Raw genomic sequence first — 144,179 nt, 5'->3', positions numbered from 1 at the left:
GTTTCCAGCAACCATCCTGTCTAGCACCTTAGCCGACAGCCAGAACCATCTGAACTCTTCTGCAACGTCAGTCTCCATTGCTCAGTCCATCTGCCTGACCTCCTCTGTTCTGGCCCACCAGCAGAGGTCTCTTGTTTCTAACCCTTTTAGTCCCCAGGGTGTCCACCTGAGCTTTCCTGCTCTGCCACTGTCCGCTGCTTCCTCTAAGCTTTGATACCAGCTAAACTGACTCCCAAATCCCTCTTCTAACCAGTTCCCCATTGTCTCTCTTTAACACATGGCTTCTATTTATTTAATGTAACGGTCTTTCATCTTTGAGGTAATTTTGCTTATTGAAAAGCCCAAGCTCTTGCACAGTGTTTTGAATAGAACCAGTCTGCTGTATCCACCTGACTGTATCTATTTTTGGCTATGCGAGGGCAGCGATACAGATTATTCCCAGTTTATGTGCTGACTATGCAACAGGCTATTATTTGCCCATAGTATTATAGCAGACATATCCTTTGTCCCTTCATGTATGCAAAGACAAATCAGGCTTGAGAAGACTGGAATAAAATTTTCAAAAGATAAAAACTCAAAAGTGTAATATTGGTGTAATCTGTATTAAGTACATTAGTCATAACAATGAGTGAAGTTTTTAGAAAAAGCAATGATTGTTTTCCTGATTAACCTATTACTGTTAAGCAGAGCATGTTATTTTATTAGCCTATAAAACCTCCAGGAAATCAAGTGATTGGTATGTTGATACATTTAACAAAAGGGTAATAATCATGATGTGTATCACATCAAGGAGACTTTCTCCTCATGAATACCTGAACAGAGAATCTGCTTAGACACTAGCAACAAATGTACAACTAATGCACAATTAAATGAAACAGAGAGTGGATTAATGAGATACAGGATTATCATTATAATTTATGTATCATTAATGGCTCTACAATAAGTTTAAATTTCATTGCAACACAAGGCATTTGATTAGATGTAGCATTTGAAATCGACTTGTTGGATACGTTTGCTATTACACAGTTGGACTGAATGCATTATTTTATTTTGGCAGCAGCTAAGTAAAAGTAGCTTATATTAGAAATGTTAAAGCTGTACACTAATCCGAATTGTAGCTGACAGATATCATGTTACGTTTAGTAGAAGCAAACTATTTCCTGAACTCATCACATTTAATCCTCTCATTTTATTTCTTTTTAATTGCACGCTATAGCAACAGAACACTGTGCCTGTCAAGATCCACTTTGTTCTTTTGTTTTTAATGAGTGAGATTAATAATCATGAACTTTAGAATTTTTGCATATAAACTTCTGCTCCCACTTACAGGGCTGGGCACAGATTTAGAGCTGATTTCAGTCTGTCTTGAGTCTGACTGATACTACAAAGAAGAGCTGCTTTTAAAAAATATGAGAGGACTCGTGATGAGCTGAATCACACCTGACACATCTAATGTAAAGATCACACTTGAAATTAAGAGTCTGAGGCTGACTTTTTGTCATGGTAAGCGTATTAGATAAAAGTTAATGAGACTACACATCAATTGCATGACTGTTTTAGTCCAAACAGCCAAAAGTGTACTTATGTGGCAATAAAGGTTTTTGCACTTTTCACTATATGCTGTTGGTAAGGTAACCCACCCTCCAAATCCCACAGTCCTGCAATTAGGACTAGCTCTGTGTGTGGGAGCTGTCATAAGACCTTGCACAGGAACACAGACCAACTGTCCTTTCTGCACTGTGAAATTCTGTGAATACCAGAGTATGTGTGATTTGAGAGAATAATGTGGAGAAATTGAGGGACTTGCCATCTGAGGACGCTGAGCCCACAGTCGGTTTGGCAGGCCGCCCAAATGCTGCCTGGTGGAGAAGAAGCTATAGACATCTGGAGGGATTTAAAGACTACATTGGAACAAAGAGGGTGGACCAATTTTAGTGCACAGGACCTTCAAAGGTGCAAAAGTGTAGGAGGCAAGCAAGTGCTGAAAAGGCAATATATGTAATGTCTACTTCTGGGATGTTATTTTCCCTAAGAATACCTCTCTGTAAGTAAAAACTATTGGAAATGAAATATGTTACACATGTACAGTAGGTTGTTCCAACTGGTTGTCCCCAATGTTGTAAAGGATGAAGCATTCGATTGCATTTGCATTTCTGCAAATATGTTTTTGTTTTTTTGTTTTTTTTTACTTGCTTATTGACAGATGAAAAGACTAAATCCACTCGCATACATATCTGTTAAATATAAAGCTGCACTAATAAACTCTGAAACCTGACTCTGTTCCAAGGTAACTTAATCCTCCTACCCGTATCTCTAAAGCTGATTAATTGCCACAGTCTGTTAAATAATGATGCTAGTTTTAAAGTGTAAAAATTAGAAGCTGTGATATGTGCTTTGAACAGTGGAAGACATTTTTCTGTTCCTGCTAAAGCTAAGCTAATTGGCATTTGGCTTCAGCAGGACAGGCATTGATTGATTGACTACAGTCATTGGGATTGATATTAAACTTCTCAACATACTCTCTGTAAGAGTGTCAAGAAAGGTATCTTTCCAAGTGGGTGACTAATCCATTAAAATACATGTTACACATCTTTATTTTTCTTTCATGTTCCAGTTCTTATTTCATTGATCCTTGATATTTTATGATCTTTTGAGAAAATAGTTGTAAATATGTTTACGTAATTGATTTAAGTCAAATCTGAAGTCAAAATGATGTTTTATGTTTAGCATATTTGTAAAATATATATATATATATATATATATATATATATATATATATATATATGAACGGTACACCCCCAGCTTCAACTAGCTGAAAGAGTATCTGTCTTCTGCCTTGTACTTATTTCCTTTGTTATTCTCTTATGGCTTTCTTCCATCACGCTGAGTGATATATGCCAGCTGGAACAGAAATTAAACCCGTAAGCCCTCTTGATAGCTAGCCCCACGGGCGACCCACATAATTTCACTTTTGAAAGTGTCAGTGTAAAAGACAAGAGAAGATCGGCCTATATGATGAATGAGGGAGCAAGAGGAGAGCTGGGACTTTGGGGGATAGTTGAAGTAAAGTGGAAAGGAACAGAAGGGAGAGCTTGGGGGTCGGAGGAGACTGACAATTCACAAAGTCCTGTCACGTGATGAATAATCATTGATGCAAACTATGGAAGCAGAAGGAATGCAGTGGATATGTGCGGGAATTACGCTTTCGCGCGCCTCCAAATAACGCTTTCTCGCTCGTTCCTTCTCTCCTCCGCACACATGCACGCAGACACTAATTTATGCATGCCATTTAGGCGAATGTGTTTACCCTAAGTGTTGATAATTATGAAGCGAGAGTGGCCAATTCTAAATCTAATTATAAAAAGCAAATGCTTCACGTCGCGCTGAGGTTTTAGGTAAGAATTTTTTTTAAAAAAAGAAAAGAGGCAAAGTTTCAAAGTAGTATGACTCAATGTTTGTGACACGTCAGTAAATACACGATGCAGGGCAACTCATCCAGTGAAACATATCTGATGAGTGTTCAGAGACTAGCCTACACGATGTCACGCCAACCTCGTGTGATAGAAATGGAAAAAAATGGAAGAGAAAATGGACTTCCTCGAAAAATGCATAATTTAACCGGATCAGTGAGCTAACTAATGTGAAAAAAATAATGTACAAGTCTAATGTTTTTTTAATATTATGGACTAATCTTCGTCGTGAAGTAGTCGAGCCAAGCTTGGACCACCTATAGTGTGTTTTATGCGTGCGATGTTCAGTGAAAGAAGTCATATGCGAGTTCACTTCCACTGAATTTAGTGCAACCATTGAATCAAGCTTGCAAATGATGCCTCACCTGAATCCGTGTAGCGTGGTCTGGCGAGATCTCGGAAATAGTAGATAAAATCCCGACAGTTTTCATTCTGCACTTCCCCCTTAGAACAAAGATCTGACAAGAGTTCGAGCGCCTTTTGACAAATCTCGTCATCTCTGTCTCCAGGCATTTCCCACCAGCATCCTTATAAATGAAAGGTTTCTTAGGCACCACCACACCACTCCTCCCGCCTGACAGTCACCTATTCCACGCTACTCAGCACACAGCTTCAAGAGTCAGCCACTCTCGGCACGCCTTCCCACACGATGGAATCGACAAAGACACGGTGTATTAGGAAGAACGAGAAAAACACTAGTCCAAGTGCAGAAAGCAGAAAAATCCTATCAGACATGTGACGTAAAAAGAGTTTTTGTACAGCATTTAGTCAAACGGTCCACTCTGGTCCTCACTCTGCTCGTTGAAAGCCACCGGTTGAATCCGCGCACCGCCTATGCGGCGCCGTGCGCTGTCCAACGTGCTGAAAATGTGTGCACGGAGTGTCTTTGCACAAGGCGGCCCGGTTGGCCGTAATCCGTTATCTTTAAGGTTTCGAACAATATCGATCGCCGGGAAAGTTGAGCAGCACTTCACTACAGTGAGAAATAGCTGGATTCGCCAGCACTAATACCGATAGCATGCCTCTATTCTTTGCTCCGATGAGGCTGGTGTGGTTTTACGTGCCCGCACATGGCCAATCAGAGGATGACATGTTTTTTTTTCTTTTTCCCCCTCCACTTTGTGAAATCACTTTACCCTTTTACATTTTAAATGTTTTATAAAGCCTACAAGTTTGATTAATTAACTCAAGAAACGCACCATTCACTTGGAGTTCCTGTGCAGGTAATTTAAAATACCTCCCCCCCCCCCCCCCCCCCCCCCCGGTCCAATCGTATCTTTGTCAAGATAACTGCTACAATGACATCTACGATTTGTTTTGTCAAAGACTGGACGTAGAATTAGGAAATACAGGGGACCAAGCAGTTTAGTTGCCATGCCAACTTGAATGACCACTTTAAAAGCTGGGTTATTGGCCCTCATTTTTACGACTAGTTATTGCAACCTCTGAATGACGTGAAACAGCTGTTAATGTAAGTTCGAATTACCCGATTTATGGATTTCATGGCGATTTCAGTTGGCTGTGACAGATTCTGTAAAATAAATAAAGGTTTTTCCACCTTATATCTATTGCCCATTTCTGCACTCGTTGAACTCCCCGATCCGGTCTGAGGCATTTTCTGAAGTTTCTCACACGTTGCTCAGTAGATTCTCCAGGTCAGGTGTAAGTACTGGAAACACATAGTGCGGTTTTGTTCAGTGGTCGAGCAGCATGCAGGAGGCAGGATGCATTATGCTCACTCATTCCTGTGAATTCTCTGGACACTTGCCTGAGCTATTAACACATGGGATGGATCGTATAGTACGATGACTAGGGAGCTGGGGTGAAAACCGTTTAATGTCCGTTCCAGCTGTTTGATCCTCACATACAACTCTTTGGGGTACTGCTCAGCCTAGAAGCAAGATTTTTTTTTCTTTTTGCACGTAACAGTGAGTTGAACGGAAGCTGTGTTGTTGTGACCGTTAGGGATTTATCAGGAGCCCAAGCACTACATAAAGTTTTAGAAAAAAAATGTTTGAAACTCCAAAGTGAAAACTAGTACTTCTCGTATTCAGAAAACAAAAAACAAAGAGTGGAAAAGAAACTCTAAAACCCATTACCACAGAGAGGCTATCACAGACTATAAGACAGAAACAGTATGGGTGCCCACACATTCAAGTAGGATGTGTTTATGTATCGCCCTGTCTTTGTTTTGTATTATTTTTAATCCTTTCCGTGTTGCTTAATTTTAAATTACAATCAACAGCAAAACATACTATATTTCTCATGGGACAGCTAATGTCAATATTGATTATCCACAAACCAAAAAAGAACATCTGTTGCACAACAGTGTTTCTCTCCTAGCTGTCAACTTGCATAGGATAAGCAAAATGTAACAAAATAAATAAATAAATAAATTATTAAACAACTGACACTTTTATAACTTTGGAGTGTAGTTCTCTTTGGATAACCTGTGATGTGCTGTCACTCATGTATTTCATTAACTATACTCTTTCGTGATATGGTGTTAGTTTCACCTTTGCTGAGTTTATTTCAACAAAAGACAAGCTGACTTATTATGGTATATAATCCTTGTGGTTATACAATTCACATCATTACTTGAGTAGATAAAGTAATGACCTGACACAAAGCCACAGAAGACATATATGCTAATGACATTTAATGAAAAATAATCTCCTCTATGATATGAAATGATCCACTGATGTATGGGGAGAACTCGTAAATGGGAATGTGGAGATGGTGGTGGTGGTGGTGGTGGTGGTGGGGGGGGGGGGGGGGGTAGTAGTTAGGAAATAGTGTTTTCTTATATACATAGTTTTTTATTTATATATTACAGCTTCGAGATCTCAAACACGCTGATAGCTATAATTTTAAAAGGGACAAAGGAAAAAGAAATTCTGAAGGAAAAGGATGACAGGGTGAGAGAAATGACAGATAAATGGGCTTGCTGTGTTGATGATTTTCTTGCTTGTTCCACCAAGAATAAAGAGCCCAGCAGTCAGCTCTCATCAAAGATAAACACAACTTTTTAACGAGTGCATTTATCCTGTTGCACTGCTGTCTTGCAAATGATGTGCTGCGCTCATCCCTTTTTTCCCTCTCAGTGATTTTTTTGTGGTGTTTGTGTTGTTAGTTTTACCTCATTTGAATTGAGGACCCAACTCAGCAGATGTATGCTGAGTTTACTTGACCTGCCCCAAATGCCTTGTGATAACAGGCATTTATGTGGAAATCCTTTCTTTTTCTTCTTTAACTCAAGAAGGTGGGAGTTTTAGGAGTGGAGAGACATAGGTGATGACAATTATGATGGCATTTTATTGTGCATATGTGTTTTTCATTGTAAAAGGTTTACACAGCAGTAACTCAGCTTTCTTGGTGTCCATGGCAACTGTAAAAGAAAGAAGGCACACTTCACCCATTTCTTCTCTCAGCTTATTTCGTTTGTCTCTCCCCTCCATGCCATCCGTTAATTCTCTGTTTTTCTCAGACCTCCCCCAATGTTGTTTTCTGCTTGTCTACTTGCTCTTTTCTTTTGTTGTAAACTAGTCCACCTTTGCAAGCACACTTCTAATTTCTTATTTTGCCATGGTAAATCCCTGCAGTTGGCTCAACCAGTGCAACTGCAAAATTGCTCTTTATCAGCAAGAAGAGGATGATGGTTCCAAGAAGGTATAAAATAGTCTTTTCTGAATTACCATTATGAATCAATCCAATGATTGAATCATAGTGTTCACATAATAGTGTACACAATTAATCACAACCTGCCTCATGATTTGAATCACACACGCAGTCACTTCGCTCCATCCCTTTCTGAAGAACAAGACCGGGAATTCTTGCAGTGAAATGCAATGACTAGATTGGATTAACCGGTTGAGCAAACGATCCATATGCCAAAGGCAGCTATAGAGGCCTGGGTTCAAGTCTGCCCCAAATCATTTCTTTTGTGTTATGCCCTCCTTACACCGTCCTTGCTTTCCCGTCTACTCTCTATATTATCCTGTCAAATAAATGCTAAAATGCAAGAAAGAAAATCTGTAACAAAACAGAGAGACCAGGGAACATGTTGTGATAAGAAGCATTTTGGTCCCAGTTTCAATGAGGTAAGCATGTGTAAATAGAACTATATTGGATTTCATTAGTTTCAGTTTTAGATTTTAGCATAAATGGAGTTTTCTAAATGTTCTTTTTATGTACAGACTTAAAAGGGAGAACAGGAAGCATCCATGGCACATGGATTAATCAGCCGCATAAGAGGCAGCAGAACATCATATACTATGTGACTAGAAAACTGTGGAAGAGATTCATTACTTGTCATTTTCCACAAAATCTCACATCTGCTGCCCAAGCTTCTCAGCATCCTTTGAAGCAAACAAAGTGTTTTCTTAGAGGAGCTGTGCAGAGAGGAGGAGGAGGATGGGCTGGAATTTTTTCTCATCTCAATTGCTCCATCTCTATTTTTCTGTACAGCTAACAGTGAGGCCTTAAGGGTTTGAGCAACTGGTCTCAAGAAGGAAAAAAAAAAAGAAAAGGCAAAGGCTCAAAGGCAAAGCCAATTCAAGATATTTTGGTATGTGTGTGAGAGAGACAGTGCGGTTAAGAGTTAAATCACGCTGTGTATTTGAATAACAGAATAATGCTGGGTGTGAGTGTGTGAGGGAAGAAATGAGAAGGGAAAGCTGTTAAGGAGAGAAAAAAATACACAAAGGCAATTCAGGAATACATACATAGGTTTGCGAGAATGTGATTTGTGTGCCATGCATGTGTAATAACGTTGCTGTTCAAAGGGTTTAAAACTTAAACTTTCCAGTTGGGTTTTATTTAAATAGTCTGAAATATTACAAACTGATTTACAAATGCAATCGACAGAAAAGATGAAATCTAGTTGGAAAGTTGACGCTTCTGAAAACCCTATAATAATATATCACTTTCTCTGTTATTGGTTGGATTATATGAAAATGTATTCTTTGCATTGCTGCACATTTCCTTTACATTTTGCTATGTAAATGAGAATAGGTTCTGTGATTCATTGAAAAGTGCAAACATAGAAATTCAGTGTACAAGGCTTAAATATAACAAGGTTTAAATTCGATATTTTGTATCATATATAATCTTCAACACAGCCTTCGGCACACTTCAGCATTTTCTCCCTGCTTCCCTTACTTATGAATGGTTTCCTGACAGCTAACCTTCCACTGAGACCATTGCAGGTGAGGCATCAGCAAAGACAAAAATGCTAAAAAATAATGAGATATGTCTTTTTTTTGACAATATGTGTTATTTATCTTCCTTATAATGTCTTGGGTAGTATCAGCTACACATCACTCAACTGTATCTGTAGTTCTATGGACAGCATGCAATCATATAAGCAGATGAAACATGAAAGCTAATTAGAAAGGCCAGAACACTCAAGCACGTCCCTCTGAAGAGAGGTACATGCAGTTACAGGAAACATAATGAGGCTTTGAGGGACTCGATGCAGGTAAGTAAAAGGTCACAGGGGAGAGAATACATGTGGGCAGGTAAGATACAGTCAACAACACAGATTTGCAGATGACACAAGAAAAAGAAAACATATTCAGTCTATGTGGAATAGAATATTTTTTGATTTTTTAATTCTAACAAATTGTAAAAGCAGTCTTAAAATTGGATGGGAATCTCAATTTCCAAAACTTAGAACTTTCTCATAGAAATAAGCAACAAAACTGGCTTTTAAGTGACAGACAAGAAAGCACACACGAAGACGTAAACATGGTTGTCCAGAGGGAATAGAAGAACACACTGAGTCAGTTGTGAACAGAGAACAGAATTTGAAAAGAACTAGCTAAAGTGATATTGTAACTAGCTTTAATTATACTGTAGAGAGTTTATCAGCATCTATTGTGGAGATATATCCTCATCTTTTGTAATTATCCTTTGTACAATTTGATGGACAATAGTTTTTCCATTAAACAAGGTAAAACTGGACCATTATAACCTCACAAGGATTTTTGTTCCATATTACTGTTGGTGTGTCTGCAGTTAAGCCTTGTGCTGTAAAAAGTGGAACATTAATTCAGCTCAGCTCATATTAATGCTTCAAGCCATTCTCTTTGTTAGTGAACCGGCGACTTCATCACTGATGAAATCACTGATTACTGATTTTCAATTACTGCAATGAGAACTTCAAGAATTAAAAAGAAGACTGTTTGATATAGAGTACTTTCCATGTGGGTTAACAGTTGCTGTTGATCAGGAGGTGTATAAACCAAGAAGCTGTTACCTCAGAAAAGGAGGTTTTGTTTTTGGTAGCTTTTGTGTGAATGCGTGTGGGCATGTGTGTATCTCATTATGTGTGTAAACATGATAGCTTGAAAAATGTTGAATAAATTCTGAGAAAACTTTGTAGGGGTATAGAGTGGGGTCGTGTTAACAATTTATTAAAATCTGGCTTACATCCACCAAAGTCAACTTAATAATTTATTGATTAAAAATTGCCAAAAGGTCTTATAACTTAGGAACTATGATTCTTTCAAGTGTGTTGTATATATTCAATATATATAAAGTAGCACAGAAAGATCTAGAATATCATGTGACATCTGACTTCTGACCTATCCTTCAAGGTCAATAGCTAAAGGTCAAAGGGATAATAACACTATGGAAAGTTATTTAAAACTAGTTTTCTTACTGCCATTGTTTTTTACTCACAACATAAAGGCATATATCATTACTTAGGATCTCTCCTGGACTCCTCATACGAACATTGTGCTCAGAAAGTCTCATCAGCGTCATTTCCTAAGGAGGCTTAGGAAGTTTGGCATGCACACCAACATCTCCTTAACCTTCAACAGGAGCACAAATGAGAGCCTGCTGATGGGCTGCATCAGAGTTTGGTATGAGAGTTGCTCTGCCAACAACCAGAAATCACTACAGAGACTGATGGAGGTAGCAGAGAACATTACTGGCAACAGCCTTCCTGCCATTAAGGACTTCTACCTCCAGCAGTTCCTGCAAGGCCCAAAATACTATGACCGATCACAGCCATCCACCACACCAGCTATCTCCTTTTTACGGCAGATGGCACAGGGATGTGGCTGCACAAATCACGAGATTATAGAGCAGTTTTTAGTCAAGCCTTCAGATTACCCAAATGCAACACCTGACACTTGACTGCTGCTTGCAACTGTCATACCATACCCATCCCCATGTTTTTTATTAATTATGTACTTACATTATGTTATATATTACTTATTATTTATCTCTTTTTTTCATTTTTGTTGACTTTGTGTTAATTGAAACGTGACAAAAAAACCTGAAAGTTAAACTAAATTATTATTATTAATAATAATAATAATAATAATAATAATAATAATAATAATAATAATAATAATAATAATAATGGAATGGATTTATATAGCGCTTTTTTTTCAAGGCACCCAAAGCGCTTTACAATGCCACTATTCATTCACTCTCACATTCACACACTGGTGGAAGCAAGCTACAGTTGTAGCCACAGCTGCCCTGGGGCAGACTGACAGAAGCGAGGCTGCCATATCGCGCCATCGGCCCCTCTGGCCAACACCAGTAGGTGGTAGGGTAAAGTGTCTTGCCCACGGACACAACGACCAGGACCGAGAGCCCGGGAATTGAACCGACGACCTTCCGGTTACAGATGCGCTTCATTCATATAAATTGAATGATATATGGGGATTCTAAATGTCACATTAATTTATTAGGACTTTGTTATGTACATTATGGTAACAGGTCATAACCATACTAATACATAACAATTTTAATACCATATCCAGAAATAACTGTCTTTTTTGTGTGTGTGTGTGTGTGTGTGTGTGTGTGTGTGTGTGTGTGCGTGCGTGTGTGTGTGTGTAAAATAAATGTGTGATGAAAATTTTGTTTCACTTGATATTTTTTACTAAACATTGAAACAAAACTATCTCTATCCACTTAAATTAAAAGAAAAGAGTGAGCTTCTTTGATAGGGGTTTGCACTCTTGGAGCACTATATCTTTACTTATACTTCTCTATAGTGACTATAATACATCTGTGTTTGACAGCTTTTGACCTAATTAACAAACACACAAAAACGCTTCCATAATGTAAAGCAAGAATTAAACTGTTAAATTCCTTCTAAGCATAAAAATGTACAGCATGACCAATAAGCTTGGAGATTTGTAAAAGGGTGTGAAAATGTTGGAGATCAGGGCTTTATATGACTGGCTGTTTTACTAGGATATACTGTAACAATAATAGTTTTACTGTATCCTTAACAACATAACCACTCACTGTCTGCTATTATTCAATATGACCACTCTTGCACTTAGCCCCAGGTATCAGCTTACTATCCCTTTGTTGCTGAGCTAAGACTAAAAGTCTCTGTTCCTCTTTTACTGTAGTTTAGGGCTTTGCTCTCCTGCAGAGAAAGAAAAAAGAAACATGAAGCTGAGCTCAGCTTCTTCCAGTGAGTAAGCTACCGTTAGCTGTGAATTATCCCACTTACTTGCATATTCAAAGGCACAAAACCATAAAGTTCTCTCTTGGAATTAAGTGGGAAAACCATGCCAAAGGCAGAACACACTGTGAGGTGCCACATCATGCCAGTGAAAACATCAAAAGTAAGGGATTCCTGGGGGACGAAGCCACCTGGGGTAAATAAATTGAGGGATTTGTACACATATATTTCCAAGTTACAATGTGTTTAATTAACAAATAATAATGGATTTAGTAATATATATATAAAGATCACTTTTAATTTGAAATGTACACCAAAGCCAATGGTCTATTTTATTTAAATTTTTATATCATATTCCCTCATTATGATTTACAGATGTACACTAATAATGCAGCCAGAACAGTGTGACAATAGTAATGTATACAGGTACAGTTATCATAGCAGCACACCACACAGCTGAATCAGTTTGCACTAATCCCATGCCTATTTGCTATTATGGATAAAACTGTCAGATCTATGGGCTCCCGAGCATGAAATAAATTGCCTTTTTACAGGAGGCACAGCTGAAGGTGGCAGAGTTGAAGATGCTAAGATCTGGAGTCATGTGGATGGACAGGATTAAAAATGAGTGTATTAGAAGGACAGTTCAGGTTGAGCGGTGAAGAGAACAAGTTAAGAGTCCAGACTGAGATGCTCTGGACATGTCCAGAAGAGGGATAAATGATATACTGAAAAAGGTTTATTGAATACAAAGGTGACAGGCTGGAGGAGAACAGGAAGACCACACAGAAGATTCATGAATGTAGTGAACAGCAGATGATCTATAGTGGTGACCTTAAATAAGTTTTTTTCCCCTACTCAACTGATCTGTGGATAAGAGGTTGTATAGGTTTAGAAAAAAAGTAGTGGAAAACATTTGTTAATTAGACAGTTATGTTCAGCCATGAAAGCACTAGCTTTGAAAAGTTCAGCTTTAATGCCACAAACCTCTCTGCATGCTTGACTGCAAAACAGTGTGTGAATGAAGCTAAAAATAGCCACAGAGGCACATGCTATTCTCTGTTACCCGAGAGAAATGGATTAGATAGAATATGAAATTAGATATTCTCTCTATCTTCTCTATCTTGATTTTTGAATTCCATTAACTGATAGTAATGTACAAAGTCTATGAACTCTTAGATTTGTACCTTGCAATGTAACTGTGGGCTGGTAGGCATTAGTTAAAAATATATGTTTACATTATAAACCTCAATAATGTGGTCTACTACGTTTTGTTTTAATAAAATTTACATGCTTCTCTATATCAGTCTATGTGTTTTATTGACAGTTGTGTCTTCAGGAGAAAACAGAGCTGCTATTTTAGACATATAAATGCCTGACTGTATCAACACAGAGTAAAGAAAGAAAAAGTCCCAGGAACAGTGTAACATCCCTTGGTTTAAGTCTGACCTTTTCTATAACATCCAGCATGACCGATTCACCACAGCTGCATTGTGGTATGTGTTTTATTGCACTAAAGTAACACAACAGTGGCACGAGATGTGCTTAAAATGTGACATGCATGGCATTTCTAAACACATCAGACAATAGCATGTGACAACGGATCAACTTTTAAACTACTTGCTGAAAATTGAGAAGCGGGTGTCCAACAATCCCAAAACAGTGGTTATATGTATAATTCTGGTCTTACGAAAGCTCACTACCCCAGGCCCAATAATACACGCACATTACACATACAATGTGTAGCATTTAATTATCTTTATTATTTAACCTGGGGTTAGATCTTTTCTCACATAACCAGTGTCATGACACAAGATAAATGTGCTCTAACTTTAGTATCATAAAAGTGTACATTGTACAGTGTACAGTGTTCAATATATATTAAATACAACAATAAATTATTATTATTTAACAGTAACATTTAACAGTTATTTAACAGTAAAACTAAAAGAGAGAGAAGAAGAGAATGAGAGAACATGAGCACAAATCAACCCTCTACCTGAAAAAAGATCGTGCTCAGAGCCTTGGTAGATGTTTGATTTGGTGACCCAGAAAATGATCACAAATCTGGGGTCAATCTTCTATAGAAGTCGCCATATAAGAATCAAAATCAGAAATCTTGGGACTTGAAATGAACAACCTACCACGTGAACTTTAATAAAGTTAACATGTTATTTTCTCCACAGGGAGCAGGGAGCATTATATTATTTTGAAGCTGATGGAGAGTCATATACCTGTCCATCATCTCTGCCCGCATGACTGGCAGACTGCAGGCTACTCTGGGAATGAGATGTGTTGCTCTGCTAGATGGTGTGTTGCCTCAAGAGGGAGTCTCCCAGAGAGGGGTTAACACCTGCTAAACCTGCTGAGGCCCGTGGGAGGATGCTCCTATAAAAAGAATTTAGTTGAGGGAGAGAAAGATAAACAGAGAAGCACTCATGGACACATGCACACAAGCATGCACACACATGTGCTTTCTGGGTAAATGCATATTAAACAGGTATTAGCAGCTAGAAACCAGCACACATGCAGACCTGCTTGGGCAAGTGTTTTTCAATGTCTATGTGATTTTTAGAAATAAAAAACAAACAAACAAACAAACTTGGACTTGATGCCTGTCAGCGTGCACCTTTTTTTTTTTAGATTGCCCTAAGTCTGAAATTCATTACTGCTATTGCAACCACTGTATGCTGCACGCCAATGCATTATAAAATCGGCACCTGAGAACCTGTTAAGTGCATGATTACATCAAATATCCATCTTCTTTTGCACTTACATTAGCACTTTATGTAACAAATAAATTATTTATATGGATTATTCTTCACAGTCCCAGAGCTGTTCAATAAAAAGTCCGTTATTTGCACACAATAAATTTACATTTACATATGAAAGCGATTGCACCGTTTTTGAATGTTTAGATGCTTTGCATTACATTTTGCCATGGGCACTAGGAAACATTACACTCTGAATTACTTAGAAAATGTAAAATTGCTAGTAGTCAGAAAATATTTAGTGAACTCCAGTATACTATATGGACAAAAGTATCGAGCCACACTAAGGCAGCATGCTTCTATTGCCAGTCCCAAGCCCCGATAAATGAGAAGTGTTGAATCAAGAAGGTCATGGGCCAACAGGTTGGAAACTTTGCCACTCTTTCCCAATGGAAAAGCAAGAGGAGAGGGGTAAGGTGTGTTAGGAAGCAGCATGACAGTGAGGATTTTATATGTAGGGAGTATTATGAAAGTGAAGAGAGAGTCAGATAGGGTCACGTGTTTGTCGCTGAAACTGAAGAGGTGGTGTTGAATATTGCCAGGGCTTATTCCCCACAAGTTGGATGTCAATTAGAAAAAGAAAGAGGAATTCTAGGGTACCCTGGATGAAGTGGTATATATGAGGGACAGCTCAGGTTGAACAGTTTGGAGACAAAGTAAGAAAGGCAAGACTGAGATGGTTTGGAAATGTGCAGAGGATGGATAGTGGATATATATAGGTCAAGGGAAGCTGAATATCAAGCTGCCAGCAGCAGATAAAAATGAAGACCACAGACATTTTCATGGAGGTAGTGAAGCAGGACATGCAGAGGGTTGATGTGAAAGAAGAAGACGCTAGGGATAGTGTGAAATCAAAGAAGATAATCTGTTGTGGTGACCCCTAAACGGACCTGCCAAAAGAAAAAGAAGACGACTGAGCCACACCACTTAGTCTTAGAATCCAGGTGTTTTCACAACCACTAGCTGAGGTGTATAGAGTTTTTACAAAGATTTGTGAAAGAATGGGTCACTTTAAAGAGCTCACTAAATTTGAGTGTGGCATTGTAACCACTGCAACAAGTCAATTTGTGCAATTTGTTTCCTCATAAATATTCCACGGTCAACTGTAAGCGGCATTATTGTAAAATGGAAGCATTCAGGAACCACAGCAGTTCTGCTATGAAGTGGCAGACCGCATAAAGTTCCAGAGCAGGGTTGCTGAGTGCTGACGCACACAGTGTGCAAAAGTCACCAACGCTCTGCTGACTCAGTAACTGCAGAGCTCTAAAATCTCCTAGGCATTAAAATCAGCACAAAAACCGTGTGCCAGGAACTTCATGTCACGAGTTTCCATGGCTGAGCAGCTCCTATAGGTAAAATGTGTAGGCTGCCCAGTTGATTTGGCTGTAGTGCATCTTAGCAAGAGAGGGGAAAAAGAGAAAGAAAACGATATAGTTGAGAAGCTGATACAGTTTGTTGAAAAAAAAAAAGATAAAAAGCCTTTTGAGTTGTTGTTTCTTGAGGAACCAGATTTTGTATTGTTTACAGTTGTCTTTTTGTCCAAAATGCACAATAAATCATCTATTATATGTGAAGGAGCCAACATATAAAATTAGTGCAAAGGAATTGAGGCTTTACAAACAGTCAGAGGATGCCTGGACCTTCTCATTAGTGAGCATGAAACTACACGTGTGACTCACATATAATAACGCTGATGAGTTTTATTTGTTGCAGGCTACTATTGATTTTGTTTGAGAGATATCCTTACCCTGAGGGCAGTCTGAGCAATGTAGTAACTATCTCTTCTGTTATTCTGACACTTTCCCAGAGCATCAACAGTCTTACTGCATTGCTGGGAAAGAGCTTTGCAAGTAGACCCAGGGGAGCAAGACAACACGAAGGTTCACAGTGTTGTGTGTGTGTTTCATGTGTTTGCATTAGTGAGTGCATATGGTGTATATTGCATGTTTTAGTGGACTATATGATACTGAACATACAATATTCCATTAGGGAATTCACTTGTTTTGGTGACAGTCTTACCATGTCAGTAATAATTTATCAGCTAGGTTTTGTGATATGTATACTGCATGTCTGTCTGTGAGTTGTAGGAACAACTATCATAGTTTACAGAATAAATGCTGCATACTTGGCAGTTGTCAAAGTGTAATTGTTGCATGATAAAGAAAAATTTACTTCAAGCACAATATATAAAGTTTACATTATTTTTTCTTTTATTTATAAAGTTCTAATGAATGTATTTATGCCTAATTTGTATTTGAGACTGAATGGTGAGAAACGTGTGACCATATGTGATTCACACACACATGCGCGCACTCACACACAGATGCACAGACAAAGGATGCTTTCTTAATGGCAAATTCTGACATGGCTTTTACATAACTGAATCATGAATTATTCTTTTCATGCTTCATGTGATTAAGCTTTAATGTGTCAATTATACAGCCTTTCCCATTTGCCCATTAGGAATTTGCTGATTGTCCACCACATCAAGGTAGAATGAACCACTATCCGTGCCAGTCAGAGGGCAGAACAACCAACTGAGCTGAACCATTGCACCATAGCACCAACAGCCAATCTCAGAGAGCTGATGATGATGCCCACCCCACCCCCACCCCCCTCCAGTGTTACCATGGTAACAGAGCAGCGAGTACCTCTATAGCTCTTATATCTGTGGTTATGGTTGTCCGTTTCCATTTTTAGGTGCAGGGATTGATCACTATTCTGCTCACCAATCATCGAATCAGGGTGGCACTGGTGCAGAACATCTGAGGATGGCCCCAGCTGAGACTGACTACCTGCTTGACTACATGAGAAATCACATAAGAGGGAAAATCTGATGGAACCTAGGAGAGATGAAATTTGTTCCATCCACCATAGGTGGAAACAGCTAACCTAATGTATTTGTGACCATTATCACAACAAACTTGTAAAACCCTCATTAACTTGCAATCTAAATATTTAAACACATTTTACATTAATACGCAGAAAATAGTTGCAACCTATTGACATCACACGTTGATGATGTAGAAAAACTGGTGTCTCTCTGAACCTAACCTGAGTATGATGGAGTAAGTGTTGATTAAAACGGTTTCTTTCTGGCTCCTGTGTCTGCTGGTACAGTTAAAATTGCTTAGCAACACTGAAGAAACTAATTAAGAAATTATGTGTTTGGTGTATGGCTGTGAACCACAATGTTATCACATGATAACAGTGTTAGTCACAAGGGTGGTGGAACCTGTTAAGATGCAAATAACCATGACAATCCACACAATTTTGTCTCTTAACAAAACCTGCAACAACATATCATTTTGACACCTGGCAGCATATCAGAACTGCTCAGCTGTATTAATTCACAATTAACTACATCAGCTACAGTATTATTTTACTCTATTCTTTCCCTTTTATTACCGTAGACTTTAACATGGAATGTTTCTGTCTGCAATTTTTGATTTATGCAGGTATTTTTGTCGTGGAGAAAGCACTTACGATTTGTTTAATCTACAAAACAAACAAACAAACAAACAAAAAACTCACCAAAGATTTTCTTCAGCACCAAAGATTTTCTCATAAGACAACAGAAAGAAAATCCTACACAGTTACTTCTAGCATGCTCAGGAGATACTCTGTATCTAAATAATTTATTTCTCTAAGTCTGATGAAATCTTCTGGATCTGACATCATCATCTGAAGTTCCATTAGGTTCCTCTTATGCTTCATTTACATCTGCTATCTTTTATTTTCATCATGAAATATTTTCAGAGAACATAAAATTAAAAAAAATAAATGTTTGTGTGCTAATAGGCCTGAAACACCTGGTTGGTTTTCTTTGACTATGGTTATCCTATAGACACCAATAACATTATGTATGATTTTGTTGTAATTTCATAAATTTATTATATACCACAGCAAGCATTTTGCACTCAAAGAATATCTGCAACAATAACATGTAGTACCCCTAGGACCCCTTATCCGATTTGGGGGTTCGGTGGTGCTGGTGCCTATCCCTCTGTCACTGAGTGAGAGGCAGATTACGCCCTGAGCAGGTCACCTATCCATCACATAATTGCAGTTACTGTCCTCTACAAAGTATTGTAATTTTCGAGACACTTAAGATAAATGCACTTCTTCAAGGATTGACTTCTGGAACATTTAACACATATTATTAAATTATTACTCCCCTTAAAAAATGTACTGAAACCGATTAATATTCTAACATCATTTTAGGAGTGACAGTAAGCTCTAATCAAGCTTCCTTTTTTCTTTCAGACCTATCTTCTGTGGAACCAGCTCCCAGTTTACATTTGGGAAACAAATACCCTCTGCATTTAAGATTAGGCTTAAAACTATCCTTCTCGACAAAGCACATAGTCAGGGCTGGATCAGGTGACTAAATCCTCGCTTAGTTATGCTGCCTCGCTTAGGCCTAGACTGCTGTGGGATTCCCGCGAGTGTTTCTTTGTCACTCACTCACTTTTTTCACACACTGTGTGTTTATACACAACTCTTAATCATCAGTTATTATTAATCTCTGGCTCTCTTCCATAGTGTGTCTTTCTCCTGTCTTTCTCCTTTCGCTCCCTACCGGTCGTGGCAGATGGCTCCCTGAGCATGGTTCTTCCAGAGGTCTCTTCCTGTTAAAAGGAAGTTTTTCCTTCCCACTGTTGCCAAGTGCTTCAGGGACTTTTGATTTTTATGGGGTTTTCTCTTTATTATTGTAGAGTCTTTACCTTACAATATAATGCTCATTGAGGTAACTGTTGTTGTGATTTCATGCTATGTGAATAAAATATAATTTCATTTAACTTAATTTTAAATTTTTCTTATTTGACTTCTGTGTTAAAACAGAAAAATACTGAATATATACATTTCCTGTAGATTTTCTATGCTAGTATACATATTAATACATATTAGGTCATCATGCTGGCCTGTAATGTCAAAGTAAAGTTGTCTGAAGCCACTGAAGAAGCCAGAGTTATATTGCCTGTGATAAAGATTTCCTTTGGGAGAGGTGGAAGAAGAGAGAGAGAGAAATTAAATGGTATAAGGAAGACATTACTGGGACCTATTACATGGACTGACACTGCTCTGGGAGCCATTAGCTTGCATAAACAGGTCATTCCTTTACTGAGCTGTACTCGTTGATCTACCTTTGCTCCTCCTTTCACTAAAGGAGCACAGCCAGTTCAGCACAAATGTTGTGGCAACCAAAGATTTTTAGGCTGACCTACAAGGTCTTTCAGATGATTTAGTGGCTTCAATTAAGGTAGATATTATGGTGTGTTTAAATTTATGCATGCTGTACCATCTGTACTAGCAGTATGCATATCTGTTTCATGTTTTTTTTTTAATGTTCTTTGATAAACTACTCCATGCCATAAACAACTACTAGGTGTACAATCTCTTTTTGCAATCATCCACATGACAATGTGCCAGAAGCCAAGTTTTTAACTGCCAGTCTCACATGAATCCACAGAGACTTAAAGAACAGTTCATATAAGCTTGTTGGAGCCTTTATGTTTACACTGAGGCATTTGTTCTAAGGCCATGTCCCTTTACACCCTCTAGGCAGAAATGCACTCTGGGAGATGAGTTGATGTTGTAAAGCAGCATAATACAAGACACAGAGTGTATGCTGAAAGACTTCTAGTTGTAAAGTGGTCTCCATCTCTGTGGGGGGGTTGGATAAATTGGAAGCGCAAGAGGCCTTTGCATTTTTAGATATATTTTTTAATATAACAGAAATCCTTCAGCAACATTTATGTATAGTTCTTTTAAAATTAATAACATTTAAGCAAGGTAAAAAAAAAAACCACAATGTCAACAAATGTTAACATTGTGTTTTCACAGTCCATCAATTATTTGATGGACCATCAAGTGTTTTAAATGTTAAACTAGGAAATGTTTTTATTTGTTTTTTTTAACTTCATGCCAGTAACACAAGCCAATTGACTTGAAACAGTTATGCAACTATGTTGGCATATTGGTACATATGCATTGGTGCACATCCCATATGTAGATTGCACACCAGGCACTACTAATGCTTAACAATATAGACCGATTTTTCAGTAGCTTTACTAAACAAAAAACTAGGCATGCTAAACCCAGGCAGATTTAAACAGTCTAATGGGTGCTGACCCACTAAAACTGCTTCAGATCATCAGCACTAACAATTAGAGTGGTAATAATAAATATTACATGGAAGGAAATATTACATGCAGAAAGAAACAGATGGATTTCATACTGTGGTTTTTCCAGTGTGTGGTGGATACAGGTCACAATCGTTCTTCACTCATCACCATCGCTATGCTAAGTAGGACAATTTGCCACATGCTTACAGAGATTATCTAAGTACATTATATGTATCAAAAAGTACACATAACATTTATATACAAGAGTCTGAAGAATGATTTGATAGTAATGAAAAATAATCCATGTCCACTGTGAGAAAAATAGAAAATATTTGATTTTCGTTGTTATTTTTGTTATATGCATATACAACAAATATAAAGCATCATTCATATAGCCCTCTAGGCTTTTCCTCCATAGATAAAGGGGAAACCCTGAATTTTAACATTTTAGCATTTGGTTATTTTGGAGGTGTCCTGAGGGTCACCTATTGTGATCAATAAATAAGTAAAAAATTGTTCCCATTGGAATGTTAAGTGCTTTACTCAATGAAAATGACAGAGTTGTTTGGGGAAGAAAGATTTGTCACCACACAAAATAACCTTTGTGTTACCTTTAAAAAATCTGTCATGTTTATCACACTTTCTATTTATGCAGTCCTTATGGGAATATTGCCAAACTATAGAGTGGAGAAACTAGGCTTTATATAACAACATCAATATCTCAAAGCTTTTGCCAAGTCTTGTTAACAACACTGAGTGAGAACTGCCAGAGATAGTTGACTAAATTTGCCTACAGTCAACCTTACAGCTTCGCAAAATCCTTTTATATCCATAACAAGCACCCACTAAAATAATTAACTCTGCAGAAGGGGGTCATTTATTGTGTCTGATAGTCTGCAATGCTACTAAAAAAAAAAAAAACGTACAGATTTCCATGAAATTCGTTAGACAGACAATCCTCAGGCGGTTGAATAATTGATTCAGTTTTGGTGGCGATCTAGATTTGGGATTTCTTTCCTGAGACAATTACCCCATTTAGCCATGACTATCAAAATTGTTTTCAGCCATCAAACTAACCGAGATACAGACAAATCCTAAGGGTATGTTTCCAATAGGAGCAAACTGTTAAGCCCAGTTAATTAAAAATAGGAATGCTATCTTTTGATTTAACCTCAAGAACTGTCTTGCATTTGCAGCACTTTTTGCTCACTTTTTTTTTTCTTCCGTTTTATCCATTTACCTGCTGTTCTAATAATTTGTCTGACAACAATAAGCAAAGACGTGAGAACAGATGGATATGTGATTCTGGCTTTCTCTCTGTTGTCTTCTGATTCACTGTGACCCAGGCCAATCGGTTTGGAGTGAAGGAATCAACAGCCATGCTGGGAGAAGAAGGTTTAAGCTCTCTCAGGATGTAGCCAAAGAAACACATTGTGTACACACCCACATATAGACACATCGACAAATAACAACGTATTTTCTATTCAAAAGCAGTCGTGAGGGTAAAACACGAGGGGTGTTTAATTATAAACTATTGTGGATTAAATAACTAACTCACAAACAACAAAGGAAAAAGGGTAGCATTTTCTATTTCAGCCAAGTATTAATGTGCTGTTAGTGGGGTAGGGTGGAAACGAGAAGGTAATAGCAAGTTATTAAAGCTTAATTTCCAAAATAATATCCAAAGCTCAGTGATATTATATTAAAATTTATGTAACTGGTTAATAACAGATCAGAACCCGGGGGTAATAATGTAGTAACAAGCATGTTGTTTGTTTGGTTAATGTTTCATTTAAGGTTTAAATGTTTGATACTTTTATTTTGAAAGACAAAAGTGGCAGTAATAAAAACGATGGCAGAACGATGGCAGTCTTGTATTTCCAGCCTAAATTCGGCATTCCTATTTTAATAATGCAAACTCTTTGGTCAAGTAAATAAATTTAAAACCTTAAAAATGAGTTTGGGAGTAAGGTCCAAATGCTTGAAAGTAAAATTCTCAAGCATTATCCAAAAACATGCCATATCAGCAATGAATCCAAATTTAAAATTTCTGGTGTCTGCAGTCATCTGTAAAACATGATGAAAGATCTCTCATGGTTTGGAGGAGCATTTCGGCCAGAGGTTTGGGGGATCTTGTCAAATCTGATGAAATTGTGAATACAGAAAAGGACCTTGACGTTTTTATGCACCATTCATCTGGAAATGTTCAGTCTGTCTGAAATGTGCAAAAGTGCTTTTGCACATTTCAACAAATCACTCCACATATTTACCATTTTCTTGGCAAAATATAAAGAAGTGATGGATGCGTAGTACTGTAAATGTTAAATTATTTACTAAACAGCTACCCATTTCCAGTCAACATGCTGAACTTATATAAATTCTTTAGTGACAGATAGAATTTTGCTTATAGTTTGCACATGTCTTTCTCATTGCTGGTGAAATATCATTTTAATGGCATGAAAAGTGTTAAGAAATGAGTAACTTGTCCCTTTAAAGAACATATGATAATTTAAGTGTTCCTCCTACGAATCCAAGATTCTGAATTCTAGCAGTCCAATACTTTTGGGTTGTTTTACTCACATATCTAATTTAAGGTCATAGGGTTGAATTTCTTAAAAATATTTTTAAAAAGGCCAACTTGCCCACACTTTTTATTCATCAACACAAAAACACGCTTTGTAGTTTCAGCTCATTATATGTATACACATAGCGATTTGTAATGGGCAGTACTTACTAAGTACAAGATTCCTAATAGTCCAAGAAAAAGGGAAGTCATGCAGTTCACCTCAGGCTAACAGAGATTATGTCAAGCAAAATAAAACATTTTATAAAAGGCCTACTATTACTATGTAATATAGGCATTATAATACCTATTTAGTATGTGCAACATTATTTTACTGGTATTCATGTGTTATCACTCTTCAAAGCTAAAAATAAAACAAAAACATTCTGAGACAATTTGAAGCTTTTATAGTCTTGCTTTGGAGTGCCACTATATTTTAGGTTGTGAAGCCCAGAAAAACGTTTCCCCAGCAACAGGAAATTAACATGACAGTGAAATCAAATTTTGATATTAGTGTAAAAGGCCCTTCTAGTTGCTACCAACATTACAAAGGTGTGACTGCAAATTATAGCGGGAGAAAAGCAGAACAATAAGCAGAACTGCCATTTATGCTTTGAAATAAATATGCATTCATACCCTTCAGGAAATAGCTGCAGCTTGAGGCTTCAGACTTCACAAAGCTCTGCCTCACTGCCTCACTCACTCACTATAACTGTTGATTTAATTAAATATGCTAAACATTTTCTAATATAAACTGAGCTTTCGCAGCGCAGGACACTGATTGTTGTCCTAGTCTATAAATTTGAGGAAACCAGCCTTTGCAGGGCTCGCAACCTTATTGATTTTCCCTCTGAGGCTTATTAGTTTATGAAATCCTGTATTTCCTCTGTCTTCCTCTCCAGACTGAGGAATTGCTTAAGAGGACAATATAAAAGGAACTCAAACCTTGTACCTTTTTTAGAAGAATTGAATAGCCAAGAGCATTTTGTCACAATCTTAGCCTCAATTCTATACCAACAAAAATGTTTAGAAACCAGTCAGAAATATTAGAAGATCATATTATACTGGTTTCTAACTAGCTGCTTAGTGTAATGTAGGGTTCTCTAAACTAGGATGGGCCCTTATTTCAGAAGCCTGGATAAATGTCTATAAATATTATATAGATAATTATGACTTTGGCAATTCTCAACAGTTCTTCTCACTACAGTTCCAATACCGTTTTTATGAGGAAATAAATGCTTCCAGAAGCCTCAGCAGTAGATCCTGCTTAGTGTTAACAGATAATGTCCTGCCAACATGTTAATAAAGATTCAACATGCTGTGTGTGCTAAATACAACATGTTACACAGACGTTAGCCTGGGCTTTATGTTAACATGTTACAGTTAGCATTCACCTCAAAGAAATAACCTTGCCTAAGAACCGTTTCACAGCGCATTAACATGGCTGTAGAAGCGTTTCAGTTCTATGACCAGATGTATATTCACATCCAAAACTGAATTATTTCTTTATCAAAGTACCTGTGCTTCTTACAGGTATCTTAAGAATTTATGGAAGATTTGTAGGGAACACCATTTTTAAAAATGGAGAAACTGATGTTTAGTAGTAAAAAGAGTGCTTTTCTGGGTGATTTATGACATCAAAACTTAAATAACTTAACTACAATGGAATTTATACCGTATCATTTTTTGCACGCCATGCAAAAAATTCCATGCCATTCCATGCACGCAGAACTTCTGAAAGTAGGACTGTTTTTGCAGCAGGCTAACATACATGAATATTTGAGGCTAAAAAAGCTTGTATCACTTAAGATGATGTCAGCCTAACCCGCAGATATGTGTGTCTATCCCAACAACAGCTGGACCTAATTTCTTTTCTCAGTTGGAGTCAGAAGCATACAAAATGAGGAAGAGGGCTGAGAGTTAAGATATTATTTTAGTAGTGGGCCCTGTACCGTGACTATAAATATTTATAAATTTGTCCATAGACAGAGGACACTCATTACAATATCAGAGACGTGTAAAGTTCACTTGCATCTTTGAGATAATTTTCAGTCTGTTATAAGAGTTCAAGGTGGGCTAAAAAAAATCAGCAGCTGGCTCTCCACTAGAACTAGAAAGTAGATAATGTCTACAAGGGTTTCTAGGGGTTCAGATTACAAACAAATATAAACACACATTCCTTGCAAATGCATCTTTTTAAAATCCCATGCACTTCTCATTATAGCTTCCACAGCATTTATTGTTTTAACATCTCAGTCACGCCTGTAATAATTCCCCCACCACGTTTCCATCGCCTGTGCAGTGTGTAGGCTTCCCCCATGTGTGGTTGTGTTGGCATGGAAACAGGAATGACATTATGATGTGTGTGTATTGAATTTTTCACCCTTGTCCCCAGAGTTCCACACAGTGAGGAAGGCCTAACACCATCCCCTCCCCCCACCTATTACATGATAGGGGGGCAGATTCTTTTAAGATCTCAGCAAGCACGTCCATAAAAACGCAGCGCTCTCCAACTGCTATGATCCTTTAAAGTGAGAGCAGACCCTCTGTGTAGCTAACAAATGCTCCTGAATGCTCCCCAGTTTCTGTCTACCAGAACACTCCTGTAAAACGATTTTGTTGATAGGAGGCTTTTGAATAGAGGTCGTACCGTTTGCTGCTGTATGAATGATAATAAGCAGCAAATTATCCCAATCAGTTTCAGGAAATTTCAAGTATTATTTGCAAACCAAATCAACATTCAGAAATGAATAAAATATCCTTCTCTTAGTATGAAATTATCTTCATTACATTGCCCCCTTGTGGCTATTCTATAGAGAGAGCACCAGCCTCAGAAATGACCTAAAGGTTTTAGGCTTGTTGTCCCCATCTAGTGGTAGCACAAGGGTATATAACCGTCCATGTTACTGTGCCTGTTAATCCCCAGAATAAAAAAACAGATCAATTTACCAAGCTGTCACATTTACTTTTATTGTAAAGGTGATATTATTCCAAAATATTAATATGTTAGAGGAACAGAGATAAACAAAATGAGGGAAATACATCTAGAAAACATCTACACAAGACTTTGGTAAGAATCTTGGGACACATTCTTATCAAAAAATTCCACTGCAAAAAAATAATACATTTTCTAATAATGCTCCAAACCATATAGATGTCAGCTGTGGTGCATCTACATGTACAACGACATAGCCGGGTATAAAGTCAAATGGGCTTTTTGTTCCCTAGAAACAACTGAACAACTGAAGGCATATAAAACACTGGAATGGCTGGGCACCTGTGCTTTAAAGTCTGGAATATACTGTACTACTTAAGGATACCACAAGATATAACAGTTCTTCTTTTTATGAAAACAATTTATAGTTCATAATTATATTTTTCAAGATATAATATACCACAACAAGTTTACAGTAATGTTGCAAAAGAGTCATGTCAGAGCTAGTTTGGAAACACAAAAGAATCAGCTTTAAAGTTTAAATCCAGACTTACAGAGAAATGTTTGACTTTTTTTCTTCTGTTAACGACAGCTGACCTGATGTCTGGATTTAACCTACACAGATTCAAGAATGTGTCATTTCAGCCCTAAACAGAGTGCATTGGATCATTGTGCAACAGTGTGCCCTGTACTCTTCCCAGTCCACCCATCCTCCCATCCCCTCCACCCCCTACTCCTTCCTAGCAGGGGTGAACATTACAAGCTCTGATCTCCTTCCTGTCCTTGCAGCTGGACAGCTGGGCAGTCTTAAACTTCTGCTTTACTGTCATGAGGCGTTCTTGAATTCCTCCGCCGCAAATCTTTGTACATTCTGTCCAACTTGACCATGGTCTCATTCTACACCCTAAGAGTAAGAAAAAATAGAAAAAAGAGGTACATTGTAAGTGTTGTAGTCCTGAATCAGCAAAAAGGCTGTTGGATACCAACCTGGATGCTCGGAGTTGCCTTCAGCTCTGCCCTGTTTGCTCCTCCTCTTTTCACGCTGTTCCTTGCGACGTTTCTTCTCATCACTGTTGCCTTGTCCTCGGTTGCACTTCCTGATTTTGCACTTTTTCCGCTGGATCGCTTCGGGACAAGGATCTCCGCCAAACTGAGGCTCAAGCATCACCATGCGTGTTCGGATTGTATGACCTTTCCCACAGGACTTATTACACTCTGACCACTCGCTCCACTCTGACATGACACAGTTTATGGCTAAGAAGAAATACGAAAAAAAAAAAAGCCGTAATAATGAGTAACCGTACAATAAATCACACGATGACACAAAAGTAATGAAGGACATTAGTTTTAATTTCTGTATCAAATTTTAGTTAACATTTGGATCACTGTCTTGGAGAAAAGTTTTATCCCTGTGAAGATTCAAGATATGCCTTGACAGAATCCAATACTCTGAGTCATTATTTAAGAGAATCCATGATAATTACCATATAACAAGACAGACATTTCAGTGGTTCATTCATGCAGAAAGTTCAGTCTAGTCTTATTTCATTTGTTGAAATAGATCTCAAGAACTCTCAAAAGCGTGACAAGCAGACTTTTTGCTTTTTTCATGTTCAGACAGGTTCAGGAAGGGTTAGGCATGTTGCTACTCATATCTATATCAATATACATCAACGCAATGAGAATAAACAAGAAACTTAAAATACACAAGATAAAGACCAACTCTGCTTATCTGCCCTTTCTTACTGTGAGAGAAGTCCCCTTATGAATGTAAATGTTCACATGAAGACGCAAGTTTTCATAACAAGTATTAGATGATAAATGACATAAATTAATAAATTAGAGATGAACATGTTCAGTGCTTGGTTAATTTCATTACTTACGACACTCTGGTAGCATGCACTTCTCAACCTGTTCTAATTCTTCTGTACACTCTCCCAGTTCCACAGGCGACTTGAGCATACGCTGCCGTGTCCTCAAACCCTTCCCACAAGTTACACTGCAATCACTCCAGTCAGACCACGGAGTCAGTAAGCAGGGAATTGTATCTAAGCCAAAGAAAAGCATATACTTTTTCTCATTTGCTTAGATGAATGCAATATCAAACATATTCTACAACCTGGTTTCCAAATGAATTTGTGCACTGTGTAAAGTTTAAATCAAAAAATAATAATAATAATAAAGCAATGCAGAATAGTACAAAGTGAAATAATACCAAGTCAACTTATGAAATGTTAAGACTGAGAAATTTGATTTGATTTAAAAAAAAAAAAAAAAAAAAAATATATATATATATATATATATATATATATATATATATATATATGTTTGAATTTTATTCCAGCACTGTGTTGTATTACCACTTCTTTTAATAACACTGTATTGAATTTGGGAAGTGAGGAAACTCATAGCTGTAATCCCGTTCTGTTCTTCCTCACTCTCTCTCTATCTGCCATAGGCTTTTTTTTTTTTTTGTAAGTGGACGGTCTGGACTGTAGACAGCCCAGTTAAGCACCATTTTTTATGGGTTTTGACCTTATCTGTAATGAACTAAACCAGCATCTTGGCAATGGTTTTCTAAAGTATACCTGACTCTATGCTGTGATATAGTGATTTGCACTACAGAATTGTCTTTTAAATGCCGCGCTGCCAAAGTTCTTAATCTCATAGCTGTTTTCATTTTTAGCCGTGTACATTTTATTCTGATATCTCGTTGGATCCTCTGAATTATTTAATTATATTATTCAACACAGGTGACGATATGCTCAAACTGATATCAACAAAGGTTACAAAAAATATAATAATGTTTTACTATTTTTCTGCTTTATTTCTATTAAATACTTTGTAGTTAAACACCTGGTGGACACCTATTACAGAGACATAAAAAGTACGAATACTGTTAATTTAGCACAGCTATGGCATAAACCATTGGATGATGGTCTAATGAACTTGTTACGCACTGTATAATCTATGTATTTTTTTTTACAAAAAAGGTTCAAATTTCTTAGTTGTAACATTTGACATTTAAAAATATTGCAGCAAGTAAATACAGTTTATTAATTATTTTATCATTATTGTATTCAGATGTTATTTACATTTTTATACAGAATCCTGACTTTTTTGGAAAGTTGTAACAAATGTTTTATTTTAAATGCAATCAAAACTTATAATTGAAACTTGGAATGAAGGCACTAGAAAGTTTGTCATGAGGGAACAAGGGGAAAAAATTCATTTCAAATGACAGAAGTTCAGGCAATGACTACAGGAAATCCATTTGGTTATATCAAAAAATAGTTTTAACACTTTACATCGTGTGAAAACACTGACTGCTGAAATATATTGTAATTGGTGTAGATAGTGTTAATGGGGCAATTTTCACCAGATTTTCACCGTAGGAGGTTTTAGGATAGTTGTGGACTGAAAATGATGCTACTCACGACATTCTGGCATCATACACTTCTCCACTTCTAGAACCTCTGCCCCACATATGGAGCCATCTGCAGGCGGCATCTTCACCATTCGCTCTCTCCTCTTCATGCCAAGACCACAAGTGGCACTGCAGAAATCCCATTCACCCCATTCTGTAACTAGGCAACTACTGGGAGCTAAGACCAAGAGGAAAGTGCACGGTACAGAAAATTCAGTGTTACTTACAGTTGAGAAGTAATGTGTTGATATGAAAGTTTGATAAACGGAAAATGAACGCAAAAACTCACAGCATTCCTCATTTACCACACAGTTTTCAGTCTCCTCTGTGGGCAAAGTGCAGATTGAGCCATCATCGGGGAACTGTTTAACATAACGCTCCCTGGAACGTGTCCCTGCACCGCAGGACACACTGCATGGAGACCAGGTTATCCACTCTGACATCATACAAGTGGAAGCATCTTGAGAGTCAAAGGAGAAAGATGAAGCAGCCAATGAGTCCAACAAAGGCAACAGAAAGAATTATGAATTTTGACTGCACATAATCACAAATTGCATTGTATTTAATGAAACTGCATATAAAATGTTAATTGTGTTAAATATTCTTGGACAGTATAAGTGTGGTGCCCTTGCAAATGATTTACACAGAATGATTTGGCTTATAATCGAATCTCCCTGAATGACGCAGTTGTGATTTGCTTTTCTGTATTTCTGTTTTCATATATAATTCCTATGTTAACTATAATATTGTTTGTTGTTCCATACTGTTAATCTTTTATCTCTCTACTGTCTGTTGAGGCAGATGGCCTGTATCCCTGACTCTGATTCTCCTGGAGGTCTGTTATAGTTAAAAGGGATTTTTTTTTTCTCCCCCTTGTTGCCAATTGGTTGCTCATAAGGGAATAGCTGAGTTTCTTTATATAATATCTACAGATCTTGATCTCATTAGCAACTTTGACAAAGCCAATATGACTATGGAAAAAAAGTTGCTTTCAAATTTATGGTAATTATTAAAAATAAATTTCAAAGTGGAATAACACTATTGTATCGTTCATGATGTTAAGTGATATTAGTATTATTATTAATACGAATGCTCTAATCATTCTTACTTTCTTTTTATCATCATAAGTTTGATTGTACCAGAAACACAAATAAAAAAAAGTAAGAATGATGTTAGTGCAGACTCACTGATATTGCCCGTTCCAAATATAAATAAAGAATTGGCCTTTTTACCGTTTTTTTTCATAATCATTTGTTGTTAAAAGTGAAGGATTTGACAGAGAACAGGAAAATAAAAATGGCTTGAATGTAGGCATCATGCCTGTTTTAAATGTGGGCGCAGTCTTAATGGACAGCTGAATTCCTCCCATTATTTATTCATACGTGTCACGAGTCACCTCGAAATACAGAGCACCAACACCTTTTCTCCAAGTGTAATAAATGACAAACTAATGGCTAGGTGAAGTCTGAAAACATAAAACAAGTCTAACCCAGCCCTGAGGCAGTGCAAGTACCTCCGGAACACAGAGTACAATTTACAGCCAAATGTCTCTTATAAATAAATATGCTTAATGGCCTCTTCGAAACAAAGTGTTCTCTTCGCCTGTCTTTCTACTCTCACGTACTTGCTGCTGTTGAGTGCTACCTCGGGTATTTTATGAATAACAAACAAAAGAAGCATTTCAAAACATGCCATAACTTTTTCAAGACATTAATGGGTACGATAATTATCACAGATATTAAAAAGGCTCGTAAAGGTGCTCAGTGGACGGGGAATCTGTGGAGGAATCTTAATTAATTACACTGTTTCTCCATCTTCAAAGCAGTCTTCTACTTTTTTCTGGCCAACCCAGTGCGATTAGTTTTTTTTAGATAAATACCCACCCTCATCACTACATCCAGGCCCCATGCAAGGCTCAAAATCCTGAGTGTGTGGGCAGGGAACACTGAGGTCCAACTGTGCCTTCAGCATCCTCTGCCTCATTCGTTTGCCCTTTTCACAAGTGGCCGAGCTGCAGGCAGACCATGGAGACCAGTTTGAGTAGATACATGTCTCAGGAGTATCATCTGCAGGATAGAAAGGGGAATAGGCGTTCTATAATAGCCTACCATTGTTAAGTGTGCTTTTAATCTTGTGTGTGTGAAAAAGAGAAAATGGAACAGGATGCAGACCTTCCTCTTTCTCCTCCTGGGCAATATCTGCTACAATGTCATCCACATTGTCTGGGACAATGTTGCACTGTTCACCCTGTGAACACAAGAAAGACATTTATATTGCTACAATAGTCCACCGCTGTGTGAAGTGTTGCTCTGGGTTTCTGTTTATTCTTGTTCAGTCCTTCTATTCACCTCCTAGGGCTATCAGAACAAGCAGAAGCACACAGGTAAGAAAAAGGTCACCATACATTTAAAATGATCCTAGTTGTGGTAGGCACACAATATAGATAATGACTATAGAGTACAGGAATGCATTTCATAATTTGTGGATGTCAACACAGAATCATGCCTAAAAAAATACCCACAGCTGCCTCTAGATGCCACTGAAGGACTGCTAACCTTTGAGCCCTCTTGCAGCGATAATGTTTCATCATTCCTCATAATTGAAAAAGCTTAATATCCTGTAGAAAACTAATTTAAATACCTGCATTAAATGTTTAATTAACTAAATGTTTATGCTGCACTTCCTTCACAAGCTGTACTGAACATCACAATACTACTGCTGCACATATTGCTACTACTGATATCATTATAAGAGAAAATAATTTTAATTTTTTAAATAAAATATTAAACTGAACCACTAATTTGTTCATAAGTGGTTTAAATATACACATTTTTTTCACCGTACTGCCCTAACAGAATACAGGAAGTGAATAAAAAATGCTCCCTGAGCTTTTTTCTTCATGTTTGGGGCGGAAACCCCTTCATCTCCCCCTTCATAAAGGAATCACTGGATTGATGAGTTTTATTGTGCTGTAATGGAGCTTTCTTCAGATCACCAAACTGATTGCACTGAAACACTTTTCACAACTAAAATACAAAGTTGGGTAATCTATAAAAAACAGAATGATCAACTGTAAACACTGTTTAATGACTAAATGTTTAGCTTTAGAGGTCGATGTATGCCTGTCATAATGAAATTGGGTGCATTATATCACTATTCCATCAAAGACACAACCAAGACTTGACTGTTAGGAAAACAGACAAACCTTTCTGGCAATGCGTTCCACCATCACCCTCGCCACAGGGGTAATAGCACCCCCCTCAGGATCATAAAAAGGGCTTTGTGGATGATCCAGACTGGTTAAGGGACGGATTTTTTCCTGGGGCACACTAGGCTTGTTGGGAGACTAAAAGAACCACAAACAAAGAAGGAAAAAGGGGGAAAAATACATGAGCCACAAGAAAGTGGAGCTTTAGGATTTTAAAAATAACACTCTGACAAGACTTCTTTGAAAAATACATTTTCACGTTAAGGACAGTGAGCGCAAAGTCACAAAAGTTACACAAAATGCAAGTTGAACAAAGGACATGTTTCAAAGTCAGAGAGCAGCTGTGGACGAGCAGTGTAGTTTATATGGGAGCTACTCTCAGTCAACAGTAAAGGTCTGCCAGCAGGGGGCTGACAGAAGCACCACCGCCAGAGGCAGTCTGGAGGCAGAAGACCAGCTCATCCTTCAACCCCCACTGAGGCCACCCAAAAGAAAAATAGAGAAAGAGTAGAGCTGTTTTTGTTTGTCAGAGAGGGAAGGATAAGCAAAAAGGTGAAGAGTGGTCATTAATCAACCGTTACTGTAAAAGTAAAATGGTTGAGACTTGATACTATGTTACAGACCTGTGCGTTTAACAACTTTGTAACAAAGATGCAACGTCTCATCCTCCCAGAATAGCAACAACAGAGTTCTTAAAAAGCTTTAGCACTACTGATATGGTCATTTCTTATTCTCAACAACACATAGTTTTATATCTCAATACTTATTTTATTTTGGCAATATTTAAATAATGGAGATTAGAACAGTGGAGCCTTTTCATTGCGCTGAAAATGATGCATTTGGATAGAGTAAACTTAAGAGTGCACCGCATTACTTAGATCCTAAAGACAAAATGAACATTTGTGTTTAACATTGCTCCAATACATACAGTTCCAAGAAGGAACTTTTTTTGTGTGTTACTCACATGCATATTTACTGACATTTATTTGAGGCAGAGATCTGTAGTCATTACATTATGTTAAAATGCATGTCAAACAAAAGCCAAAAACTGTGGATTCAGACTTCCCTCAACCAGCATTAAAGAAGAACAATTGTTGAGGCTCATTGTGCTAATGCCACAATTTCCTTTTATATTTCTTAGCCTACATACTTCTTTCGGTTCTTCTAGGTCCACTTGTGAGAGGAACAAGGTGTTCCTCTCACAAGTGGTAATTTCACATGTTTTAAAATCCACTGCTGAATACAATTTTGTATATTTCTACAGTAAAAAACAGAGGAAGAGAAAAGGTCAAATTAACCGATAGGCTGGCCAAAATATAAAAGAGGCTACAGTTCAGTGGGTGAACTGTATTATTATTAAATTATTTATATAGCACATTTAATTACAACAGGAGCGTTGACCAAAGTGCTGTACAAGAATACAACATACCTAATAAAATAACCTAGAGTATTGATAGCAAGCACCAAATATGAATTAACAAATAACTCTCATGCTGTATTAAAAGCCAGTAAATAAAAATGCGTTTTAAGATAAGATTTAAAAAGATTGACAGTGGGAGCCTGTCTGATGTATAGGAGTAAATTATTCCACAGCTTAGGCGCTACGACTGCAAATGCTCGATCGCCTCTATGAACCAGCCTCGACCTTGGTACAGCTAAAAGCAAAAGATCACTTGATCTAAGAGAGTATGAGCTCTAATACATCAGCCAAAAGTTTCATACATGTTTAGTCACAAAATTTGGTCAAACTGTAAGCCTAATCTCTTGGTGCTGACAGGAGATATTGAGCATGCAGCACCTGAGAGTGAGGGCTGAAGGAGGGACATTGCTCAAGGCTTTTAGAGGAGAATTGGATGGGCGATGACACTTGAATTGTTGCCGCCTGGCGGTATGATGTGAGAGAGGGAGTGATTGTGAATGTGGGCAGACAGGCAGATGAAGAGGTTGGTATAATGACAAGGTCAAAATGTGAGTGTGAAGGGAAGTCTCAGCTGGTGATGAGAGCGAGGAAGGTTATCCAGGGGGTAAAAGGCAGAGCGAACAACAGCTTGCAAAAGGCTGCGATTGCCCAGGGAATGTGGGGTTGTAACCTTATTTGAGTGAGGGACACTAATGTTTTTGTTGCATCATTTTCAGAAGGTTTTACTTAAAATTAGTTAAGTCAAACCTTAACTGCTTATTGAACATGCATTAAGACAACTTAACTAATTAAATTAATAAGCTATTATGCTAACAAGTTTTGATATTCACATACAATGTTTAGTAACATCTGAGTAGTAAATTGTACAATCTTACATTTTAACAAACATAGAAACATTGGTATAAGTGCTTTCCTCAGCATATATTAGATTAATGGTAGTTCCTCATGTTTCACTTTATGAACCCGCTGATGTCGCAACAAATTTAAAAACATTTTACATGGCACAAGCACGCTTAGAGCAAAAACAGAAAAAAACACTTTACTGTGCCATTGTTTGAGGGTAAATTAATAACATATTACATTTAATTTTATAAAATTTGTACCCACCTCATATGACACCCCACTATCAGTGCCTGCATCCCAGGGGATTAGGTCCTGGACCACCTTTTGGACCCAACCACACTCCTTTGTACACAAGTCCTCAGCAGACAGACCTACATTCCAGTCTGGACTGGGCCCCAACATCGTCAGGAAGGACATGAGGTGACGTGTCCGGTCTACTGAAAATTCTGCTGAGGGGGCAGCCCGCCTGAGGAAGAGCATGAGTATGAGTTCTGAGTGCATCAAACCACTTTGTGAGTAAGGGAGAGCTCAACTGACAAGTGGGAATCTCCAAAGGCTGTGGCACACAATGGATGTGTCCTTCATAACACCTTAGGGTAAGCTGCACATGTTCTCGACAAAACGTAATCCAGTAATGCATTTGCTGTATCCTCATGTGTTTGTAGGGCCATGCATTTTCAATTTTGCCCTCAAGTGTCCCAGAAATGAATGAAACAGTTTGCAGGTTACTGAGATTTCTGAGGTTGTGGAATGTTTAATCAGTCCATCAATCACAAAAGAGATATCCAGAGTTAGCTGAACCGAATCAGGTGTCTTTAATGTTGTGTGCACATTCAAGCTGTGATGTGAGAATAAATATTTTGTACTTCTGGTTCCTGGCACATTGGATTTTGCCATGCAACTTGGTCCAATATTTTCACAAAGGTTAATATAAATTGAAGCAGAAATAAGAAAAACAACACTCTCAATATTATGCTCAGCTAGAAGGAAAGCTTATCTAATATTGGAATATTGTGGAATTTTACAGGCAGCATATAATAAGATAAATATACAGCTTAAAAGTCATAGTAACTGATAAAAATTTCTTTGACATTTTTTACAGATTCAGATTGTCGGACCACATCTATCTCCACACTACATTTGCTTTGTTCTAACACTGGAGACTCACACACTTGCACCATCTTACTTGACCAATGATTGACAGCTAAATTAATTGCAAGAATTTTTCCAGATAACAGAAGAATAATTAGGAGCGAGAAGCTTCTTCTAAGAGATACAATTAGCCAGTGATTCCTCTTCACCTGTCATCATGGCTACATAAACCTATGACTTCAGCCAACTCTGTCCTGCACTTGCACATTCTGCTAATGATGCCTCTGAGGAGCTGAAATAACTGTTATCCCCTGAGAACACACAACTTGACTCAACTCCCCCGGGTCTCCGTTCAGAGAGTACTGCAAGTCTCCGCTTTATCTCAGAGTGCCACCTGGGTTCCACAAAAAAGTCAGGTGTAATTGACAGAAAAGAAGAGACAGAACACGTCTGGTTGCAAATAAGGCAGGGGATTAATCACCCTAGATAACCCCAGTGAAATGTTTTACTAATTCCAAAATGTTTTGGTTTATAAATATGCGCAGGTGTGTTTTTGGAGAAGAGAGTTGATATAAATTTTAGTAGGTGTCAAAATGTTGCTACATGGATATATTCAGTCATTCCCTTGAATATGACAGTTTCAAAAATGACTTGTGTGGGCGGTTAATCAGTGCGTTCATTATGCTTGGTAAAGGAGACATAAACTACTTACTTAAGGTAAAGGAAATATTTCGTGCATGCAAATCAAACAAATGAAAAACAAAGTTTTTTCTTGACAAAGTTACTTTTGATCGATTTCCACTGCTTCTTATTGCATTGCTAGCAATTGTTTTATATTATATCATACAATGTAAAGCTATTGTTTCATATCAGGTGCACGTTTTGTGCACACAACATAAAATGGGCTGATGCTCTCACACTGCTTCCATAATGTTTAGGCTCAAACTCTAAAGAGGCCAATCCATTACCAATGATTTTTTATTGTTTTATCCATGGTGAATTAAAATTTGATCATATTTTTCTGCGTTTATAAAATTTTGACAAGATCCCCAACACCACTGGCTGAAATGCAGCCTAACACAATGACAGAGCCTCACCTGTGTTTTACAGATTGCTGTACTGTTGTACTTCTTTCCTGACCTCCTCGGTACATATTGATGAAAGGAAATCTTTGAATTTTTATCACTTCACGAGACTTGTTGCTACTGATTTGCTCTCTCCGTTTCCCTTCCTTAACAACGATTTCTTAACAGTCACTATTTCAATGTGATCATTTATAGTTCAGCTGAAGGGTGAGCTCCATCTCTCAGGTCTCTCAGGTCTTGTTGGTTTTTTTCCTGTTTTCTTAGGGACATGACTTTCAGATGCTGTTTTGTTGCAAATTGTTTTTTTTATGTTATTATTATTTTATTTTATGCCTCCCATTTTTTCTTTCATCCCCCACTTGTTTGGTTTCCTAATTTTTTTAAGGACACACTGTACACCATACTGATATATGCCAAGATTTCTGGCTATAAGCTCTTTGGTATAATACTATTTTATGCCTGTCAAATTGTTTTATCACTGGCATTTATTGTCGATCCAACTCAAGAAATGGGAAGAAATGATGTGTTTTTCTGACAGGCTGCTCAGAATAAAGTGCCTAAAGTGCCAATTTAAAATGGGCTCTTTGACAGCTTGTCTGATGTGAGACACAACACTGGTTCATCGCTTGAGTTATGTCCCCTTCCGTATGCATGACCTAAAAATCCTTTTAAAATGGGCAGGTAATGGAATGAATATGAGGGAAAAAGCAGCCAGTGTCCAAAGTAAAATTCTGAAAGACCTTCAGAAAGCCTGGAAAACTATTGCTCAAGAGCACTTTAAAAATTAGAAGCAAGTCATTGCACAGGACTGTATAATAAAGTACTTAAAGCTTTTAGCTGCTATTCACAAAAAACTCACAGAATAACACCATAGTCCTGGTTAGCGGGAGTGGGGAGGCAATAAGAAGCCAGTGTGAGTGTCATGGAGCTGTCAAGCTGCCATTTATTTATTTATCTTTTACAGACCAAAGATAGAAACAGTGAAACTAATAAAAAGATGTTTAGTTAGAAACTGAAAGCGCAACATTGTAGTGAAAAATGTGATTTAGGAGTGAGTCAGAGAATAAAGCGTAGACTCATCAGAATCTGTGTGAAGCCTTCAGGATTATCTATTATGTTAACGCCCACAACAAAATCTACTGGAAAACTGGTGCTGAAATGTTTTACGTAAGTCTGACATCTATTTGGGACTGAAAATGTGTGTGTTTCAGTTGTGTTTATAAGCAAACGCTGTCAATGCCAGCTTTACATTGTATGATATAATATAAAACAATTGCTAGCAATGCAATAAGAAGCAGATGACTCGTAATCTGGAGAGGAAATGGCGTGTCACAAATTTAGAGGATCATCATTTAGCCTGGAGAAATAGTTTGTTGCTTTATAAGAAAGCCCTCCGCAAAGCCAGAACAGCTTACTACTCATCACTGATTGAAGAAAATAAGAACAACCCCAGGTTTCTCTTCAGCACTGTAGCCAGGCTGACAAAAAGTCAGAGCTCTTTTGAGCCAACCATCCCTTTAACGTTAATTAGTGATGACTTCATGAACTTCTTCACAAATAAAATTTTTATCATTAGAGAAAAAATTACCAATAATCATCCCACAGATGTAATATTATCTACAGCTACTCTTAGTTCCATTGATGTTAAGTTAGACTCTTTTTCTCCAATCGATCTTTCTGAGTTAACTTCAATAATTACTTCCTCCAAACCATCAACGTGTCTTTTAGACCCCATTCCTACAAAACTGCTCAAAGAAGTCCTGCCATTGATTAATTCTTCTTGTATGATCAACCTATCTCTAATAATCGGCTATGTACCACAGGCCTTCAAGGTGGCTGCAGTTAAACCTTTACTCAAAAAGCCATCTCTAGACCCAGCAGTCTTAGCTAATTATAGGCCAATCTCCAACCTTCCTTTCATATCAAAAATCCTTGAAAGAGTAGTTGTCAAACAGCTAACAGATCATCTGCAGAGGAATGGTTTATTTGAAGAGTTTCAGTCAGGTTTCAGAGTTCATCACAGCACAGAAACAGCTTTAGTGAAGGTTACAAATGATCTTCTTATGGCCTCTGACAATGGACTCATCTCTGTGCTTGTCCTTCTTGACCTTAGTGCAGCGTTCGATACTGTTGACCATAATATCCTGTTAGAGCGATTAGAACATGCTGTAGGTATTACAGGTATTGCACTGCAGTGGTTTGTATCATATCTATCTAATAGACTCCAATTTGTGCATGTAAATGGAGAGTCCTCTTCACACACTGAGGTTAATTATGGAGTTCCACAGGGTTCAGTGCTAGGACCAATTCTGTTTACATTATACATGCTTCCCCTAGGCAGCATCATTAGAAGACATAGCATACATTTTCACTGCTATGCAGATGACACCCAGCTCTATCTGTCCATAAAGCCAGATAACACACACCAATTAGTTAAACTGCAGGAATGTCTTAAAGACATAAAGACTTGGATGGCCACTAACTTTCTGCTTCTTAACTCAGATAAAACTGAGGTCATTGTACTCGGCGCTGAAAAGCTTAGAAATATGGTATCTAAGCAGATTCTTACTCTGGATGGCATTACCTTGGCCTCCAGTAACACTGTGAGGAACCTTGGAGTCATTTTTGACCAGGATATGTCCTTCAACGCACATATTAAACAAATATGTAAGACTGCGTTCTTCCATTTGTGCAACATCTCTAAACTTAGAAATATCCTGTCTCAGAGTGATGCTGAAAAACTAGTTCATGCATTTATTACTTCCAGGCTGGACTACTGCAATTCATTATTATCAGGATGTCCAAAAAACTCACTGAAAAGCCTTCAGTTAATCCAAAATGCTGCAGCAAGAGTACTGACAGGGACTAGAAAGAGAGAGCATATTTCTCCTGTTTTGGCTTCCCTTCATTGGCTTCCTGTTAAATCCAGAATTGAATTCAAAATCCTGCTCCTCACATACAAGGTCTTAAATAATCAGGCCCCATCTTATCTTAATGACCTTGTAGTACCATATTACCCTATTAGAGCACTTCGCTCCCACTCTGCAGGCCTACTTGTTGTTCCTAGAGTATTTAAAAGTAGAATGGGAGGGAGAGCCTTCAGTTTTCAGGCCCCTCTTCTGTGGAACCAGCTTCCAGTTTGGATTCGGGAGACAGACACTATCTCTACTTTTAAGATTAGGCTTAAAACTTTCCTTTTTGCTAAAGCATATAGTTAGGGCTGGACCAGGTGACCCTGAATCCTCCCTTAGTTATGCTGCAATAGATGTAGGCTGCCGGGGGATTCCCATGATGCATTGAGTTTTTCCTTTCCAGTCACCTTTCTCACTCACTATGTGTTAATAGACCTCTTTGTATTGAATCATATCTGTTATTAATCTCTGTCTCTCTTCCACAGCATGTCTTTTATCCTGTCTTCCTTCTCTCACCCCAACCGGTCGCAGCAGATGGCCGCCCCTCCCTGAGCCTGGTTCTGCCGGAGGTTTCTTCCTGTTAAAAGGGAGTTTTTCCTTCCCACTGTCGCCAAAGTGCTTGCTCATAGGGGGTCATATGATTGTTGGGCTTTTCTCTGTATCTATGAAGCGCCTTGAGGCGACATTTGTTGTGATTTGGCGCTATATAAATAAAATTGAATTGAATTGAATTGAATGAAGTTATGTTTGAGAAGTGGTCTTTAGTAGTTTGTGAAAATCAAGTTGTAACCTTCTTCTAACCTTTAGAAAAGGCTCAAACTGAGATTCTAAGAAGCAACACTTTGTGCACTAAAACGGATTTATTGCATTTTAGAAGAAAAATGATCTGTTTGTTTTAGCGCATCTTAACACAAAACCTCTATCCATACTGATGCTGGTGTTACAGTAGGCTTTGCAATATTTAGGAAAATAAGAGTTTTCTTCTACAGTGGAAAACAATATTGACATGATAGTTCTTTTAATTACATGTTACATTTCTTATTACTGAAATCAACAGCGCTATTTCTGTAATATTTTATACAGAGACAGTAACTAAGACTGCCTCCGACGCTTACAGTCAGGAAGCTGAGATAGATCATGACATTTACCTGGACAATTTCAGGATCAGTGACTTTTAATACAATCGCCAGCGTTATTTGTACTAGGTGAGAGTTCAGGTTTAAAATATTGCCTTTTAAACAAGAAAAGTACCAGTCTGTACTGACTGCAAAATGATATGACAGTGGAAGGACTATGGAGATAAGAATGAGAAACCTAAGAAACATAATTTTTCAGATGTTTGTAAACAGAGCGTTGACTCGAAGAAACACCTGCAGCATACTGAGGCACAGAGCTTCTTCTTCACTTTGAGCACTGAGTAGTTTGTTGGTTTATTTATCTATTTACTCAGTCAAGCGTTGAAAATTTTGAACTTTGGGTAAAAAAACAGTGCTTCTTGTGGTTGTCATGTTTCATCCAAAACGTCCAATCAAAGTGAAGAGGTGTTGAGAAACACTACATCAACACCTCATCAATCACACCACACTACATCGACCAAATGTTGCATCTCATTTGTGCATCCCAACGGAGATGGGATGCACAAATATTGGTCTCTGAGTATTCATGTCTGTACTACAACAATATTGCTATCAAAGTAATGCAACACATGACTTCCAAATATTGCAGACAAAGCATCTCAGTCAAAAAAAATCCTGCACCTCCTTTCAAATACTCTTAGCTGGGTATTTTCAGAAGAGGATCTGGCGTATCCAGCTGGCAAAATAGCTTTGTTAGACATGGCAACTTTGGGGAATACTCAGAGAACTCAAATTGCATCATGCTAGCTAGTCAAAAGAGCAAACTGAACATCTGGGGAAGCGATTCTTAGACAATCTGTCTAGCATTTCTTAGACAGATTGAAAAGAGGTGTTTCAGTAATGCTCAATTTGTTTTTTAGCATTAACCTATTTTGGCAGGAATCTATAATAATCTATAATAAAAGCATATTATTATGGACACTTTAACTTCGGGATAAAGGCCCATCTCTATTCTGTGTTTAGTCTAGGGGTTGTACTTAGACTGTGCACAGAAAAGTTATTCATACACCTAAAGAAGCACAAACATTGAGACACACCACCTTAGACATTTGCTCTGGTTTGCTGGTACCTTTAATACACAATTGCACACAAGTACACGTATCCAATTTTGCTGACATAAATAACCATACACTGTATGTAATTTCATATGCGAACCTAATAAGACTCTTTTAAACACTACATGGTGCATTTTCTAATTTCATGACTGAAATGTATACTTAAGTCTTGATGCACAGTGACCATGGTGAGGGCAATTCTTTGTAATTATTTACATAAAATGTCCTTTCCTTTTTCCTCCTCCAACCAACATAATTGATCCAACACACTTTCACATGTGCTGTTCATAATCACTGTGTGAAACAGTTAATTGGTTGCATATACAGAGCAGGGTAGGCTAATTAGCCCTTGTGGATATCATTGCTTCTATTCCTGGCTGTGTTCTTCCATTCAGATATTAATCCCATTGCCCTTATTCTAGCTCTGTGGTTGAAGAAACAACACACACAACAACACACAGGACATTTTTCTATACTAATGGAATAAAACAGGTTCTTGTTGTTGACATAAATGAGAAAGTAAATGACTCATATGAATATAGGGGTAAATAAATATGCAAATAGTAAGTTAGTGTCGCTGGTGGTTTTCCCTGATCAGCGAGCTCTGATGATCTACTTTAAAATGATAACTTCATCTTAAAAACTTCACACGATGATTTAGTCATGCTGAATCTTTCAAAAGCTCACTGTATCACTCAAGCCAGATGATAAAGCAAAAGCAGTTGTAATCCCTGATAATAATATAGACTCTTTTTCTTGCCTCCCATCTTTTTACTTCAAGGTAATCCCATTTCTTTATGTCTTAATGCAGTTAAAAATATTTGTAAGATTTTAAAAAAACAAAATAAAAACATGACTTTTTACTTTAAAGTTCAAATATAGAATCAATTTGCACATTCCCCAATGTCTTACAAAACAGCTCCACTGCCTCCAGTGCACTACCAATTAGTGTTAGTGAACTTGGGTGAAAAACTGAGTCATTTTTTCACAGTACTGAACAAACTCTACTGATAAGGCTTCTTGCTTGAAATGGCTCAACAAATCCCTGAAATATTGGTAGAATATCAGAACTGCACTGCAATCAATGATGCATTTAAAGAACCTAAGATGATTAAGATTTTGAAATTTCATCAATTAGAGATAGTGGGTATTTGTGTATGTTCCTTAACCTCAGGTCCACGCCTGGGAAATTGAGAGTTCTGTGCAATATGTTAGCTGTTTCTAAGACTGCACTCTTCTGGACAGAGACCTCTGATGTTGTATCTAGAAGCTGCTGGACCTACTCTTTCAGCTTGGGGGTTGTAGCGCATAACGCTCCTATTACCACTGGGACCACTTTGGACTTCACCATTCCACATCTGTTCAAGTAGCCTTCGGTACTTCTCCGTTTTTTTCTGTGCTCTTTCTTTCTGATGTTGCTGTCCCAGGGGATTGCCACATCAATCATAACTGTGGTCTTCTGCTCCTTGTCAACCATCTGAATGTCTGATTTGTTGGCCAGCAGCTGCTTGACTGTCTGGACCTTGAAGTCCCACAGGACCTTAGCTCTGGGGTTCTTAACCACCTTTGGCAGTATCTCCCATCAGGAGCTGGGAACTTCCATGTGGCATGAATGTTCCTCTATGATATCCCAGTAACTTGGTTGTGCCTCTCACTGTATAGTGTCCCATATTGAATTTTTTTATATTACAGCTATGTGCTCGAGAGTCTCTGGGGCATGTTTGCACAGCCTGCAACTTGGGTCCAGCCTGGTTGTTGCCTTACAAGAAAGTCTTTCTCCTTGGAAGCAAAATATGAAGAAATGAGGCTCAAGACTACAATAAAGCACTCTGCCAGCCAGTCCTTTTTCAGTAATGACCGTCTGTAGCTCCTTGCGGAGGGTGTTGATGACTGTGTGTACTAGAATAGACTGATTAGACCATATTCATAATGTGTGAAAAATAATTCACTGTAACTTAAAATTAAAAATTTTAATAATCTGAAATACTGCATTTCTATTTTTCATGACCTATAAGCCATAATCATCAAAACTAATTTTTTTTGATATACACTAGTATATATCTGAGATATATTGATTTCAAACAAAAATCATCGAATTCCAGAAGTGATCCTAGTCAACTTAGATTAAACTTGTTCCTGTGTAGCAGCTCTGACACATTATAGCCCCATATCACATTATCACATTGCCAGGATTGGGTTTGATAAATTTATGATTTATTTGTTTTTGGTCTGTCATTGATACACTGCAGATCCAAGATACAAATAAGTACCGCGGGCCTCGACAGTTTATTTTTGCTCACAAGCCTTTATGCATCTTTACACATCTAAGTCCTAAACTGTATTAAAAAGCAAATTTAACTATTTGTATTATTCATTTTATACAATCAATTAGGGTTTTCAGGCAATTTATGAATTTTGTCTATCGATTTATAAGTGAAAAATGTTTTGAGTTTTATGTATCATCGTCTAAAAGAGTTTTATTTCACAACCTCAGGAATATTTGAATGCATGCCATGATAATTACCTCATTTATTTATTTATATTATGATAACTGAAACGTCCTGGTATAAAGCATAAAATAATGTCCTGTTACATTTCTTATAAACCTTCCAAAACCACAAATAGGCATCATCATAATTAAAGACATATCACTTACACGTTAAGTGGCTGCCAGGCTGGCCACTGTGCTTTCATTTTGATGACTGTCAGGACTTCATCACCCTACAGGAGAAAGATAAATGCACACAGATTTAGTGTTAGTCTGCTGAAATTATCTAACATCTCACTTCAAAAAGACCAGTGAAAGACTTCCCACACTCTATGACTTGGATACATGGGATATGTGTGGTTAAATAGCTGAAAGCAACTTATCCATAGATAATATCTATACTATATAAAACTATATAAATGTATTGAAATTATTAGTAATTAAATTTTATGGAAATTGTAAAAGCATCGTATTTGATAAGACAGTTTGTAGAGCTTTTAATCTGTCAGTTACAAGAACTGCTATTGGCTCTGTTGCAGTTGGAACTCTCCACTCTCAATGACAACAACAAGAAATTACACATAAATGCATTTTGTTGTCATCTCTTTGTGTTCGGTTTTCTTCTAAAATATATTCTCTCTGTCATAAATACTGTAGATCCAATCTTAATTCCATCTGTGATGCTGTATCATATTAAGAAGGTTTATAACCTTTGCGTAAAATCCTCAGTCAGTCAGTTTTAAAACACAAGTTAACGGCACACTTGCAAATTTAAGGCGAAGTGTGAATATGAATATGAAGTCGAGTTATCACTTTTGAATTTGTAGGTTAGTTCACATATTGAAAAAGGTTTTGGTTTGTATTTATGCAAAAGGAAACATTTTTATTTTCTCAGGTGTTTTTGTATTTTAAAAAAAAGTCAGATAATAATGCAGCATCTCACATTACTACAACTTTGGTGTATTTGTTTTTATCTCGACCTTCAAAGGTGACTGAGGAGAAATGTTTTGGCCATCTAACTTTCCTGGCAGTAGGTTAGAACAAGAGTTTACCAGTTTGTAAACTAATGAGAAAAGAGCCAGCAAATATTGCTCTACGACCAATAGAAAAGCCAATAACACAACAAGCAATATTCAAGACTACCACAGTAACAAGGATCACAACTGCACAAGGCAAAAATGAACCCTTTTCTGACATTCTAGCCTTTTTGGAAGCTGGAAGGATACGTTTCAGCTTCTTTACCTGCAAACCCAGAAACAATAGAACCATATATTTTTAAAATAACTACACTTGAATGGTCACATGTACTCAGAGGGCATGATTCTTGGGAAAAGTTCCTTTGAACCACCTTAGTGCGTGGCCCTTAGGATGATCTGATATCGTCGTGTTGGTGTTGTTCCCAGATCATCATGAAAATGTTGTTCCAGGTTCAACATTGCAAGTGACCAATCACATTGTTGTGACGTTATTCTTTTGCGCGCCAAGCCAGTCGTGCATTTATGAAATTCCAATGTTGCAAGGACAATATCAATTCTGCTTACCGTTTATTAAAGGGTTAGGGTCAGGGTCCGTTGATCGGCGGACAGAGGCGGTTTCTCGCAGCTTAAGTACAGTTTTTTGTTTTACGGCAGTTTTTCCCAAAGTCGCAAAAGTATGACGTCACAACATTCTGATTGGTCACTTGCAATGTTGATCCTGGAACAACATTTACTATGATGATCTGGGAACAACACCAACACGACGATATCAGATCGTGCGTCAACTTAGCCTTCCACTTATTTGTTTGTAATTGAGCCATATACTGCACTGAATAAAAAAAGTGAAAAGGGATGGGGGGTTTTTTCCATATAAAAGTGTTAATGAAATGTCACAATGGAGAGCTGCATGTAAAAGGTAACATGCTGCACCTTTTCTAATATGAGCATCTTTTTTTTTTTTTTATTGTGAAAGGACCTTCTTTAAAAGAGAATGACAGGGGATGATATGATTAGATGTAATTGATGCCAAAATCTAAACCATTAGACTTTAAATGGGCACAATGTGTGCCTGTGGTCAGGAAAATATAAGAGCACTTGAAAATAAACTAGTAAATATAAAGTATCAGAGTTAATAAATTTCTGCAAAGAGTTTAAAAAAAAGGACAGAGTAGAATCTCAGTGGTATTCCCCCGGCCGCATCTTAGATAGTGGCCGTCTGTTGAAAGTCTTTTCAGGAGCAGTAAAGAGGATGTCATCTAATATTTCCCATCATTACTCAGTAATTGCCAGATACCCATCACTTAGGCGCTCTCTAGACATTTTAATGGAATGGATAAGTGTCATAATTAATAGGAGACATGTCAGTATCTTGTCCGCAAGCTATGAAGTAGCCTCAGGCACATCTGCCCCTGCCCTCGGTACTATTAATTTTTAATTTACCTATAATTGACATCACCGCTAGGGGTGGGTTTTTATAATCGATTTATCGATTAAAATCGATTCTGGCTTGGATTACGTAAAATCGATTCATTAAAATCCTGAATCGATTTTTTAATATAAATTTATTTTGCCCGAAATGCCAGAATCTCAGGTGAAATCTCACAAAATTTCAACAACCACCAAACAGCTAAAACAGTAAATGAGAGCAGGAACACGGATTCTGCACAAAGACTTAAACACACAGCGCAGCCCGCAGATCAGAATCAGTTAGATGTCGAATTTCTCACAGTTTGGGCTGAAAGCCGACAGCCCGCTGATTCTGATCTGACGGCGGGTCTGCGCTTTGTGTTCACGCCCTTTATGCGCTGATTCTAAAGCTGTTAGTTTGATGTCTCTCCAAACAATATTGACCGAACCAGCAGCAAAAGAGGATCCAAACTAGCTTCACAAAAACATCGTCAAGTATTCACTCTTACTTTCTCTCTCTCTCTCTCTCTCTCTCTCTCTCTCTCATTCGCTTGCTTGTTACACAAGTCTACCGTTGTTTACAGCGCTATCGGCCGACTTTTTTTTTTTCTGTTTTATATACTTCCGAAAAGAAAACCTAATTTCTGCCGTTCAATGCTGAACAAATTTAAACTTTTTAAAATTATGCAAAATGCAAAATGCTTAGCCGTGTCTCTAATAAAACCGCTGTAACTTCAGAGGTAATGTTCATGTGTTGATTAATGGTTTTCTTTCGTTTTTGATGTACTGCAGAATATTTTTATAAAATCCAGGCCAGGAAAAATCACCTTCATGTGTTTCTGTGTTTTATCTTCAGCTACTTTGACACAAAGGCATCTGCTGTGACGCTCACACCTCTGATAAAGTCTTGCGTGTGTCAGCTTCCTTTTTATAGATACAAAAATATGTAAACGTACTAATCAGAATTATAATATTTCTGACTGTCAAAATTTCCCATATTCAAATCGAAGTGAATCGAATCGAATCGAATTAAATCGAATCGTGGATCGAATCGATTCTGGACCTTGTGAATCGGAATTGAATCGATTCTAAAAATCAGTGACGATACCCAGCCCTAATCACCGCTGACCTTATCTTCTAGTGAGTTTTATTTTATGCTAAAATGTTCCAGTTTTCTCACTCAGAAGTTACACAACATGGTGCAGAGTTGCAGTTGTTAATACACACATAGACAAACACAGACAGTTTCTTACAGTTTCTAAGTTGGCAATAAGTGAAAGTTCACAATATCCACAATATACAGTTTCTTTGCAACTGTTAAAAAAATACATGAATAATGTTTGAGTTTTAATGTTAGTCACATGAAAAATATGTAAAGCAAGAGCATCACACAAGCAAATAGTCTAAAGCACCTAAAGCACAACTCCTAGCAAAACAACCTTGGACCCTTATAGACTATGTCTGACATTGATATGAATTGCTCTTTTTGTAAAAAGAAAAAAAGGAAAAAAAAAAATGTTTTTATTCCCGTTCAAGAAGAAAGGAACCATCTGTCAATGCAAAATCCGAAAGGAAAGAAAAAAAAGAAAGGTAAAGGAGAACTGCTAACATCTGAGCCAAGCTACTGTAGCTTAAAGAACTGTTTATGTGTCTATCTTTTACTCTAAAAAGGGAAATAAAAATGTTTTATTTTGTAATTGCAGAAGTATTACTTCTGAATTACAGAGAGATCATCCATCTTCTGTTGTGTCTATCCAAGGGAGAAATATTTTTAATGTATTAGAAGCACCCATGAAAACAAACACTCCATACAACTTTGTTGCTAGCTTTATTGAGCAGAACAGAGAACACACATTTATTGGCCTAATGAAAAAAATCTGCAACAGATCATTATCTTGGCACAAAATTCCAAGAGTCTGAATTCATTTTTTAATTAACATGTATAACGTTGCACGGATATTTTTTTTCGATGTTTTCTTATTGAGTGCATCTACCATAGCTTGTCGTGCTGCTATAAGAAAATCTTTATCGCCTAAGCAACTGGTTACTGCAGCGTCTCTTTATGGCAGTGTCTCGAAAGACATAGAATATCATGCCATCATGTTTCTGCTTCCCAGATGGCTCTTCATAGAATTTATTAAGAGATGCTTTGATTTCATTACTGTCATCTTTTTTTCTGTTAATTTGTTTGTTTCTTTATAATATATAAATATAAGTTGTTTTAATGTTTTATGTTGCAGTTTTCCTGCTTAGAATACTGAATGTTATTGGTCAGCCTACACCACTAAAAGTGTTCTCACTGGAAGAATTATTTCAAATTTTTTGCTTTTCCTCATGTGTATGTCAGAGGCAGCCATAGAGGGATAGAATTTCAAAGATTCGGTGTAAGTAGACCTCCTACTGCCTAAATTGACTATATATCCAGTAATGACAGGGAAGTCTAAAGCTGAGCCCTATTACCAATGTAACTTGTCCCTTGCTTCCCCTGCAAACACATACAGTAGTTAGCTTTTCAGAGAACCTGTCATTTACCTCAACTAATTAAATACTGAGCAAAAGCAAACCTATAAATCTTTTGCCTTTCACAGGGTGGCAGCTGAGGAACAACTTCTCAGGAAGTCATTAGAATGGACTCAGAAAGTGTCTTTTCAATGTATATGTTTTAGTACAGAAAAAAAAGCAGTTACTAATAAATCCACAGCTCTTCCCTGCTCTCACATGTCACATGTCCAGTTCGAGTGTTTCCTCAAGTTATAAAAATGTCTATCCTGACAAACATGCAGAATTTCATTTTCCATCAATCTTTGCTAATGAGTAAGTAAAATGTATTTATAGAGCACATTTCACAGATAAAAATCACAAAGTGCTTCACAATGAAACCAGAAATTAAAAAAAAAACATAATGTAACACAATAAAACGACAACATAAAACAACAAATTAATTAAAGGCTTGTCTGTATAGAAATGTCTTCAGCTGTTCATTTAGGAAATATGATTTTTTTTCTCATCAGAATCAGAATCATTGAAATCTAACCCCATTACACTAACACATCATGTCATACAATATAGTTAATTCCATTAATGACTCATCATGTTGCGATAGCAGTCAGATGCTTCTGCCCAACAGGACAAACAAATCCAAGTACAAAGTGACATTTAAATTAAAATATTCTATACAATAACCAAACATTTCAATATGAAACAAGGGCACATTTGTCAATGTAGAGCTAGTAATTACTGTCAGTAACAATTTAATTAATTTTATATTTAATTCTTTTTATTAAATTAAATATTAATTTAATAAATATTGATTATATCATATATAATTAATACAACTAATTACTTAATCATGTGAGTTTGTCAAATGGGATTTGGAAATATGAAAAAGGAAAAAGAAGTGTTTTATATTTCTTATATAAATGTAAACATTTCTTTCATGGTCTTAAGCATTTGAAAATAGTTCAGATAATGCTTTTTTGCTCATGTTTATCAAGTCTAGAGTGTCTTTTTTTCTAATTATGTTACGGTTACGCATGCTCACAGAAGTGTAGCAGATTGACTTATTACTGCTGATGATCAGACTCTTCTGATATAAAAACAGTTTTTTTCTGACAGAAAAGTGACAGAATGTGAGAGTAGGCTTGAAAATGTAATATTTTGTTATTTTGTTTATTGTTTCACAACCTACTAACAAAAATTCAGTCAAATTAAAAACACAACTGTATTCAAAATCTCATGAATTATTCCTCGATTAAACCCGGATGGAGGTCATACTTGGGGTTAACGTGTAGTCTTTTGGTCAAAAACATTGTAATTATTTCGGGAAATCAACATATGGTCCTCAAAAAAGTGCAATGGCAAGGACATGCATGAATAAATAATAAATCTTTAATTTGCATTGGATTTTTCTCTTGACCCTGTTAAAAAGAATCATCACTGGAATGGATCCCATTGACAGAGTCGTCGAAAGCCACTGGGTCAAGCCTTTCCTGCTGGGATAGAACTGACCTGTCGCACTCCCTCACACTGAGGAGATCAGCCATGAAATTGGCTCACAGCGAGCTGAGGGTATAGTCTTTAAGTGCTGCCTCAGCGAGGTAATATCCAAGTTGTGCATGGTTCCCTATTGGACAAAAGGGCAACCATCAGATGTTTTCCTTTAACTTCATTACCAAGACAACTGTGCAGGGTGGCTTTTCTTCAGGCTGTTCTTCAGGTTAGGCAATGTTTTTATTCACAAAGATGAATTAGATGAATTTACTAGTTGTGTACAATCTTTGATTCTCTGACCTGACTCTCAGTAATTTTCTCCTGTAAAACTTTTCACCTTTAAGGTCACACTGCTCCTTCTCCAACAGTCACACAAGGCAGCAGACACAGGGCAGTTCTTCACATGGTTTTATATGGGTAATGCAAATTGTTAAGTGCCTTACAAATTGGCACCATACACAAATTTGAGTGGCCTAATTTTAAAGCTTAAATATGGTTTATTGCCCTCCAAAAAGCAATAAAAGTTCTAATTAAGAATAAGAGCTCATAAAGAAGTATGTCATTCAGGCACCATGAACATGAAAACATGGAGGGTTTCAGATGAAGATGTTAAAAGAGTCATTATGGTGAGCCGGGAAAAGAGAAAGCATCTGCTAACACACCATCAACACCAATAGATTATTTATAGTATTGTCATATTTGTTTTGTTTACTAATATAATTAACAGATATTACTGTTTAATATTTCAAATATATAACATTGACACACAGAGAAAGGAAGAGAAAGGGAAAGACACTCAAACAGACCTACAGCTGCTGCATACACGCTAGCATAAACATGTTATTTTAAATATTGTTTGCATTCAAATACTGTAAAAAAAAAAAATTAAATTAAAAAAAAAAAAAACTCTGAAGAGTCATTTTCATAACAGAGTAGTATTTGTATCCATTAGAGAAGACACATCATGCAGTGCAGATGACATACTCTCTCATCTTGGAGGGAAAAGATTCATATTGCATGAATAATTTTCATCCAGTCCTGACAAGCGGAGTGAACATTCATTTGTGCTGCTTGATTTAGCATTTGTAATTCCCTGTTAGGCAAGAAACGGCATTTAAACTGGCATCATTGCAAATAAGAAATGGTTAGCAACAGAGTCACAGTGTTAATATGGTTTAATATTGGCTGCATGCCCTACTGACATTTGTAATGGTTTCGTATGAATGTGGCTGGAAAGGCAACCATACATTTGTTTACACGCTTTAATGCAGCAAAATGAACAATCGTAAACCTGTCCTAAATCTGCACCGCTTTTTCAGTCATGATAGTGATGATAATGTAACTCAAACACTCAACATTTACAGAGAGTAACAAAAACACATAAAAGACTAAATCTGAGAAAAAAGCTACGCAGCTTTGGGATATTATGATGTTGTTATTGTTTGTTTTGGGGTTTTTTGTTTGTACCTTTTTTACTGAATATACAACACAAAAAATATGCTCAGGTTAATTTCAAAATGACTTCACATTTGTTTCACATTAAGTTAACCTTCACACACAGCTGTGTTGTACACGGATGGTAAAACTGAAATAGTTATTTAATGTTAGATATATAAACAGAATGACAACTTAATATGTGGATATGGGTGATGGGACCAAATCAGAAAACACCTCTAACAACTGGAAACACATAAGGTAATGTACATGTTTGTCTTTGGTTTAGTTACGTATACAAGAATGTATTTGTCACAGTTAGAGAAAGACTGTTTACTTCATTTAGGTTAAGAAGGCTTTACAGTCATGACTACACAAATAAACACCTACTATAGGGAACATTCATTCAACTAAGTTTACTACTAAGTCTACTAAGCTTAGTAGTTTGGATAGTTAATAGTGCGTAGTTAATTAAAGCATTTATAAATAGCTTTAGAATTTAGTCACTGAGTTGTGTTTGGGGTCTTCAAATACACTCACATAACTGATTTTTTTTTTTTTATCTGAACACCTGATAAAGCAACTTATTGGCAGAACTCTTTCAGTCCTCAAGTTTTCACATTTTAGGGAAATAGTCTGTAATGAAAACTTGATTTCCCTGTCACTGATGCAGATTCACATAAATTAATAGAATACTTAACTGCCAGGGATAAGGCATAAACATTGTAATACATCACATAGCTTTCATGGTGAAAGCAAATCAATGATTTGCTGATTATCTAACAGAAATACACCGTTCAACCCTGAAGCTGCCACTACCAGCTTTTAAGGGGAAAAAAAGAGCTGTCACATAATTTATTCCTACAAGTATCCACCTGCTGAAAGGTCAATAATCAGTGACAGAATAAACTATTCAGACTGTTCTTTTGTGTACACTTATTGCCTAACTGCTTTATACTACAAATCGTTTAACTGCACTGTGACATTTTTATTTGTATGCCATACATCCCATTTCTTCTGCTTATCAAAAGTCAATGTTAGCTGCAGGCTAAGCAGAGTATTCCACATCTCCCTGCCTACAGCAATGTTCTCCATTTCCTCCCAGGGTAGCCAAAGGCATTGCCAGGCTAGCTGAGATATGTAATTCCTCCACTGAGTTCTGGATCTTTTTGGGGGGTTTCTGTCTAGCTGGAAGTAAACCTTCAAAGAAAGGTGGATTATATGGTATTGTATGATGACCAGTGCCCTTAGGACATACTGATTCACTATTTTTTTCAAGATCTGGTTACAAAAATGAAACAAAATAGTCCATTGTGTTGGCCAAATCTGCACCAGAAACAAGACCAGAGCAATTGTTCTGTTACTTTCTCTGCATGTTTTTATATGTCTGTACCATAAGATACAAAATTTCTTGGACAATAACACCACTTTTGTAATTTTGCCTCTGTACATATCCATAGATTTTAAATGACGCAATCAAGACGGGAACACAGTTCACCGTGCCGTCGGCAATTGCAGGTTTAAGCTGTAACATGCAAACAAGTGAACACGGGAACATGATCCAGAAACAGTGAACATTTAAAGTGGACTAAGGCAATGTTTGAAACTGTTCTTTGGTCAGACAAACAAAATTTGAAATTCTTTTAGAAAACACGGCCACTGTGTAACAGGTGAATCAAAGAGGTGAGGAACACTCAGTTCAGAGATAGCCTTCACCTCTGATGGTATGGGGCTACATTAGTGCCTATTGTACCTTCCATATTTCAGGGAGACTATGCTAAACCTTATACTTCCTCTTTTTCAACAGCAAGACTGTCTGGGTGCTGAACTGCCTGTTATTGAGACCTTTGACCAGCTGAAAACATTTGGTACATCATGAAATTAAAAATATGACAAGGATGACAGAGGACTGTTGAGCAGCTGGAATCCTGTTTGAGACAAGAATGGAACAACACTGATGCAATCAAATTCATCAAATTCTTTTTAAAAAAATTTTAACCATCACATTTTCTCATTTTAAACATCTGATATTTTTTATATGCTTAATTATGAATAAAACATGGTTTTATGAGATCTGCAAATCCTTTTACTCACAGTTTACACAGCATTCCTAATTTTTTGGAGTTGGTGTTGTACTAATGGCTAATGCCACTTCCTAGTGGCTACGCTAACATGAGGGAGGGAACCAATTACTCACTCAATGCAATAGCAGGAAGACAAAGCTGTGACAATAAAGCTTCTTTTCAGATCCCTCAGGAAGCTCAGCCTCAGCAGACGCTCATATAATCACCATGCTAAAAACATCATTAGTGCTAATTACCATGCAAATACCTCAGGTATTTTGTCACCTCAATATTATTACCATAAGAAAAAAACATATTTCCTGTGTGTGCAGAATTATGCATTTTCGTCATTCATATGCTTTGCCACCGCTAACCTGACCTGACATTGAAGACTGTAAATAACTATTGTGTTAACTTATAATTTGTCTACACACCTGCAATTTCAGATGTACTTCAATATACTTTTAATGAATTATTATTATTATTATTATTATTATTATTATTATACAGAACTTCCAACATAGTTTGATTATTGCATAATGCTGTTGGTAATAAGATGTGGGTCAGAAGGATTATTTTTAATGAAGAGATGCCAGAATATCCGTTCTGTATTTAAAATGGTCAAACTATTCCCTAGGACAGTACAATTATGTAGAATTAAGAGCTGTTTTCTGCCTCTGAGCCAAAGCCCCACTTGGTCTAAAGCAGTCTTTTCCCTGGGTGAGATAGGAGCACGTCTGATGTTGTAATCAAAGTTCTGCTCAGGAATCTCTGATCTGTCTGTCCCAGCACGTACTCCAAACTATTAATAGACATAAAAAAAATTGCTTCAAAATTCCAATGGGATGCAAGCTGGCTGTTATCAGCGCATAGCGTAAAGGCTTACACAGCCTTTAGGTGTTAATTAAATCTCCACTGACATTCCCATATCCTGCCCTGCAGAATAGGCTGCAGCTCAGATATTGCATAGGTGAAGTCACTTCAGTCACACCAATCTTGCTCAAAACAGGACAGGAGAACATCCCACAGGCTATGGGAAAAATGTGGTGACAAGTGAATCATCCATGCTAAAGGCAGATGGGTTTGCAAGCGCTCACTACCTTCTAGAGAGCTATGAATTGATTTGCTGACCATGGTTGTCCTCAGTGGCAATCTCTGAGCCTTGCAGCACAGTCTGGAAGGCTATAGTGCTGCCTGGCACACTCATTCATCAAGCAACCTGAGCCATCATACAGGCAACTCCTGCAAACCTGGGCCCAGGGCTAGGGTATATTATTAGAGATGAATTGAGGTAACTGCCTTTGATGACCCAGTTTAGGGTGTCTCTGCTCTCTATGCTTTTTCTTCCATTTTACTAACTTTCATTCTTACTTTCAGAATCCGTGCTCTCTAAGGAGGTCAGTGGCCACTGTGGTTAGATGTACTGCACTGCAGAGTATGTGATGATCATAAAACTGCCAAATGTTAGTAATATTAAAACCAGATATAATCCAGCCATGCATCGCCATCCATACAAAATTAGATACCTTTAAATCATTACTGACTCTAGTATTACAAACAGCTATGAATCAGAATGCATAATTCAGTCTGGAACTCACAAGAGACATTAACTAAGCAAGGGGGACACACATGCTAAAGGCAAAACATAACTTAGCATAAATACACAGTATGCAAAACAACGAAAACTGTCAGAGCTATATCTCTGTGCTGCATATATTGTATAACAGTGCATAGCTACTTTACAACATGTGCGGCAACTGAGCTCAGCTGCAGTGCACAAACAAAGAACACAACTATCTATGCGGACACCACTGTCCCCGTTAATCTTTACATGCAAGAAAGTTATTATAAGGCAGCTTTAACACAAATACATGAAATTAAACATTTACCAGTTCTGCTACAAGGACCAGACAGTTTTACTGCCTCTAAAATCTTCAATGCAAGAAGAAGCTGACCCAAGCAGATAAAATTAATATCATGTGTTTGTTAGTTCTCTCTAAAGGCAGTGAAGAATCATAACAGTGTTTTGTTTGTGTGAAACACAGACACACACACACCCGCACACACAGACAGTAATGAGCTTTTTAATGCATTTGAGGAAATAATACATTATAAATGAAAGACACTGCATTAAAAGTAAATGAATAAACAATAACCCAGGATTTTAAAAAAAAAAAGCTCTAGTGGTACAAAAACAGTGTTTCTAGACAATAAATCATGGCTGTCTCCCTGACTTTCATAGGAAGCAACTGTAGACTAATGATAGTGATGATAAAAGATAAAGCTATCTATTCCTCTTTTCCCTCTCATGCGGTTCGATTTTTATCTCGAAACCTGGTACTAAACAATTATAAATATACTCACAAAGTGTGCTCTATTATTACCGAACGCAGCTTCTATCACTGAATGTTGCAGGACCGAAGCATCCGCTGGAGGTGTAATTTGTAAACGTCCCACATTTTTAGTGTTTTTTTTTTTTAATTTTAAAACAAATAATGCAGCTTACGGGTTCATTTGTTGCCTAAAATGTGTGAATTTATCTCATGTTCTGATAGCAGCTGAATGGCTGCTGCCACACAGCTAGAATGTAACTGTGACTCTCTGTGCCTCTTCATGTTTAGACACAGTTTTTCCTTTCATTATATTTCACTAATGCCACAGCAGCTGTTTGTTTTACCAGCAATGCAATAATGCAATAACCTTGTCAGCTAAATCTTTCTATGGCTGAATTTAGTGGCGTACAACCACAACGTACTCTGCAACAGAGGCTTCATGGTAGTGTCTTAATGGTTTGCTAGGTCCTTAGCTGTCAGTCAGTATTTCTCTGTTTGATCTGTTTAACCCATGCCTGTGAAGACATCCTCTTAGTCCCCAATCTGCCAAATGATATGGAGATTGAGGTGAATAGTGGGCCTCAGACCCATGGTCTCATTTTCACGGGGACAACATAACAGGTAAGAGCTATTACTGAAAACAGATTTATCATGAATAAACGATTACACAAATTTATAAAGATGATTTATTTATTTAGTTGGCCTTCATCTCATGACCATCTTTAAAAAAATTAGAGACGCTTCCATTCTATAATTCAAAGGTAAGTTCAGACTTTGTAATGCAAAATACTGCACGCAGGTTGTACTGTAACTTCACAATATGTTACCATAATTAACCAGCAAAAAAACCTATTTTTACCAGTATTTTTTGTTTAATTTGTTACATCAAATGTTAACCATGTACAGTAAATTAAAATAGCTTCAGTTCCCAACAGATGGGAAGGAAAACTACACTGAGTAATACAGCCCTTTGCAGGTGAGTAAGCATGTGTGTGAGCATGTGAAAGGCATATAGTCCCATGCATATGTTTCATTAACCATGTACACTATTCTGCTACTCAGTGCATGCTTAATTTAAACATACTTTCTCAAACCATTTCCCAATCCCTCTACGCCGCTTTGCCAATTCCTTATACTTTGTTCTGGATCTGCAAGATGTAGCAGTCTGGACACTTAACAGCAGAATACTCACACACAGACAGTGCCACGTCAACTAGGAAATCTGAAGTTGACTTCACAAACAAACAAGCTCAAAAGCACACATGCATATAAACAGATAAACACATGAAACACAAGGGAGGTATTAATAGCTTTGATTATGTTTCTCCCTGATAAAAGGGAGAAAGCTAACCCTTAGAGACAACAAACTGAGTACTAAGTCAAAGCATCTCAATGTTTAGCATAAATTTTAATTTTAACTTCCCTAAACTGTGTCATCTCGCACTCTGAGGAACTGACAAATATTCACAGGAAAGTTCTGGCACATCCAAACAAGACACACAGGGAAAATAAGCAGTCTTTGAATGCCTTCATTCACATGAGGGACTACAGCACTCCCTAGTCCTCTCTATGGGACTTGGTATTGGGATGGCTTTATCAAAGCTGCCTCTGGCCAAGATGTGTGAGATTCCAGAATAATCCACCTCTTATCCTTATGACTGTGTAGGCAGCCCTGAAATGTGAGTCAGCCAGTTACACCCAATGCCAGTTAACTCAACATTAGGGCCACACACACACACACACACACACACGCACACGCACACACACACACACACGCGCACAAACAAATGGAGGACATATAAAAACATATCTGTATGAATATGTCTCGCTGATATAACCTGTTAATATAAAAATGCATTTCTGTGTGCAGTCAAATGCACACAGAGAGACACATACACAAAGCACACACTGGCTTACTTTTACCCCACCAAATTTTAAAATGTGCCTGCCTCTGGCTGTACTGTTCGATTGTGGGAATCATAATAACAGTTCTGGGAGCCAAAGCCCGCATTAAGGTTTTTGAGAGCTTTGTTTTCTCAAACAGGAATATCTCTGCTGGGCTCATAAAGCTGACTTGACAGGCCAAGAAAAAAAATGCCAGCTGAAATTAAAGAATAATTCATTCCTAAAGTCGAGGGTTTTTTTATTCGTTTGTTTGTTTTTGTTCATATATATATATATATATATATATATATATATATATATATATATATATATACATACACACACATATACCCAGAAGACAAAAGGTGAAGAAAAAGCCAAGGGGGTTGGTACTGTGGTAGTGGGTAGTGAAGTGTTAGGAATTTCTGCATGCTCTTTCACCCACTGAGGTTTGGCACAGTCCAACACGGCTTGGCAAGGCTGGATACAGAGTTAGGGTCAAGACTTCACTCTGTGGGAGGCCCCTTTAGAGCTAATTGCTATCCCGTTGTGGCAAACCTGAACTCATGCACCAGCATGCAAGCATAGACACACAAGTACCAAAACGGTAAACTAGAGTTTAGTACAATCATGAAAGCCACAAAACGGGAGGGGGAAAAACAAGCATGCAACTTATGTGGCAATTATAGTGTACTAATATATCAATACAACAGTACTTAAGATAATACATAGCTATTTAGACATGTATGAAATTGTTTATCCAACCAAACAATTGGCAACAGTCTAGGACATGGCCTCCTTTAAGACAGTGAGTTTCCCCTTTCAGTGCTTCATTATATTATAACATGGTTGAGAAAGATTTAGCTCAGAAGCACTCGAGTGTAAAAATCTGAACCACCGTGAATTCAAACAGAATTTAAAACCCCCAGCACCTGCACAACTTGACCCCTTTTAGTAAGCCACTTGTCTTTCTGTGTCGTTGACTTCATAAAATATACAAGGAGAGTGCCTACTGTATGAATCTCATAAACACATTTCCACATATGCAATCATGTCAACAGTCATTAAAACAAAGAGTGTGTGTTTTCAGCAATCGCGAAGTACAAGTGCGAGCAAATACACTATGTCATGGAACGCACAATAAAAATAAATAAAATGTCATTGATGCATCTATACAGGTGGTCAAATATTTTTTTTAAGTAATGTAAGTGTTTGCAGGTTTTTCCTTTTACACCCAGTAAAACACTAATACTCAATTACATGACTCTTTAATTACATCAGAAAACCTTCAGTATAAGAAAATAAGTAAAAAAAATAACTGCATCCACTCATGATGAAAACGTGAATACAAATTTGAACGCACTTTGAAATTTGTATGCTTTTGTAATTCTGGTTTCATGATGTGCTCCTGATGTGTATTTCACGCTCAGCCGTGCACACATTTGTCCAGATACTTTTGAGGTTTCTGTAGCTGTTCCTGTGCAAATTATTGCATTAGTGGAGTTGTTGGTTAAAGAAAAACAAATCCAGCTATATAAAACAAAAAATGATCACAAAACAGCATCGATTCCTCATAAAGAAAAAACACTAATATAAATCGAAGATAACAGAACATTACTTTATTCTTCTCATCAATGACTAGATACAAAGTAGGAATGTCACCAGAACCAATTCTTATGATACCTTTCATTAATAAATTCTAAAAATGGTACTTCAGATCAGTGCTTGCTTTTGTCTTTTTGTTTGTTTTTTCTTTTCGGTTGTTGGGGGAGGGGGGGGGGGGTGTTTTGCTTTGTTTTGTTTTTTTAACCAGTGGGGTTTGTGTTTGGTCAGTACTACCAAGACAGGTAATTAAAGTATAGCAAAAGCCACAGGGAATAAAGATTTCAATGCACTGAAGAGTGGTTTAGAGGTAATTCTCTGTATACAAGCAGAAACACACATACACACCTGCTCATTCAGACTGAGTCAAGGACCCAAAGGAACCTGCATATCTATTATTCTCTTCCCACGCTCCTAACTACAGGCCTCCCACTTACAGATGGCAGACCTTACTGTTCTGACAACAACTCAACTGAAGAATTATCATTTGAATTCTTGTTAGGAGCACACAAAGGGGGATCAGAAGGAGGAAAACATTTAAAAAAAAAAAGCTAACATTTTTTTCCCATAATACCTGTTCTTCTCCTAGTCAGCTCTAATGCTACTTTTAGCTTCCATCAGCAAGACAATTTGACAGTAATAAAATGCAAGCAGCAATCAGGGTAACAGCTTTACCAACTGAATGAATCCAGCTGAGAAATCTCCTACATTAAGCTCTGACATTCAAAATGGAATTTAGAGGGGATCTCAGTCACTTTTACAAACAAAATTAAAAAAAAAATAAAAGTGGAAAAAAGGGCAATGTTTTAAGGGCAACAGGTGCATCTGTTTATACAGATCTGCATTTCCTGTCATTAATCTGTGATGTCTCTTTCTGGCTCTAGCCCGAGTGGTGTTATCGCCACTCTACGACACAGCTGCAGAGCTCACGATAATAGAGAATTCCGTGAGCGTCTGTACTGTGCAATAATGAAAAACACCCCATGCTGTGAAAGGAAATAGGAGATTTTATAATCCGTCTAAGGCCTTGGCCCTGGCCGCTTGTCCTGGAGAGAGTCTCATTAAACTTCTCATTAGTGACACACTGCGCGTCTATAATGATTGAATGCATATACAAATCACCTCAAACATGAAAGGAGGGACAACAACAATGAACTCTGGCTGCATCCCGTTGCTGCCAAGTCCTCTGATAACCGCATTTGTATATGACATATGGAACAGTATGCACATCTGTTTACTGTCCAAAAGCCATTTTTTAAAAAAGAAAAAAAGACCTGCTTTACATTCTACATCTCACCTACTAAAGCTACTTTACATATGTCTTAAGGCATGTGTCCTTTTATTTGACATTGGACCAAAAGACCTTTTAAACCACAGAAAAATGTAAGTTTATGGTAATTATTTCAATATATGAATCCTTAAATGAGTAATTACAGTAACATTTGTCATTTTAGTTTAATTCGTTTAGTTGTATGGCATAAGCTACATAGATGATATGAGGCTGAAGGGTTAATTTAAAAAGTCTCTGGCAGACTTTTTAAAGACAGTTTTATATGGAACTGCTTGTTAATTATGCAAGTCAAGCAGAAAGCTAGTGGAGATGGATAAAGTAAATATAGCCACCTGTGCATGTCACATTAATATATTTTATCATTCTTCTTCTAAAAAGAAAATCCAATACTAAACATTGGTGCTGTTATCAGTAGAGATGTACTATACTGAAATTCCAATTTTAAAGATGTAGCTAATCCCAGAAGATATGAGATGCCAAATATTTTTCGCCACCTATCTGAGGAGCAGGAGCAGCAAGACACATTGTAGAGCCAACCCTTGCTGTAGGTCTGAAAGGGTGGCAAAGTTGAATATAAAATAAAGTCATCATAGTCTGAACTGACAGAGGCAAGATAAAAAAGACTGTCTGTAGAAATGTTTTTTGGGGGGTTTTCTGTGTGTGTGTGTGTGTTTGCGTGGTCTGCATAACTGCTTGGCTCTGCAAATGAAACTTTGTATGAACACTCTGATCAGTGCATCCCCTTGGCTGGAGTGAAGCCTGACTATGAATATCAATTTTGCATTCATCGCTAGCTGCTCCCCCTCGACGCCTCACCTGACACAAAAGCGAATCAGCTTTCTGTTTGCGTCAGCATTTACCGAGCCGCGTTACACTGCTCAAAAGAGGGAGTCTCCTTCACCCAGCCTCCGTACTTAAAAGGCATCGACTGACTTTCTGTGTTTTATTAGTTGTAGAAAACTGGATACGGTGGACATGTGAGGTGATTGCACAAAACATGTTTTTTAGTTTCTGTTCATCAGACTAAACCCGTTTTCAACAAACAGGGATAACGCATGAGCCTCGTGAGGGAAAATGACCTATTTACAGAACCATCATACCTAATGTCTACCTACACAATTCTGTAAATGATGCTAATTAAGCCATGTACAGATGACTGAAAAAGGTTGATTATTCACTACTTTTCCAATGACTAACAGCATGCATCTCACTAGTATGAGACCAATCAGGTTTATACTGATTGCCAATGTAACCATCATCCTGCAATCATGTGCCAATTCCACTTTACTGAGTCATTATGCAGCTGTTAGGCAACATAATTGTAAACAAGGGGTAGCTCTCAATACCTTCTTGAGATAAAATAAACTGCACAAGCCAAGCCACACTCGGTGATGATATGATTGTTATTAGTGAGAAAAAGTACCTCATTTACTACAATACAATCATTCGCTGCAGTCCTGGGTGCTCACAAAAACAACCAAGCAAGACACCATCAAGAACAACTAGACTTTGCAATATTCCCAGTGTTTGTTATCTTAACTTCACTGTTTGCAAAATCTCTCAAAACTGTGTCCCAAAAATGTAGCTTGCTGAATAAAATGCAAAAAAACTTATCGACTGCGAGTGGGAAACCCAGAGTCAGACAGCCAAACTGCTAGGGGAGGGTTGACCAGGCAAGGCACCAGAGAAAGTCTCCCCCTTTAGTAATGTTGGCAACTGTTCCATGTATAGCCATTGGCAATAATGCAGCGTGGATTGTGATTTATCAGTGGATTCTTCTAAGTCTTTTGGAGGGGGGCTTTTTTGCTTTGTCTTGTTTTTTTTAAATCAGAAGTTTAATTATTTACATTTGCAAATGTTAATCTTTAAGTTTCAAAACCTAAAGAAACATTAAAAAGCAAAAGAATATATTAAAATGTTGTTCGCTAGGTTTTTGCGTGCTCTGTCACATATTACTATTTGCTGAAAAAAATATAGCGTCCAGTCCAGCACTGTAAATTATCTAAAGAAAAGGGGGTTCTCTTTCACAGTTTGATTACATTTGTGAAGAATTTCTGTTTCATGTTCTCCAGACATAATACGAGGAAAGCCAGTTTAAATGAAATCAAATTAGTGTTTTCTAGAAAACGTTTTCTATTTGTCAGTCAAATCCAAACCCAATTTCACTTTCACCTCTAACCTTGGAAGAAACTTGCCTAATGATCCAGGCAGAGAGAAAAGAATAATAGAGCTGTGTGTTGCAATAGCTGTGGGAAGGTAGCAATGACATGGAGACCCCCTTGCTCAAACTATGCCCTCATTATCTGCTGCAACACCAGGTCTCCAAAATTAGCTAGCAGTAAGCGCTCAATGGGACCATATGCCTGGTGAGACGTCTGCATGGGTAATTTTGAGACAGAGAGACAGCAACGCGGAGGAAGGAAAAAAAATAAAGATATAACATGCTATTTGTGGAAGTACCAGAGAGTCCAAGGAAGCAGGAAGAACATGACAAGTACAAAGACTGTATAAAAAGTTCAGACTTCATTCGAAAGAAAACCAGATGCTGTAAAAGACAGTTATAAAGTTAAAATAAAAGAAACATCCTTCGGATACACATAGAGAGACATAGTCCAACCTAACTGAAATCAGCTACTAATTAACTGTCTTGATGAAAAACAACAGGTTCCTCCTTTTGCCTTCAAAGCACTTCCCGAGTTGTCTCAAACCCCATGTTGTGATCAAAGATTAACTGGTGTGGCTGCACTTTTTAGAGGTATAATTGGTCCAAATTTCATGAAACACCTGGGAAAATATCTTCTAATCTTCTAACGTCTAAACCGGTTCCCAGCAGCGGTACTGCTCCTGATGCTGTGTACTGGTTAAATATGGTAGTAGAGGCAGGCTAAGAATAGCAAAGATGCCTGAAAGCACTAAATGATCTGGACAACAATGTCAAAGCAATTCATCGTATACCGCACTCAGGTGTGCATACCCTGGAACATCCCCTAAGGTTCCTGTGGTGTTGCACAATTCATTCCCCCCCCCCCCCCCCCCTTTTTTTTTTTTTAACAGTTTTTGTCAAGGAAAAACATTCTTAGAAATAAGTTCATTTACTTATAATAATAATAATGGGTTGCATTTCTATAGCGCTTTTCAGGACCCCTCAATACCACTATTCACTCTCACATTCATACACTGGTGAAGGCAAGCTACAGTTGTAGCCACAGCTGCCCTGGGGCAGACTGACAGAAGCGAGGCTGCCATATTGCACCATCGGCCCCTCTGGCCATCACCAGTAGGCGGTAGGTGAAGTGTCTTGCCCAAGGACACAACGACCGAGACTGTCTGAGCTGGGGCTCGAACCAGCAACCTTCCGATTACAAGACGAACTGCCAACTCTTGAGCCACGATCGACCCATTTACTTGGTAAATATCCCGACTGCATATTTATTAATACAAATTTAAATGCTTTTTACCACATGTATAATACAGTCATCTCAACTGGAGTATCTTACCTTCTGCCTGATCTCCTCCTCCATTTTAACTGGTGAACCCAGCTCAGCCACTTGTTTGACACCTTCACTGGCAAAGCCCCCATATTCCCACAGGACATAGTTCTTAGAGTGGGAGGCACCAATTATTGCTGACCAATGATTGGCACGACCTGTAAAGCCAAACAATAAAACGTATTTTAATTGGCCATCTCACCCTTTTTCCTAAAATGCCCTCTGCATCATTCCATTACTGATCCCACACCAGCAATCAAACCAAGAATGCAGCAGTAGACATCACACCTCAACCTCCACTATTATGTAAAGCATAACAATATATAGAATACTGTAGTTTATCTAGGATCGATAGGCTCCTTGTTGATGACTACAGGTCATTTTTTGTCCTTACTATCTTATTGTGGGATCACAATAATCTAACTCAATCTCTTATTTTGACAGCAAATGCGCACCTGCGGACCACTTATGTGCAGCCCTGGTTATTTAGCTTGCCATATTGCAGCCACAGAAATTCTTTTGTCCATGAAACCATAAAGCCGCACTTTCTTTTTGCCTTATAGTCTGATTTGTCATAACTTTTCCGTTTTGTGGTAAGCTTTTCTTTGGCTGTCACTTCTTCACCCTCACCTGTCTTATTTGGCTCAGCAGAACTAAAATATATATCCTGCTGCTTTTACACAGGCACTAACATAACGCTCAGCGATTCTATGCGCGATCAACCTCTCACATGTTTAAGCTTGCTGCGGGAGATTTCACTTGTCATGTTTGCATAGTAAGCTAACGATTGATAAGACGATGTCACAGGAATTGGTGCGCAAATTATCATCACTCACCAATCAGTACTGTCGCTCTCTATACACAGTTTGCGCGATTGCAAAGTGAAAGCAAAAAACAAGCGCAAATTCAAACGCGATTTCAACATGTCACATATTGACAGTGGCTCACTGATGCTAATGACATAATTACCCAGCTACATTTCCGAAAGAATGCAAAAGCATTGACATATATTTTTTCCTTCCTACGATAGCCCGACGGGCAGGGCAGAGATAGATTTTGGTAGCCCGACTGGGAAAAAGCCTCGGGACCTCTGGCTAGCGATTTTGCGAGCCCTGTATCTGATTGAGGAATCACTCATCTTTGGAAAAGAGAGTTTATTACAGAGAAATGGCTCTTTCCAAAATAAAAGCTATACTATATGCTTCTTCTGGGCTGTATTCTCAGCAGCATATTAAACCTATCAGGTCCCATAAGGAGAATCATGTGCTAACGGCTGTCTAAATGACTCGGCTAAAGTTTGTAGCATGCGTGCTTGTTGTTTTTGTCTGCTTCCACTTGTCTTTGCACTAGAATGATGTCAGGGTAAATGTGCAGTCATATTCGTTGTGTTCCCACTAGTGCTGTCAGCGTAAATCTCCTTGAAATGATGTTAATGCCACAACATGGCAAATCTCCGTTAACGAGCTACCGCAGATTACCCCGTGCATGGGGCTGGACAGCCAACACATAACGAGCTAACTGCGCTAACACACTAGTTCCCACCCATGTAATTGAGCATTGCATGGTATATCCAACATACTGTTTTACTTTAGTCCATGATGCGCTTACCTTCAGGGTCATACTTCACATGAAAACCAAAATAGTTCCAAACGCCAGATCTGAATGAGGGTAGGGGAGGTTCAATTTGCCATGTTGCAAGGAGAGCTTAACTTCCGTCTGGCTAGCTTGCCCTGCTCAGTGAATCTGCGTTCAACTACTCCGCCTAGGCTGCACTGTCAAGCGCAGATCCACTGAGCGCTCAACACAGACAGCACCGTCAGAAGGAAAGTTGATAAAATAAATAAAAAATTTTGTATTGTTCGATACATATGCGTACCGAACCGAAAGCACTGTATCGAACGGTTCAATATTGATATGAGTATCGTTGCACCCCTAAGATATATATATATATATATATATATATATATATATATATATATATATATTTATTTATTTATTTATTTATTTTTATTTTATTTTTTTTAAGTTAAATTGCAAATGAAAATACAATGCTGCAAAAAAATGAGTTAATGCCAGAGGTTTTTGTAAAGTTTTTGTTCATTTTAAACATGATATTCTCACCCACATATGATGGAAAATATTGTTCAATAGCAGTCAAGTGGCAAGTCGTATATTTATCTGGGACATAATATAAGGCAGTTAAATTAGTCTGGATGTTTGGATTCATAGAAGATGAATTTAGGACAGTGTAGTTGTGGTGTTGAAAAACTTTGATAGAGCTTAGAGTTTAAACTTTACTTTATCTAATGTAAAAAGATGACAATTTTTGGTCGCTGTGAATGCACAGGCTTGTGAAATCTTACAAAGCAAATTAATATTTAGTCCAAGGGAAAAGAAGACAAACAAGATAAAAAAAATGAAAGACATAATTTTTTAATATATTTTGTTTAAGTTTGATGGAGGAATGCTGTTCTTTTTTATTCTTTTATCTTAATATCTTATAATTCTATCAATCTTTCTAGGGCAGGTGTCTACGCTCTGTGTCCAAGGGAACTGCCATCACTTGAACTAAATAGCCGCACTTGTCTGTATGACATATAATGGGGACAAAGGGGGAAAAAGAAAATAGAACTGTCAAGGTTATCATGTCACGTAGTTAAAATAATCTCCTGTTGGCCTGTTTTACACTGAAATTTGGTCAGAACAGCAGTGTATGGCTTCTGCAGTTAAAGGAAATATAGGAGAGTGAAATGTGGCTCAATAGCAGATCTCGAGGAGCAAAAAATGTATTTGTACTACAGAAGAGCAAAATCACACTATATACTTTCTGTGGTGTAGTCAGTGAATAATATTGTGTAGTACAATATGTGCAGAGATATTTCAACTACTTACCAAGGAAATAACTTTGTGCAAGGACGAATCAATCTGTAGCAAGGGAAAGAAATAGAAGCCACACAGCTTGCCCTATCCTTTTAACAATTGATCTATCTGTGAGGTGTGTGCATGTATGTGTGTGTGTGTGTGTGTGTCTTCATAAATTTGTGGGACAGTGACTCTCATATAGCTACTCCTTCTATAAAACAGTGAATTAGCTCGCTTTTCGATCTCAGGGTTTATCTTATTCCACTCTAATCGGCATATTGATCTGAATGGCAAGAGCCTGATTTAGACAAGAGAGCCAGTGTAATCTTAAAGTCCATTCACATCCTGATTGTGAGTCTCAAGGTTATATGCAGTGCACCCAACCACAGTAAAATAGCTCAATACTCACATCATTACTCAGGCCTATAACCAGAGCCTAAACCACAGAGCTAAATCATCCACACTGTAGAGTTGCTGTTTTGGGAAAATGTGAGAGTGAGTTAGCTATTCTTTATAAGTTTAGGTTGTTTATTTGGGCTAGTTATTTACGTTTTATCTTAAATGATTCATTATCTTCCACAAACCATTCCTGAACATTTTTTGTAGTGTGTTAGTTATACAGCCAAATGACCAGGGAATGGTGTTGCCATTAAGGGGTATGCAGTGGTTTTCACATCGTTTTTGGCATGTCCTACATTAAAAGCTAGAAAGCATTTAAATCAAGTTGGCAACTGTTTACAGGCAATGTGCATCTTCTATGCAAACTTTGGAAGCAACCACTTGCAACCACTCACTAACTGGTCAGGGAAACACATTTTCCCCAATAATAGTATCAACAAATTCTTGTTTATCCTTTTCCCATACACAACTCCTATTCAACTTAGTTTCATTCCATATTTTTTTACCCTGGTCATCTGGTTGCTCCACAGTTTAACAACCACTGTCACAGTGAATCATGCAGCCATCTTTTCCCCAGGTAAACCACAACAAGCACTAAATTGTGTATATTTTGGTGGTTTGCAGAAGTACCAAAAACTGCCTACTGTGGCAGGCACCAAAAATAAGTCAATCCCTACTCCAGTGTTACAATTCTCAAATTTCCAGAATGCTTTCTGCATGTTGTTCAATCCTCCATAAGAATTTATTTCTTACTTTTGTTTAATTAAATCCTAGTAGTTTATTAACAATTTGGATAAATTCTGTTTAATTTATTTGGCATCAAATCACAACAACAGTTGCCTTCATGGTGCTCAAGGTAATAGGTAGCCAGAACTGGCTATGTCCTACGTCCCTACATAATTTTTTCATACAGTCTATTTTCCCACTGATATCCAACCTTTTATGTGACTCTTAGTTCCAATCCATTATTTTAGAACAAATCAGAAGACAAACACCTGTTTTGTAAGAAGGAACTGTGGTTTTACGTTTGATGTTATCAAAACAGAATTAAATGTTCATAGTAAGAATTTATAACCACAGAAGAATCAATGCTAATTTAAATTAAAATTGTGGCTATGCCCACAATGCGTGTTAGCAAAATCACATTACTACAGGTTTAGTTTCTTTAGTGACAATTCCTTAATTCATGCAGTATGTATAAGACATGAGATGACATGAACAACTGAAAAATTGTGCTTACGGGGATAGTCTTTGGGGTGAATCTTCTCTGACCAGTTCCCATAGAAGGTGACTCTGTACTTTGCCGTTCCACAGGCACAACAGTCAAGCAATGGTTTATCAGTAGTATCTCCATACAAGGATTCTGTACAGAAGTGATGGGAGAGAAAAACAAAAGATCACACAGAGTAAGATTACTGATTAGTATAAGGAGCAGAAGAGATGGGTGCCTGTCATATAAAAGAGTGATGGTTAAGAAAGTGGTGAGCCAAAAGGAAGAACACGGAGAAAAGGTGTGCAGCACTGTTCTTTTGATTCGCCACTCAGTGTGGCATCCATCGCCATGCAATCCCGGGGCGTCGTACTCACAATCATTCGCATCAGTGCATGACAAAGTGAAATGTAAAAATTGCGAACAACAAAACTGAGTAAAAGGATAGAAAAAAATAAAAGGTTGTCAATGGGGAGCAAAAATAATGCATAATTTTGATAGTAATACTTTTTATCCAAACCGTTATAAGGAACCTACCTTTCTCACACAGTTTCTTGGTGAGTAAGCCTTCATCCTGGAAATAGATTATCCTTTTCTGCACAATGCTAGCCCTAAATAGATTAACAAGAAAAGAGGGGAACTGTGAGAAGCAAAGTTTGTTGAGGGGAACACAACGTGCAAGTGTAAAGTGAGGAAAAAGTAAGAGTGTAAATTACAAAAAGAAAATACCAAGACAGGAAAAAATGAGGAAATGTTATTTATTTATGTATTTTTTAATAACAATACTAGTCTGAGCTCTTTGTCATGGCAGAGCAAATAGCTGTAGAGCTTTTCATAGACCTATTTCTGTTTTTCAGTATCTTCCTGAAAGCAGATATTAGAACTCAGGAAATTAAAAAAATGTTTTTCAAGTTATTTAATGCATTAAACTACAATAAACAAAAAAGTGTGCCTCAGTAATAAAGGTTAAAGTTCGACAAAAGTTCCTAAGGTAGTTCACCAAAATGCCTGGTACAGTACAGCTGGCTATGCACTATGTCAATAAAGAATGAATGACAGGCCAAAAGTAATGCCCACCAAATGTGAGGTCTGCAATGGGGAGGTTTTTCTAGATTGAGCTGTTTCAGAGGCTTATTTCATTCAGTAGTGAAGAAGCATATGTCTATGAGGGGCCTTGACATGTAAATTAGCCACAAAGAGACCTTTTCAGATGCCAACAGACTTGAGAAGCAACAACAGAAAACAAGCCACCGGGGACCTAACTTCCTCACAAACACCAGCCATGGTTGCAGGAAGGTTTCCACGGGGATAAACCCCAATAATGAGATACTGGATGCAAGTCCAGGGGTAACATCTGATCCAGGTGGGCCCCTTCCAGCTGGACAGTTTGGATGCTATTTATTCTGGACTACGCTGAGCAGCAGCATCGTCTATTGAGCTGAGCTAATCCCAAAAACAACAGGAAATGTGCATTAGCCTACAGGGTGTGAAATCTTATATATTTGTTGTGTTTTTACACAGAGCTGCACATCTAACTGCTGATATGTCCACATGCACCTCTCACATAAATTAAAAAAAAAGCATGAATGACCATTTCAATGGCAAATGCAAAGTCTATATCAGTGGATAACAGCAATATACAATAAATTCCAAAATCCATATTTATATTGTTAAATAGCCAAATATTAGTTTTCTACAAAACTGGAGAAACAAAGAGATGATCACTGTGAATATCCATTTAAAACCAAGATGTTCAATGCAGGTAATCCTGCAGATTAGGTGGAAGATCAAGAATTTGATAAATGCTAGGACTTTAACACATGTATTTTTATGATATCCAGTTATCTCTGTGTGTACAATAAAGTGATCACACTCTGTAAGTCAGCGGTCCCCAACCCCCGGGCCTCGGACCGGTACCGGTCCGTGAGTCGTTTGGTACCGGGCCGCGAGAGTTGAGGCTCAGGTGTGAAATGTATGGTTTTCAGGGTTTTTATCGGTTTTCAGCATTATTTTGTTATCGTTTTTATCGTTTACTCGGTTTTCCTTGGTCTTTTCACGTGTGTTATGAATAAATCTTCTTTTTTTTCGGTACCGGTACTAGTTTTATTTAGTTGTATTTATCCGCGACACCTTAATTAAAGGCCGGTCCGTGAAAATATTGTCAGGCATAAACCGGTCCGTGGCGCAAAAAAGGTTGGGGACCGCTGCTGTAAGTGACTGAGAATACTGTATATTTTGAAGGATAAGACAGTTTACAAGTAACAAAAAATACCTTTCCACCAATTCCACCCATTGTAATGTTGTAGCTTTTCAACATATTATGAACAGTGCCACTGAGCAGATCCAGTCTTATATTTCAAGAGGTGGTGAGCCATAGAAGCCTGACTGTAGTTGAAATACTTTTGAATTAAGGCTTCCAACAGGCTACCATTCTCCACCACGTGAAATGTCAATTAGGCAGAAAATTCTCATTTTTCAAATCACGCAATTAGATGATTCCACATGCTGTACGCCATCTAATCTCCCTGACATAAAGCATATTGTGGCAGGGTGTGGTTTGTGGCTCAGCTGCACGGGAGGGGTGAAGCAGTGGGTTCAGGGTGTGGTTTGAGGGTAGGCTGACCCCCACAGCTGTTCTTCATTACCTGGTTATGCCTTTCCTAAGTAGATTGCCAGGACCTGAATGGAGCTGTGTGGTGTGTGAAGCCGGAGAAGGCAGCTGAAAAGCTGCAGCAAAGTGTGTCTGGATCAGTTAGACCTAAAACACCTGACAACCTGTAAGGCTGTGTGTGTGGCTCCTTTATTTCTGTCACAGTGGTGCTGAAACCTGAGCCGTGGCACGGCAGAACCACGACCAGCCCTGCCAGTTGAGTCACTAGCCTGGATAGTGGCCCAGCTGGAAGCCACAGCTGCAGGAACAGTCTGAGCGCCGGACAAGGTGTTCGACAGTGAAGTCAAGTAGCTCTGGTCCTCGTGGACACTGCCGCTACTCGCAACGGTGCCCCTCTACAGCATGGGGGGGGGGCATATATGGGATATAATAAAACTCTGGAGTGTAAATGGGTAGATTTAGTCGCCTGTTCAACCTGGTGGACATCCTGCCCAGAGTGTCAGCTGGTTAACCAGACGGGCATTCCGCCTCGGCGCCTGTAACCTTTAATTGAGGCCCCAATTATAGCGCATTGGCATGGACCTCATTGGCACATTTGCCCCGAGTGCACGTGGATATCGCTTTGCATTAGTCCTGTTGGACTATGCAACGTGGTATCCCAAAGCAGTGCCTCTGTGCACCATTTTTGCAAAGACTGTGGTGCAGGCTCTGTTTCAGGTCATCTCTCAAGTCTGCATCCCAAAAGAGATACTAACTGACGAGGGCACATCGTTTATGCATGCTGAAATAACTGTATGAATTACTGGGTATTAAATCTGTTCTGACCCACATCTACCACCTTCAGACTGACAATTTGGTAGAGTGGCTGAATAAGACTTTAAAATCCATGATTCATAAGTTCATTCACAAGGATGAACGCAATTGGGATCGCTGGTTAGACACTCTTGTTTGCAGTGTGTGAGGTGCCTCAGACCTTCTCTCCCTTTGAGATACTGTTCAGCAGGAAGCCACGGGTGGTGTTGGACCTAAAGAAAGAAAACTGGGAGGAAGGTCCCAGTGTGGAAGGCCCAACCGTACTTGACTCATAGAGCACCATTTTGAAATGTGGGGGTGAAGCGCCCCGGAGCCTCCTCCTCGGAGTCGGTGTTTGTGGCTGCCCAACTGCCTCCCTCGGCCACGCAGAGAGGAACTCCAGGGCCAGGGCTAGGCTAGGCCGGATGGGTCCCAAGCCTAAGTTGGGCAGTGGGGTGTGGTTTGTGGCTCAGCTGCAGGGGAGGGGTGGAGCAGTTGGTTCAGGGTGTGGTGTCAGGAGAGGATGACCCATACAGCTGTTCTTCATCACCTGGTCATGCCTTCCCTATTTCAGTAGGTTACAGGGACCTGACTGGAGCTGTGCGATGTGAGAAGCCAGAGAAGGCAGCTGGAAAGCTGCGCAAGCAAAGCATGTCAGGAACAGTTGGAACTAAAACACCTGTCAATGTGTAAAGCTGTGTGCGTGGGTCCTTTATTCTGGTCACACCCACACTTCTGCCTGCCACTGTATACAATATGCAACTGACATTACTGTACGCTTCTAAATGCCAAATGTTTCAATATTATACAGTAATTATATTATTGCAAGTTTTACAGTAGGCTACTTACACTTGTATAAATGAAAACAGTTTAGATCCACTATATCAAAATCACAGCCGCCATTGTTTTCTTTGATGGAGCAAAATGGGGCAAAATTCATTCCTTTGCAGTTTGGGGAAATTGGTGTCTTGGAGAGTGAGAGGATGCCTGAAAAACTGAACTGACTTTGCTCGTTTTCAAGAACAAGGGTGATGTGTGGAGCTATTTTAACTACAGAGGAATAAAGCTGATGAGCCATACCATGAAGATACGGGAAAGAGTTATTGGAGCTTGATTAAAAAGAGAGGTGAGGATCAGTGAGCAGGAGTATGGGTTTATGTCAAAAAAGAGCAGAGTGTTGATGGAGAAGAATAGAGAAGGTAAGAAAGACCTACATGGTGCTTTTGTGGATCTAGAGAAAGCATATAACAGGGTGTCAAGAGAGGAACTCTATATAGTACTAAATGAGGAAGTCAGGATCAGCAAGCAAGTATACAAGGGTGGTGCCAGACATATATAAAAACAGCAAGGTAGGAGTGGTTGGAGCGTCAGATAAATTAAAGATGGGAATAGATTACATCAGGGATCTGCTCTAGGCTCCTTCTTGTTTGCAGTGGTAATGGACAAGCTGACAGGTGAGGTCAAGCAGCAATGAACTATGGTATTCTCAGATGACACTGTGATCTATAGTTAGAGTAAAGAGCAGGAGGCATCTAGAGCGCCTGGAGTTGGGTACATGTTCTGGAAAGAAGTGGGATGAAAGTCAGTAGATGCAGTAGTATGAGAAAGGTATAACCATGAAGCTGCAAGGAGTAGAGGTACTGAAGGTAGATGGGATCAACCATCCTAAGCAACAGACAGTGGACAAGAGATGTGAACTAAAGCATTGCAGGCAGGGTGGAGTAGGTGGGAATGAGTATCAGGGGTAATTTGTGACCAAAGGATAGAAGCAAGAATGAAAGTGAAGATTTACGTGATTTAAATTTACTGACGTTTGAAGATGGTGGTAGTAACAGAAAGCCATGAAGCAGAACTGGGGGTGGCAGGGAAATCAGAAATCGAAATCAGAGGAACAGCTCAGGTTGAAATGTTTGGAGAAAAAGTTAGAGGCAAGGCTGAGACGGTTTGGTAGAGATATGTGTAAGGATAGTGAATATACTGGCAAAGGTTGTTGAAGACGAAGCTTCTAGGCAGAAGAAAAAAAGGAAGACCAAAGAAAATATCCATGGATGTAGTGAAGGAGGACATGAAGTGTGTTTGTGTGACAGAAGGGATAGGGGGGAGATGGAGGCAGGCAACCAGCTGTAGCAACCCCTAAAGAAAGCAGCCAAAAGAATAAGAAGAAGCTTCATATTGTTATCATGCTGGGATATTCCTCTTTTGCCAGGCTTCTAGGGGCTGGGAGGCATCTTGTCAGCCAGTGTTTTGTTATATCCACAGACATGCATTGTGCTCTCTATAAATGTTGTGTCCTCAACACTCTTGCATCCACAAACCCACACTGGCTTAGCGCTTTCATCCAGCCATCAGGACTATGCATTCACAGTAGTAATCCTGACCGAATTCCACCAATCTTTCAGCGTTGTGCTGAAGAGAACAAGAGAAGAGAAAAATGATTTTTTTTCTTGGACATAATCCACAGGGGCTGACAGGATGCAGTCTCCTTCACAGTGACACCAAGTTGTCACAGAAACCTAAATTTCCACTGATTACCTCTTTACTAACTCTGAAGCACTTCCTTGAGGACATCCTGCAGCTTCAAATAATGTTACAGTGGTTCAATCTATATCTCCTGATTATTGCTGGAAATGTTTTCCAAAACCTTTATTTAGTTAGCCATTGATCTTTCCCCCTGTCCTTTCTCGTTTCCAGTAGTTAGGTTCATTAGAAATCGCGTCTGTGATTCTGTTCCGATGATCAAAGGTCTTCTAGCTTGCGTTAGCGATCACAGGTCCCTTAACTCTTGTTGCACTGAGTTTGTACTTTCTGTTTTATTTCTAATCAAAATATTCTGTTTGCTAACTTAAAGATTTGGCAAATACTGAGAAGTTGGACAATTTGGGAACCTCTGACATTAAGATCATATTACACATGAGAGTACTCACTTCCCTCACATCCCTGCTTGATGTAAGATTAAAATGGTATTTGAAAGAAAGTATGATTTTACAGCCAAAATAGCCTCTCATATAACGCAGATGAACTGATTCAAGGTAAGTGACACCACCAGCACTTCTCTAATTGTTCACACTTTAATTCAATCTCACCCCAATTCCACATATCTCCAAGAGACAGACGAGCAAACTCTGCCTCACTGCTCGCCCACTTTCCTGGACTGGCTAGACAATCAGGCCGAGTAATGCTTATTTAACATCCAATTTAAATTCTATCTTACTTTGCTGGATCCACACCACCGCCGATCCCAATCACCACAAAAGTGCACTGATTTGAATGTGTGTGTGTGTGTGTGTGTGTGTGTACGAGTGTCTGTCTCTGGGTAGTGTAAGTCTGAGAGATTAACAAAAAGAAAAAGGAAAGACAGTGAGAAAGAGAGAAGCAAAGGTAAAAAAAAAAAAAAAGGGGGGGGGGGGGGCAGCAGAGACTACTGTTTTAGGGCTACAACCAGCTCCTGCTACAACAAAAAGATGAAATTAATGAAGATCCATATTCTCAGTTGCAAGAAGAACTCACAAGATGCCTAAACATAAATCCACTCCAAGACAAATGTATTTGGTACATTTAATTTCTGTAGGACTGCTTCCAGTGTTCTCAAAGCATCCTTTATCTGTTGCGTCATCTAACTGATGGAGCTAAACACACTCCGACAGCTGCATGTGGTTGTGACATTCACCAGATCACTGATATACTCAGACAGCTCATCAAAACATACCACACTACTATCCATATAGCATGCCAGAGGGAAATTACAAAAAAAACGTCTCGCACCAACAAATGGAAAGAGACAAGATAGTAGCAAATTCAGTGGTGACAGCAACATATGGACTGAATTTAGTTATAGCTTCCGTGGAACCCAATCAGGCCGTGTGGAACTACAGTCTGATAATACCACTGTGACTAGAGTACTTTGTGTCACTAGATACTTATGGGTATGGGTTTTTACAGTTTTATATTTATCGAGCCCTTTGTAGTCTCTTATGTTCTATTTCCAATCAAGGAATAATAATACACCAAAGTAATAATAGAGGACTAAGAAGAAAATCAACTCTTTCTCAGATTCTGACATTTTTTTAAACCTTTTTGGTGTCTAACTAGGTTTGAATTACGATGGCTAGTAGCAATTATTCCCTTAAGCTCAAGGGAATAAATAAATAAAAAACTTATTAAATGCTTATTTCTCTCTTGAACACTGTAACACGTATAGAGCAGCTTCTTATTTTAAGCAGCCACTTTCATTAATAACGGTCATTATATTTGCTAATAGGCTCATAGCACTCCGCAAGGCCTATATATCTATGCATCGCTTCTGTATACTATCATTTTTAGTTAAACAAGAGTGAGACACCAACAGAAACCAAGCAAAGGAAAGTTTGGTTTTGATTTGAGCTCATGAGAAGGCTAAAAATAAATGGTAAGATTTTTAAAATGAATGCTCTGAGTTCAGGAGGTAAATGAGCATCCTTGCATCCTTGCCTAACCCTATCATCACGGATCAACCTTTGAGAAACCCAAACCACCAAGCTCAGACTTTCCATCTAAAAGACAGCAACTGCCCATCAATTATACTGTAGCAAACCACTCACGAGGAGCAGGATTTCGTGGTACATGTGAGTCAGTTTCTATGAGACAGACTTGTGCACACACTTGTAAGTTCGTGACCAGATGTTTTTTTTATTTGTCTGCTTGTTTGTTTGTTTTTTTAAAGATGACATTTTACCAACAGCATTATTGAAAGGCAGCTACCTTCCCTGATATGGAGAAAATGAAAAGCAAATATTTACCCTATGCCTGCATTGGTAATGAAACTTGTCTACTCTAAGCTAATCTAAGATAGGAAGGTATCTCACATTGTTATGTTGTTTTCTGCTGTTCAGTGATTATGCCGTATGTGCCTGTTTATGCACAAAAGTTTTACTGGAAGTTGTGCAATATAATAACCACCAGTGAACAGCAATGTATCTCCCTCTAAGAAGTTTTTCATGCAGGGACTTCCACATAAAATCTTTACAGAGTTTCACTTTTATATCAATAAGACTGTACTAGAACAGTCGCTGCATTCGAGCAGAGTGGCATATGCAAAAACCTTGTCATCATTGCTGCAGTGTAGGGTGAAGAGCAGAGACAAATACCCACTGCCAGCCTGTAATTATGATTTTCACAGACATGTGTTCTGAACAGTAAGCTTCTTACTCTCTCCTTTCCGCATTGTCTATGTGCTGATAGTGCAGCGACATCTCTGCACTTTTAAGTATCTCTTTCAAGGCTGTGCACTCTGTCACACTTTCCTTTCCTTTATCTATTAAGTACCAAATACAATTCAACCATTATCTCCCTGGCCTCTACAGGGAGAGCATACATATCGTGGAACGTGACCAGCCTTTTAAAAAATTGGGATGACAATGTATAGCGAGGATGAAAACAAAAACAAAAGCAATTTTTAATGACTCCTTTGTAAATAAACAATGATAGATGTAGATCACACACCAGAGAAAGAGCATACAAACTGTTAAATAATGCATTTATCAGAAGCCTTCGTGAACCGCACAGACCCTCAGTGCCTTTCCACTTCATGCACTCTCATTATTTCCCCGCAGTGAAGTACAGGATTAATAAATGGATTTCTGTCATGATGTGTCCTCAGCTTAACATGACTAGTCTTCTGTGTTCAAGTAAGCCCAGAGCACTTACAACAGCAAGAAATGAGTGGTGCATATCAGGTATAAAACTACTGAAGGTAATATTTAGTTTATCAAGCCAAATGAAAGGATTTAGTTAAAAAAAAAATTAAACTAAAGTCATTGCACTAAATCAATCTCTTTTAAAAATCCTAGTTCTAAATGATCTATATAAAATCGAAAAGCTACTTACTTGAGACTTGAGGCTAAATTTCACTTAGTATACTTGTATAAATATTAATTCATTAGATGTGGACTTGAAATTAAGAGAAAGCAAGACAGTTGGTAAAAAATATCTTATTTAAATATCTGAAGATATTTATAAAGCTATATTAAATCAGGCAAAGCACAGTAAGTACAGACAGTTACAGAGTGTCAGATTTGGATTCTGTTTGCGATGGTTGCGGTGTTGTGGGGGTGTGAGTGTAAGTGTGTACACACAGGAGAGAAAGCACACACTGTACTGTTTATAAAGGTGCTCCTCTGCATTTTTTTAATTATTGCAAAGTTCCTTGTGACAATACAATAACGAAGCATTATGTTTGCCTGCCTCAACGGTGAGTTTCTTGTTCCGGGTACATATTTAAACTGCAGTTGGTCCCGATTCAGCCTAAACGCGATCAGCCTAGCCTCAGCAGTGAATCAGTTTCACATGAGTAATACATCTGGAGGATAACCTGCAATTACCCGTACCAGCCGTTGCTGTATACATACTTGAGAAAAACACAACCGGAGCCACTAGGGGGTGCAGTCCAAAACACGTGGATACTGGTCCTTCTGCGAGGAGTGCTCTCTGTCACTGCAGGGGGGCAGTTGGTCATAAACTGCGTTTCCTCTTCATCAATTATCTGTAAAGCATCGACACACAAACACACAAAGAGATCAGTAATGAGTATAAATGCATCAGACAAGATGTGACTGAAAAAGACCTGGAAACACTTGCAGGTAATTTTCTTCTCTTGATGCTGGATCGCACAGATACATTTTGTCGTATCACAATCTCACAAACATAATTAACAGCTGAACTGAGATTAAACACACTTTTTTTGTAAACATCACTTAATTTAGTGAATCGTGTTAGTCTTAAACCATCAGTTATATGGTCTTTAAACACGCTTTAGTTATTAGAGAACACATTTGCAGCTTTAATAGCTACTGTAATGAGTTTAACAGCATGTTGGCTGAGTGGTTACTGTTGTTGAGAGTCCATGGTTTAAACCTGTGCTAGATGTTGGCCCAAGACTCTCTTAAAAATAGGTTTTTAATCTTGGGGACTTTGCATTTTTAGATAGATACATAGATAGCCTTTGTGGGTTCCATGATAGCGTCAAAACACAAAAAAGGAGCAAAACCTTCTTCCACAGAGAAGATATTAAAAGGTATTTAAGGACAAGCTACAGATATCGTGGAAAAATGCTCTAAGGCTGACGTGTTTGGATTAAAGAGAAAAGGAACACTTAAAAAACATAGACATGCTCAAAGCTATCTCCCAAGGGTGGTAATGTGGGAGCTTAACGGCTTGATATACATGTCTGATGTGCCTAAACAATTTTTGTTCTCTTACAACAGGACAAATTGTGGCTACAAACTATGCAAGAGCTATTTATAGAAAATGTTGTGAGCAGGTATGCTGTTTATAATAAAGTGGCATCAGGATGCCAAACCTACCGACTGTGCTGCATATTTATATATTTTCTGGTAAATAGAAGCAGTAGAACAATCTATTTTACTGAGCGGAGAGATGCTTGTGGCAGTTGAAACGAATCAGCAGTTTTGGTTAAAGTAATAAGCTATTGAAGGCTCCACCACCGGGGGGGCTTCTCCTCCCTGAATAGAGGGGGGTCACTATCTATCATGTCAGCCAAGCTCATGTTGGCTCGCCTGGCTGTACGACTAGCAGGCAAATGTTGGCCACTGCAAGTCTCAACCTTGATTCTAAAATTTTTTCTGGCATCAAAGCACAATGTGAACATCCCTGTGGGTAAGCCAACCAAGCTCATAAAAGCTATGCACACCAGGTGAGGTTTCTTGGCCGAAGCAGAGGCACTGCATGACGTGGGGCACAGGCGGGATGCAGTCACTTTAGCTTTCGCTTCTGATGTCTTCAGGTCATTAAAAAAAAGTCCCAGACTTGAATTAGGCTGAAGAGTCCAAATCCGTGCTCCCCTCTTTGCTCAGCTCCACACCTGAGATATTAAGCACCTGAATGATTTTAACTGTGGGACAGAAAATTAGTTGAGTTGGCTGCATGAGAGAGCACAACCGCTGAGACCAAGGATCTGTTTGATAGGAAGTGACATCCGGGCAGTAAAGGCAGGGAACTTTCTCACTCCATAAAGCTGTCAGCAGAGAATTTCCTTTGTCATGCCACGTTATGAATGAGTTCCCTTTGAAATTGTGTGTGAGAGAGTGTGTTAAGAGTTAGACGGAGAGTGAGAAGGGGAGTCCGGGAGCTGTGTGTGTGTGTGCATGCCATCCATGTGTATGCAGCCGATCGTGATCTGAAAGATTACACGCTCCCTCCCCTCGATGTTCCCATGGTTTCTAACAGGCATTCTGGGCTGCCCTGAATGGACTACACCACATGTTAAAAGCAGAGAAGTCACATGGGACTGCATTGAACACCATCTGCAAAAAGAAGCGACTAATTTGCTGCAAGACAACCTATGATCCTGTTTTTTTACTCCCTCGTTTTCAGATCTTCTGACAATAGCTTGACAATGGCTGTTAGGAAAACTAACAAAACGGGACATTCCACTGGAAGACTCGAGTTGCGTTTTCTGAGTTTATGCAAGAGTTTTGTGTCTAAGAAAGTGCTTGGTTCTATGCTATGCCCTGGTCAGAGCCAAACATCATTCAGCAACAATCTAAAATAACATAGGGGCTGCAGAAAAGTAGCTGCAAATGGCACAATCCGCCACAGAAATTTCAAAACACATCCTGACAATTCCAGCCCACATATAGCCACACAGCCACATGACAATTTGCCTTTTCTTGTCCTATTATCTCACCCTGCTGAGAAGTAATGTCTCATCAGACATCGCCAGCGTTCCCTGCTGGTTTACACTCTTGCCAAAAAAACACACATAGACACACAGTGGCAGCTGACCTCCCCAGAGAGCTCAATAAAAGTGCTTTTCATCAAGTCGGGAGCTGTCCTAAGACGGCTGAGATGGGGCACACCAGCAGATTTCAAATGAGCTGTATGTTAAATAAAGCCTAAAGCCTCTGTTGCAGCTTCCTTTTTTTCTTTCTTTTCCTTCAATTCCTTGGGGCTGGTCCACCCAGAGCTCTTTCACAAAGGGGCAATAGTGTGTCTGTGCGTGTATGTGTATATAGGTTTCTGACATAAGAGACGTAAAGTATGAAAGACTGACTGAGCAGGTGATGATAGAGACATATCTCTTTAGACAGCAGTTTATTTTTACTGCTCTGTCACAGCCTGCTTGGAAAGACAGGTGATCATCTGCAGCCGTGAAAGAGACCTTAAACTTCTAAAAAACCCGGCAGGAGTCCAATCAAAAGCAGGTCACAGTACTGACACATCTGCTCTTTTTACTTCTAAAGTGAACTTCTAAAAGGCAATGATCAAACATCTATCCATTTTATCTATTATTCTCTGTCCACTCAGCACCAATTCATGTGTTGAGCGATGTTTAAATGATGCAGTCTCTCCTATATTAACTCCTGATGTTTAGCGCCCCGTCGCTCCAAGCCACACTCCGCCATATGGCTGAGGGACGCACTCGAGGCGGGCATTAAAGAAAAACATCATGAAATCAACTGCAACAACAAATACGAGAGAAAAAAAAACCTTGGTGGTGTTGATGCTGGGTAATGAGTTGTGAGGTGCAGACAGGACAAAAACAACGTGTTCCTGTCTTTATGTCCTGTCATAATCAAGGCTTAGGTTCACAAAGAGTGCCACAGCATTGCAGTGACTGTGATCAGAGCAGCCTGTGCACTGCTGTGTGAACCTCTCTTTGAACCGTAAAGGTTTAGTAAAATAGCGGGTTTTTATGTAAGAAACAGTTAGAATGAACACGTTTGCAGGAGGCTAAACAGGAGAAAGCCAGACATGCTGTTAAAAGTTCTCAGCAGGAAATGGATTTGGCTATGACTAAGACTGAAATGGGATTTTTTTTATTATTATAGTATATTAATGTGATATAATGGCTTTATTATACGCCTTATTAACTATAATCAAAGAGTTTTATGAAATATTTATGAAGCTAAAATCAGTTATTTTCTTGCTGAGTTCTTTCCAAATCCTTTGTGTCATCTTATGCAACCTTTAAATCCTAGACATTTTTAAACTGCCATCCTAACTGCACACACACACACACACACACACACACACACACACACACACGCACACACACACACACACACACACACACACACACACAAACCTGATAAGGATAAGCAGAATAGAATGGATGGAGGGATACATTTTATCACCTTATAGTGTAGTTCCTTTGTATAGTATGAAGTAACACAGACTGCATACAAATTATTAGAAATACACATGAAATTTCATTAACTATCATGTCTTTTCCCTACCACTTTTCTGATCACGCTGCATTACAATTACACAGTTCTCACATATTTGGCCATTATCACATGTGCATAGCAGCACCAGTTGCCTTGCCTTCTCTTTTTGTCTTTCTCTCTGTTCTCTTTCTCCTCCCTACAGTACTCCAGCTGGACCTTCTTGTATAAAAGGTTAATTACCCTCTCATCTACTTTGTTGTATAGTACCTACATACATGCCTACTTTTTGAATAGATGGCTTCTCAAACTCTACACACACCTTCCAGCAGCCAAAGCCAAGCATAGCTCAAGGGAAGATGTGCTGAGAGTAGGCTCCTTTCACATGCTATATCAAGCCTTTTAGAGGAGGTGAGGTGAGAATAATCACACTTTGACACATGTGAAGACAAGAGGGCTGTCTAAGGAAAATATCTGTCTCTCCACTCATGTCATGCACAGTTGTTTTGCTAGATGAAGGATGGTATGAAGAGTGCAGGCGTGGCAAAATATGCTGGCTAGTATTAATTTAAAATTTGCTGTGTCCCAATTTAAAAAATAAACATGTTAGACAAAAAAGGGGATGGGTTATTAATCAGTGAGAAATCTCTAATCCATAACACACAGCCATATGTGTTGGCTGTTACCATACCTGAAAATTCCCAGCATAGTCCTCGTCTTTGTCACCTTCTGCACCATCCTTCAGGGCAATAAGGGTGAACCCTCTGAAGTAGGAGGGGCTGGTTGCAGTCACAGTCACTACATGGAAACAAAAAAATATTAGAAGACAACATCACCTGACAGGGAGCAGCTTAACTACAGTCCTTCTTCCAAACACCTGATTAAAGTGGGTTAAAATACCTGCTTGAGTAGTGTTGTATGTAAAGATAATACTATAAATTTTAAGCTCAAATATATAAAGGACAAGCTAAAGTTAATTAATTTGCACATTGCGTTTCTCAGATTGTCCAATTACCCAGATTATGTTTAGGATGGGATCTCTGCCCATTTTTACAATCAGTCACAACATCAAAGAACGTTGAGTTACTGCAGAAAACTGTAGTTGCTGTACTCGGCAACTTAATTGGTGTCTTTAGATATTAACAAATACTGATTTAAACTGAAGCTAAATCATTCAAACATTTAAAATAATTCAGTTGTCATTTTGATTGCTAAACAAAAATTCGTTGGAATTAAAGCAGGCAGCAATGATCCAACTGCAGCGCAACACATTGTCGGAACCAGAAGGGCAGGAGACTAGAAATCACAGAGCAGATGGCACATGCCTATTTACTGCACCCAAAAACTTTCCTTTTAGGAAAAGATAGAGAGAGAGAAATCCGGGGCTGGCTTTCAAGAAACTTGTTAAGTATGGAACACAACACCAAAAGCACGCAAGAGTTCATAGAGGGATTTAGCTTTCTCAGAAAAAGCCTTCTTAAAATGTTGATCATACAAAACTATTTGAGGCACTCTATTTGCTCACAGATGTTCAAATCAGATTTAAAATGATCTCTCGTTAATCTTTTAGTAGTTAAAATACACGTCTGCTTATTGCGATTGTGCGTAATTATCTTAACGCTCGCCCCGCATCAAAAGTAGATTGTGCAGAAACTTATCTTAAGTTTGCATAGTGCTGACTGTGGCTTAGAGGCAATGCACAGGCACAATGGAAAGCAGCGTACTACGCGTATATGGCTAACACCAACCTCTGTATGTGCTCCCTGGGTGATAGCTCTCCGGGTCTCCTTCTACCCGGAGCCGAAACTCGCTGTTGCCCTCTTTCCTATTGCTCTGAGCCCGTAATACCCGACTACAATACCCGTCCGCCTTCCCGCCTCTGTCAGAAGGCTCCTCGGTGAATGCAAACGTATTGCACGCCGCGGTGGAGATGAAGCAAAGCAGGAGCACAAAGCGTGGATGTAGTCCGGTTGCTGTCATTTTGCAGATTTGCGACAGCCAAGTTAATGCGCGGAGCTGAAAGAAATCTTGTCAGAAGAAGAACTGATGCTTGCTTCAGCTTCTCCTTAACGTCAAACCAAGTTGCCAACTGCTGAAGTACACTTCTGCTGTGCTAGGAGGACAGCTCCATCCCGGAGTGAACGGGAGAGAGGAGAAGTGAAGACTGACTGGGATGTGCTCTGCGCTCGCTCTACAAGAACGGCACACCGCGTGAAGCTGGTTAAAGTGAACAGGGTAGCAGGGGTCCGGGGGGAAAGCCAAGCGCAGAATGAGCGCTGTGTAGCTGTCAGGGGCACAGCTATTTACAAACCGAGTGAGTGATGAACGCAAAACAAGAGAAAAAATGCCAATGAATGTTTACGCAGAGGAAACGCATTTAACATAGTTGGACTGAACTCTCGTGCGACGACTGCGTGTGTGCGTGTGGCATCACTTAAGTGTCTTAAGAAAGACATGTGCACCGTGACACAGACAAAGGAAATAACAAAGCATGTTTCACGGTTGTCAAGGTGACAAATTTGGAAAGAAAGAAAAACTTTAGTCACAAATAGCTTCTCTGTAATTGCATTGCTCTATATTTTCTTGCAACACAAAAGTTAAATGATAAAAATTATAATGTTTGTACGTATGCCTTTTTTAATGCTTGGGACAAAATCCCACACTGTCATTATAAGCAAAACAAGAATAGATATAGATCTTTTCAGCACTTCTCAGCGACTATTGATCCCCCAGTAACATCTGAAAAACATTCACCAAGCAGAAGCAACACAGCTGTAGTGCTGTAACCTGTTAGGTCCACATACAGACAAGTAGACAATGATTAATTTTTGATAGCGGGACAGAGTGACCCTACATACTTACTACATAGATACGTAAATATGTAAAACCCATGGAGCTGTCTGTTGAGATGGCAGTTGGTCATTTAGTTTGGCCACCATTTGGTACAGACTACAGTCATTTAGTGTTCTGCTCAAACCCACCACGACAATATTTTTAATTAATTACACAACAGCAAAATGTTCCTACACAAAATTGTAGTGCTCTACATATCCAGTTTTCTTGCAATTCTTAGGATAAAGTACATTGGACTACAGGTTTGTATTGAATACCAGATTGATTTGTTAATTTTGATTGAAACTCAGCTGTTTCTTTTGTCTGTATTCTTTTATTTTTACTTGCTATATTCATACTCCTGCTCACTTTTTACACTTTTAGTTCAAATTAATAAGCTTAAAGTCAGTGCAGAACTGCTATCGTAATCATGAGTGTGCCCAGATGCTCTCCTTCAGGGAAATTGTGTTTTTCACTAACATTTATTTTAAAATATTTATGAAGCATTGATCTGCTAGTTTCATTTACAGGTATTGTTCTACTGATTTATTGGTTAAGCATTTAATACCTCCGAAAACAAACCCTCAACCTCAGTAGCAGAAGCGCTTTAGTGCTTTAGTTCTGGGTTTTCTCTGCCATTTCCTGAAGAAAAACAGAAAGAAAGAAACACTGAAATGAGTGCTAGTCTGAAAAACATAGACACGTAGCTTATAATTTTTTAATCCATCTTGTGGTTTGTTGTATTTTGACCTCATGTGTCTCAATAACAGGCTGAGAAATAAAATATTTTCTTCTGATCACTTACTGCCTCTGTCTCTTGTTATCTTCTTCACCTTCTTTTCTGCCCTTTTTGCTCCTGTGGCTTTTTTTCATCCAAAGCATATCTGTTTCAGGCAGTTGTCTCACTACAGTTCTCAGGCTTTGAAATAAAACCATGACAATGACACCACTGGATGATAAAAAAGTGAAGTCTTGATGTAATCCCTCTGTTTCTTTGCTTTTTAATCTTTCTCGGGTGGTATAGGCTATATTTTATCATTTGTGACATTTTTCTTGCAACACCCCAGAGTTTATTTTAGACTTCAGAGGGGTCAGCAGGCATGTAATGGGCATGCAACCGTTTCTGATAGGCACTGACAAATGGAGAGTGGCTATGCTCTGTGCATTTACTGCTGTGTTGATGGATGGATGATGGGGAAGGAAAGGAACAGAGTTTAGATAGCAGAACAGTAAACCAGCAGGTGTGATGAAAGCATTTTGTCTCATTGCCCTGCTGAGCAGAATGTCTTCCTTACTTTCAGAGCCAAGGTTATTCACTGCCTTTTACAAAATATAATGTGGATGAGAACACGATTTGCACAATCATTACATCCCATCTGTTCATGCAATTCAAATCTTTGCACTTGGCACACAAATGTACAGTAGTTTGCAAAGGTCTTGAGTCGCCTCTAATTTCTTTATATTTTGCTAAGAATATTGAAAATAGGTAAACATCTGCAAACATACATAAAAATATAGTAATAAGTCAAAGACATTGTTTTTACAATTGCAGTGAGCTTGAAAAACAATATTTTGTATGACCACCTTTGTTCTTCAACATATCTTGAACTCTCTTAAGCAAGGGTTCTTTTATTATATTTAAGTAGTCTTCAGAAATAGTTTGTCGGGATTCTTGAAGGACATTCAAAGCTCTTCTTTGGATGTTGGCTGGCTTTTATTCTGTTCTCTGTGAAGATAATCCTATCCTATATGATCCTATGATGCTTCAGTAATATTTAGATGCGGGCTTTGGGGAGACCAGCCCATGACTGACAGTGTTCTATTGTGTGTTCTGTTCAGATATGCTTTTGCTGCAGTATGTTTGGGATCACTGTCATGCTGAAAAATAAAGCAGTTACCAATCAGATGCTTTATAGATGGCATTGCATGATATCAAATGAGATACTTTACTATGTTTATGATTCTATCAATTTTGACAAGATCCCCAAAAGCACGGCGAATCACCCCAAGCCATGACTAAGCCTCTACTGTGTTTTACAGATGGCTGTAAACACAATTTTTTGGATTCATTACTCTGTATAACCCCTTTTCACAGATATTTACTTCTTGTGTAATATCTCTGCCTTTTCTCCCTGCTTGCTTTCCTTAAGAATGGGGTATTGACAGCCACTCTTCCACTGAGACCATTTCCAATGTGGCTTCAATGGACAGTAGATGGATCAACTAAAGGGCCAGACATCGGCGTAACTTTGTGCTGAACATTCAAGATCTCTGTCTAAATAAATAAATACATCTGGGTAAATTCCCAGATGATTAAACATGCAACTATTTTGCTGGTAATACCTGAAATGAGTAAAGAAAACCAACAGCCTATTTATGCAAGATAATTCATCATTTTATTGGGGTGGGGTGGGGTGGGGTGGTGGTGGTGGTGGTGGTGGTGGGGGGGGGGGGGGGGGGTTATATTGGTCGGGTCTGATTATAACCCCCCTGGAAATTACACCCCTGGGGCCAGATGCATCTCTCAGATCTTTGCTGGATTTGTTGTCCTATTTCTTAAAAATAAAAATTTCAGATATTATTTATTTGCTATAGATAGTTTCTTTTAGGCATTTTGTCCTCTACTAGCTATGAGAATCACCTTGTTAGGGAAAAATACTATTTCATACCTGCCAAATTGTGTTATCGTTCTATAGATTCTGTAGAAATTGGAACAAATAATGTGCTTTTGTGACAGACTGATAGTAACAAAGTGTACAGTATTGTGAATGCAAAATGCAAAAAGAAAAAAAAACACAATCAATTGTGAGTCAACAAAGAGTCTGGACTTGTTGAATATGGATTTCTATATAGGTGACTTTTTTTTTGATTTGCAGTCTGGCTTTTCTACTCTCTGAAGCAAATCTCTTTGTATTTTTGTTTTATAAAGTGCATGTAGCTTTTCACCAGACCAGGGATGTTATGCCTTAAATAACCACACGAGTTAATAGAAGCCGAGTGATGAAATTGAATGAGTAATGAACTGTCAGCCCTTCAGCAGTTATTCTTTAGTTGCCCTTGAGTGGGACACTTAGTCACAAAAAGCTTCAAGGGAGCCAGTCATTCAAAAGCAACAGCAGGAAACCGTGAATGTGCTACTAGCAAGTTACTAACAGGTATGTCGGTGTGCAACTAGTGATGCAAAATATAGAAATGTTGAAAATGGCCTTTGTTTTTGGTAACAATTTTTGGACAAGAACACATGTCATTACTTTTTCTTGTATTACTAAATTTGTGTTCAGTTGGATGGCACAAAAGTAAATGAAATAACACAACATTTGTCTAGTCTACATGTTGGATGGAGAGAACTATGTGAAGAGAAATGTAAAACAAACAAACAAATAATTTTGACTGAACACTGTTGTGTACATGATTTATTGGAAAGACCTAATATGGGCAAAGAAGAAAGGGGATAGTTTTTAAGGATTCATGACTTTAAGTTAAAATCGTTCGATCTGTTGAACAGAACACATGTGGCTTGTGGATGTGGTGTTATCAGCACACAAGAGTGTTGCTGTTGGTCTAGACACCCACTGCGTGGTTTCCTCTAAAGTGACGCCATGGTCTGCTGGTTGCTTGTGAAGTGGTTTCATCAACTGCCACATCTAAGGCATCAAATCTTAGGACAGTTTTCTAACAGCTGGTCTGAAAAAAACAGATCCTATCTTTTCTGGCTGTCATTTAAAGCTGGCATTTTGGCTTATCTATTTTTTTCCTTTTTTTTTTGACATACAAGAATTTTTTTTACTTGGGCAATATGTAAGCCATTTGTCATTTTTCAAGTCCATAGGAAAACAAGCCTACCACTCATTTCCACTATGGCATCAGTAAACACTTTCATTGGTTTATAGTCTTAAACACCCTTTAATTCCATTTAATTCAATAGTTTCTAGTTATTGCAATAATGTAAGTCCACTAGCTGCTTGTAATAGCTTTACTTTTCACATTTCCCCAAAAAGTATCAAATATTCTTCTGTGCCCCTTTGAGTTTCTTTCTTTTTTTCATTCCATGTCTGCTTGTGTAGGTGAAAAATTCAAGATACTGCTCACGGATTTAAGGAAGAGTGTGGTGATATAAGTGCCGTCTATCATCACGGGCAAAATCTCATCATTATCCTCTTTCTCCACACACCTCTTATTTTCTCTACCGCAGCACAAGCCTTTGGAAAAAAAATCCCCTGTGCTTTGTTGTTTTCTAAGAGGAATAGAGGTCAAGAGGGAAAATGAAATTAGGCTCTCATTTGAACATGGTGGAGCAGGAGGGTGTGCTCATTAAACAGCCAAACCCCCCGCTGCAAAGTCATTAAGGCCATATTTACCATGCAACAGCAGTATGTGCAGAAAACCTAAGATTTACCATGTTGTTTCCACTTAATTACAAGGAGAAAAGGAGGTAGCTACAGAATAATGCTAGAAAAGAGAAGGAAAACAAATATGAAAGTCACAAAATTGTATCATTAAATGTTGATTATAGTAATAGATATACAGTTTAGACATTATTACTGTGTACATCGAGTTGAGAGGCAGAGGCATTCACATAGAAATGACCCCTTGATGTACAGTAGTATGCATAACGACTGCAACTGTAATGTCACTCAGCTCAGTTCAGCAACCTTGGTCTGAAGATAGAGTTAATGTCTTTATTTCCACCATGGCTTCATGCATTCAGACCCCCATCTACAGCTTTGGAGGTAATGCATTTTGATGTCCCTCTAAAAGCCTGAGTGAAACATGTGCTGTTGGGAGACCAGCAAGCGTACAGGGGCTATCACAAATGATTACAGTCAGCCAGAGGGTGACGGGGACCGCCAGGTGCTGGGGCTTGTTGAAGCATTACTTATTGAATCCTGTCTTTAACGCTAAGGAGACTCAGGCCATATCTAAAAGGCTTTGAGGAAATCACACAAAATGTCAGAAACTATTACATGTCAGCTTCTGAAACAGAAGAAATGTTTCGATAGCTTTACAGGTGATTTACCAAAGCGGGTCTAAAAAAGCTAAACACAGGCACAGTCAGTTAATTTCAAAATCAAGCACAAAAAATAAGACTTTTTTTTTTCCACATTAACTATCACCACAATTAGTACTAAACTTTAACACTGCAAACCTTAGGAAATTATGTCACATGCTTCCTTTACATATTGTTCTTCTTATATTTTGCGCCTTCAGAAATGAACTCCCAGAAATACCAGTATATACCTACAAAACTGTCAGTTGCAAAAATCTCTGAATTTCCACCTCTTACACACAATCTTGTCACTTTGTTCTCTTTGCACTTTTTTAATGCCAAAATCAAGTTTACACTGGTACAATACATTACTAAATCTGGCCCAAACCCTCCTAAACAGAATATGACCAATATGAGGACAGATTTCAATATTATAAACTCACTCTCAGGCAGCCTGAATCTACAGAGAACCTATTTCATTTACTCCAAGATGCTCTGAACAATGTTCAGTAAAAAGCAAAACAAAAAAACAAACAAAAAAACCACACACACACAAATAAAGGTGCTTCATTCAATTCAGTTCACTTCACTTCAGTTTAATTAAGTTTTATTTACATAATGCTAAATCACAACAACAGTTATCTGAAAGCAATTCATCTGCTGCAGTTTTCATTGCTAATCATATCCGGTTATCAGTATGAGAGAAAAGTTGAATCATATTCTTTGATGACACCACCCATTCTAACCTTGTGTTACCTGACTGTAAATAAGTTCAAACCAGGATTTAGAATTAATCATAGCACAAAACCAGCATTAGTAAAAGTAACTAATGATCTTCTCCTGGCCTCTGACAGCGCGCTCATCTTTCTGTTTGTATTGCTAGACCTCATTGAGGCATTTGAGTCAATACCACTGATCACAACATTTTAATACATGACCAGAATACAATGTTGATATCAAAGAAAATGCCCTGCATTAGTTTGAATTGTATCTATCTAAAAGATTACAATTAATATATTTAAATTGGAAATCTTCGTACACGAATGTTATCCATGGATTTAAAAGAGTTCTGTGCTCAGATCAATACTTATGATGCAGATGATACCCAGTTAAATTTATGTATCAATTTGTTGATATACAGACATGTTTTAAAACATAGCACAGCTTTTTTTCCTTTAATATGGCTCTTCAAGAAGTTCCTCCCAAGCAACTGTGAGCTCAGCAATATATATACATATATATATATATATATATATGTAGGGATAGGACCAACTCAATGTGCAGGCTAGTAACTGCAAATTCAGGTGGGAAGGTAAGCCTCTGAGAAAGATCTACACTCGTTTCCCAATCCCTGGATGTATTCAGCTGGCCTGAGTTAGGAGGTGTAACGTTGGTCTGTTCTTTCCCCCCTTCCCAAATAAAAGATGTTACTGGAAGGTGATCTAGGCATTTAGGGGGATGACATTAGCTGACATTCTTTTGTTCTCTAGTATTTAGATCTAGCACCTTAGTACTTGGTTATGGTGTCAAGTGTATCTTCCTTGGATTAAACTGTTCTTAAAACACAGAGGGATGTGTTTGAATGTAGCTGGAGTGGCACAATGGTGATAGGCTTGATCCTCACCACTCGAGCAATGTAAATTTGTTGTTAAGGCCAACACATTATAGGTAGCTCTGACAGTGAAACAGTCTGTTTTCATACTCCACAGCTTGCTCCATTTGACTTTTTGCGACTCTGTGCCACATCACCTCATCTGGCAGCCTTCTTGGGAGGCTGACTGACTGCTTCCCCTAGGCCAATATTTTCCCAAGTTTTTTTTTAGGGGACCCACTTTTTAAAAAGGAAAAATGCAGTCTAACTAAGGAAGGATTCAGGATCACCTAACCCAACCCTAACTATATGCTTTATCAAAAAGGAAAGTTTTAATCCTAATTGTTAAAGTAGAGGGGCTTTCTGCCTCCCAAATCAATTCAAACTGAAAACTGGTTCCACACAAGAGGGGCCTGAAAGCTGAAGATGCTCTGCCTCCTATTCTACTTTTAAATACTCTAGGAACCACAAGTAATCCTGTAGTCTGAGAGCAAAGTGCTCTAATGGGGTGGTGTGGTACTATAAGGTCATTTAAATAAGATGGGGTGTGATTTTTCAAGACCTTGTATGTGAGGAGCAGGATTTTAAATTCAATTCTGGATTTAACAGTCAATGAAGAGAAGCCAGTAAATGCTATGCTCTTGCTGTCTGTCAGTACTTTTACACCAGCATTTTGAATCAACTGAAGGCTTTTCAGGGAGTTTTAGGATATCCTGATAATAACAAATTACAGTAGTCCTGCTTAGAAGTAATAAATGCTTGAACTAGTTTTCAGCGTCACTTGGAGACAGGATGTTTCTAATTTTGGAGATTTTGTGCAAATGGAAGAAATCAGTCCTACATATTTGTTTAATATGAGCATTGGAGGAAATATCCACAAAAATGACTCCATGATTCCTCACAGTGTTACAGAAGGCCAAGGTAACATCACCCAGAGTAAGCACCTGCTTAGATACCACATTTCTAAGATTTTTAAAGCCAAGTACAATAACCTCAGTTTTATCTGAATTTAGAAGCAGAAAATTAGAGGTCGTCCAGGTCTTTATGTCTTTAAGACAGTCCTGCAGTTTAACTAATTGGTGTGTGTTATCTGGATTCATGGATAGGTAACGTGGGTGTCATCTGCATAGTAATGAAAATGTAAGCTATGCCTTCTAATGATCAGTGTTGGGGAGTAACGGAATACATGTACCGCCGTTACGTATTTAAAATACAAAATATGAGTAACTGTATTCCGTTACAGTTACCATTTAAAAAGGTGGTATTTAGAATATAGTTACTTTGTTGAAATAAATGGATTACACGGCGGTACTTCCCTGTTTCATATTGTGGCGGGTCAGGCCTGTTTGGGTTTTGTTTGACAGCTACGTTCTGTTGTTCGAGGTGGCAGCGTTACGGTTGCCATGGTTACAGGGTGACACTCTCTCTCTGCGTGTTTCCTGGGTGAGAGAGGCCTTTTTGTTGTTGTTGTGCTAAGCTAATAGGCAGAATGCTACAGGTATAGCTCTAAAGAATGTAGCATCAGAGGCAGTGTAGTCCGTGCTGCAGGGAGAATGGACTGCCATACACGTTATGTGTCTGTGAGCGAGGGAGGGAGAAAAAGGAAAAGTACGAGCTGTCATCGAGCAAAAACGGGAGCTGGAAGCATGTAAATATAATAATAACCACTGCAGCCAAGAAGAGTGCCTGACGAGCCCAGTTGTAAGTAAGCTATTAAGACTCGACTGTACACCGTGTTCGTGTTTTCCTCCAAAAACAATAAGTTCCGTTGGAGCAGCCTTTCAACGCCTCTCTCTGTCTCTGCTAGCAAGGTTGACCCAGACAACAAAGTAAAGCTAGTTTTCGGCTACGAGCCCGACACAGAACCCACCGTATTAGCCAGAGGTCCCTTTACTACGGTTCGGAGCCGCGGACCTTCAGTAACAGTAATAAATCACAGTAATAGTACATTCATGTAGTTTTAAACAGCATGATAATATATTAAGTAATCCAAAGTATTCAGAATATGTTACTCTCATTAAGTAACGTAACGGAATACGTTACAGAATACATTTTGGGGCATGTATTCTGTATTCTGTAATGGAATACATTTTAAGAGTAACCTTCCCAACACTGCTAATGATACTGCCTAAGGGAGGCATGTAATAGTGTAAAAAATGGTCCTATTACAGAACCCTGTGGAACTTCATATTTAACCTTAGTATGTGACAAAGACTCGCCATTTCCATGAACAAATTGGAGTCTATTAGATGGATATGATTTAAGCCACTGTACCCATGTCTATTGGAAACTCTGCTTCCAATAGACATGGGTTCTACACAGCATGTTTATCTGGATTTAATCATTAGTTATTATTAATCTCTGGCTCACTTCCACAGCACGTCTTTGTCCTGTTTTTCTCCCCTCCCCAGCCAGTCACGGCAGATGGCTGCCCCTCCCTGAGCCTGGTTCTGCTTGAGATTTCTTCTTCTTAAAAGAGACTGTTTTTTTTTTCCTTCCCACTGTCGTCAAGAGCTTGCTCAGAGGGGGTCATCCAATTGTTGGGGTTTTCCCTGGATTACTGTCTTTACCTTTACCTTGAATTATTAAAGCACCTAGAGGCAACTGTTGTTATGATTTGGTTTGATATAAATAAAATTGAGTTGAAGTGAATTAAATCGTGTAGTCTTCTTCTTCAATTCAGATAAATTTTTCAAGGAATTGTGAGTTTATTCACATTTATCATCATCATACTACACTAATGGTACTCTCCCTGGGTCTTAATCACCACTCCGAACTCATCCATCTTTCCCAAGGACCTCACATTTCTCATGATGATAGCTAGAACAGATGGTTTAAATCTCTTTCTCTTAGTTCTACGCTTAGTTCCAGTACTCTATCCCCATTGTTGCTTTCATAGGTCCTCAGAGATCTATTCACTATTCAACACTATCAGCTGGTCCTATGTGTAAACAATGCAGCACTCCAATTACAAAAAAGAAAGTAAGCAAGAAAAAAGATGCTTAAAGTAACAAAGTCACAAACCTATTACTAATTGACAATAATTGGGTAAGTGATTTAGAAAACATGTATTAGAAAATACATTTCATGAAGTGAACATGATCCAAAACACTACCATCTTCTTTGGGACAAAACTAAGTTAAGATGGAATAAGGTAAATTGGAAAACCCTTGGGGGTCAGATGAATTTAAATTCAAAATTGTTTTTAAAAGAAATGGAAGTTTTAGAAGAAATGTATTCCTCTGGAATAAAGAGGTAAGGAACCACTTCAGATTTCAGATGAGGTGATATGAGGGTGCTTCAGTGCCAATGGAATTGGTGTCCAGGCCAATTGAAAACATTTTGAGCCTCATGAAACAAAAAAATCTCATAGAGAAAACCCATGACTGTTGAGCAGTACTGTTAAAAGAAAAGGTGATGTTACACAGTGGTAAACATGTGTTTATTGCTAAATAAAATATGGGTTTGTGAGATTTGCATATTGTTGCATCATTAATTTTCTAAATTGGGGTTGTATCTTTCAGTGGCCGTTGGATATATATTACATAAAAATTGAAATACAAGACATCCAACTGTGCGGTCTGCTTTAAATGTCACATTAACATCTATCCTGTCAGAGCTACAAGTGCTGTGGCATTCTCCAAAGTTCCTTTGTGTAGCAAACTCATCTTTCAAAATATTTTTGTACAATAGTTTGTCAGTAGAGAATCTCAGTTCATTATCTATCATATTTTCCAATAAAACTAAACGGCACGTTAGTAGATTTCATGAACCTGATATGAATACTCCCATACGGAAAAGAAATAGTAAAAACTTATATGACTTAACTCATGAAAGTGGCCACTTTCATGAGTAAATCATATAAGGCTTACATGATTTACTCATGAAAGTGGCCACTTTCTCATTACTTTCATATATTGTTTTAGTAAGTATCCAAAACATACAAGTTTCATTATACAATTTTTCAAGGGATCTTATATCTGTTTTTACTCTTGTATGCTTTTCATACAAGTTTCACACAAGACAGATACAAACTTTATAAGATTTATATATATCTTTTCCATATGGGCTTGTTTATGATACTATTTTGTTAGCAGCATTTTCAAAGAGACTTTGACCTTTTCGCAAGCTCAGTCTTCCACTTGTTCCTGACCTTTGGCTGGGAAACCACACGTGTTAGCTGAAGATGCTCATGTTCTCTCTTCTCAAATGTCATGCCCAGAAGCACTGCAGGTCTGTATCTCTTATCTAAACACTGCCTATTTTGTTACCACTTAAAAATCATGTTAGGATGCAAACTCATTTAAAAGGGTACCAAACGGTCTTGTACTATATGCTTATAATTGACAAACCATTTATTACTTGATAAGATGAGTATTGCTTCTCAGTGCAAGGGCTGATTTGATCTTAAAAAAAGGGGGGAGGGGGCTACTTACAGTCCAAATGTATTTATACATATAGCAAGACATTCAGAAAAGACTTCAGCAAAACTTCATCAAGCAGAATATTATATTGTTTTATCTTCTGATTTCTATTTTTACACAAATATAATCAAATAATCTGTGTGTATGGTAGGGACAAAGACATAGTTAATAATACCCAATATTATGCAATATCTAAAAAAAAAAAATATCTGTGATGTTTAGACAGTTTAAGACAGACTGATTTCTATAAACTCTCTTCTCCAAAACAAGTAATACAGACACCTGTTCAGCACTGGACACATTTGACAATGTTTGACAATTAAAACATGTAGGGGTGGGAAGCTCAGTAGGTAGAGTGGTTGGTCCATGATTGGAAGGCCATGGGGCAAAAAGTTAATCAAAAGTTAAATATATCCATTGCACAAATATCATACATGATCATATTTTTCATATATAACATCTCAATGAACCAGTGTACTCGCGTGGGTAATTTCTAACTAAACCATTTTTGTTATGGCCTTTTTACTCGCATCCACCAGTATCCTAAAACATATACATGTTCGGAAGGCCTTAGAGCTATGGTAGCACCATCTCATTATAGAAAGATCACTACTGAACTAGTACATAACCCATAACAAAAACAAAAACTGAGTTGTAGACCCAGGACCATGACAGAGCAATTACATTATAGCACAAAGAGAATGGTATGGACTGGTTAGTAGGGCTGGGCGATATGGCCTAAAATTCATATCGCGATATAATTTAAAGCATGTGTGGTAAGAAAATATATCATGATATGTTCTTTTCTTCTGTATAACGTATTTCCCACACTATAAGCAGACTTAAATTCCTTTAATTTTCTCAAAAATCGAGAGTGTGCCTTATGTATGAATTCTGGTTGTGCTTACTGACCTCAAACAGATTTTGGCGTGCAGAAATCTGTTAAAAAATGTTTTAGTACAACTTTGGTAAGCCCCACTGCTTGATGGATTGTCAGAGCATTACGGCTGCCGTAGTGAGGAGCTTCGCGGAGTAATCTGGGTCCAAAACTCCGTCCGCTTCAGGTCCCAAAGTCAAACGAACACTAAAACAGTTTAAATTCTTTCATCTTTAATTAAATCATCAGCATTGCTGCTTTATCGGGTGTAACAATTAAGTTTTACATCCATGCGTCCATGAAAACAGAAATTATTAAATTTAACGGAGTTAGAAGTTAACAGGAAGTTAGCTCGCTAGTTTCCACCTAAACATTTCATACCATGTTCTGACTGAGAGATTTTTGAAACTAATTCAAACGTACAGCTCTGCTACGACTTCAACATAAATGAAGACAGAAAACTAAACAGCAGTGGCGTTTGCAGGGTTACTGAAGTTGGACTACCTGGTATGTAATGTTGCGCTACGTGATCGCTAGCGACACAGCTATGTTAGCATAACATTAGCACAGTGAAGCTGGAGGATGAACGCCAACTTTTTTTCCACTCGATAAAAGTTAACGTGAGGGATTCTGGTTGTCAGGGACAAATGCAATCACATAGCAGGATGCTATACACGGGCCAAACTTCAGTCAGGAGAATAACTGAGATTATTCATCCACAATACGAGGTTAGTTATTAACATACTGCAACAACATGGGAATAGAACAGCTGCGAGAGAATTCAACATTAATGAATCAATGTTACGGAAGTGGAGGAAGCGGTTTTTGGCTTTCCCCATATTGCAAAAGTGCTTCATCTCTTTGCTATGACTGTTGCCCGGCATAATTTGCAGATGATAATGGTTTTAGCCGCTGCAATGCTTTCGACCAAAACAGGCGCAGCTTGATGACATCATCAACATGCGCTATCACGATAGAGCATATAGTCAAAATCTCTATCGTTGGCCAAATTTATATCGTTTCTATCGTATATCGTTTATATCACCCACCCCTACTGGGTAGGTACAACAATATGTCATCTGCAAATAACACAGTTTTTTGTTCTCTTTAATACATGACTCTATGTAAGTTAAGCATTATCAGTAGATCTAGAAGCACTGTGAAAGGATATATATATTATATAAAAAGATCTATAATATATCAAGAAATAGCATAATAACATTAGGATACTCTGCTGATAGTTTTTCCTGTCTATCACAGATATATCAGGGTTTGGGAAGAATGGCTAAATGTATTTAGTTGCTGAATCCCTTCAATGACTAGTGTTCAGCTGGACCTTTCTTCTTCTTGCCTATATTCTCTGTCTATGTGAACAATACAGATTTAATAGGTCCTATCAAACTTTTTAAAATATTTAAGTTTTGTAGTATGTAGTATGTTTTAACAATGACAGACATTGAATCTCTCTCATTGAACTGAGTGCTTCAGAGATGAAAGTGTGGAAAAACAGAATGCTAAAAGCCAAATAATTGCACATAAGTGCCTTTGAAATAGGCCTGTTTCTTTTGGGGTCAGAAGACCTTCATTAATACCATCCATATCCAGCATATACATATTCCATTTTATTCATTGCACAGCACTCAAAAAACAGCGTGTGATAGTGAAAAAGAGACAGTAAAAAGAAAAATGACTGAAGTCTGAATAGATCTGCTAAACAACACCAAATAACAGATAATGATTATAATACATTCAGACTGAGTGCAAGACTCAGAGAGTTTGGGCCTGACATCTCACTGTAAACACAACTGTCCTATCAAGTAAGATAAAGCACTTGCATCAGCTTCATTCTTTCATTGTTGCAGAAGCTTAAAATTTTGTATCATGCCAAGAAGTGACTTTTGTTAGACTGAACTATTGTAATGTGATTGAGGCATAAAGGCAATGATTTACAAAAAATGTTGGTGAAAGTTTAATTAAACGGGAATAGAAAAAGTACTTCATTCTCTTCTCTTTCCTTACACACTTCTTGGCTCATGAGGTTTCCTGCTTCTGTACATTTAAAATTCGAAAGGGAACCACCCAATTCACTCCATTTAATCAATAAGCTTAAAACAAACCTAACCTCTCATTTATGATGAAACCAATCCCAAATGAGCATGCCTGATGTAAACCTAATGTACTCTTGCCAGCTGCTTCTGATACTAAGGTTACATCTAACCACCATTGCCCAAACCCTCATCTTCCCTCAATCCAGATTAATAGTTAGGCTAACCATGCTGATGGCTTTTATAGAAATGAGTGCTCTCCAAAGTCTTTGTTTGATGCGTTCCATCTGTAAACTAGTCTGCTCTAAGAATTACTGGCTTTTTGAAATGAATGAAAACAACCACAAAATATTCACTTTTGAAAGTTGTTACCAGCAATAAGTGTAGAAAAGAAGTGTTCAGACTGGACTAATGTTTACATACATATCCTTTAAGACATTAAATGGACAAACATTATCTTAAGTGAAAACCTTGTGATGTTATTTTTAATGCTAGCCACAGCAGAAGAAAATGTAATCCCTTCTCCTCTGTGTTCCATCTTCCTTCCATGTATACCTGTAGACATTAACTAGATCTCACAATCAAACAATGTATCCTTTCACAGACAATCCACACTAGTCATTGTCCAATACAAATTGTCAGACATTAAAGCTACGGGGCTGCAGGCACTCTCTATCCTGAGATGAGCACACACCCATCCACTTGCCAGCACTACACCGCAGTCACCCAAACACACCCAAACACACATGCACATACGCTAAAAGACACACTTTCATACCACCCTCCAGACAATAAACTGATGCATTTCTCTCTAACATGTACATTCTAATATAGATTTGGGTAGCTCTCAGTCTCAGGGATCATCACAACAGCGAGGCATTACTTGCTTGTTTTCTCTCATCACACAATCAACTCCCCCAAACCCCAGTACCTTCACATGAAACCACTCTTCCCATTCCCTACTTCCCAATATAATCTCCACCTCAGGTGTTACTCATCACTGCCTGGCACATTGGGAGGTGTGTTTCAAAAGAATATGGACAAAAGAAGTGCATGGTGCATGTGTCTGTCTCTGATACATAACTGCAGTAGGAGTGTAAGGCCCCAGAAGATGCCACGGGCAGTGTGTTGACAGCCTTCTAACACATGTTTACTGATGATAGTCAAGACAGTTGGGTAAAACGATAGTAGGAATTGTTTAAAAAAAAAGGCTATAACTGCAATATTCCTTCTACCAGGCCCTGTAAAATTAGATTATAATTTTTATGAAGTAGCCTTTTTTAGAACAACCTTCAATGCCTAAAATTTGTGAGAGCAGAAACGTCCGTTTGTTTCACGCAAAGATAAGTATGTCTGAAAGAAAAAAGATTTTTCTGTGCTGAAGGGTTATTATGAGTGGATTGATAGTATAATATTACAAGACAAGAAATAAATAGAGAGAAAAACAAGACACAGAAAGACAAAAAGACAATCTTAGGACTAATTTCATATTGCAGGCACCTTTTGTTTAAAATGACTCCTTTGGGTACAGATGTTGTTATAACTGCAAAGAGAGCAGGTGTGACAGAAATCTGAGATAGCAGCAGATGTTTCAGTCACTTCACTAAAGATATAAGCTTACATAGCATCACAGTCTGATGCAGGCTTGCAGGCACTAAATAGAAACATAGAGCAAGAGAGCGAACGAGGGGAAAATGGAAGGGGAAGTGGGGAGGAGTGGGGTTGGCCATTTCAAACCACACTAATGTAGTGGTATAAATCCTGCAACAGAGGTGGATAAGCTTACATAAGGGTTGCTCCCAGTGTGGAAAGGATCATTTTTAGACCAAATATTAAAATCAACAATAGTAAACACTGAGACTATCCACATGCAGGGAATATAACTTTATTTGTGATTTGGAGGTAACCACACTGTTATTTCCCACACTTCTCATGAAGGTATAAATGTATATAGCACGGTCCTTTCTGTTATACCACTGCTTAGTTCAAAACTGGTAGATTTAAAAGGTTTGCAACGATTCACAACTTTTGCAGACTGGCACGGATGCGAATGATGAATTTGGATGCTTGTTGCTTAACAGTTCTCAATAGCTCTTTGTTTGAGTCAGGCTCTGGCCACAGTTGAGGCCCACTCAGCTCCAGTGTGCTTTCCTACACCTGAATACTAATGAAGAGCTTGTGATCTTAACCTGACTTTGACTTTAGCAAGGAGGAGACAATGTCAAGCACTCTATTGGTCTGAGGTAGAGACTTGAAGGAGGCTGTCTGACACAGGGCTGCAGAAGATCAGAAACAGTACAGGGCGAGTTGACGTGAACGAGTGGAGAATGTCAGGCTGCAAGGAATCGATGCAATGCACCGATTCTGTTGTGGCTTTAATGATTATGTAATGATTCATTTTTATTATTATTATTATCTCCATGAACAGTTCAGCGAACACCACTTGATCCTCTATGTACTCCAGCAGCAATTAAACTTGTGTTTTATATTTGAATTACAATAAAAACAAGTGGGAGAGAGGGGAGTTTGGAAAGTACTAGATTCTGAACCGCAAGTGTGTAGAGCTGACTGATCCCCTAGAGACTGGAGGCGTAGAGCTCTATGGGGAACATTTGTGATGTTTTGCAACTGGAAACAGGAAAAATGTAGGCCTATCAGGGATCAGAGGAGGCTGAAGCACACTATGAGGAATATAAAAAAAAGAGTAAATCTCCCACTCCTGGCTTTATCTCTGTGTGTTTGTCCATTTGTGTGTTGCTTAGAAACATACCAGAATCTCTTTTAACATGGTCTTTTGACGTGGATGTCGGCTGTTGGCCATGCTGACTCCCACTCACTTTTACTGCACTCTAGAGTATGCTTTATACTCAGCGTTTGATTGAACAAATCTTGATTAACGGTTAGTGCCAGTACTTTCCAGTTTAAACAAAGCACAGTAAAATATTCGGTGTGAAGCGTAATACTTATCCTAAAACTTTGAAGCCTAAAATGTAACACAACAAAAGAAAAACACAGTTGATATTGATTCAAATAAATTTAGAAGTTCATATCATATGACTACAAAACCAACGCAAACCTCTTAAATGCATAATGGGAGCAGAATTTTAGGTAACAAAATAGTCACACTGCATTGTGAGGTGTGGATTATAGCAGCATTAACTACAAGTTCTTGTTTGTTTACCAACTTAGCACTGATCTATAAACTATTCAAGCATAAAAAAGGCAGCTAACTATGTTAGGTTAAAAGTGTGTTATGGCTGCATATAACAGAAAACTTAGCAAAGAACTTAAATTGCATCTTTAAACACCATGTGAATATCGGCCTGTCACAAAAACACATAATTTGTGTCAACAACAAGGTGAATACCAAAAACCTGTGAGTTTGAAAATTTGTCGTATGTCAGCATCGTGTGAAGGGTGTCTTTCAAATTTTAAGGAAACTGGACAAAGAGGACAAAAGGAGTGATGAACACTAAAATAAATACTTAGAGCAGAGACTTGACACAGGACTTGACACAGCCATGTTCAGCCATGTCTCATTGGAAAAGGTGAACTGGAAAGGAAGCTGGGAGAAACGTTCAAGGTATGCCAAACTACACAAGAACTGAACTGACAATCAATATCTTATGGGGTGACGAGTCATCAGGAGAGAGGTAAAACAGTGAGTCACATGGTCTGTGACTGCATTTTAACCAGTTGTTCTGGAGGATATTTTAAACTGAAGGAATCATAAATGCAGAAATTACCTTCATGCAGTACCATCTGGAAAGCATCTGATTGGCAACAGCCTCATTTTCCAGCATGAATGGACTGTCCTAAGAAAAAGAAGGTTGTAGAACTATTCCTGAAGACTACTTAAGACTACTTACTTATTTACAAGAAAGCTCGCTTAACAAGGACAAGCTATGTTGAGGAATAAAGGTGGTCATACAAAATATTGACTGTATAAACCCTCTTTCTGCATGTATGTTTGCAGATATTTTAATTAACCTCTGCTCCCTTTCCTCATTTTCCTAGCAATATCCATGTATATAGAAATGAGGGCTGGCTCTAAAGGATCGGTGAGCTTTAATGTAGTGCAAGAGAAACACTGCAGCAGGATAAGCAATCACACTCTTGTCTCACATGACATTTGATCTTGTTTTTCTTTGTCTCCCACCAGCATCTAACAATGTTTTTATGATGCATCTGGAAAACTGGAATATGTGATTTTATAAAAGAAATTACACTTTTCAAGCAAAGCCAGCATAAATTGGAAGAGGAAAAACTGTAGCAGTTTTTTGAAGAAAAGAAAATCTATCTAAACTAATTAAGGAACCGACTAGAATAATACCATCTTCTCAAACAAAGATTGATTAATCGGCGCAATAGGTGGGTGAGACTAGAAAAAAAACACAACTCAATCACTGTTCATAATTTGATACTATCAAATAAAAAACCTCATTACATCTAATAAACTCAATAAGTTCCCAAATCTCCTCTGAAATTAGAGAATAACTGTGCCCTGGAATAATGCATAAAAAAAGATCAGCAGTGAACTGTTTTAAGAAAAGAAAAAAAACATCATAGTTCTCAACATTTAACCAAAACCATAAACTTAGAGAGGAAATTGGATTCAAACATGGTCTCTGATAGAGAAGTCCTAATTTTATTCAAAAACCTATTAACGTGATCCACGGGGCAGTTTCAAATTATTATTTTGCTAAAACAAAGGTAAATGAAAGAAATACAAGCATTTCACAGAGCAGGGGGAAAAGCTCAAAGGAAATTTCTTGATGTGTGACAGACCATGCAGTCTTTCAGCAAAGGGCTTCCTCAGCACAGACCACCAAGCGAGGGCACAGAAACGTACCAACTCCATATGACAAATGAGTAGGGCTGGGTATCGTCACTGATTTTTAGAATCGATTCAATTCCGATTCACAAGGTCCAGAATCGATTCGATCCACGATTCGATTTAATTCGATTCGATTCGATTCACTTCGATTTGAATATGGGAAATTTTGACAGTCAGAAATATTATAATTCTGATTAGTACGTTTACATATTTTTGTATCTATAAAAAGGAAGCTGACACACGCAAGACTTTATCAGAGGTGTGAGCGTCACAGCAGATGCCTTTGTGTCAAAGTAGCTGAAGATAAAACACAGAAACACATGAAGGTGATTTTTCCTGGCCTGGATTTTATAAAAATATTCTGCAGTACATCAAAAACGAAAGAAAACCATTAATCAACACATGAACATTACCTCTGAAGTTACAGCGGTTTTATTAGAGACACGGCTAAGCATTTTGCATTTTGCATAATTTTAAAAAGTTTAAATTTGTTCAGCATTGAACGGCAGAAATTAGGTTTTCTTTTCGGAAGTATATAAAACAGAAAAAAAAAAAGTCGGCCGATAGCGCTGTAAACAACGGTAGACTTGTGTAACAAGCAAGCGAATGAGAGAGAGAGAGAGAGAGAGAGAGAGAGAGAGAGAGAGAGAGAAAGTAAGAGTGAATACTTGACGATGTTTTTGTGAAGCTAGTTTGGATCCTCTTTTGCTGCTGGTTCGGTCAATATTGTTTGGAGAGACATCAAACTAACAGCTTTAGAATCAGCGCATAAAGGGCGTGAACACAAAGCGCAGACCCGCCGTCAGATCAGAATCAGCGGGCTGTCGGCTTTCAGCCCAAACTGTGAGAAATTCGACATCTAACTGATTCTGATCTGCGGGCTGCGCTGTGTGTTTAAGTCTTTGTGCAGAATCCGTGTTCCTGCTCTCATTTACTGTTTTAGCTGTTTGGTGGTTGTTGAAATTTTGTGAGATTTCACCTGAGATTCTGGCATTTCGGGCAAAATAAATTTATATTAAAAAATCGATTCAGGATTTTAATGAATCGATTTTACGTAATCCAAGCCAGAATCGATTTTAATCGATAAATCGATTATAAAAACCCACCCCTACAAATGAGCGCATATAGGCATTTAACCTTATGAAAATCATTCCTAAACTAAATTCAAAGCCCATCCACCAAGCATCTATGAATCTATTTATTCTCAATCCAAGTCCTCCCTTCTAACAGTTCATCTTTTTTCATCTTTATTTAAATCTACAAATAAAATTACACTATTGAGTTTTAGAAGATTATCTTTTGAAAGTTTGTTCTGGGGCCAGATAGGCAGCATTTACAACAAAGTCTGCACAAGGTCAGGAAGAACACACAAACTTCACAGAGTTTGTGGCTCTCTTTTCACTACACTGATGTCATTGAAAATCTACCAAAATAAAAGAGAAATAATTTTTGTATTGAACAGCAAAATATGATTAAACTGACAAAAGTCAGAGTCACGTAAAGCGCTGCATCCCAGTCTACCTAATAAATCATCGACAGAAGAAGCAAGATAAATGTAATCCCAGTGGAAGGAGATTTTAATTACACCTATCTGCTGCATCACTTTCTCCCCATCCCATTCATTCATTGTCTTTCAAATAATGTGTCTCATCAGTGCTGACAAAATCATTCTCCATCAAACAAGGAAGAACAGCATGTCCTTTTATAGCAGCGATGTAATTTTCTGTGCTGCTGAAGAATGTTTTTTCTTTCAATCTTTGGAAACTGAAATTGTGTTATATGCAGTTGCATGCAACAGAAACTTGTAGTGAGCATAGAATGGTAACCTTGGAGATAATTAATAAAATCAGCTGGTTTTTAGTAAGCCTTTGAGCTGACTGTCTAACAAAATGTTTTTATCTAACCATCACATAATATGTAAATTGAAGTAGGATACCTTCTGATTTTAAGCAAGTTTTACCAATTAGCAGGTAACTGGAAACTGGGTAAAAAAATATGATTTTTAAAATTATTTTTCCGCACTATCTTTGTTTAGTTGTATTCAGGATTGCAGGATTGAGTGCAGTGTATCTCACTTATATTGTCTCAGCTTATTAGAACTCATCTTGGAGATGGCATCAGTGTAAAACATCCACAAAATCAATTATTCACACCTTTGAGGAGTGCAAGCAAAACTTTCATGAAAGGTGCAATATTATTTGACTGGTATACTGCTATGGCTGCAGTTGGACATAACAACAGTAGTGTCTGGGATAGAGCTAGACCTTAGAAATCTAAAGAGGACTGGTTTTTCATATGCAGCAAAGAAGTCCATCTCTCTCAGCAGGTTGATGATAAACCACAAGAACAACAATGCACATACGCAAGCAGCTCATTTCAGGTGCTGCTCATTCACACCCTGACAAGATAAATGTAGAGATGAGCCTTCAGCAAGAGAGCAACACCTTGAGCCAGTGGGGCAGTGTTTGTGACTGCTTTTTCCCAAAAAAGTCACGAAGCACTTAAGCTATTAAAGGGCCTGAGGTTTTAAAATGCTATAATTATATTATAAATGTTTATATGACATACAAAAAGCAATGCTTGAACTGATTTATTACTATGTTACTACGATGTAAACTGATAAACAACGTGTTGTTAAAACAAGACTGTGATATTTTTAAGAGCCGTTTTATGACATCACTTTGTAATTCATGTTTAAGCTTGTTTTAGCGCCTTGTGTTAAAAGGCATTCTTTATTTTACATGACGCTTAGTGTTTTAAAACTACAAGAATATTTCTCTTAAAAAATATTATTTTATGAACTACTCTTCAAAGCGAACTGAAGTTATGTGTAGCAATGTCATGATTTTCCAGCACTGTGAAATCAAAAATGGAACATAAGCAGTGAACATTTGTGTTCTCAGATCATACTTCACTAAAGATTCTCATATCTGATGGGTTCTGGTGACTAATTCACGATGAAGATAAATCAAGTCAGAAGAGTAGCTTTACCGAATGACTTTCAAAGCATACATTAAAAACGTGGATCGAGGCTGTTAAACTTTGTCACAGTCTTTAGATTTGGATCCTTCAGTTTTGGATTCTTGCTTTGAGATCAAGTTAGGTTAACTTTATTTTTATTTTCAAAAACGTTATATTTTTCATTTTGATGTTCACTGTTATTCCTTAACTTTGTTGGTATGACAATGCTGACTTTCAGTTTTGTGTTTTTGGTTTCTGCTGTTCTTCCTCTTGTTGTTGTTATTATTGTTATTTTTTTCAGTGTTTTTCTTTTCCTCTGTTTTGTCTGCACCTGTCCTTCTGTGTTCCCCCTACATTAACTCATTCATGTTTTTCTTTTCTTTTCTTTTTTTTTTTACATATTCCAGTGTCTCCTTGTTTTGGTACTGTCAATTAGTTGCAGTGGATTTGGCTTCCTTCCTGTCTATTTCTCCTCACCTGATGCTGCACCTGTGTAACCCTCATCTGTAACAAATTCCCAATTACTCCTCTGGATCTGTAAATGTGTAGTTCTGTGTTCCTCAAGTCATGTGTTTACTTGTGCACAATCCTTTTTGTTCCTTTCAGATTTAGTCTGCCATTTTCGGTTAAGGTTGTTTTTTGTTTCGATTTTTTTTTTAACTTGTCAGCATTTGTTTCCTCATCTCAGTGTTTAATTATGAAAGTTGTAAAAAAGAAAGGTTTTAAAGGACACCTGTGAAAAACTAAATACAACCACAAATCAGTAGCTTACATAATACCACCACTGCTGACAATTATCTCTTCGAGTAACAATTTTCTCTATGACTATCAATCTCTCACATCACTGTGCAGGAATGCAGGCTGACTCTTCTTTATTATATCTGTTGTATTATTGTAGGGTCTTTACATTATAATATAAAGCGCCTTGAGGCAAATGTTGCGATTTAGCGCTATTGTTTCAGTTCACTGAGGTTTGTGGACATTTATTTATTAATGCACAGCTCTCTTAAGGTCATGCCTCGGTATTTCAATCAGGTTGGGGTCTTGATTTTCACTAGAACCCTGCTACACTTTCTTTTCTTTTCCAGCCATTCTGCTGAAAATTTGCTACTGTGTCTGGAATTATTCTATTGTACCACCCAGTTTTGGATGTCACACAGAGATGTCCTCACATTTGACTCTGGAATATCAAGGTAAGCAACATAAGCTGCAAAACAAGCCCAAATCATCACCCCTCTGTGGTGGTGGTGGAGGAGGAGTGAGGATTTCTCTAAATGGTGCATTGTGGCAAACATATTTTTCCATTTTGGTCTTGTCTGTACAAAAGTCATTGGGTCTCGTTTATTTACAGTGTGTATGCATTTTAGTAAAGATTGTTGTTGTCATTGTTGTGATGTTTCCCAAAAGTAAAGTATAAAAGTATAAAAGTATACCACCAATGCTAAAACAATACTAAACTGAAAGTACAGGTTTTCACCTTCTTAATTTACACCCATTCCACTATACCCCACCTTTTATTTTCTTAAATAATCTTATTTGTCATTAAAAATGACAAATGGCAAATGAGATTATTTGCAGCATCATCACCATGATAAAATGGGTCACAAGTGGTTATCAAAATCTCATTGTTTTCCCCTGCATTGCACCAAGGGAAGCATATCAATCCCTAGCAGTTCTTTGCACCTATTGCCAGAAAATTCCTCAAATGGCATTTGGATAAAGAGACAATGCTGTGAGGAGTTGCATTATCATTCAAGATTGCTACAAACCTATTCACTCACAAGGTGAGAGCAGTGAACACTGCTGTCCCAAACCATGATATACAGAGGCCTTAACATCCCTCTCTCTTCGGGTGGTCTTTGATTCAGAACATCCGTAGACTTTATTTACAGGATGTGATTGCTACCAGTGGAAAATGCAGCCAATAGCATGGAGAGGATAACACATTTTCTCATTACTTCTCATTAAAAACAGAATCTTTAATGAGAAAAGTGTGAACTTGAAACTAGAAATTATTCCACTTGATCTTATCTTTATCTTCTGGAACTTGAAACTAATATATACTAATATTCAAGTTCCTTGAAACTAAACTTACCTATGTCTGACAAAACAATATTGTATGAGAATACAGTGTTTCAAAGTGGATGGCAAAGGCCAAAATGTGCAATTCAAGAGGGCCTCGAGGTGGCTATGTCCACCTTTGATACCCTCTCTGTGAGTGCACTAAGAAATGTGAGAAGTTTGTATTGTGTGAGCCAATAGTCATACGGTGATACTGGTACCTACTACTGTAAGAGCCCTCTGCCCAGTCATGTTCTTCTTGCATATTTTAAAGATATTGAAGCTGGCCTTGTGAATAAGTGAATATTCTACATGCCCCCTTTGCTTCAAGCATCATTATTTTCTAAGAAAGAAAAGAGGAAATTTTTAATGGAAATGTTTTTGGTTACTTATAACACCATCCTATTATAAAATATTACACAAAAAACGTGCACATAATGGAGTAGTTCCTCATTTCTGTGTAGATGTTTCATTGTAAATGATTTTGTATAAGGACTCGAAGTGTAGACAGAAACATTGTTATTTCTAAATGATTCTTAATCTGCAGTTGCTGGTGCCTGGATTTCACACTGTCTAATCACATTGTTTGCCAACAAAATCTTCAGTGGCAACCTTCTGTTAAGCACTAAAATCCTGCCTCAGTCCTGCCATCACTATGTGGTAGTTGTTGGCTTCTGTTACACAATTTCAAAAAGAAAGTTGAAAGATTGAAAGTCCCATATAGTGCCTGATGAAACAACACCATTACCCACAGTTTGTTCTGCCAACAAGGAAATATAGTTGCTGAAAGATAAAACATATGCATACAGTAACATTTTGACTTAGATGTTCATGTTCATTTTTTAAAAAGAAGAAGAGGAAATGCAAATTATCTATATAGTGACAATCCACAACTACATCATGAGGTGCTTTATACTGGGGTAAATATAGGGTATATAAGATAGAGTAAGTATCATACAATGCACAGTATACTGAAGGAAAACCGATGACCAGGTGATTCTTCATGAGCAAGCAATTGAAAACAGCAGGATAAAAGAACTGCTCATCAATAGGAAGACACCTAGTACAAACAAAGGTCAGGAAGGGGCAACATTAGGGGAAAGTGGGCTTAGGGAAACTAAAGATATCACACATCTGTCACACATGTATATCTATATACATAATATCTATGTATATTGATATTATTAGAAAAAACATATATTTCATCACAGCAGGTCATTTCTGTCAAATTGGGGTTTTTCTGTTATGTGACACAGTTCTTGCACAACTATTTATAAACGAAAATATTTACATATCTAAATGGCCTGTATTTGTATAGGCCATTTAGATATGTAAATATTTTCATTTATAAATAGTTGTGCAAGAAGTTCTAAGAAGTTATTGCGCAATGACAGCTAACATAGGCTCCAGACATCCCACCTGCATAAGCCGAATAAACACTCAAGACAACAGATGGATGAGATAAAATGTTAAAACGATAAAAGAAAAAATAGAGACCTAAAATCAAATCAGTAACCTCTGACACTTCTGTAATTTAGTGTTGCACCAATGCACAAAACTGCTGGCATGGTATAAACCTTGGTTTGGGAGTCATGGTTGGGGTAATCAAATTTTTTATTTTATTCACTATACTTAAGACCCCAAACACAAAATGAATAATAAATATGGCTGATTTAGAATAAAATATTTATTAATAGTTTTACTAACTGTTAAAATGGCTTTTAAAATGAAAAAAAAAAAAAACACAACAGAAGATAAAAAGGGGAAAGATAAGATAAAGTGTGAAATTACTAATGATGATTTACAATATTTTTAATCTAGTATTTGCTGCTAATTCTATTCAACATATTGCTCATTATTACACAAAGCAGAGCAAAGAAAAAAGGGAAATCCAGTATGTACAAATTTCTTTTTAATTTCCCTATAGAAACTCTGTGTCCTTTGCATCACCTTCGCTAGTTAATTTGAACACTTTTTTTCTTCAAAGGCACTTACACTACACTTGAGATGGGTGGTAATGAGATAAATTGCAGGACTTCATTTAAGGCACTTTTTTGCCCTTTAATCTAGTATGTGGAAAGAAGCGTAGCACTCTGAGGGGATCAATAACCCTTTTTGTTGTAGACGTGTTTCCAATAATGAGACGCAAGGAAGCATGGAACACAGGCTTAGACTTAGATATATATGCAGACATTTTCTAATTAATCTACAGATTGCTAGCCTCATTATGCTATACTACTATATGAATACCCTTCATTTAATTCATAATTAGATTTTGTTTTTTCCATAATGTAACATAAAAAGTACAGCTTGAAGCCCAAGTAGGAATCTGACATGTTCCCCATTGGCTTCCTTGGGTTTGTGTATGTTTGTATGTTTGGGGGCTGGGACTGAGGTAAGGAGTCAGAAAACAGTGAAATAAAGCCAAATGTCAGTTCCAATTAAAACCAGCTAAACTAAACTGCATATTTTTTTAGGATGTGCTTTCAACCTTGCTTTCATTATCATACGCTACCTTCAAGCAGGTTACCCTTATCTGCATTCATCTGGAATGATTCCTTAAAATAATGATGGCTGATGAATTATTGAGTGATTTTAGCTTGCTATCTATAATCTATAAGGGCACATTGCATTGTACGCAGTGCAACTTAAACAGATGTGAATGCCGTTCTCTCTTTGTTAACACTGCAGTCAAACATTTAAACATATTCAGTGAATTTTTCCATAAGATTTTTTTTAGGCAAAGAAAAAATAGAAATAGAAAAATGATTGCAAGTTTAAGTTGCATCAGAGTTTCAAATCGTAATGACCTGGACTTTGTGTTCACATTAATTTGTTTAAGACTTACATCAGGTAAGGAATGCATATGTCCAGCTCCATAACCTGCATTTTGAATTTTCAGGAACAAGCTGTTAAACTCACAGCTGAACTATGAGCATCACACTGCTGTAATAAAAACTGCTTCTTGTCAGATTAAAGGTGCTGCTTGCATGAAGAATGTATATTTCCATAGTTCATATTCTCAAGACTATGAACTATATTAAGTGGTGAAAGTGCGTTTAAGCTAAAAATTATGCATTAGTAATGTTCACTATCATGAAATAAACTAGAACTCGAAATAAATTTACTCGAATCAGGAGGAAAAGAAGATGAAGATTTTTTTTTCACCAGTGGTTCTTGTTAATATGATCTACGCAAAATAACACGTTTGAGTGGAGCAAGCTGTTCATATGTAGTCCATCTTCATTTCTATATAACACATATCTGCCATCCTATTCGTTAAGTTGCCCAGTGTGAGTCAAAGGAAAGGAGTCTCTAGTAGGCTACACTTTGAATCATTCTCTGTCACTCCTTTCCTTGATCTTGTGATATTTTCCACCAAGGTCAAGTAAAAGTACACTGAAAAAAAGGGACTGGCCAGCTCTTGGATTTATGTAAGCATATTGCAATTTTTTAACACAAGTGTCTCATGCTTTAAAGTTAAGTGTAACTCTATAGTGTAGAAACTACATAATATGCAGAGCAGGTAGATTAAATTGTTCATATCATGTTCGAGTGAAGTAAGTCAATAATATAGCAATGTTAAATCTCGTGACACTGCACGGGATTTCAGTCTCGCACGCTTTGGATCGTGGTTTCAGGAAGGCATCCATCTCAGTCAAGTCGAGCAGCCGCCTCTACTTTTTTTGGTATACTGAAAAAAGTAAATTGGGGGTTTGTTACATTAAAAAAGTCTAACTTGCAATTTGAACACAATAATTTCATGTTTCTATGAATGTAATTGAATCATGAAGGATCTGTATGAAATTCAACAACTTAATTTGTTCTTGTTGAGATGACATGATACAATCTAGTAAGAGTGGTTAGCTGCTGGACTCATGAAATTCACAAGATCGCACGAGATGTCAAAATGCAGGAAAATCACTGGAGTTATAAGAGGCAGACAACGACACACACACCAGGTGTATGCTATTGCTTTTTACTGTGGTTTAACCTGTCAAGCACAAAAACATGGATTGGCGGTATGGTGGTTGGTGCTGTTGCTACACAGCAAGAGGGTCCTGGGTTCAAATCCACAATATGGCTAGTTTGCAGTGGTTTCTCTCTGGGTTTTCTGGTTTCCTCTCACAGTTAAAAGTCATGGCAGTTATTTGAGTTAGGTTAATTGGTGATTCTAAATTACCTGTGAATGTGAACGCAAATGGTTGTTTGTTTCTATGTAATAGACTGGTGAGCTGTCCAGCGTGTACTCTGCCTTGTAACCTATCAATTCAGGGTTATTTCCCAGCCCCCCCTGCAACCAGGATAAAGATAGAGTGATGGTAGTTGTTGTAGATCCATTCAATTTTTATGGTAACCAGACTGTAGACTTTGTTGAACATTATGTAATATGAAGACAACATGTAGTATTTAAGTGACCAAGTAGTATTGGGGTAAAAGTTATTGAATAGTGTTGAAATAAAATGACAAAATTGTAAAGGATTAAAATATTCCAAGAGCTCAACTTACTTCATCTAAACATGTTTCAATCGTGTTTTATGAACACAAAATGCACAGGTTTGTGAATATGAAAAAGTTGTGTTGATTTAACTCAGTTGTTTACATTTCTGCCAAAGCAAAACATTTGTGTGCAACCAATGTCCACTACTGAATCAAGTAAATCCAACATGGCCTTTTTTTCAGTGTAGGTAGCAGGTAATTTTTTGCAGCTGATCAACCTGTTTTCCTAAGGGCATTATGGAACAATACATCAAACAAACAAAGTAAAAATAAGAAACATATAGTTTTCCAGTTTTTATTTTTAACTGGATTGTGTATGGTAATCTCAATTTCTCTATCAGTAAATACAAAACATCTGGACAGTTCAGTCATTTAAAGCTTAACTTTAAAAGAAGCAAGTAGTGAGCCCTTTAAAATAGGTCATTACAAATCTAAAATTGTCCTCCAATTAATTATTTTCATTAATTTCAAAGTTTGGATTAAGTTATTTGGGGATGCAATAGCAGCAACAGAGTCACTCAGTTTCTCTGGAGTACTAAGTGGTTATTACTGAAACTCATTTAGATGCAGAGCTTGGTACTCCTGCTGGGTCTGCATTTGGCAAAGCTCATTCAAACATCAGGAGGACTGCAGCTGGATGGAGTGAAATGTACCAGCCTGTTTGGCACACATACAACCATATAAACAAGCTGGCAAATGATTTTTTTTTTTTGTATAATCTAGAACCAAATTAAATATAACAAAAATAACACACCGCCTTCAGAAATGTGGTGCTAAATCTAAGATACATTATATTAATTATACAAGACATTAAATATTTAATATTTGGCCACAAACTATGTCTTCAGTTGCCCTACAAAGTGAAGTTCTTATGCATTGCCAGAGAAATATTTTAACTAAGCAGCCCTATATTTATTGCTGAGAAGACGCACACAATGTTTAAGCCAGTTAGGACCTGGAACCTTAGTATCACGATGCAAGAAGAGTTTAACTATAAGTCAGGAAAATTGTTAGAAGTGTAATAGTTATTGGCCCTTGTTTTTGTTTTTGGGGGGGGAGGGGAGGGGGGTATTTGTTTGCTGTTTTTTGTTTGTTTTTTTCTCACTGCTTAAGTGTGGCCGTAAAACTTCAACATCACCTTATGTTTTCCTGAGGTAGGTGCAGTGTGAATGTCGAATGGAAAGTATGTGTAGTTCTGCATATCAAGCTATAAAAGCTTAGAGTTTAGCAAAAAGTATCTTATATAGTGTGTATATACCCAGGAGAACAAGTGCAGAACCAATAATTTGTCTGTTGAAGTGAAACTAAAACTATGAGCTTAGAATTTGTCTTGCAGCTCTGACAAATTCAGAGGGATCAAGGTTGTTGTGTTATTTGACTCTTTTTTTCACTTGGACATTCAGACTCAAAAATTGGACATTTAATGACACGTCAGCATTCATTAAAACGTTTATTAACTTCAAAAGAGGTTTAGGAATCACTCCCGAAAACTACTTTTTCCTCTTGATCTTGAAGAGAATAAACTTAATGGTGACGAACTGCAAATAAAAGCTCACCCCAACCGTTCGCAGCAGATGGCCGCCCCTCCCTGAGCCTGGTTCTGCTGGAGGCCTCTTCCTGTTAAAAGAGAGTTTTTCCTCCCCAATGTTCCCAAGAACTTGCTCATAGGGGGTCATATGATTGTTGGGTTTTTCTCTGTATATATTATTGTAGGATCTGCCTTACAAAATAAAGGTGACTGGTGTTGTGACTTGGCCCTGTATTAATAAATTGAATTGAACTGAAATTGAAAAGAACAGTCACTGACCATTGCATACTAATCTAATGTTTATCTCCAGTACGTTGTACATATGATAGATTTGCCACTATGGCAACATGTTGGGCTTGCCAATCATGCACTGACTTTGAATACAGCCGAGAAAGATTTTTATTTACAGCTACAGTTAAATAGAGTTTCCTTTGTATATATGAATAGCTTGTGAAAGCTGAACTATTCAACACAAAGGACAAATGCATTCCAACTGAACCCAGTATTTCAATACAAATGGTACATATTATTATTTTAATAGATTAAATAAGAGAGACATGATAAAAGCGTCTTGTAAAGAGAACGCCAGTAGAATTTAATCATTCAACAGAATTTAATTGCTTGGTGATGACAAATCACCACCAAGCAATTAATCTTTAGCAATTTATAAAGAAAGAAATTGAGTCGAAAAATCAAACATTATAAGATTCCCCCTTTACTTTTCTTACTAAAGTACTTTAAGCCGAGCTCTATCTGCACCACTGTTTTCCTACTCTTTACAGTCTTTATGTCTTTTACCCATCTTATTATTTTCCTTGACCAGCTTCTGATGCGACTCTCCACTTTTTTTGTACTTTATCCATTCATTTATTTTCTTCTGCTTATCCAGTTGAGGGTCACAAAGAGGCTGGAGCCTATCCCAGTGGTCATAAAGTGACAGACTACCAGTTTGTTGCAGGGTTTACACAGAGAGACAGAGAATTATTCATTCATTCACACCCACTGAATTGCCAATTAACCTAACCCACAAATGTTTTAGAACTCACACCGACATGGGGAGAACGTTAAACTCTACACAGAACTTTCTTGCTGAGAGCTGATGATGAGAAACGCTGTGCTGCCCACTTTAGAGTGTTTTATTTTATTTCCAGCTATGCCTAGAAGGCAGAGTTGAGGCTGGTGGTTTGAAAGTGCACTTTAATGAAGTTGCCATGTGAAGACCTGTGAGACATCTATTCGTGATGTTGAATGCTCTGATAAGTCTCAGAAGAAGGTTCTGTTTAGGTCATTTTGTGACTGAACCTACAAAGGCACACTGCTAGTTTTCACTACTGTAAAGATGATACGCAGCTGTACATCCCTTTTAACCCCAATTCAGTTCAGTTCAATTCAATTCAATTCATATACCAAATATATAGCAAATCAAGGCACTTTATTTTGTAAAGTGAAGACCCTATAGTAATAATGGGCATGAGAATGACTCATGACGCATTCAGTGACAGTACCCATAACATTAAACGATTGATGGCATTGCAGCTAAATATGAATAAGACAGAAGTGCACACTGATGCATCTACAACAATCACTACAATACACCTGAGCTCCTTACCTGTTATGCCAGTATTACAAAAACCTTGGTGTCACTTTTGACACCTCACACAGCAAACAAGCATGTTATTTAAGTTGCCTGCTTGCATTTTATGCAGATTAGGAGACTCAGTAAGGTCAGCTCAATTACATTTAAAAGAAATCCAGAGATAGCCATAGGTGCTTTTATCTACTGCAATTCATTATATGCATATTTGAGCCAGCATAGTTTAAACAAACTACTGGTCATCCAAAATCCAGCAGCAAATCTTACTAAAACCAAAAAAGAGAACACATTACTTCATTGTTAGCTTCCTGTCACTGTGATCATTTTTAATTTATTACATTAATTCATTCAACATTACTACATTTTTTTTTTTAGATTTGCTTTAAATTGACTTGTTTGTTTAAACCGAGTTTTGCATAATGATAATAAATAAACTTGACCTTTGAAATCTGAATATTTTGGTTTTTGATACAACTATGACCTTGACTTTAGATTACCAAATTCTAATCAGTTCATCCCTTTGTCCAAGTAACTGTTTGTTCCACTTGTGAATGAGATTCCCCAAAGGCATTCCTAAGATATCCTATTCTGAGGATGGAACATACGGACGATTCACAGCCTGAAAATATAACAGCCCAGCACAAAGCAGCATAGTCCTGTTCTGAAGTCTGGCTATTTGTGGCCACATGCTTCCACAGTGGCTGACGTACATAGTCTCTGGATGGAAAGTGACAGCCCATAAAGAGCCTGCATCATGATGCAGTGGATGATTAAGAGGCAATGACATTTAACATGCAGTCCTCAGGAGTTTCACAAGGACACAGCAGTGTCCTCTCACTCCTTCCACTAAAGGGGTACAACAAAGCTCTCATATCTACTTCCTTCCCTGTCCACTTCAACAATGTCAGTTTGTTTGAGTGTAAGATATGGGATTGTCAGTATTCACCGGGAAGGGTAGTAGTGTGATAGAACTGCAATTTCCAAGCTGTGGGTTCTTTCAGAATTAGAAATCATTTCTCCCCCTGTGAAAAGAGGCCACCTATTGTACAAATCCCTGCCTTGCTGAACCTGAGCTGCCAAAATAGTACTGTACAGAGAGAGGACTGAGATTTTGGAGCTCTTTAGAAAAGAATACCATATGGCTGCTATTAATATCAAATATGTTTTCACAGATGTAAGTCAAAATAAAGAAAGAAGTGGGACTAATGTGTTCATACGTGATCACAGCTATTTTTCATTTTAGTTCAGTATAGATGGAACAATAGATGCAAGTTGCATTTGAAAAGAAGTCAGAGTCAGCCAAGCACTTCTCTTTGAATAGGACTGCATCTCTCACACAGCAAAAGAAAAAAAAATGGACAAGTTTAAGCAAATAGCAATGATTACAGTTCATTTCTATTGTTTGCAACAAGCGATATAGAGCACAGTCGACTGGACACATTGTCACTACTAATAATGCTGTTTCACACATACACACAAGAATTACTTAAAATGTTCGCCCATCAAGTGAGCCGAATCAACAACATTAAAAAATAATGCAGGGCTCTTTTTTTTCTGAAAAGCTAACAGTTGTAATTTGAAAGTTTTCACTGATATCACATGTTAGTCTTTATCAGAATGCATGTTCTTAATTTTCTGAATAGTCACGACTTATTATATGAGTCACTTAGTTATTAAGTGACTCATAAATTTGGCTTCCCTGAAATGAAGACAACGTGGTGCACCTCTGTAAGGCTTTGCCATAAAAAAACATCTAATTGAAAACCTCCACTGGACTAAGACTCACTCAAGCATTAAGCTCCAAACACATCTGGTTGTCCAGGCAGCACACTGGTTAAGAAACTTTGTAATGGCTCTAGGTCACTTATTAATAAATGCGTTATTCTGCGATATTTACAGGGATAACAAAATTGCAAAATCTGTTCATAATTGTAAGACAGTTTCTTCAATACCTTAGCCATGTTTCAAAATGCAGAAAAAAGTTCTTTCTTTAGTAAATGTACAAGCTACCTGCTGTTTTCATGCATTTTAATTCAAGACACATTTAATAAACTCAGTTTAGTAACAGCATGCAATCTGTCAGAGTGACAATGATAAATAATTTGTTCAATTTGTACAACTTTTAAGAGACTGAAGAAGCAAACAAAATTGCACAGTAGTAATTAAAATAATTTATAATATTTCTCCAGAGTTACTTCTATTCTCCTTAACAGTCTTTCAGACCTGTGCTCTTGACGAACATTAAATAGAACATACCAATTCAAAAGAAAGCCCAAACCCTGAAAAGAACTGACAACTGTATCCTTGAAAAGGCTAAACTAATCATTGCATTCTGACAGCCCTGAAATGCCAGACGTTCTCAGGTATTATTTCTTTTATGCTTTTGTGTCTATATAAATTAAAGAGCAAAGTGAATGTCAGGCTTACAAAAATACAAAATGTGTTTTTACAGTCCAATGAGTGGGTAAAATATATTAATTAGGAACCATTTGGCAGACTGGCTATGGTACCTGCTATTTCATCCACGGCACATTATCCGAATGAGAATCCATCATTCCAGAGAGAGGGGAGAAAAAAAAAAGGTGATGGTCAGTATATTTACATGGTCTTGTTGCTCAGTATCCTCGTATTTATTAGGGAGCATGAAAGGCTCACTGTGTTGCTCTCTCCAACTCGCGCTATTCATTACTCCTCAAGTTAGAGAATGTGGAAAATTTCATAAAAGACACTTCTAACATGAACAGAACAAAAGCTTATTTTTTTCTTCCCATCTCATATTAGCCTACATTCCTGTGGAAAAATGTATAAAGTATTCAGATAAATGTCAAAAGTATTCCGGTGAATTCATGCATTTTTTCACAGCAGTTTTGTGCAACACACCATTTACAAATTCATAAGTTCCAATGTGTAATTTTTAAACATACAGCAAAGGTTTTAAGAAACTGGCTGTTTAAGTTCACAAGCGATCCCAATTTTATTTTACATTAAACGATAATGACCCCACAGCCAGGATCATACAAAGCTACAGCTTTAGCAGCAATTACCTGAAGCACTAATTTACTGTAAGATTTCTCATGTCATTGTGAAAGAATTTTAACCTTAGTCGTCTTTATAGTGTTCAGTTATTTGAGACTTTCAGACATTTATTTATGCACAGCTCTCTCAAGGTCTGACCTTTCCCTGAGCTACTGCAACAGTTTTTCTTTTTCGGTTGTAGATTTGTTGGTGTCATTGGAATCAGTGCCCTGTTGCTTGACCCAGTTTCGGTCGAGCTTTAGCTGTTGAACAGATGGCCTCACATTTGACACTAGAATAATCTGGTCAACATACGCTACTTCATTGTCGACTCAATGACTGCACGGTGCCGAGGCCCTGTGGCCACAAAACAAGCCCAAATGATGACCACTGTGCTTCACAGTTTGTATGATGTGTTTCAGATGATATACTGTATTTGGTTTTTATCACATGAGGCCCTATGCACTATGGCCAAAAATCTGCACTTTCGCCTCATCTCTCACAAAACACGTGTTCAGGTTTTTCCCTAATTGTACTGTCGTGAACTTTAACCTTTAAAATTTAACTGAGGCCTGTAGAGTCAGAGATGTAGCTCTTGGTCTTGTCGCAGTTTTTCTGAGCATTGCACAGTAATGGTGTTTTACATTTGAAGCATTTAAAAAAGGCTATTTGGATGAAAGAATTGTTCATTCAACACTCAAAAAAATCAACTAGGGCATGTGTTTGATTAACAAAGTAGTAATATGTTTACATTACATGAAGAAATCATTTTTATGCTCATTAAATGATTCATTCTTTTTTGTTGAATATGAATCAAAGAAAACTTTGATGAGTTAAATTCGTTCATGGCAATCCAATGAGAATGAGGTCCATCAAACCAACGGCTCTGATAGCGTCATGTATTGCGCATGCGCCACGCCCACCGGATGCGGAAAGGTCCGTTGAGACGTTAACGAGCACGTGGAGTTACTTCTTTGGCATACCTGATAGTGAGGTAAGTAATTCACATATTTCTTGATATATTTATTTAGGTTAGTGGCGTGAGAGATAAATACTAGTAGTTAAATTTTTTTTACCTGTGTAGTGTGGTGACTTAGAGGAGCTTTATATGTAGCAGGGAGTGTAGCAAACATTTTTCAAATGTAAGTCGGTGAATTTGATTTTTTTTTTTTTTTTACTTAACCGGAGTCGCTAATTGTTGCAACAGAGCAATAACTGATGAGGCTATTTTGGTAAGTTCGGTTTTTTTGTTTCTGTCGACTTTGAATGAGGTGTGTTTCATGGTTATCTGCGTGGTTAGGACTGTTTTTTTTCTCTGGAGTTAGCTAACTTTGAAGAGCGGGAAAGCCGCGTAGAGCCGTAATGTCTTCGCGTATAGCTCCGTGAATGACGGGTTACTTTCCGCTTAACCGGAGTTCGTGATTGTTGGTAGCAGTGGTAAGACTGACTGACATGGTTTTGGTGATTTTATGAGTGTTTTATGATGCTCTATCTAAAATTCCTGTTTTTGTCAGTGGAGTTTAGTGGCGGGCAACCGCATTAACTGGATTGATGAAAGATTTAATTCAACTAAACCAGCGTTTAGGGGAGTTAATAACAAGGAGTAAAATAAAATCTGTCACAATAATTGCATGTGCATTTTCTTTTTTTGTAATATATTCACTTAGTTTTTGAATTCAGAATGATTTACGTGGATAATTGTTCGGGTTATAGTTTCTCTGGTGCTCTGCATTAAGGCTGACTGAACGGGATAGACACCCCTAGCTGATCGTGTGCACATTCGCACCTCGAAGCGCGTCCAGCGCGAACTGGTCGCGCTTTAAAATATGCAATTTTCACGCGCATGAAGCAGAGATCTGGGAGGAAGTAGTGCCAGATGGTATGTTATTAAAATGGCAGCTGTCGATCTAGCGTTTGAAGAAAGAGTCTCCCTTCTCTATTTGCTGTGGAGAGCAGAGCAGTGCGTAAAGGACGTCCTCACCGCACCTGGGTCCATCAGGTCCTCCACAGGACCGCAGATTTTACCAGCGTGAGCGGTAGACATGATAAGCGCGAATGCACAAAATGCACCACACAAACTGCAGCGCGTATTTTACTTTGCGCTTCAAAAGCTTCAGTCGTGTGAATCAGGCAGAAAAGTGTTTTCGCAACGCAAATCTGCTTCCGAAGTTTAGCTGGACCTCCATTGACTTTACATGTAAACCTGAAGCTCTGGTCGCGTCTATCTCGTACACACCGTAACAGTCTGTAGATATTAACCCAAATTTGTCAGAGTAATAACTTTATTTTAATTAATTTCTCTCCCCAGAAATACATCACAAAATAGAGCCACATTCCCATGCTCTGAGATTCTTATGCACCTCCTCAACAATACATGGTAAGTTCATGTTTGCCATATTATTATTATTCTGTTTTTGTTTGGTTTTTTTGGATCATGCAGAAGTTTAATCTCCTTGACATTTTCTAATGCATATTTCATTTTTTATCAGTGACGTGTATGTGGCAGTGCAAACATTGTGTTACCAGAGAGAGCAGTAGGTACAAATTACTTCAACATTATAAACTACATCATCATTACGGAATAGGTCAACATTATCTGTGCATATATGTTAATTGTCCGTGCACATTTAAGACTTGGAGTGGACTGAACACTCATGTCTATAAAGCTCATTCATCTCAGTTTACACAGACAGCTTCAAGTTCAGTAACTTTTAAATGTGAGTTATGTGACTGCAGTGACATCTTCTCTGAGAGAGATTTTTTTGTCCATATTGGAACACATCTGCGAAGTAACGAGACAGTTAGTTGTGTGTTTCTTGGTTGCCCTTTCAAGACAAATATTTACAATACATTTTATACACACAAAAAGAGGAAGCATCATCCACACACACTTAAAGATTTTAAAGGCAGTGTAGTTACATGTGTGGACCCAGTTCAAGTGATAGAGTCCTCTGATAACGTAAGGGCTACCTGTTCTGCAGATGTATCCTATGGTGAATTTGAAAGTGAGTCAGTGACAGAATGTGATAATAGTGCTGTTGAAAATCAGCCAGAACTAATTGAACGGAAATTAGCAGTAATATTGTTGAAATTGGAACACATATTTCATGTTCCAGCAAAAGGATTAGATGAGTTCTTAGAGGAGTTAGTTTTTCTGTTGAGTTCAGTACCTCTGACAAAGCGTACAATTACAGAAATTTTCAAAAGCCATAACCTCCATATTAGTCAGGCTGTTATTGAAGAGCTTGCAAATTCTGTATGTGTTTCTAACCCTGTGGCTAAAATTTTGGGAAAGTGTGGCCCTCTTGCCACTCCTTATAAAAGAAAACTATACTACATACAAAATTTTAGGGTTGTAGAGCCTGTTGAGTATTTTTTATCGATAGACCAAAGGAAGTCATTTCAGTACATCCCTTTATTACAGTTATTGCAGGAAATATTGAGTCACAATAAATTGCTGGATAGAGTGATTGAAGAACAAATAGCTCAAGAAAATAGAGAGAATCTGAATGGTGATCAGAGGGTTTACAGATCTTTTCGAGATGGTGAGCATTATAAAAGAAATAGCTTTCTAGATGTTGAGAAGTTGAGAATTTCTATTAACCTTTATATTGATGATTTTGAGGTTTGTAATCCTCTTGGGACCTCACGGAAAAAGCACAAGCTTTGTGGTGTATATTGGGTCTTGGGCAATTTACCACCTGGTTCTCATTCAGCCCTTTCATCCATTTATTTGGCAGTACTTTGCAAGAGTGAAGATTTGAGGACATTTGGGTTTGAAAAAGTATTTGATCCACTTTTGAGAGATCTGGTAACTTTGGAGCAACATGGTGTGTTCATCAGTCAGTTGAACGAGTGTATTAAAGGAACTGTGAGCTGCGTCATAGCTGACAACCTAGGAGCCCATGGGCTGGCAGGTTTTGTGGAAAGTTTTTCTGCTGAATACATATGCAGATTCTGTACAGCTAAAAAATCTGAAATAAAGTCAGTGACTGCTGGTTATTTTGAGCGTAGAACACCGGAACTTCATGAATTCCATTTGAAGCGTGCACAAGAAACCGCAAGTGCTTGTTGTGGAGTTAAACGAGATTGTATTTTGAGTAAGAATCTGAGCCATTTTCATGTCACTGCAGGCTACCCTCCAGATGTAGCACATGATCTGCTAGAGGGCATAATACCAGTGGAGCTTGCGCATTGTTTTTCTTTTTTAATCTCTAAAAAGTATTTCACCTTAGACAAACTTAACAACTTGATCCAAAATTTTGAGTATAAATGGGCAGATAAAACCAACCGGCCTCATGCAATTCCCCAGACTTTCTCATTAAAAAAAAATATTGGTGGAAATGCACATGAAAATTGGTCTCTACTTCGTTTGTTGCCTCTAATTATTGGTCCACTTGTTCCAGAGGATGAACCTGCATGGCATATTGTTTTGGATCTGAAGGACATTGTGGAGCTTGTTGTAGCCCCTGTCCAGTCTGATGAGTCGATTTCATACCTTGAGTGTAAAATCAGTGAACATCGCCAGAGATACCAAGAACTTTTTCCAAACAACAGTCTTCTCCCTAAACATCATTATTTGGAGCACTATCCTGCTCTGATTCGGCATTTTGGGCCTCTTGTCCACAAATGGACAATGAGATTTGAGGCGAAACATAGTTTTTTTTAAACAAATTGCTCGCCATACAAACTGTTTTAAGAACATACCTGTTACACTTGCCAAAAAACATCAGCTCATGATTGCCTCTGACTTGCACTCTTCTGACCATAAGACACCTTTAATGGTAAATGTTGGCTCATCAGTACCAATTGATGTTCTGAAAAGTGATATCGCAGTAGCTATAAAGCAAAGATTACCAGATGAAACTGATGTCCATATTACAAAAAGCGTGTCATACAATGGCATGAACTACAGCACAGGAATGATAGTTGTTCATGGGCAATTATTTGGTTTGCCAGAGTTTGCAGAAATTCTGCAAATTTTTATTTTGCATGGCAGAATATACTTTTTTGTAAAAAAGTTCTCTGCTTGGTATCGAGAGCACTTCAGAGCTTTTGAACTTGACATGTCACATGTGAGAGAGGTGTCTCTGATTGAGCATGGGGAACTACTCGATGACTACCCGTTAGCTGCCTATTCAGTGGGAGGCCTGCGTCTGGTTACTCTGAAGAGACACACTAACTTGCAGGGTAAACAGGAGTGATGTTTGTAAGTATTTCCCCCTATATCACCTGGCACAGTAAATAATAATTCATACTTTGCAGGCCAATTTCTACTTAATTTATTGAGAGTAGATTTTTTTTAAGCATCTTATGCAAGAATTGTCATTAATTATAAGAATGCAAGACAAATCTGGAAAATGCACTATTTACTTTTCCTTCTCCAGTAAAAAAAATCCTAGAGGCCAAGGTGACATCATCAAATTATCGTTGACTTTAGAATTTGTTACACACACTCGCACAATAGTCAATGAGTACATCTTTATTTATTTTTTAAATATTTGATATTTGTCCAGGTCAACGTGATGGCCCAGCCCATAAGACTGAGGATCATTCTCGGAGAAGATGATGCCAGGAAACTAATTTTACCAGCTGGGATATCAGACTCCGTTGGGGAATTGTGTCAGGAAATAAAGACAAATTTTGGAGTGCAACAGGATTTTCGTCTTCAATATCAAGATCCTGATTTTGGAAATGAGTTCGTAAATCTGACTGCGATCTCTGAAATTAATGATAAAGCAACTTTAAAGGTTGTATACTTGGATAGTGTGCAGTTGCAAAGTTTTACAGAAGATGAAGGAGTGACATGTCAACCAGTGCGGAGTCCAACACATTCCTTTTCAAGCTCTTCAGCAGACACAGACAATACAAGGCCCGTTTCATCGTCAGGTTCATCACCGTCTACAAGACTGTCAGTGTGGCCAAGTGTCTTCACAGTCCCTCGTTTCAGCTATGAGGCTGAACTGCAACTTGAAAAGGCCAATGCTGAGTTCATTGCTGGTGGAACTCATTTGACCCCCTCACCAAAACTGAAATCCCACCTTTTAGAAAGGCTGGCTGAAGAAATAATAAAATTTAAAGTCTATCCAACTGACAATGACCTGAATGAAGTTGCAGAAGCCCTTGTCAAACAGCATCCTTGTCTGAGGGAGCAGGGATCCTTCAATGGCTGTTATGGTTGGAAAATTAGCCTCAAGTATAAAATGGCCAATGTCCGGACCAAACTGAGAGGCCTGGGCTGTGCTGAGGTGTTGGTAAATTCACTAAAGAACAAGGCCCAAGACAAAAGTCAGGCAGCATTGAATGTGAAAAAGCCTAGAAGAGCAGAAGTCAATTACTGTCCGCAGTATCCAAAAGGAGAAACCACTGACAGCCTGGAAAAAGAGAGAATTGCACTGCTTTCAGAGGTTCAGAAGAGAAACAATGACGATATAGTGACAATGAAAATGCAGAAGACTTTTTCGTACAGGAGGCAAGAAGTTATTCAAGGACAGCCCTTCATTGCAGATTTTAAAAGCAGATGGCCAGCTCTGTTCACCGAGAAAGAGGTGCATGTCCTATATGTATAGCTTTATGTCGCAAGAGTGTGTTTATGGTTGACCAGTTATTTCTTTCTTCACTAATATTGTGATAAAACGGCTAATAATTCCTGTTATGTCCTTCCTCTGGTGCATATTGTAAGTGCATTGTTCATGTTTTTCAGATTGACAAGGAATTCCTGCGCATATCGACAGTACCCCTGCTATCTAGATTCTTTTATGAGCTAGACTTGTACACTCCACGCATGATGGAGCTCTTTCAAGGCAAAGGTGGAGTGGCTGGCAGAAAAATCAGACACATCATGGTGGCCATCTCCAAGGTGGGTTAGATCTGTGCTTAAGAACTTTTTATGCCCATAACCTGGCAATTTTATGAGCGAAGATATCTATACATATGGTAGGCAAAAGTCCTAAGAGGTTTTCATATTGTTATACAAATTATATAAGCATCAGTCTTATATTAATAAGTAATTGATAAAATCGTATGGTTAATTTTGATCAAAATGAAAAAAAAAAGTGTTTAGTTGCCTCATTTTGTGTCTGATTTGGTTTAGACAGATGTTTCGAGGTGGTTGTAGCTCAGGTGGTAGAGCAGGTCAGCTACTAACCAGAAGGTTGGCGGTTTGGTCCCAAGCTCCTCCAGTCTGCATGCCAAAAATCCTTGGGCAAGATACTAACCCCATATTGCTCCCCATCCATCGGAGTGTGAATGTGTATGAATGTTAGACAGTAAGCACTAAACAGTTTAGAAAAAGTGCTTGTGTGAATGGGTGAAGGAATTGTTGTATAACGCGCTTTGAGTGCTCCGAGTAGAAAAACGCTATATAAGAACCAGTCCATTTACCATATGTACTTGCCTTTTGGACTCTTCCAAGCTAAGTATTCCTTTTTCAAATGCTGCCTAAAAGCTAAATATTGTCATTATGGATTCCCTTTTTTCTTAGGATGACACAATACATACAAGACGAGCATGCATCCTGAAGTCCTTGTGTGTCTACCTGAACGAAGACCATGAGAAACTTGTGAAGGAATATACGGTCAGTTACATTCACAACATGTTCTGTGTTATGTAATTTGCTGCAGGAGTTATGGGTAATTTCGATATATGAAATGGTAAAATGTGACACCCCGTGTGAATAACAGATATTGCAATTGGTCCTTGTTTTGTTTCATGTCAAATTTCTGAGGTGTGAAACCAGAGACATAGAATTTAGTAAATATATCCGCATATTCCCGCTGATTGCTGAATTCCTTTTTTTTCATATCTAGACTCAAACAAATGTATTATTATATTTTACGTCACAGAACACTGAGGCCAACACTGAAGCCATGGAACAAACTGTGATGGGAGTGTATGTCATACAGCAGGAGGGTGCGGAGCCTGGAGATAACCCAGAGAACATCGGTGTCCTGATTGAAGGCGTGGAGGTTCTCACTGGTTTGAGGAGCATTGCAATTGCTTGTGCTCTGTTATTTGGACTGATATACTGTCTGAACCTAAGCTACCCACCGGAGCTCAAATGCACTTTTGAAGTCTTGCAAAAGATTATCATGAAGCTAGATGGGCAGAGGTTGTCATCCAAGGCACAGTTCCTAAAAAACAAGCTAATGGGGTGAATGAGCTTGAAACAGACTCAGGCAAGGCAGATATTTTTTTCAAGATTTCTCCAATGCAAATATGTGTTTACCTTTTTAAAGTTTAAAATTGTAAGTTATAAAATGTTCATATAAACTATGTGGTTTGCTCAGTGGCTATTAAACAAAGATTGTTGGTTCATAACTTAAAGTCTAGACACTTGAAGTGTAAACACTGGTTTTTGCTAGATGGGCAATTGTTACAAAGGCAAAAGCACACTGGTTTTCACAAATTGTTTGAGTGGAGCAGTTATACTCAAAATTGAATGTTTTCTCCACACGTTAAATAGCATAAAGTCACTATTAATGGATACAGCCTGATTAAATGGAGGACTAATGTATGCAAGCAACATAGTAATGTTGTAATGTTATAGTAATGTTGAATGTTATGTCTGAGCTTTAAATTGTGTTAAAATTCATATTGTTGTTTGCAATGCATATTTTACTACATTTTACGAAATTTGCTTTGGGGATAATATTTTTTGTCTGCAAACTATTCAGCAGACTTTGATTTCATTTTTATTTTATTTTATTGTATTTTTCTTTCAGTCAGCATGTCTTGATCTGGAAGTTCTGTGGTCTTAGTATGAGATGGTTGAAGGGGAGAAAGCTAGGCTGAACTGGGATCCTGCCAACTGTTTTAAGAATGTTCAAGCAAAATAAAAGAGATGGTTTTGCAAGTTATCATTTATGTCCATCCATCTTCCATCTTCATCCGCTTTATCCGGGGCCGGGTCGCGGGGGCAGCAGCCTAAGCAAAGAGGCCCAGACCTCCCTCTCCCCAGCCACCTCCTCCAGCTCATCTGGGGGAACACCAAGGCGTTCCCAGGCCAGCCGAGAGATATAATCTCTCCAGCGTGTCCTGGGTCTGCCCCGGGGCCTCCTCCCGGTGGGACATGCCTGGAACACCTCACCCAGGAGGCGCCCAGGGGGCATCCTTACCAGATGCCCAAACCACCTCAGCTGGCTCCTTTCGATGTGGAGAAGCAGCGGCTCTACTCTGAGCCCCTCCCGGATGGCCGAACTTCTCACCCTATCTCTAAGGGAGATGCCAGCCACCCTTCGGAGGAAGCTCATTTCCGCCGCTTGTATCCGCGATCTCGTCCTTTCGGTCACTACCCACAGCTCGTGGCCATAGGTGAGGGTAGGGACGTAGATCGACCGGTAAATTGAGAGCTTCGCTTTTACACTCAGCTCCCTCTTCACCACGACGGACCGGTGCAGCGTCTGCATTACTGCAGCTGCAGCCCCAATCCGTCTGTCGATCTCCGGCTCCCTTCTCCCATCACTCGCGAACAAGACCCCGAGATACTTGAACTCCTCCACTTGGGGCAGGACCTCATCCCCGACCCGGAGTGGGCACTCCACCCTTTTCCGGCTGAGAACCATGGCCTCAGATTTGGAGGTGCTGATCCTCATTCCCGCTGCTTCACACTCGGCTGCGAACCGCTCCAGTGCGAGCTGGAGGCCCTCACCCGATGAAGCCAACAGAACCACATCATCCGCAAAAATCAGAGATGAGATCCTGAGGCCACCAAAGCGAAAGCCCTCCGCCACTTGGCTGCGCCTAGAAATCCTGTCCATAAAAATTATGAACAGAACCGGTGACAAAGGGCAGCCCTGGCGGAGCCCATCACCCACCGGGAACGAGTCCGACTTATTGCCGGCAATGCGAACCAAGCTCTTGCAACGGTTGTATAGGGATCGAATGGCCCGTAGCAATGGGCCAGACACCCCATACTCCCGCAACACCTCCCACAGGACACCCCGAGGGACACGGTCGAATGCCTTCTCCAAGTCCACAAAACACATGTAGACTGGTTGGGCAAACTCCCATGCACCCTCAAGTATCCTCGAGAGGATGAAGAGCTGGTCCAGTGTTCCGCGACCAGGACGAAAACCGCATTGTTCCTCCTGCATCAGAGGTTCGACTAGCGGACGAACTCTCCTTTCCAGCACCCTGGCATAGACTTTCCCGGGGAGGCTGAGGAGTGTGATCCCCCTGTAGTTGGAACACACCCTCCGGTCCCCCTTCTTAAAGATGGGGACCACCACCCCGGTCTGCCAATCCACGGGTACTGCCCCTGATCTCCACGCAACATTGCAGAGGCGTGTCAGCCAGGACAGCCCTACAACATCCAGAGCCTTCAGGAACTCGGGGCGGACCTCATCAACACCAGGGGCTCTGCCACCAAGGAGTTGTTTAACTGCCTCAGTGACCTCGCCCCCAGAAATTGGCGGGTCATTCCCCTCATCCCCAGACTCTGCTTCCTCCTTGGAAGACGCGTCAGTGGGATTAAGGAGGTCCTCGAAGTATTCCTTCCACCGCCTGACAATTTTCTCAATCGACGTCAGCAGCGCTCCGCCAGCACTATACACAGTGCAGGTAGAGCACCGCTTTCCCCTCCTGAGACGCCTGACGGTTTGCCAGAACCTCTTCGAGGCAGTCCGAAAGTCTTTTTCCATGGCCTCTCCGAACTCCTCCCACACCCGAGTTTTTGCTTCAGCCACTGCCCGAGCCGCATTCCGCTTGGCCTGTCGATACCTGTCGGCTGCCTCCGGAGTCCCACAGGCTAACCAAGCCCGATAGGACTCCTTCTTCAGCCTGGTGGCTCCCTTCACCTCTGGTGTCCACCATTTGGTTCGGGGATTACCACCACGGCAGGCACCAACCACCTTGCGGCCGCAGCTCAATGCAGCAGCTTCGGCAATGGAGGCGCTGAACATGGTCCATTCGGACTCAATGTCCCCCGCCTCCCTCGGAATGCTGTTGAAGCTCTGCCGGAGGTGTGCGTTGAAGATCTCGCGGACTGGGGCCTCTGCTAGTCGTTCCCAGCACACCCTCACTACGTGTTTAGGTGCACCAGGTCTGTCCAGCGTCCTCCCCCGCCACCTGATCCAACTCACCACCAGGTGGTGATCAGTTGACAGCTCAGCCCCTCTCTTTACCCGAGTGTCCAGAACATATGGTCACAGGTCTTGTGATACGATTACTAAATCGATCATCGACCTACGGCCTAGAGCGTCCTGGTGCCACGTGCACTTATGGACACTCTTATGTTCGAACAAGGTGTTCGTTATGGCCAAACTGTGATTAGCACAGAAGTCCAATAACAAAGCACCGCTCGGGTTCAGATCAGGGAGGCCGTTCCTCCCAATCACGCCCCTCCAGGTCTCGCTGTCGTTACCCACGTGAGCATTGAAGTCTCCCAGCAGGACAACAGAGTCTCCAGGTGGAGCACCTTCCAGCACCCCCCCCAGGGACTCTAAGAAGGCTGGGTACTCCGAACTGCCACTCGGCGCATAAGCGCAGATGACAGTCAGGACCCGTTCCCCGACCCTAAGGCGCAGGGAACAAACCCTCTCGTCCACCGGGAAAAACCCCAACGTACCGGCAGCAAGCCGAGGGGATATTAGAATACCCACCCCAGCCCGCCGCCTCTCACCAGGGGCAACTCCAGACTGAGACAGAGTCCAGCCCCTCTCCAGGAGACTGGTTCCAGAGCCCAAGCCGTGCGTAGAGGTGAGCCCGACTATATCTAGCCGGTACCTCTCAACCTCACGCACTAACTCAGGCTCCTTCCCCACCAGAGAGGTGACATTCCATGTCCCTATTGCCAGTCTTGGCAGCCGGGGGTCAGTCCGCCAGGGCCTCCGCTCCTGGCCGCCACCCGGCACACAATGCACCCGACCCCTATGGCGCCTCCTGCGGGTGGTGGGCCTGCGGGAGGATGGGCCCATGTCTCCTCTTCGGGCTGTGCCCGGCCGGGCCCCATGGACTAAGGCCCGGCCACCAGACGCTCGCCCTCGGGCACCCTCCCCGGGCCTGGCTCCAGGGCGGGGCCCCGGTAACCCTATCCCAGGCAGGGTAAACTGTTCCCTCTGTGTTTTTTTCATAGGGGTCTTCTGAATCGCTCTTTGTCTGGTCCCTCACCCAGGACCAATTTGCCATGGGAGACCCTACCAGGGGGCAAAAGCCCCCAGACAACATAGCCCCTGGGATCCCTGGGACACACAAACCCCTCCACCACGATAAGGTTGCGATTCACGGAGGGGTTATCACTTATGTATGTTTCATTAATTTAATTAAAAGTAATGTTTACATAAGCAATACAAAAACTAACTGAAACATGATTGGTGTAAGTACTACAGACATAAATTACATTTGTTCATTCAACAAGATTAACATTGGTGTAACAAACAAATATTTTACTAGTTCATGTAACAAGACTGACTTTTGATGTGCCAAAGTGTTTGAACAATGTAACATGAATTTAAATTAATTTAATTAGACTAACTTGGTACAAACTTGTTAACTGAATAAAAATCAAATTAACTGAATGTTAATGTTTAAATTATGTTACACTTACAAACATATATCGTCTTGAAACAACACAATCAAGATGGATTAATATAACATGATTTGTTTAGATGGAATATAAGTGGCAAGATAAAATTAAGTTCATCCAATGAATTATTTTTTTGAGTGAAGGGTACAAATGACTTTTGGACTAAATGATCTAACATTTTACCCTGATTCCTGCCTGGGGTAATACAAAAGACATACCACACACTTAATTTCCTTATTTCAAAAAAAAAAAAAAATACCCAACTAATTTTCCCACAGCCGAAGCAGCTCAGTAAAGAATATTAAAAACTGTTATGAACCTCTGCAGGAAGCACTAGTCATACAGCCATACAGTTTACATGTCCTGTTCTCAAACAAACTAGATAATCCACAAAAAGTTGTAACTGTCGAAGAGCATTAACCTTTTCTTGTGAAAAACAGAAGTTTTGTGTCAATAATTAGATTATGGCCACCAAAATGGAAAGCCCCTTTGATATCGCAAGACAGGACAGTCAAAAGGTTTAGATACTCTGAATGACAATGGACTCAACAACTGTTCTCACAATTATCTCATTTCTTCTTATCCTATACATTTTTACCATTATTTCTTTATAACTGAATTATGTCCTGCATTAAAGTGAAGAATGAAAGTTTTTAATTGTACTTTGTGAATTAAGGGTCGCATGTATTATGAAAGAGAAATATTTTTCTTTTAATAGACACACCATATAGTACACAGAAAAAAAGTGAAAGAAAATAACTATTTACACAGCACTGCACATAAGAAAACATATGGACTAGTGTGAAAAACATGAAATTAATTGGCATATTACAGGCTCTATGAACTAGGTTGTGATTCACTGGAAAGCCTGTTGCTCCTGATCCTAATGTTCTCCTTTGCAGTGTAAAGAAGGAAAAAACAGTGTTTATCCAACAACCATCTTAGATGTCCATAGATGTCCTAAATCATTTTCAAACATTATGAAATAATGAATGAATGAATAAATGAATAAGCAAAGGTCTTTTTGGTATACACGAGTTTTAAAAAGTATGTTTTGAAGTATCACTTTGAACCAAAGCAACTGAGAAAAAAAGTGTAACACTGTAACACGCAGATACCTTGAAGCCAAAAGCCAAGATTACGCGTCACCCTTTCCTTGAAAGTGAAAGTGTGGAGTGAATGCACCATGCCAGATGTGGACATGGGATCAGAGTTCACCTATCTCTCCCTTCTAATAAGCTTTTTTTTGACTGAAGAATTTGTGCAATCGCTTCAGTGAGGCTAGTAAAGCACAAGGAATCAGAACCCAGGGGCACTAAGTCAAAGTCACCCCTCAGAGAAAAGAGACAGATTGGGTCAGTATCACTGTCAACCTTTAAAAGGCAACAGACAGGAACCGTGGACATCTTACTGAATCTGTCTCATCATTTCAAAATCATTCCTACAGAGATTGTCGTGAACTGATTAATTTAAAAAGAAATAAATTATTGTGAAAATTGAGCAAGAATCATGTCGTTAAAACACCTCCACATATAACAATATCGGAGGTATTTAACAAGGTATTTATGTATGATATGTAATAGGATGGTCTAACAAATGACCAAAGCAAATGACATTGGACGTTTTAAGTTATAGTTGTGTAAGCGGGAAGCTAAACACATTGTTTATAATCATATTCACCAATTTAACTCTCATTGCTCCAGTGACAAATATAGCTGCTCTACCATGAAGTCCTAATCTCAGTTATAGTGTAGTCAATATTGATCTCATGATTATTTCAAATGATTGCTAACTTAACTGTACTTTGGAAACACATTTAGATGGCCTTAAATAAATAAATAAATAAAAACTTGTGTTTTTAACGTGGATCCCTAAATACTTAAAAATAAAATTCACCTAAAAAATGAAATGTAGAATTAAAAATATAATTTTACAGCCTAACAATTGGCTGTGTTCAGTACTGTAAAAAAGATCAACTCATCAGATTGATATTAGTTAAATCTCAGAAGTTTGAGAAAAAAAATCATAATTCTAAGTTTTTGCTCAGAATAAAAAAAAAGAGGTGTCACCACTTTTTTTTACCCCCAGTGGCCCTAATCCTCTTCCACAGGCCGCAGCCTCAGTTTCTACCTTTTCATATTGCTAAAGTAGAATTACTGTGTCGATTGTTGCAAAGTCTTTTTGTGCTGGTTTTTATCTTTCATCTTTATGTTGTCGACTTTGTACTCATACCTAAATACTAAGAGAAAGACTATATGTGTGTCATCATTAGCATAGGAATTTGCGTTGGTGTGTGGAACTAGAGCCTAAGGTTTATGTTGTTAAATGTTGATTATGTGACCGTTCATTTCAGGACATTTTACAGAGTAACACAAGTAATGTAACAACTTGTATAATGAATTCATTTCTCCTGTGAATAATTAACTAACATACTGCATTACTTTGAAAAAAAAGTGTTCTGTGTAATATGTGCAATACTTTTGAGTAATGAATCTCAGTCTCATACTTTGATGAATCTCAAAGTGAAGCCAATGAAAACCTAATGAAAATCGATAAGTGAATCTATAAGGAATCAAATCGATAAGTGATATCGATAATGGAATCAGAATCACTAAGTTATTATTAATTTCCATCTCTAAATAACAATTCTTTCCATGTAAAACAGTGGAAGTGGCAGTGATATTTTTAAATGACCTACACAATGGATGCTTAGTACTAAGTAAAAAGGGTGGGTTCACTAAAATATATAATAATCGTAACCTGATGTCCAAACTATTTTGACATGAATAAAGATGCTTAGAGTAAGTCTCTTGTGGTGTTCAGGTCCTCAACTCCTGTGGTACAAATATGGGTCTGGAGAGGATACAGTAACACATCACAGTGCACCACACCATCACCTTGCAACTACATGCATTGGTTTAAATTTGGCATCTTGACATTCATGGGTATTATTCACATGACGTCCTTGATTGCATTAGCATACAAGAGAAACACTCTAATCAGTAAGCCATGTGGACTTCAATCAGAAGAAAATGGACATAATAATAGTGTTTTTTAATAATCCTTTTTTTTAGCATCAGATGCAAAACACATGAATTTAAATCATGTTTCAGACTACTTTGAGAAACAATGCACGAGGACATTACAGCTGCCTGGTCAGGTAGAAACTTGTGGGGTTTTTTGTGCAGCATCAGGGATTAATACCACCCCCACTGAGCTGAGTAAGTACCTATTTACCCAGAGAGCAGAAAGGCAGTAACCTAAATACTGCTTATTTTGCAGTTCTGTGTGGACCAAAATCCCTGCAAGAGGGCAATGGAGGGAAAAGGGGAAACAAAATAGAAAGCAACAGAATAATGTCTTCTTTCTCATTTTGCCTGTGGAGTCCTGCCTCTGAGTAGTACTGCTTGTGGTTACTGAGATTTACAGAGCACTTCCAGTGGAGATCCATTAGCAATGAAACAACATACCCTCGATCCAGGAAGTGATTTATGTATTCAATAAGCCTCTCTGGTACCCTGGCTTTCATTCGTTGCTTTGCCTCATTTCACATTCTTTTTTGTGACAGCAGCAGTATGACAAGTAACGGTACACAATGTAGGAAGTGCAATTTACCAAGTGATGCGATTGTATTCTCACCTACGTAGGACACCACTTACGTAGGTGAGAATACAATTGCACCAGTAGCCTTTCTCTAATAAAATGTTGTGTTAGTTGGTTTGCACTGATAGCACATTGTGTCTCTGTGAATTTTAAAGAGACTAGTCGGCATCAATACCTTAAATTTGCGAGGTTCACCTGTGAGATTGATTTTGTTGAACTGACTTTTTAAAAAACTATATGGTGCTTTAAATCATCATCCATATCGATTGAGATTATCATCTTCATTTTGAACACTGGTTAATGCTGTTTTGGATATTGCACTCCAGTGACTGAGAAAGTCATACAGCACTTGATCAAATCTGTTCTCTTTATTTGTCTACTCTAGTGTCACAAAGGCTTCATTAAGTAATAGCTTTAGTGCTGTCAGCGTTAATCTCGTTAAAGTGACGTTAACGTCATAACTGCATTAATGCACATGGGGCTGCACGGTGTCAAGGCGTTAGCATGGTTAGCTCGTTAGCGCCGTCCAGCCTTCGATCCACGAGCCACGATAACTTGCTAATGGAGATCTGCTGCGTTAATGCGGTTATGGCATTAACGTAATTTTAATAAGAGTAATGCTGACAGCACTAAATAGCTTATTACCCGTCACTGCAAATTAGTGAAAAAGAAAATTGAAAAAGAAGTTGCTCATTACCATAAAATTAGGTAAACATAAGTCATATGAAGTACAGCACATCAGTGTTGGTCAAGTTACTTGAAAATAGCAATTAGTTACTAATTACTGATTACTTCTCCAAGAAAGTAATCCCATTACTTAACATGATACACAACCTGAATACATAATAAAGCAACAGACCTTTCAGCCCAATTCTATTTTTTCTGCATCATCCATCTTACAAAATTGAATCAAATGAAAAAGTCTCTTTTTAAAAATTGTTTTATTCATTTTAATCTTTAAACTTTATGCACATTGCATCAAGAAAAAATTTAATTATATATATATATAAAACAGTCTTTGACCTGAAGACATTTGTTTAACATTTAAACCTATTTTCTGCATATTGCAGCATATAAAATAAAAATAGTTTTTGTGGTTACGCTCACTCTTTCAGATAGATGCAAGTAAAACACAAGAAAAAATAAATAAAATCAAAGATTCAGCAGCACTAAGTCCTGTCACTCTTAAATCTATTTTCACCTGTTAAGCAGGAGTGGAGTCGGTGGAGGTTCGCCTGATGCCGGTCATGTCAGTGGGGGGATCCGGGGGTTTCTCTGTGAATTTCACATTCCCGTGCTGGCTTGCGAGATGCTTGCTCATATTTGAAGTTAAATATTTTGCTGTAGAATAAAGTTTTCTTTCCACTCAGAGTTTACAGCAATGTTTTTGTCACTTTTTACAGAATCAAACTCAAAGTAATGTCAGTACTTCCAAGCTTTAAATGCTGCATGGTCGTACTCTCTCCCGCACTCCATATTATCCATTGTTGATCTACACTTGTCTGTCGCTCCATGGACGTCGCACACTTGTACGTTATTATAATGAGACATTCTCACAAACAAAATCACGGTTTAGTAACGCAGTAACACAGCGTGCTTACGGGAAAGTAACAGTAATCCAATTACTTTTTTGCAATAGTAATCCCTTACTTGGTCGTTGTACTGGTCGTTACTTAAAAAAAGTAATCGGATGACGCATTACTGCCCATCTCTGCAGCACGTGATGGATCCATCATTATTTTTTTAGTAAAAGTTAAATTTGAAAAAATGACACAACCTTGCTGCTTTCATAGGAATTAGGAGGGTGAGCAGAAGCCAGGTACTGCTTATCAAATACAGTTGATTAATTCACCATAAAAAAGTATGAGCACCTCAATAAAAGCTGAATTTTTGGCAGTTTGCTAGTCTGGAGCATTCAGGTGTGTGTTAACACAGTGTCAAGGACAAAAGACATCAACAAAGATCTTAGAGAAGCACTTATTGCTGCCCATCAGCCTGGGAAGGGTTATATTGCCATTTCCAAACAATCTGAAATTCATTACTCCATGGTGAGAATGATTATTCACTACTAGAAAAACACAGCTGCCCATTCTCCCAGGAGTGGAAATCTGAGCAAATTGACCCCAAGGTCAGACCCGGCAATGATCAGAAAAACTACAAATACATAAGAGCTACATCTCAGACTGTACCACCATCTATTAGGTTGTTAATATTAACATATATGATAGTGCAATTAGATAAAAAATGGAACTAATGTGGCTTGTTTGAAAATGGTTTCCAAGGAGAAATCCTCTTCTCTCCAAAAAGAACATGGCAGCATGACTTCATCTGAACAAACTTTAAAACCTCTGGAACAATGTGCTTTGGACAGGTGGGATCAAAGTGGTGATGAAAATGTACAGTGCCAGTATTCTGGAGTCAAATAAGGTCATTTGTCTGACAGCTAAAGCTATGCCAAGAACTGTGTCTAGTAGCAGGACAATGATTCCAATCACACCAAAAAATCTACAACAGAATTGCTGAAAAAGAAAAGAAAGTGTTGCAACGGCCCAGTCAAAATTTCAGATCTCAACAAGACTTAACGGTTTTGGCATCATTTGAAAGAACTGTTCATAAATGGTTGTCTGCAAACTTCAACAGCAACAATGGGAAGAAAAGTGGTGATAATTCCTGCACAATGATAAAAAATGATCAGGTCTCATCTTATCTTAAAAAACCCTCTAGTACCATAGAGCAATAGTACCCAATAGAGTGTTTTCCTCTGATTTACTTGTGGTTCTTATCTAAAAGTATAACTGTCACGGTCTGCGGGGCAAACCGAGCGGAGTGAGTGAGCTGGATCCAGGAGCAGACACAGGCGAGGAGACGGAACTGAACTTTAAACAAAAGGCAAGCCTTTATTATGGCTGAAACAAGGTGGCATGACAGCAGGGACAGCGGCTAAACTAAACTAGAACCTAAACTGGAGAAACTAAGACTCAACTACAAATGACAATGATTGTAAAGATTCTGACTGTGATGACATGGTGGCAGGTAACACAGATGACATGACAATGAACAAAGGGAAACGGAGCATTTAAATACACATGTGAGGTGATCAGGAGAACGGGAGACACGTGAGGACACAGCTGACTCGAATGAAACATGATGACAACACAGGGGAGAGTAACACTGGATACGCTAACATATGAGACTTTCAAAGTAAAACAGGAAACATGACAGACACAGATCTAAAACTTGAGAACAAAACTCTTAACCAGAACAACACTGAAACTTAGGATTATAATGTTCAAAAGGGGACAATTAAAGAATCAGAAAATAAACCATAATACATAAAAAACACCAAAATACAAGAAACTGAAAATGCTGGGTCAAAATGACCCAGAACCATGACAATAGTGGGAAGCAGAGCCTTCGGCTTTCAGGCCCCTCTTCTGTGAAACCTCTACCAGAGGTTTCTTCCTGTTAAAAGGGAGTTGTCGCCAAAATGCTTGCACATAGGCAGTATTCTGACTGTTGGGTTTTTTCTGTTTTCTCTGTATTATTGTAGGGTCCTTACCTGACAATATAAAGTGCCTTGAGGCAACTAGATCTAGGTGCTAAATAAATAAAACCAAATTGAATAAAATTAGAAATTCCACCTGCTGCTTTGGCATTTTGGTTCCATTTTTGTTATAATTTCAAGACTTGGTAAGGGCTGGACTTTTTATGTTGTCACTCACACATAAAACCTTTTGTTTTATCATGACTTTAACCCACACACTAGCAAAAGTTGTAACCTTGTGTCTGGACCACATATGCAAAAAGACACTAGTCCTTCTTTTTCATTTTTTGAAAAGTTTGTCCTATCTAGGCAATAGAGTATATGGAACCGATTTAAATAACTTAATCACCCTGTCAGCATGCACTTCACAGCGGCTGTGGCAATCAGCTGATAATGTTACTGCTCACACACTCCCAGCAGAGAGTCACTCATTTCCCATTCACTTCCCTGTGTGCGGTCACAAATCACACACAAGGCCATCTTCTAACATGGAAAGTAATCTTATTTTATGAATTATGCTGAAATTTGTTTATCCTTGTTATGTATATGAGTTAAAGTAATGCACAAATATTTGTAGTAACTCTCAAACAGGATTTGGTGACTTCTGACTGTAGGTGCAGCATGTAAAGGACTTGAAATTGCCAGAGTAAAAATTAGCATCTAATTAGCATCACATTAGGGAACCCAATAAGCCTCTAAAAATCAAACCACGGCAAGGATGCACAAACAATAACAGTTCAAAAGAGAGGTCTCTTTTATCATCACTCTACACAAAGCAATTAACTGTTGGGTCATACATAATAAACATAGTAAAGAACAAACGTGACAGCCTCTGTTGAAGTACTGCAATTAATTATTTTCATTATCTGTTGACTTGGTGGTTATTTTGCAATCATTCAGTTAATGCCAATCACAACTTTGCAGAGCCAATAAGGCCTTTAAATGTGTCATTTTGATTGGCAAAGGAAAGCAATTAATCAGCTCTTTTGAGGCACTGTATTGGTTTTTCCTCAAGAAATAAAATGCTAAAACTTTTTTGTTAAATGGCAAATATTATGCTAACTAGGCACTGATTTGGAACTGATTTTAAAAGGAAAACAGCAGAATTGATCTGAACTCATTCAAAAAAGTTAATTGTGAAAGTTTTAGAATAATAATTATTTACTTTTAATACAAGAATGCAATATCTAGATAACTCATCACTTTACAGGTTGCCAAAACAAGAAGATGGTACAGTAGCAATCTGTTCTGTCACATCAACCCTCTGCATGTCCTCATTTACTACATCGTGAATCTTCTCTGTGGTCTTCATTCTTTTCTCCTCCCAGGCAGCTCACTGGTGTGCTCACTGACACCTTATCACATGCATGTCCTTTCTACATCTACAATGACGCAGTGCCACTCCTGACACTCCCTATACTTCTACATCAGCACTCTCAAAGTAAATATCACATCTGTAGTACTCTTTCGCAACATGAAACTATACTGCTGTTCACCAGTTGTCACTTCTCTTCTTAACCCAGCTTCAACATTTTCATGGCATGTCATTTTCATGGTGTGGCTCATCAGCTTATCCTTTTTTGCTACAGCCCTGCACATCACCCATTTTCTGAAAATCAGTACCAGTACACCTTTCCTTTGCTTTCCTCAGGCATCCTCTCACTCTCCAGAACTGTGTTAAACAACCTGTTCAAAAAATCTACACATCATACATGAACAACTATGTTGTTGCCTTTCTGCTCTCTTCTTTAGCTGGCCCCACTTCCCCTGTAGAGAAATGGTAAAGATATTTTGTTCCTATATAATTTGTAAAAATCTGCAAAAATAAACTTTTTGTCTTGAAAACTTTTTTTTTTTTAATGTTGAGGTTGCAACAGTAAAAGTAATCATAAAACTAAAACTGGCCACATCATGACATTTCTAGCTGGGAATATTGCAAAGAAAGCAGCACACAAGTGAGAAGGATAGAAGACAGAAGGAGGTCCATTGAAGAGGACTGGAAACGGAAGGAGCAAATGCATAAGAAGCGGCAAGTGAGGGCCAGGCAGCTAAATTCTGCTGACTACTCAGGTTTCAAACAGCTGGGTAGGGGAGCTCAGCACTCTTTAACATATGGTATCACTGAGCAATTAATCTACAGAGGGAAAGTATAGAAGGACAACAGAGAGAGGTAAAAAGAACTGGCAGAAGGGGTCAAGAAAGTGAGAAATCAGCAGAAAAGATTTGAGGAAGAAAGAAGGCTGCTTACAGTAACACCCATTAATTTCCCAGAAGACAGGTGCAGGGGATATTAATCCAAATAAGAGAGGTAAGCTTTGCCAGTTTTCAGCTCATGCTACAGCCAAAACTCTGCATATTCCACCCAGCCAAAGGCTTTTAGATGCTTCCCATTACAACCGAGACAGGGCTGGATTTTAATGGCCAAGTTGCGAAGGAGGAACCAGCCTGTTACTCACTACTAAGTGGCTTCCAACCCAGTTCAACATTCAGTATAAAGACTTTTGATGGCTTTTCCTCATAAATACTTGGAAAGACAAACAGGGGCAACACTTTTTTTCTGGTGTGAAACAGTAACAAACTTAAAAGCAGTGAATACCTGTGAATATTTAGCTGCTAAGCACCTACGTCTGAGTTCTTTCCTTAAGTTTGAGTGGAAAACTTGACATTTTTCTTTAATAGGACACATTCTTATTATTATAGTCACTTGAGCCACTTGCCAGAAAAATTAAATGAAACCCTGAATATGAGCACAGAGCTTATTCCTTTAAGAGCACAACACATCAAAGTGAAAAAATATAGCCTGACTGTCTTCACTCGTTTAACACTTAACTAATTGTATGTCATTCACCGAAATGTCCATGAATTGGATAAATACAAGCATGAACTACAGAGAGGAACACAAAGACAAGCATTGCACTAATTACTGAGCACTTACAAGACTTTTCCTGTTTCTATTTCAAGAGATTGCCGTGTTGTCATGAAGCACAATGAAGCTATGTTAGCTGCTATATCCTCACACATCATTGTTTACACATCAGTTTAAGTTTGGGGTGATTTTTTAAAGTTATCGAGTTTGTTTTCTATGTTATTCTTTATTTATTGCTAGTTTGAGTTTCTAATTGCTGTTTTAGTTTATGTATTGAAAGTCTACTATTTCATATATACTATTAATACTAGTTTTTCTTACATTAAGTATTTTGTTCCTGTCTTATCTATATTCTAGTAATGAGTCTTAGTTTGGGTTAATGTACAGGGTGGGCCATTTAATAATGGATTGGATTTATATAGCACTTTTCAAGGCACCCAAAGCGCTTTACAATGCCATTATTCATTCACTCTCACATTCATACACTGGTGGAGGCAAGTTACGGTTGTAGCAGCTGCCCTGGGGCAGACTGACAGAAGCGAGGCTGCCATATCGCGCCATCGGCCCCTCTGGCCAACACCAGTAGGCAGTAGGGTAAAGTGTCTTGCCCAAGGACACAACGGCCAGGACAGAGAGCGTTGGTTGGTGATATTAAAGTCCTGTTTGTGGCACATTAGTATATGTGAGGGGGCAAACTCCTCAAGATGGGTGGTGACCATGGTGGCCATTTAGAAGTCGGCCATCTTGGATACAACTTTTGTTTTTTCAATAGGAAGAGGGCCATGTGACACATCAAACTTATTGGTAATGTCACAAGAAAAACAATGGTGTGCTTGGTTTCAACATAACTTTATTTTTTCATGAGTTATTTACAAGTTTCTTTTTGTTCACAGCCATTGACATGTCAAAGAG

At 38.3% G+C, this 144,179-nt stretch overlaps 3 protein-coding genes across 6 annotated transcripts in view; 1 reads left to right on the top strand and 2 right to left on the bottom strand.

The window, feature by feature from the left end:
• syt9a (synaptotagmin IXa) overlaps positions 1 to 4,544 on the bottom strand; it is a 19,975-nt gene extending 15,431 nt beyond the window's left edge. Inside the window, exon 1 of the mRNA XM_006779999.3 lies at positions 3,836 to 4,544. Coding sequence (XP_006780062.1) covers positions 3,836 to 3,983 — 148 coding nt within the window. The 5' untranslated portion in view covers positions 3,984 to 4,544. The remainder of the gene's footprint in view (positions 1 to 3,835) is intronic.
• A 21,784-nt stretch (positions 4,545 to 26,328) lies between these two features.
• On the bottom strand, positions 26,329 to 85,794 carry spon1a (spondin 1a). Its single transcript, XM_087837814.1, has 16 exons — positions 85,228 to 85,794; positions 84,171 to 84,277; positions 79,703 to 79,836; positions 70,454 to 70,527; positions 69,947 to 70,069; positions 65,455 to 65,603; positions 45,145 to 45,209; positions 35,473 to 35,674; positions 32,943 to 33,083; positions 31,909 to 31,984; positions 31,621 to 31,803; positions 30,027 to 30,197; positions 29,748 to 29,915; positions 28,194 to 28,358; positions 27,298 to 27,564; positions 26,329 to 27,214 (listed from the first exon to the last, which is right to left on the bottom strand). Exons 1-16 carry the CDS (start codon positions 85,457 to 85,459, stop codon positions 27,051 to 27,053), a joined length of 2,421 nt encoding a protein of 806 aa, XP_087693940.1. The 5' UTR covers positions 85,460 to 85,794; the 3' UTR covers positions 26,329 to 27,050.
• A 35,851-nt stretch (positions 85,795 to 121,645) lies between these two features.
• On the top strand, positions 121,646 to 129,038 carry LOC118456022 (uncharacterized). Of its 4 annotated transcripts, XM_087837799.1 has the most exons (7): positions 121,646 to 121,725; positions 123,040 to 123,108; positions 123,221 to 123,269; positions 126,248 to 127,279; positions 127,435 to 127,590; positions 128,215 to 128,307; positions 128,576 to 129,038. In XM_087837799.1, exons 4-7 carry the CDS (start codon positions 126,257 to 126,259, stop codon positions 128,885 to 128,887), a joined length of 1,584 nt encoding a protein of 527 aa, XP_087693925.1. In that variant the 5' UTR covers positions 121,646 to 121,725; positions 123,040 to 123,108; positions 123,221 to 123,269; positions 126,248 to 126,256; the 3' UTR covers positions 128,888 to 129,038. The 4 variants fall into 4 exon arrangements, with proteins under 4 accessions (XP_087693925.1, XP_087693920.1, XP_087693928.1 ...); XM_087837794.1 differs by lacking the exon at positions 123,221 to 123,269; XM_087837802.1 differs by lacking the exons at positions 121,646 to 121,725; positions 123,040 to 123,108 and having other exon boundaries at positions 123,139 to 123,269.
• The last annotated feature ends 15,141 nt before the right edge of the window (positions 129,039 to 144,179 follow it).

Source organism: Neolamprologus brichardi, chromosome 1 (genome assembly GCF_056152115.1).
Source record: "Neolamprologus brichardi isolate AB-2024 chromosome 1, ASM5615211v1, whole genome shotgun sequence".
NCBI lineage: Eukaryota > Metazoa > Chordata > Actinopteri > Cichliformes > Cichlidae > Neolamprologus > Neolamprologus brichardi.
This window is presented reverse-complemented; position numbering and strand designations above follow the sequence as displayed.

Bases quoted from the DNA above. Each gene is read 5' to 3' on its own strand.
- spon1a (XM_087837814.1), bottom strand. From the start codon at position 85,459: ATGACAGCAACCGGACTACATCCACGCTTTGTGCTCCTGCTTTGCTTC. The intron at 30,198-31,620 runs GTGGGTATTTAT...TTGACTCTCAAG, and splicing joins GCCTGGATGTAGTGATGAGG to ATGCTTCCACTTGTATGATG. The intron at 27,565-28,193 runs GTAAGTAATGAA...ATTTCTTCTTAG, and splicing joins GTGCATGCTACCAGAGTGTC to CCATAAACTGTGTCATGTCA.
- LOC118456022 (XM_087837793.1), top strand. The intron at 127,280-127,434 runs GTGCATGTCCTA...CATGTTTTTCAG, and splicing joins CTCTGTTCACCGAGAAAGAG to ATTGACAAGGAATTCCTGCG. The intron at 127,591-128,214 runs GTGGGTTAGATC...CTTTTTTCTTAG, and splicing joins TCATGGTGGCCATCTCCAAG to GATGACACAATACATACAAG.